Raw genomic sequence first — 132,106 nt, 5'->3', positions numbered from 1 at the left:
GGGCTGGCAAGATGGCTCAACAGTTAACAATGCTTGCCAGGTGAGCCTGATGACCTAGACTCTATCCTGGGAATCCACAGTAAAAGGAGAAAACAGATTCCCAAGAGTTGTTCTTTGCTTTTCACGTGCTTACACATCTCTCTCACACACACACTAAAAAAATTTTAAAAAAAGGAACTTTTCCAGGTGGTGGTGGCACACGCCTTTAATCCCAGCACATGGGAGACAGAAGCAGACAGATCTCTGTGAGTTCAAGGCCAGCCTGGTCTACATAGCAAGTTCCAGGATAGCCAATGCTACACAGAGAAACCCTGTCTCGAAAAACAAAAAAGCAACAACAAAAAGTAAGAAAGAAAAATTTAAAACTTCAATTAAAATTTAAACTCACCAGGCATGGTGGTGCACGCCTTTAATCCCAGCACTCGGGAGGCAGAGCCAGGTGGATCTCTGTGAGTTCGAGACCAGCCTGGTCTACAGAGCGAGATCCAGGACAGGCACCAAAGCTACACAGAGAAACCCTGTCTCAAAAAAAAAAAAAAAAAAAAAAAAAAAAAAAGAAAAAGAAAAAATTTAAATTCTAGGTGGTGTTTGTAGTCACACTAACTCAATGAAAGCTCAACCATCACGACAGAGCCTTGAGTGTTCTCTAAGGCCAGTGATGATCTCTGGAGCTTCAGCAGCTCCTGGGTTCTGCTGTCTGCTGTCTCTGCTGCTCTGTCTTTTGGTATTTCCCCCTTCAACCCTATCTTACCCTTTGCTGTTCGGTGCAATGATTCAGCGAGAGAGTGTTGCTTTGTCCACCCAGCACCCCTCATATGATTTTCAAATTATTGCTATATACATGTTTTGTGCTAGCTTTGGACTTTTAAGATTTAACTCTGAGACAAAACATAAGCAATTCTTTTAAAAGTTGGAGTGCAAGCATAATAAGAAACCCAAGAGCCTTAAAAAAGCTGAGAGAGGGCGGTGGTGGCGCACGCCTTTAATCCCAGCACTCGGGAGGCAGAGCCAGGCGGATCTCTGTGAGTTCGAGGCCAGCCTGGGCTACCAAGTGAGTTCCAGGGAAGGCGCAAAGCTACACAGAGAAACCCTGTCTCGAAAAACCAAAAAAAAAAAAAAAAAAAAAAGCTGAGAGAGCTAATATATAAAAGTACAAAATTTGCCCAGCAGTGGTGTGCATGCCTTTAATCCCAGCACTCTGGAAACAGAGGCAGGTGAATCTCTGAGTTCGAGGCCAGCCTGGTCTATAGAGTGAGTTCTAGGACAGCCAGGGCTACACAGAGAAACCTCATAAAAAATGAAATTTTCATAAAAAATGGGAAAAAGTACAAAATGTATGGCTGAAGATATCACAGATACAAATGATGACAGGTTGAGGGCAGAGGAGAGTATGAAGCTCAGTTATAGAGAACTGGCCTGGCATGAAGCTCGGGTTCCTTCTGCAGCACCAGAAGAAACAGGCGAACAAGAACCCAAAAGATAGATTTGGTGAACATTTCTAGCAAGAGAAGGATGGCTATACATAACACAAATGAGTGAGAAGGAACAATGGGGTGAGACAAACATCGCCTTGCTTTAGTGCTTGTCTTGGGGTTACTATTGCTGTGATGAAACACTATGACCAAAAACAAATTGGGGAGGAAAGGGTTTATTTGGCTAACACTTCCACATCACTGTTCATCACTGAAGGAAGTCAAAACAGAAACTCCAACAGGGCAGGAACCTGGAGGCAGGAACTGATGCAGAGGCCAGTGTTGCTTACTGGTTTGCTCAACCTGCTTTCTTATAGAACCCAGGACCACTACCCGAGGGGTGGACTCACCCACAATGGTCTGGGCCCTTCCACAACAATCATTCATTAAGAAAATTCTTTACAGGCTTGCCTACAGCCCCATCTTACGGAAGCATTCTCTTACTTGAGGTTCTCTCCTCTCAGATGACTCTAGCTTGTCGAATTGACAAAGGAATGTAGCCAACACAGTGCTCTAGACCGGCAGGAGGCAGGCCCTTGTGTATACTCATATGAAGACTGAATGCAGTGGCTTGATGTGAGCAGAGTTAGTAGCAAGAGGTGGTCTCCACAGAGCTGGAGCAAATGCACTATATGATCCCAGTGGAGTTTTCTCTGTTCTTGCAGAGGACCTGGGTTCAATTCCCAGCACCCACATGGTGGCTCACAACCATCTGTAAGTCCAGTTCTAGGAGATCTAATACCCTCCTCTGATATCCAAAGGCAGCTTGCATGCACATAGTGCATGTACAGGAAAAACACATACATAAAATAAAATAATTAATTGTTTCATGGGGGTTGGAGAGATGGCTTAGTGGTCAAGAACACTGCCTGCTCTTCCAGAGGACCTAAATTTGATTCCCAGTACCCATGTGGTGGTTCAAAACCATCTCTAACTCCAATTCCAGGGGATCCAACATTCTTGTCTCATCTCTGTGGGCACACACATGTGGCACACACTCACAGACATGTACATATATACATTTAAATAAAACAATTTAAAATTATTTTAATTTGTGTGTAGGAGTGTTTTGCCTGCATGTGTGTATGTGTACCACATATCTGCAGGGCCCATGGATGCCAGAACAGGATGTTGGAATCCCTGGGACTGGAGTTCCAGACCCTTGTGAGCTATGGTGTGGGTGTGGGAAACCAAACCCAGATCCTCTGCAAGAGCACAATGCAATCTTACCCATTGAGCCATCTCTCTAATCCCCTGTTTATTTTTGAGATAGAGTCTTGCTGGTCTTTAACTTACAACCCCCACACTGGCTGGTCTTTAACCAGTGTTTGGACCTTCTGAGTGCTGAATTTGCAAGTGTGCATCAGCAGGTCTCTTTGGACTGTTAGTGTTTCCACTTAAGGCAATGCTTGCAAGCATTGAGCCTCGGGGAACTCATACCATGTTCTAGGGAATAAAGAATAATAATTATTACTTTGTGGTATTGAAGACCAAGCTAGAGCCTCACATGTAGGCAAGCTCTCTACCACAGAGCCACATCCCCAGTCCAGGATAAAGCAGCACTAGCAAACAGCACATCTGGCTCCAGGTTTATGAAAACATGGAAACCCTCCTGTGCACTATGTATATGTATAAACACGGGCAATTTATAAAAGAGAAGAATTGCCATTCGGCAGTGGTGCACGCCTTTAGTCTCAGCACTTGGGAGGCAGAGGCAGGTGGATCTCTGAGTTTGAAGACAGCCTGGTCTACAGGGTGAGTTCCAGGACAGCCAGGGCTACACAGAGAAACCCTGTCTAGAAAAACAAAAGCCAAAACTAAAGTGCCCCCCACACTGTCGCTGCCAAAACAAGAGAAGAATTGAAAATCATCAAATCACTTTTGTGAAGTGCTCAGATTTTCTAGTCCAGAGGAACAGGAAAGTTAACAATGAAGTAGTTATTACCTAGGCCCACTCTGTGCCTGTAGTCCAAGTTACTCAAGTGACTAAGGGGAAATCTCTTGATCCCACCAGTTCCAAACACTGAACATGGAAAAAAAACATCTTTTAAAATAATACCAGGTTGGGGGTTGTAGCTCACTGGTAAAGCACTTGCTTAGCATGTGAGGCCAGAGGTTCAATCCTCAGCACCACAAAAAGAAAAAAAAAGACTTATTGTCAGTGGTGTCAGAATATTTCTCCCTGAAAACTGTAAACCAATGGGACAGCTGTTTGAGACAGCTACCAGCATTTTGGAGGCTGGGGCAGAAAGTGGTTTTGTTGTTGTTTGGTTTTGGTTTTGGTTTTTCCAGACAGTTTCTCTGTGTAGCCCTGGCTATCCTGGAACTCGCTTTGTAGACCAGGCTGGCCTTAAACTCACCTGCCTCTGTCTCCTGAGTGCTGGGATTAAAGGAGTGTGAAAGATTTTTTACGATTTATTTTTATTATTTTTAATTACGTGTATATATGTGTGCAGGGGGAGGGGAGGTATGTGTGTGTGAGAGAGCAGGTGCTTGCAGAGGCCAGAGGCATCAGGTGTCCTGGAGCTGCATTTACAGGCAGTTGTGAGCTGCCTGATGTGACTGGTGGGAATCAAATATAAGTCTTCTGCAAGAACAGTATGTGTTCTTAACCACTAAGCCATCTCTCCAGCCCTGAGGCAGGAGGAATTCTAAGTTCAGACCAATCATACCTAGCCAGTTTTGAATACAAAAACTCTGTCTCAACAAACAAAGAAAAAAATACAACGACAAAAACTCACCAAACAAGGGGCGGGGCGGTGGTGGCGCACGCCTTTAATCCCAGCACTCGGGAGGCAGAGCCAGGCGGATCTCTGTGAGTTCGAGGCCAGCCTGGTCTCCAAAGCGAGTTCCAGGAAAGGCGCAAAGCTACACAGAGAAACCCTGTCTCGAAAAACCAAAAAAAAAAAAAAAAAAAAAAAAAAAAAAAAAAAAAAAAAAAAACACACCTCACCAAACAAAAGATGGCCGGTGAGTTTGCTCAGTGGGCGAAAGGAACTCGCCAAGTGTGACAATCTGAGTTTGATCCTGAGGACCCACGTAGTGGAGAAAACCAGCTCCCTCAAGTGATCCTCTGACCTGCACACACACACACACACACACACACACACACACACACACACACACACACACACACGGTGGCATGCCCTTCTCCCCACAAAATAGATAATAAATAAATAAATAAATGTTGTAACTGGTTGAAGCATTCTAATGATGGAGAAAACATTAAATTTCTATCTTAAATAAATGGGACTGGAAAGATGGCTCAGCAGTTAAAAGCACTGGCTGTTCTTGGAAAGGACTCCGGTTGATTCCCAGCACCCATGTGGCAGCTCACAACTGTCTGTAACTCAAGTTCCAGGGAACCCGATGCTCTCTTAGATATACACAGGAAAGCAAAACACCAACACACATAAAATAAATGAAGTAATTTAAAAAATAAGCAAAAAATGAAAACTGCTCATGTTCAAAAGATACATGTACAAATATTAATTCTAGTATTATTTAGTATGACAGCAATCATAAATCACCTTAATGTTAGTCAAGGAGGTGATTAAGTATGTTTTGTGGTATATTTATTCTATTATAAAAGGAAGCTATGAGCTGCCTTTCATTCTGCCCTGATTAAAATTAAAGGTGAAAATATTGATCCAGAAAGTGTTTTGTTGAAATCCCTGAGAGGAAATAATCATTTTGACTTAGAGTGATATGAGACTTCAACGGGCAGTATTGATTATCACTCACCTCAACACAAAGACGAAGGAGGCCGGTCAAAGGAACAAATGCCACATCAGTCTTAGACAAACACCTCATCAGTCTTATCATCGAATCTATTAGAAGCACAGCTTCGATTTCTCTAACAGCTGTATAGGGAGAAGGCCCAAATTAACAAGTGAAGCTGCTTTTTTCTCGAAACAGGGTGTCACTGTGTAGCCCAGGCTAACCTTAAACTTGCAATCATCTTGCCTTAGTATCCTGAGTGCTGGGACTATAGGTATGTATGCCCCACCCTGCCAAGCTCTGCCATGTTCATAGTAGTAAAGCAATATGCTGAAGTTAGTCACTACTTGGCTGAGGTATCCATTGCAATAGATTTTCCTACAAGTATTTCCTATCAAATATAATTTCCTAGCTGGGTGAGATGGCACACGCCTTTAATCCTAGCACCCAGGAGGCAGAGGCAGACAGATCTCTACAATTTCACAACCAGCCTGGTCTACATAGTGAGACCTTGTCTCAAAAATCAAACAAATGGACTGGAGAGATGGCTCAGCAGTTTCTGTTCCTGCAGTGAACTCAGGTTTGATTTCCAGCACTCCATGGTGGCTCCCAACTATCTGTAACTCTAATTCCAGTGGGTTTGATTCCTCTTCTGACCTCTGAGGGCTCCTGTGTGCACATGGTACACATACATGCATTTAGGCACACACCTACACATATTCTCCACCATGAACATGTAAATAGACTTAGCAGAGATAATAATTTTAAGTGCTAGAAGTCCAAAAGTGATAAGCAGTGAGTGTGTGTGTGTGTGTGTGTGTGTGTGTGTGTGTAGAAAATGTCACAGTAGGTCAGGCATTGGTGGTGCACACCTTTAATCCCAGCACTTGGGAGGCAGAGCCAGGCAGATCTCTGTGAGTTCGAGACCAGCCTGGTCTATAGAGTGAGATCCAGGACAGGACACCAAAACTACACAGAGAAACCCTGTCTCGAAAAACAAAACAAAACAAAACAAAACAAAAAAAAAAAAGTCACAGTAAAACCTTCAACTAACTAGGAATGCATTTTAGGGTCAGTAGGATAGATAACATGTGTACTTCAAACTTAAACAGAACTCTGCCCCCTTGTAAATTCTGGAAGTCCTAGAGATATCATTGTCTGTAATCATCAACCTCCAAGGGGTTGTGAAAATCCAACAAAACCTAACAGCTCTGTAGCAATCTCAAAAGCACTAATCCTATGACCTTGTTTGTCTCAAGGGTCCTTAGCCACATGACTTTTTTTTTTATATTATTATTCTCTTCAAAAGACCAGTTTTTGCCTTTGTTAATTTTCCCTATTGCACTTCATTTGTGCACATGTGTGTGGCACATCTGTGTCACAGTGCACTAAAAAATGTCAGAAGACAGCCTTGGATGTGTTCTTTACCCTCCATCTTTTCTTCTTCTTCTCCTTCTTCTTCTTCTTCTTCTTCTTCTTCTTCTTCTTCTTCTTCTTCTTCTTCTTCTTCTTCTCCTCCTCCTCCTCCTCCTCCTCCTCCTCCTCCTCCTCCTCCTCCTCCTCCTCCTCCTCCTCTTCCTCCTCCTCCTCCTCCTTCTTCTCCTCCTCCTTCTCCTTCCTTTTCTTCTCCTTGTCCTCCTCCTCCTCCTCCCCCTCCTCCTCCTCCTCCTCCCCCTCCTCCTCCTCCTCCTCTTTTTTCTCCCCTTTGGTTTTTCAAGACAGGGTTTCTCTGTGTAGCCCTCTTATAGTCAGTAAAATGCACAGATCTCAAGAATTTGTTTTGACAAGTTTGACTAGTTTATATATTCATGTATCTGTCAGACCAAACAAGATACAGAGTAGTCTCACACTCCAAAGACTTCCTGCAGCATCCTACCACATGTAATGTTTTGGCATCTGAGTTGTTTTTCATTTTGTATTTATTGATTTGAGAGGGAGCCATAAGTGTCATGGCATGCATATGGAGGTGCTAGGATATCTTACAGGAGTTGGTTCTTTCCTTCCACCATGTGGGTCCAGGGAATCAAATTCAGGTCATCAGGCTTGACAGCAAGTGCTTTTACCCACTGAGCCATCCTCCTGGCCACAGTGCATTTTTTCACTTCAAATATTTTTGGGATTCTTCTATATTATAGTGAGTGCCAATTTTAACCTTTTCATTGCAGAGTAATATTCTACTGTAAAGATATGCCACATCCTGTTCATTCATTCATTCATTCATTCATTCATTCATTCATCAGTTAATGGACATTTGGACTGTTTGCACTTTACCTACTGTGAGTATAGTACTGATGTGAACATTCATGTGTACGTCTTTGTGTAGTGGTAAGTTTCTTTGCAGCAGATCCTAGAAGTATGATGTTGGGTTGTGTGATAAATCTATGCCACATTTTTTTAAAACTTATTTTATGTGCATTGGTGTGAAGGTGTCAGATTCCCAGGAACTGGAGTTACAGACAGTTGTCAGCTGCCATGTGGGTGCTGGGAATTGAACCTGGGTCCTATGGAAGAGCAGCCAGTGCTCTTAACCTCTGAGTCATCTCTCCAGCCCCCTATGTCCACTTTTGAAAAGAACCGGTTATACTGGTTTTGAAAGCAGCTACTTCATTTTATATTCCCATCAGCAATCCAGAAGGGTCTTGGTTTCCCCAAGTCTTCCCTCCTGCTTTGAACTAGCCTTTCCATGTGTATTTTAGTGGGTGTGCGGTGCCTGTCATTTCAGTTAGTATCTTCCTAACTAATGAACAGCTTTTAGGTGCTTAGTAGTGACTCATATTGGTGAGACCCTTTTACATGCACCCCCCCCCCCACACACACACACCATCTCTGTGTGTTTTGCTGGGAATTGAATCAAAGGGCATGCACAGAGTAAGCAAATGCTGTACCACTGAGCCACATCTCCAGTCCTTCAATTTGTCTTTTCCTCTTTTAATTTATTTATTTGTTTGTTTGTGTATTTTTTTTTCCAGACACAGTTTCTCTGTGTAGCCCTGGCTGTCTTGGAACTCACTCTGTAGACCAGGCTGGTCTTGAACCCAGAGATCTGCTTGCCTAGGCCTCTCAAGTACTGGGATGAAAGGCATGCAGCACCACCGCCTGGCCCTCCTTTTTATTTTTTAAAGACATGTACTGATATAGTCCAGGCTGGCTTCAGAGTCACTATGTAACCCATAATGACCTTAAATTTCTAATCACTCTGCTTTCATATCCAGAGTACTGGAGTTACAGGCCTGTACCACCATACTTTTTTTTTTTAATTTTTGTTTTCTTTTGTGACAAGGTCTCTTTATATAACCCTGGCTGGGATTAAAGGTTTGTGTCATCACACCTAGCCGTTTGTGGTGCTGGGGATTGAGCTCCACCAGGGCCAGAGCCTCGGGGAGTGCTAGGCAAGCAGTGTCCCACTGTGCTACATTCCTAGGCTGTTGCTGTTGTTTGTCCTCATTGAAAAAATATTTAGCTTATCTTTCACTGTTTTTTTTTACACACACTGCCCCCCCCACCGCGTGTGTGTGTGCGCATGCATGTGCGTGTGCGTGTGCGTGTGCGTGTGCGTGTGTGTGTGTGTGTGTGTGTGTGTGTGTGTGTGTCTTTGTGTAATGGGGATCAAACTATACATTGCTAGGCAAGCACTCTGCCTTGACCTACATCCTCAGAACTTTTTCTTTTGGTGCTAGAAACTGAACCCAATGCCTAGCACACACCAAGCACACTCTACCACTGAGCTACACTCCCAGCCTTACCTTTTGTTTTGTAAAGATATCTTTTGAAGTGCAGAAACTTCATTTTCATGAAGTACAGAATATTTTTCTTGTGGAATGTGTTTTTAGTGTCATAGCTAAGAATTTTTGCCTACTTCAAGATCACAGATATTTTCTGTGTTTTCTTCTAGAAGTTTTATAGTTTTTGCTTGGTTTGGTTTGGCAGTGCTGAGGATGAAACCCAAGACCTCACACATGGTAGGCAAGAGCCCTACCTCTAAGCTACATCTCCAACTCTTTTATATTTAAAACTGTGTTGGCTATTCTAAGTTCTTGTTTCGGCTATTGTAAGTCCTTGATTTTCCATAAACTTTCAGTATCAGCCTGGTAATTGTTCCAAAATAGTCTGCTAGAATCTTGTTGAGGATTCTAATGCATGCATTTCTAGACCCAGTTTGGAGGGAATTACCATCTTGACAATATTGATAATTCCAATTACTAAGCATGGAATATCTCTTCATATTTCATTCCTTTTCACTTCTCTTTAACATTTTGTTAATTTTCAGTGTATGTGTCTTACACTTCTTTTGTTAAATTAGTTCCTAACTAGCCATTTAATGTTATTATTTTTTAATTTCATTTTTGAATTGTATATGAAAGTACAGTTGATTTTTGCATATTGATCTTATGCCTTGTGTCGCTGAAACATGTGTTTATTGATCTGAGTAGAGATTTTTCCTTGTTTGTTTCACATGTGTGCATTCCTTGGATTTTATTTTACCTTATTTTGGTTTGGGGGTTTTGGAGACAGGATTTCTCTATGTAGCCCTGGCTGTCCTGGAATGGAATTTTCATCATAGAGGACCACGCAAGTAAAGACAGTTTCATTCCTTCCTTATCTGGATGCTTTTAATTTTTTTTCTACTGATTTGATTCACTAGCCAGAACCTCCAGATCAAAACAAAATACTTTTGTTTTGTTTTTCCAGACGGGGTTTCTCTGTGTAACAGCTCTGGCTTTTCTAGAACTCTCTTTGTAGACCAGGCTGACCTCAAACTCACAGAGATCCACCTGGCTCTGGCTCTCAAGGGGTGTTATTAAAGGCGTGCACCAACATGCCCAGCAGGCAAACACATTTTAACGTTGCTGCAGGTCAAACCCCAGGTCTTGCACATGCTGGTAAGCACTCTGGCCCAGTGTCGATCCTACGTGACAAAAGTAGATATTCTTGTTTTGTCCCTGGTCTTTTTTTTTTCCCGTTCTGAGAATGGAATTAATTAAGAACCTCACATGCTGGGCAAGCACTCTACCACTAAGCAGCATCCCTAACTCCTATTAATTGATTTTGGGATATTATATCAACCTTGTGTTCCCGGCACAAATCCCAGTGAACATAAGGCTTATATCTAAAATATGTACTTTTTACAAGTGTCTCCTACTAGTAACACTTAACATGTTTAGGTTTTTAAAAACCCATCAACTTGTTTCCCAGACAGAGTGGATACACTATTTCACATTCTCTCCAGCAATGCATCCAGTTTTCCTGACTCCTAGCCAGGAATTAACATCACCACTTTTCACTGGAACTATTCTGATAGGCACGTAACGATCCCTCTAGCATGCCTTTCCATGGGCTTATTTGCCTTCTGTGTATCTCTTTTGGCAAAAGTGATTCCTATCTTTTCCTCACTTTGTATTTGCATTATTTGCTTTTCTATTGTTGAGTTTTGAGACATCCATCCTTTGTTTAATGTGGTTTGCAAATATTTCCCCCAATTTGTAGCTTGAATTTTCATCTTCTAAATGGGTCCTTCCGTGGTATGATACTTTGGACGTCAACTTAAGAATACTTTGTCTGGCTCAAGATCCTAAAGATTTTCTCCTGTTTGTTTGTTTGGTTGGTTGGTTGGTTTTTTCCCTGAAGTTTTTGTGTTTTAAATGTAAGACTGTGATGTGTTTTGAACTGACTTTCTCTGAGGTGTGAGGTTAGGCTGAGTTGTATTTTTGCCTATGAGGTAGAATTGCTGTAACACCTTTTATTGAAAAAGTTGTTCTTTCTCCGTTGAATTATGTTGGCACTTTGTTTTTTAAAATCATCTGGGTGCTGGAAACTGAACTCAGGGCCTCTAGAACAGCAGGAAATGGAAGCACTCTTAATGGCTGAGATATCCCTCCAGCCCCTTTTATAGATTTTATATGGAGAAAATCATACCATCTAAAACAAGGAACAGTATAGTCAATTAAGTGAGACAGTCGATTAGCTTGAACTGTTTGGGAGGCCCCCAGGCAGTGGAACCAGCACCTGTCCTTAGTGCATGAGCTGGCGGTTTGGAGCCTGGGGCCTATGCAGGGACACTTTGCTCAGCCTGGGTGAAGGGAGGAGGGGACTGGACCTGCCTGGACTGAATCTACCAGGCTGAGCTGAATCCCCAGGAGAGTCCTTGCCCTGGAGGAGGTGGGAATGGGGGGTGGATTGGGGGAAGGGTGGGGAGGGTGGGAGGAGGGAGGACAGGGGAATCCGTGACTGATATGTAAAATTGAATTAATTATAAAAATTTAAAAAATCCCCTTACTTTGCTGTACTCACTAGAATTTCCATTATTGTGTTAAATAAGGTGACAAAAGGGAACATCCTTGCCTTTCACCAATGTGTATGTTAGCTAGAAGAATTTTTTGGTAGCTTTTTTTTTGTTTTGTTTTGTTTTGTTTTTCAAGACGGAGTTTCTCTGTGTAGCTTTGAAGCCTGTCCTAGAACTCACTCTCTAGCTCAGGCTGGCCTCAAACTCACAGAGCTCCGCCTACCTCTGCCTCCCAAGTGCTGGGATTAAAGGCATGCGCCACCACCGCCCGGCTTGGTAGCTTTTCTTTATCAATATGAGAAGGAATTTTTTTTCTGAGTTTTATTTTTATTTTATGGGTAGGTGTTTTGCCTTTATGTGTACCTGGTGCCTGTAAAACCCAGAAGAAGGTGTCAAATCTCTTGGAGCTGGAGCTCCACAAGGTTGTAAGCCATAGTGTGAGTGCTGGGATGCACCCACCCACATGTCAGCTCACAACCTTCTGTAAATCCAGTCTCTCTTCGGGCTCTGTCTGTGGATACCAGGATTGTACATGGTACACAGACACACATGCGGGCAAAACACCCATACACAACCACACAAAATGAAAAAAGCTGAGGATGATTTGATGCTCTTTCTTCTTCAGCTAATCAATATAATTGGTTCTGTTGATTTTTAAATATTGAACCAGATTTGCATCCGTGAAATGAACCTAACTAGCTTATGGTGTTTGATTTAAATTTTTTACCATAGTACAACATATCATAGATCTCATTTGAGCCATTTTTAAAATGAACCATTGACATGAAGTACTTTCAGGATGTTGCGCAACCATTCCTGCTACCTAATTCCAGAGTATTTTCATCCCCCAGAAGGAAACCCTAGACCCACAAAGCACGCACTCCTCATTTCCATCCCCCTGCCCGTGACTACCACTAGCGCTTGTTTTCTGTTTACATGGATTTGCCAATTCTGGATAACTCACATAAACGGAGGCACATATTTTGTGTTCCTCTGTGTCTGGTTTCTTTCACATAGCATAATGTTTTCAAAGTTCATCCATGTTGCATCCTGTGGCGGTACTTCATTCCTTTCTGTGAGCGCAGAACACGCCATGTTTTGTTTATCTGTTCATCTGCTGATGGACATCTGGGTTGTTTCCATTTGCAGATAGCGGTGCAACGAGCATTTGTGTTCAAGCCTTTGTTTGAACACCTGCTTTCAATTCTTTTAGGTACATACCTACAAGTGGAGTTGCTGGGCCAAGGTAATTATGTATTATAACATTTGGAGGAACTGCCAAACTGTTTTGCCAAAGTGGCTGGACCATTTCACGTGGAATTCTGAAGCTTAAGAAGTCAGTGTCCGGGGGTGGGGGATGTTAGAGTGGTTGCCTAAGATTTGTGAGGCCCTAGGCATGCTCTGCGCCACTGAAAAGAAAAATTCTTCAGCTTCCTTAAGAAACTTGGGACTAGCCAGGCATTGTGGCTCTCACTTGCAATCCCAGCTACTTGGGAGGCTGAGGCAGGAGGATTGAAAGTTCAGCCTGGGCTACATAGCAGTTTAGGGAGATCCTGTTTTCTTATTTATTTATTTATTTATTTATTTATTTATTTATTTATTTATTTATTTATTTATTTATTTTGGTTTTTCGAGACAGGGTTTCTCTGTGTAGCTTTGCGCCTTTCCTGGAACTCGCTTTGGAGACCAGGCTGGCTTCGAACTCACAGAGATCCGCCTGGCTCTGCCTCCCGAGTGCTGGGATTAAAGGCGTGCGCCACCACCGCCCGGCTGGAGATCCTGTTTTCTAAAAGCAAACAACAAAATTAAGTTTAAATGTTCTTTAAATTTATCTTGAAAAAGTATAGGACTAGTCAAACTCTGTATTTCATATTGGGTGCGTTGTGGGAGTTTGTGTTTTTAAAGCAATTAGTGCATTTCATCTTAATTGTCACGTTCTAGTGGGTAGAATCGTTATTGTCCATTGAAATCCTCAGAATCTGTAGTGATATCCCGGTTTCTTTCATGATTGTTTTTTATTTCTTTGATTCTTACCTACCATCCTGTTTTCACATTGATTTCTGGTGTTATCTGTGTGTGTAATGTATGTGTGACGGCAGAGAAGTTCCTCTGCGCATGAGCAGAAGCGAACACATCGGTGTTTTCAATAATCACCCTCCACAGTTTTTGTTTGTTTTTTGAGACAGGGTCTCTCCCTGAACCTGCAGCTTGTCTGTCTTGACTAGACTGGAAGGCCAGGAACTCTAAGCCCTCCACCTCTTGTGTTACAGACGTGGGCCTTCACATAGCTTTTACCCAGGCCTGGAGATCTGAACTCAGGCCTTCACGGTTGTGTGGCAAGCACGTCCCTCCCTGAGCCATCACATCCATCACCTCTCCAGTTCCAGGTGTTCTCTTTGTTATTTCTGTCTCTGCTTCTTTTGGGTTCGTTTGATGTTTCTTTTTCTAGACTTTTCTGTTGGAGCCTTTGTCCCTCAGCAGTGCTTTAGCTGTGTCTTGCAAATGTTTATACGTTTGTTTTCCTTCAGTCCACAGCCTTTGGTAATAGGTGATTTATTTTCCTTTCCAGGTTTTCCCCTAATACATAATAGTTTTACATTTTAAATTGTGATTTTAAAAAAACACATAACGAATTTACTATCTTCACCTCTTAAAAGCTATTTTTCATCTATTTATTTGTGGTGTGTGTTGGGAGTGGGTAGTGCGGATACCATGACACGTGCGTGGAATTCAGAGGACAACTTGCAGAAGTCTGTTCTCTCCTTCCACTGTATGGATTCTATGGATCAAATTCAGGTCATCAGACCTGCCAGCGGACACCCTTACCCATTAAGCCATGTTACCAGCCCTATCTTAACCTCTCAACTTTTTTCTTTTCTTTTTGTCTTTTTTTTTTTTTTTTTTTTTTTTGGTTTTTCGAGACAGGGTTTCTCTGTGCAGCTTTGCGCCTTTCCTGGAACTCACTTGGTAGCCCAGGCTGGCCTCAAACTCACAGAGATCCGCCTGGCTCTGCCTCCCGAGTGCTGGGATTAAAGGCATGCGCCACCACCGCCCGGCTCTTTTTTTCTTTTTTTGGTTTTTTTAAACAAGGTTTCTCTGTGTAGCTCCAGCTGTCCTGTCCTGGAACTCATTCTCTAGACCAAGCTGGCCTCCAACTCACAGAGATCCACCTGCCTCTGCCTCCTGAGTTCTGGGACTAAAGGCGTGTGCCACCACCACCCAGCTTAAATTAACTATTTTTATTTATTTTTTTTTTTGGTTTTTCGAGACAGGGTTTCTCTGTATAGCTTTGCGCCTCTCCTGGAACTCACTCGGTAGCCCAGACTGGCCTCGAACTCACAGAGATCCGCCTGCCTCTGCCTCCCGAGTGCTGGGATTAAAGGCGTGCGCCACCACCGCCCGGCATAAATTAACTATTTTTAAGCGTACAGTTCAGTAATAAATGTATTCATATTTCTGTGAACCAGATTCCCAGGTATGAAATTTGCTAGCTTAAAACCCTTTACTTAGGCTGTGGGTATCACTCATTTATAAAAAATTTTCCTACTATGTGTGAGACGCTGGTTTTGAGCCCCAACACCAAAAAAATAAAAAAGAACTAGACGTGTTAACACACACCTGTAATTCCAGGTCAGCTGAGGTGGAAGGACGAAGGGTCTCTAGTTGGAGGCCAGGATGGTCTACAGAGTTAAGACCCCGTCTAAACACCAAGAATTAATGTACCTCAGGGGTAGAACACTAGTTTGCTTGATATGTGTAAGGCCCTAAGTTGGATCACCAGCACTGCAAGACAAAAAAAGTAGATAGATAGATGATAGATAGAGAGATAGAGAGATAGATAAAATTTAAGAACAGGTGGAGTACACTGGCATATGCCTCTAGTTCCAGCACTAGAGTCTGAAGCAGAAGGATCATCATGAATTCAAGGTCAGCCTGGGCTATATAGTGAGTTTTAGGCCAGACTGGGTATTTATCAAAATAAACAAGGAAAAAAACCTTAAATACAACCTTCATTGAATTTTCAAATTTATTTATTTATTTATTTGTTTGTTTGTTTGTTTGTTTATTGAGACAGATCTCACTAGCTCCTTGAAACTTGCTATGTAGACCAGGCTGGGCTCGAATTCACAGGGAACCTCCCTGCCTTTGTCTCTTGAGTTTTAGGTGGCATATGTCACCGTATCCAGCTAAATAGTTCCTCTTTATAACTCCCTCTGACCTGGTGTTTTTATGAATGATTTAGATACCTCATATATAGTATTTATGTTTTAAAATTTGCTGTATTTTAGTTTCCTTGGACTTCTTCTCTGATCTAGTCGTTATTTAGAGGCATATTTGTTCCCATGGATTGAGACGTTTTGATTTCTACCTTTATTGTATTGTTGTCCAAGAATGCTCAGTATGATTTCAGTTCCGTTCAATTTATAGAGACTTGTTTTACTGCCTATGACATAGTTTATCCTAGAGAATGTTCCATGTGTGCTTGAAAAGAATGTGGCTTCTGAAGTGGTTGGATGGAATGTTCTAAAAATGTCAGTTAGATTGAGTTTGTTGATAGTTATGTTAGTCTTTATTGTTGCTATGATAAATTGCCACAAAAGGAGTTGTTTACAATAACATGAATTTACTGTTGTCGAGTCGTGGAGGTCAAAGTCTGCAACAGCTTTCACTAGGTGATGGTGAGGATACTGGCAAAGCTGTATTTTTTTTTTCTGGTGGCTCTAAGGAAGTGGTACCGTTTGGATATAGTCTCTCCCCCTAACCTTGTCTCTCTCTGCACAAAGTCTGACGTTGTCTTGCAAAGGTCCCAATGTTAGAAGCTTGATCCTCAGTGATGTTGGGGGTGGGAAATCTTTTAGAAGTGGAGCCTGTGGGAGCCCATTGGTCTCAGAAGAGCTTTAAAATAATTCTTGGGCTGGGAAGAAGGCTAAGCTGGTTAAGATTCACAAGCCTGATGACCTGAGTTCCATGCCCAGGACGCACATGGGAGAAGGAAAGAATCAACTCCTGTAAGTTGCCCTCTGTCCTTCACATGTCTGCCTCTAAACAGACAGACGGACACACAATAAATTAATATTTAAATTCTATTACTTGTGGGACCATGAATTAGTTCTTTTAAACCCTAGCTTCTTTTCCTGCTGTGTGATCTCATCATATTCCTTCCTCTTTCCCCCTCTCCATCTCTTCTATGATACTACCATGATGCCTTACACCATGAAGGGGAGACCCTCACCAGAACCAGCACCATGTTTGGACTTTTAGCTACCAAAACTGTGAGCTAACTAGACCCTTCTTTATAAAGTTGCCAGCCTGAGCTCTTTTGCTAGAATAACACAAGATGGACAGCTCTAGGGAGTAGCCTTTTCCTTGTCTTTTCAGTTTCTCCAGGCTGCCTACATTCCTTGGCTCATGGTCCCTTTCTGTCTTCAGTCAGCAAAGAACTGGTTGTGTCTTTCTCTTCTGGCATCACACTGATGCTCACTCTCCTACCTCACTCTTTCACATGAGAACCTTTGTGGTTACATTGAACCCACCCAGAATAATCTCCCTATCTCAAAACCTTTAATTTAATCACACCTAAAAAAATCCCAGACCAAGTATATATTCATAGGCACTGGTGATTAGGATGTGACATCTCCAAGAGGCCATTATCATGTTAACACTACCACATAAAGCACTTTAAATGTTCTTTCCTCCTCCTCTCCTCCTCTGCCTCTTCCTCCTCCTTCTCTTCCTCTTCTTTCCCTTTATCTTTTTTTTCGATTTTTTTCTTTTTTTTTTCGAGACAGGGTTTCTGTGTGTAGCTTTGCGCCGTTCCTGGATCTCGCTCTGTAGACCAGGCTGGCCTCGAACTCACAAAGATCCGTCTGCCTCTGCCTCCCGAGTGCTGGAATTAAAGGCGTGCGCCACCACCGCCCGGCCTTTCCCTTTATCTTTATTATTTCTTAAACAGGGGCAGGGTTGGAGGAAAACATCTCAATGTGTAGCCCAAGCTGGCCTTGAACTGGTTCTCCAGTCTCTCAAGTGCTGGGGTTACAGGAGTGCACCACCACATTCAGCTAGTCGTTATTGATAGCTTTGCCTATTGTTGCTGAATTAATGCCTCTTTGATGTCTTTCATTATTTTTTCGTATAGTTTGAGGCACTTTTTAGGTGTATATACAGTCTATGGCTACTATATTTTCTTCATACAGTGACACTTTGTATTCATGAAATGCACCTGTTTGTCCCTAATAATATTTCTTGTCTTTAAGTCTGTTTTACTTGATACAGCTCAGCCAGGAATATGCTTGTTCCCATCACCATGCCGACGTGGGGCTAGAAAAGAAGTTGATCCTCTATCTCTACCTAAATTGTCCCCTTTTTTCTGGTAGTGCTTGCATTGGCATCACTTTCTGCTCCAACTTGAGTGAAATCACTTTGTGGGTGAAAAACTGCTAGTTCCCATATGCAACACAACCATAGCAGAATTTCTATAGTAACAAACTGGGGGTGGGTGGGTTCTAGGGGCAGGCCTAGGGGAGACTGTTGCAGTCTCCCATTGTTCTCCCATGAAGTTTTCACGCATGGACACTTCACAGATCATGATATGGTTGTCTTGGTAAATTTTGCCCAACCTTATCCTCACGTTTTTGGGGAGAGGATTTGACTACCATCTTCCTTGGAAGTTCCACCTCTACTCTATACTGTTTTTATTACTCTGAAGGAGCTTTTTGTTTTGTTTTAAATAAATGAGGATTTATTATCCCTTCTGTTTCCAACATGAATCTATAAAATATATTACTGGATTTTCTGATGTGAAATTCTTTGTGATGTGTTACTTAGTTACTGTTCTATTGCTGTGATAAAACACCATGAACAAGGCAACTTATAGGAAAAAGCATTCAGTTCAGGGCTTGCTTACAGGTTCAGAGGGTTGGCAGCAGACAGGCAGGCATGGTGCTGGAGCAGCAGCTGAGAGCTTACATCTGATCTTCAAGATGGAGGCAGGGAGAGAGCGAGACTGCCTTGTGTGGGCTTCTAAAACCTCAAAGCCCACCGCCAGTGACACACCTCCTCCAACAAGGCCACACCTCCTAATCTTTCCCGAGTAGTTTGCCAACTGTTTGTTCTTCATGGATTTGCCTGTTCTAGACATTTACATACACAGAATCATATGCTATATAGACTTCTTTCATTTAATGTGATTTTTTTCAAGGTTCAACCATTCATGCTGTTGAATATTTTAGTATATGCATTAGTCTTTAGAGTAGTCATAACAAACCACCAGTTGGATGCCTTAAACAACAGAAATTTATTCTTAGTGTTCTGTGGCTAGTATTCTTGTTTGATTTACTATTATCTATAGTTTGATCTTTATGTAGTCCAGGGTGGCCAGGAACTCACTATGTAGACAAGGATGACCTTGAACTAACTTCTGATCCTCCTTTCTCTACTTCCCAAGTGCTGGAATTACAGGCCTGTGCCACCATTCCTGGCTCAGTTTGACAGTTATGAATGAATGTGCTATAAACATTTGCATATAAGCTTTCAGTTCATTTGGGGAAAATAGAGTAAGCATATATTTAGTTTGGTAAGAAATCTCTCCTCCAAAGGGGCTGTGCCATTTTTCACTCTTACTATAAATCAGAGTTATTGTTGACTGTTGCAGATTTTAAATTCTAGCCTTTATGAGGCTGGACAGATGGCTCAGCATTTAAGAGCACTGGCACTTCTTGGAGAGGATCCAGGTTTGATTTCCAGCACCTTCACGGCAGGCAGTTCATAATTGTCTGTAACTCCAGTTCTGAGGGATCTGATGCCTTCTTTTGACCTCTACAGGAACTGCACACGCACTGCACACATTTGGTGCACAGATGTGCACAGACATGCACAGACATACATGCAGGCAAAACACCCATACACATAAAAGTAAATAAATCTTTAAAAAATTTTAAAAGAAATGTAGCCATCCTATCTGCTACAAAGTGGCATCATATTGCATTTTGATTTGCCTTCTCCTAATGGTTAATAATGTAGGACATCTTTTGTGTGTCTGCTAGCTGTTTGTATATTCCTTGGAGAAATACAGACCTGTCTCCCTAGTCTTTGATGTTTGTTTATATTGGATTTTCTTTTTTATTATTCAGTTGTTCCAAGTTCTTTATGTATTCTATGTACAAAGCTCTTATCAGATCTATGATTTGTAGATATGGTCTCTCTCCCTGTGGCTTTCCTGTGCATGTCACATTGATGGTAACCCAAGTTTTAAATGCTGATGAAGAATTTCTTCATTCTTTCTTTCATTGTAGCTTTTGGTGTTATCTAAGGATCCTTTATTAGATTATGATTTTCTTATGAACTTATGGCCTATTTAGTAGCATTTTAGTGTCTCCACACCTTTACTATTTTGGCTGTTCACTTGACACAAGGAATTCCTATGTGTCCCAGGCTGGCCTTGAACTCCCGGTCCTGCAGCCTCAGTGTCCAGAGTGCTGGGATGACAGACATGCACCATCATGCCTGGTCTAGACATTTACTTTTTATATTATCCCTTTATTGTTCTTTTCCATTCAAGCATGGGGTGTGTTTAATCTTGATTCTTCGAAATGTGTTGAAATTCTGTTTGTCATTTATATGTGACCCTTTTTTATAAATACCTTCTATGTGATTGAGAAGAATGAACAAAATATTTTCAAGTCTAGAATGATGAGATGTACCTATGGCCTTGGCTACTTGGGAGCGTGAGGCAGGAGAATCCACTTGAGCCCAGGAATAACAAAAGCCCATACCAACAAAGTTGATTTTTTTTTCTTTTTAGTGAGTTTGCATTGGTTTGGGTTTGCTGATCTTGAACCTTAATATCCGTCTTTTTCCAAGTTTGGAAGTTTTCAGTTATGATTTCTTTCTTTCCTTTTCTTTTTTGTCTTTTTTGAGACAGGTTTTCTCTGTGTATCCCTAGCTGTCCTGGAACTCACTCGATAGACCAGGCTGGCCTTGAACTCAAATTCACCAACCTCTGCCTCCTGAGCACTAGGATTAAAGGCATGTGCCACCAACACCAAGCTAGTTATGATTTCTTCAAATATTTTTTTCTGTTCTCTCTCCTGGGACTATGTTATCATAAATGTTAGACTTTTTGATACATTTTCATAGGTCTGAAGTTCTGTTAAGTTTTTTCAATCCTCTTTCTTTACATTCTTCAGATTGCAGAATTTCTATTGAGCTAGCATAAAGCTCACTGACTTTATTCTCTGCCATCTCTTATGGTAAGTTGGTATTACATTTTATTGATTCATTTATGGGGGAACACACATGGGCCATAGCACACAAGTCAGAAGACAGCTTTCAGGAGTTGGATCTTTCCTTCCACTCTGTGGATCCCAAAGATTGAACTCCGGTTGTTAGTCTTGATAAGTGCCTTTCCTCACTGGGCCTTCCTGTTGGCCCAATGGTTAACTTGGATCCATTATGGTATCTCTTGTTTGTTCAAACACTAGGGTAGATGTTGTTGTGAATCTAGTTTTTGGATTGGATTAATGTTTAAGCCTGTAGACTTTGAGTAAAGAGCAGATTATCCTCTGTTATTTAGGAGGGCCTCACACATCCTGCCAAGGTCCTTGGAAGTAAAGATTGACTTTTCCTGAGGAAGAAAGAATTTTACCTCCAGACTGAGTACCTTTGGACTCAAGCCTGCTGTATCAACTTTTTCATGGTTTCCAGTCTATGGCTGTACCCGACGGAGTTTGGCTTGCCTGCATATTATATATCTATGTTCTATTGGGTCTACTTCTCTACAGAACTTCTACGTGTGTGTGTGTGTGTGTGTGTGTGTGTGTGTGTGTGTGTGTGTGTGTGTTTCTTCCTTCCTTCCTTTTTTTTTCCTTTTTTTTAAAAATTTTTGAGACAGGGTATTTCTCTGTGTAGCTTTGGCTGTCCTGGAACTCACTTCATAGAGCAGGCTGGCCTCGAACTCACAAAGATCCACCTGCCTCTGCCTCCTCAGTGCTGAGATCAAAGGCGTGCACCACCACTGCCCGGCTTGTGTGTGTGTTTCCTATGAGACCACTTAGTGAATTTTTAAAATTTCATATACTGCATTATTACTATTGCTCACCAGTTTTTTCCTTTCTTCCTTCCTTCCTTTTGTCTTTGACATGGTTTCACATAGCCCAGGCTGACCTAGAACTCTGGACATAGCCCAATCTTCTTCAAACTTTTGAACTTCTTGTCTCAGCCTCTGAATATTGAATGTTTATTTTTTTAAGTAATCTATTTAACGTATTTATTTTACGTGCATTGGTGTGAAGGTGTCAGATTCCCTGGAACTGGGGTTACAGGAAGTTGTAAGCCGCCATGTGCTTGCTGGAAATTGAACCCTGGTCCCTGGAAGAGCAGCCAGAGCAGCCAGTGCTCTTAACCACTGAACCATCTCTCCAACCCCCTTGGATTTATTTTTATTTATTTGTTTATGAAACAGAGCCTCACTATGTGCCCCCAACTATCCTAGAACTTTCTGTGTAGATCAGGCTGGTCTCAAAATCAGAGACCCACCTTTCTCTGCCTGAGATTAAAGATATGTACCTGACTATAATTTTGTTATGTTCTGCCAAGACCTATATCTTCATTTATTTAGAGCATGCTTATACTCATGTAGCAGGTGCAAGGCTCTGGATTCAATGCCAAGTACTGGAAAATAAAAATAAAAGTAAGTGTTTACCTTTACCTCACAGAGCAGTATTATAATAATGGCTTTAAAGTCATTGATAAGGGGGGCTGGAGAGATGGCTCAGTGATTTATAGTTCTTGTTGCTCTTGCAGAGGAGCCAGGTTCAATTCCCAGCACCCAAATGACAACTCAAAACCATCAGTAACTCCAGTTCCAGGGGATCCTCTTCTGACCTCTGAGGGCACCAGGCAAGCATGTGGTACATATACATGCATGCAGGCAAAATATTCATGCACATAAAATAAAATAAATAATTTTTTAAAAAAATCACGTCATTGTTAATTTCAACATCTGAGTCATCTTGATTTTGACATTTACTGAATATCTTTTCTCTCAGGAATTAATTACTGTTTCCGTGGTTCTTTATGCACCAAGTTTTGTCACTATTTTTGCCTGTTTTGGTACTAGGGATTGAAGCCAGGGCTTATCAAATGCTAGGCAAGTGCTCTACTCAGGAGTTATAGCCCCTGTCCAGCCACACAATTTTGCATTGCATAGTGGACAGTTTGCATTTTTTGCGCTGTGAGTCTCAAGGTCCTTTTCGTCTTGAAGCCAGGCTATCAGTCTGGTTAGGCTCAGATTTAAATCGCAGTTCGTCTTCCGTGCGCAGCTGTTCCGCTATCAGCTCAGTTTCCAAAGCTTTTGCCCAACTTCCTTGGGTTTATTTCACCTACGGTTTACTCAGGGCTTAGTCTGGGTGGCATGTGATACCATAGTTCAGTTCTCAAGGTCTTTGTGTTGTTCTGAGGCTGGCAAATGTTTGTCCAGTTTAGAGGTAAGCCTGGGATTCATGCTGTGCTCACACAAGATAAAAAGTTGCCTCCTCAAGGTCTTTTTGCCATTCCACATTGTGAGCTTTTTAGAGGCCCTAAAGATGGGATTCCTTAGAGCTTTTCTTCTTACACTGCTTACAGCACTCTAGATCAGTGTTGGAAGAGAAAGCAGGGTGGACATCGTTGGTAATTCAGCTCCGTAAGAGTCACTTTCTTTAAAAATTGAAAAAGAATTCTTTTGCGTGGTCTGGAGAGATGTTTCCGTGGTTAAAGGTGCTTGTTTCGAGGCAGGACAATTAGAGTTCCATCCCCAGGACCCATGTGGAGGAGGGAGAGAACACACACCAGATCTCTACTGTGCAATGTGCTGCATGCTCCTCAATAAATAAAATGCAGTTTTAAGTATTTTACAGATACATATTGTATTTGAGAATACCTCCCCCAATATGTTCTCCTCTCCCTCTTTCCTCCCCCTGTCCCATTCCTAATAGTCCTCTTTTTCTCTAGACAATTTCTTCAAAAAAAAAAAAAAAGATTTATGTCGGGCGGTGGTGGTGCACACCTTTAATTACAGCACTCGAGACAGGAGGATCTCTGTGAGTTCAAGACCAGCCTGGTCTACAAAGAGAGTTCCAGGATAGCTAGGGCTGTTATATATTAAAAAAAAAAAACAAAAAAAACAAACAAACAACCTTGTCTCAAAAACCAAACCAAAACAAAAGATTTATTTATTTCTATTTTATGTGTATGAGTGTTCTCCCTACATGTATGTAAGTGCACTGCATGCATGTGCCTGGTGCCCATGGAGGCCAGGAGAGAGTTTCAGATTCCCAGGAACTGAAGTTGTGGGTGGTTGCCCGGTATAGTGGCACACATCTTTAATTCCAGCACTCGGGAGGCAGAAACAAGTATATCTTTGTGAGTTCTAGGCCAGCCTGCTCTACATAGTGAGTCCCAGCACAGTCAAGGATACGTACAAAGAATCTGTCTCAAAAAAGAAGAAAGGAAGGGAGGAAAGAAGAAAGAAAGGAAGAAAGGAAGGAATGAAGGGAGAGAGGAATGAAGGAGAGTTGTGGGCGGCTATAAGCTGCTGTGTGGGTACAGCAACTAAGCTTGGGTTCCAGGCAAGAGCAACAAGTCCTCTTAACCTCTAAGCCATCTCTCCAGCCTTTCTAGATAATCTCATTTCTACTTTCATTTCATCTATACATACACGATTTTATGTACATACACGATTTTATGTGGGAACCTTAAATGAGAGGAAAAATTAGTATTCATACTTTTGGAGAATGGCTAAATCTATTTAATGTGATTGTCTCGGATTGTACCAATTTTCCCTCAAAAGGCTATTTTCATTCTTCCTTATGGCTGAAAAAATTTATATATATAATATGTATATATAGCATCCATTTTCCTTATCCATTTCTGTCATTTGAGACAGGGTCTCATGTAACCCAGGCTGGCTTTGAATTTGCTTTGCAGCTGAGCCTAGTCCTGAGCTCCGGACCCTTCTGCTCCCATCTCCCAAGTTCTAGAATTACAGGCAAGCCAATTTTTCAAGCTTTTTTGTTTGGCTTTGTTTTTCTGGAGATTAAATTCAGGGGTCTTGGACATTATTTCTGGCTGTCCTGGAACTCCCTATGTAAACCAGGCTGGCTTCAAACTCTTAAAGATCGGCCTGCCTCTGCCTGAGTGTCGGGATTGAAGGTATGCGCCAACACACCTGGTTTTCCAAGTTTTTTTTTTTTTTTTAATTTTGTTTGTGCATTTTTGCACGTCACAAGGCTTATGTGGAGGTCAGAGGCCAACCCGGTGGAGCCAGTTTTCTTCATCCCGGATTCCAGGGATCAAACCCTGGTTTCCAGCGGGGCGTGGCTAGAGAGCCTTTATCTACTCACAGCCCACTTGCTCACCAGACACTGAGGCGCTGACGGAGCCTGAAGAACGTTTCGTCTCTCCTCCGGACCGGCCTCTTCTGGCTTGCTTTTCAGAGATCTCAGGTAATTCTTTCTCTTTTCTACAGAGACATCACCTGTTAGACGTAGGTAAAGAGCGATTATTGGGGATTTACTCCAATCTTGGTTGACACCAAAAATCGTTATTTCTTTCGTTGAGTCTGGGGACGGTATTTCGTTGAGTCTGGGAATGGTAAACTGCGTCTTTTCATGCTTGTAAATTTTGCCTTGACTCTGCAAAGTGTGTTTAAAACCCCAGGTAGCGGATAACTTCTTTTCATTTTAAAATGTTCCGCGCTCTTCCCAGTGGTTGGCTGCTAATGACCGAATTTTCATTTCTTAGCGGTGAGGCCTTTTATCTCCTGTGGGATTGTTTGCGCATTGTTTTCTGAGGCAGAGGCAAGTGGATCTCTGTGAGTTCGTGTTCGAGGCCTGCTTGGTCTGCGCAGCAAGTTCCAAGTCAGCCCGGGCCCCTGCCTCCCACGTGTTGGGATTAAAGCTGTGGGCCATCACGCGAAGCTTTGTGGTTTTAAAAGTTCTCTAAGCATTTATGTTTTGCAGTTTTATTTCATTGTGTTAAACAAACAAACAAATATAAACTTTTAAAATGGTTCGTGGAGGGCAATATCATCCATAGTATCCATAATATACTTCTCGCGCGCGCGCTCCCCCCCCCCCTCTCTCTCTTTCTCTCCCCCCCCCCCTCCCCAGACAGGGTCTTGCTCTGTACTCTAGGCTGGTCTGGTACTCAGGATTCTCTCACCCCCACCTCTGGAGTGTTAAGATAGCAGAAGTACGACATGGAGATGGGCTCAATTACTGTTTCTTTACCCTGAGGTTGCTTTTGGACAGAGACTGCGGTTTGTGAAATTTGGCCTGTAGATCCGCAGTTTCTCCTAATTTCCTTTTTAGAGACAAAATACAGATTTTGAAGTTGTAAAATGCAGAATGTGCGCATAATCCTCAGTCCTGCCCATCTGGCCTACTAATGCCCGCTTCTTTTATTGATTCTCGGAAAACTCTACAGCCTTCACAAAGATTCTGGATGACTGTTTCACTGCTTTGCATTTCTTTATTCCTTTTCAGATATTTAAATATGTGTGGCACATGCACGCCATGTGTATTAATGTGTGTGCAGGTGTGTCTCCTGTGCATGAACACGTGGAGGCTAGAGGTCAACACTGGGGACCTTCCTCTATCGATCCCCACATTATTGTTATTAGTCTTTTGAGAGAAGGTCTCAATATGTACCCTTGGTTTCTTGGAACTCATTGTGTAGACCAGGCTGGCCTGGAATTCACAGCAGTCCGATCCACATACCCCTGCCCTCTGGGTGCTTTAATTAAAGACTCCAGCACGTGGGGCTTCCATTTTAGTTTTTGAGTAGGTCTCTCACTGGACTTGGAATGTTGATTAAGCCAAAATGGCTGGCCAGCGGCAAGCCCCTGCAACCCTCCTGTCTCCATCCAGCACAGCACTGGTGTTCCAGGTCCTGGGGATTCAAACTCGGATCCTCGGATCGTCACGCTAGTGCAGCGAGTGCCATTGTCCACTGAACCGCCTCCCCAACTCCCCTTTTCTGATATTTAAACATATTTTATTCTGACAAAGACATTTAGGGCCGTCTCATTGGCTCATTTGCCCGCTCTTTCTTTCTTTCTTTCTTTCTTTCTTTCTTCTTTCTTTCTTTCTTTCTTTCTTTCTTTCTTTCTTTCTTTCTTTCTTTCTTTCTTTCTTTCTTTCTTTCTTTCTTTCTTTCTCTTTCCCTCCCTCCCTCCCTTCTTTCCTTTTTTTAATTATCCACTCGTGTTTTTTTTAAACATTAATTGAATTAAAATGCCAGGTTCTGTACTAGGCCTAGCAAAAGAAAGAGAAATAAAAGCCAACCGCTTTCCTCCAGGTCCCTTAGCCTTCCTTCGCTGTGCATTATTAACCACAGTTTCGTGTCCTAGAACAGAGGTTTAAGGAGCATGTGGAGCTGCGCAACAAGTCTTTGACTTCGTTAGTCGCTAGGGTTTTTGATTTGTTTCTGAAGTTTCTGTAAAGCTAGCCCAGCTACTTTCTATGAAATTCATTACAGAAATACTTAGCGACCCTGTGCAGGGTAGTTATAAGATATTTTACAATACTTATTGTCAAGTCTCATCCAATAGAGAAATTGTTACTGGAATTATTACTTTTGGGAAATGCTTTTTTGTCAGCCTGCGTTATTGTATAATGCCTCCTGGTAAATGATGTACTTGAAATAGAAGAATATTTAAAATGAATCAATCAGCTTAACAACATTTCAAATGAACATTTTAAATTATCTAATTTTTGTTTGTTTGAGACGGGGTTTCTCTATGTAGCCTGGACCGTCCTGGAACTCACTCTGTAACCCAGGCTGGCCGTGAATTCACATAGATCTGCCTGCCTCTGCCTCTTGAGTGCTGGGATTAAAGGTGTGTGCCACCATGCCTAATGCTAAAATATGTAATTTTTTTTTTTTTTTTCGAGACAGGGTTTCTCTGTGTAGCTTTGTGCCTGTCCTGGATCTCACTCTGTAGACCAGGCTGGCCTCGAACTCACAGAGATCCGCCTGGCTCTGCCTCCCGAGTGCTGGGATTAAAGGCGTACGCCACCACCGCCCGGCTTTAAAATATGTAATTTTTGAGCAGAAGTATTAAAATATAAATTATGTATTTTTCCTCTCTTTTTACATTTATTTATTCTTTGGGAAGTGGTATGGGTGTGCATGTGCCACAGCATGAAGACAACTTGCAGGAGTCAGTTCTCTCCTTCCTACACATGGGTTCCGGGGATCAAACTCAGGTGATAGACTTGGCAGTAAGCATTTTTATCCACTGAACCATCTCGTTGGCCCTTAACTTTTTTCTTTTTAGTCATTTCAAAAGCATTGAGGTGCCTTGTTTGGGGGAATAGGTACTTACTGGCAAGCAAAGGATTTGTATGATAATTTTGCCTCAATCAAATTTCTGTGAGTTGAATGTTATTCCAAAATTTATTAGAGAAACTATATATATAAAAAAATTTTTTTAGCTGGGGTGGGGGCGGGGGGCGGGGGCGGGGGCGGGGGCGGAGGGCAGGCACATGCTTTTAATCCCAGCACTTGGGAGGCAGATCTCTGAGTTTCAAGCCAGCCTGGTTTAGACAGAGAAACCTTGTCTTGAAAAATAAAAGAAAAAATATTTTAAGCCGTAATACGCTACAATAACAGGGAATATTCAATTTTTGTTAACAATTTAAGGGAATCTTAGGGCTACATTATTGCAGAGTGCTTTCACAGACATAGATTACTGAAATAAGCAAGATTAAGATTTAGAAATAATAAACAATTATTTCCTTAAGGAAGGGGAAACCTCGAGGGGAAAGAGCGTTTGTTTTCATTGTTCTTGTTCGCAATTTGAGTTGTGCTTCTCCAAGGAGGCGTCTCAGTAGGCTACAACTCTAAGAAATTAAGGGAAACACCATATGGTGAGATTGAATTAAACATTTCTGTAAGCACATGACTGAGAATAACAGGGCTAGAGAGTTGGCCTAACAGTTGAGAGGACGCGTTGCTCTTGCGGCGCACCTAGTCACCCATATGGTGACTCCAGTTCCAGAGGCTCTGATACCATTTTCTGACCTCCACACACCAAGCACTCAAGTGTCTGGGCACAGGCATATACGCAGGCAAAACACTCATACACATTTAAAAAATGGAACAAACCTAAAAAAATTAAAACTAGAATTATAGCAGTTATCTGTTCCTGCTCAGTAGTTTTACCATAACACAGAGGCTTGAGACACATCACTTTTTCATACTTCCTATGAGCCAGGAGTCTGAACATGGCTTTAGCCAGGATGCTGAGCTAAGGAGTGTCTGCATGGTCTGTTTCAAGGTCTCACAACTCTTAAGGCACAGAGGGAGAGCACGTGCTTAGCGTAGCACGTGCTTAGCGTAGCACGTGCTTGAGGCCCTGGGTTCAATGTCCAGCTCCCGCTTCCCCACCAAAAAAAAAACCAAAGAGAAATCAGTTGAATTGGGCTGTGGTTTGTTTCCGAACACAAACTGGCACGTTTAACCTCAGTTTCTTGTAGGCTGTCAGCCAGAAGCTGTCCCCAATTCATTGCCACATGGCCCGATTGGTAGTCAGTTTGCTTCTGCAAAGCCAACAGGGAGGAAGTCTCCCTACAAGAGGGACATACCATCATGTAATCATTATACACATAATATAATCATGTATATGTCCAGCTGAGGCAGGAGTATTGCCAAGAATGTGAGGCTAGCCGAAGCTACAAAAAAAAAAAAAAAAAAAAAAAAAAAGGCACGGCCTGGCAAGATGACTCAGCAAGTAAAGAAATTTGATTCCAAACCTGGCGACCTGAGTTCAATTCTGGAACCTACGTGGCAGGAGAAAACCAATTCCCACAAGTTGTCCTGTGACCTTCACAAGCACATACCGTGATGTGCACACCCACAAAATACATACACACAAAAAAATGTAGAAAAAAAACCCCCAAAAGCTGGCCGAGATGGCGCACACATAATCTTAGCCCTTGAGAGATAGAAATGCAAAGCAGGGCTGGGAATGTAGCAGCTGATAGTCCTGCCGAGCATGCGAGCATGCGTGAGGGCCTGAGTTCAATCTCCAGCACCTCGTAAACGGGGGCTATTGGTGCACTCCTGGAATCCCAGCTCGCTGGATGTTGAAGCAGGAGGATTAAAAATTCAGGGTCATCCTCAGCTACACTGAGCTGCATGAGCTCCTATCTCAAAAATAAAATAAAATAGAACAAAATAAAATAAAACAACAATCTTGTACATCCTGTCACCTTTGCTATATAGTACTGGCTAGATGAAAGTGACAACTCCTCTTATGTTCAAGAGGAGCAGCTCATACAGGAGCCCGAACACACAGACGCAGGGAGGCAGGGATTATGGGGGCCGCTGTAGAGTTTGTCTGCCACAAATATGTATGGATTTTCCGGCTTTGTAGCGAGTGTCGCTAGTGCTCAGGCTGTTGTCTTTTAACTCATTCCCCATTAGCAGAGACTCGGGTCATTTGCAGAAGTAGCCTGTTACAGATAAGGGGCAAGGAAAGTACACAAAGAGCCAGGGGTGCTTTTATGGTGCTAGAAATCAGTAACGTTCAAGCCAGACATGGCGGCGCATGCCTTTAATCCCAGCCCTCGGGAGGCAGAGGCAGATTGCTGAGTTTGAGGCCAGGAGAGAGAGAGAGACAGAGACAGAGACAGAGAGAGAAGCAGAATCAGTAATGTTCTCAAGGATGAATGGGGTCGTGTTTCATTGGACATAGTCATGACATTTATAGCATATAAAGGTTAATGATGGCAATGAAATGAGGCAGATTGAATCTACATGAAAATCCATGACCTAACAATGATGCTCAAATTAGGGCAAGTCTGAAAATATTTGTCAGTATCTAAAGAAGGTGTTGGGGCTGGGGAGAGGGCTCAGTGGGTAAAGGGCTTGCCGAGAAAGCCTGACAAGCCGAGTTCATACACTTTCATGGAATTATTAGGCTAGTGATAATTTTCATGTTGGTCATTGTATTCAGACATGATGATCAATTGTTGTATAATGAGAAACAGTGTGGTAGTGCACATTTGCAATCCTAGAACTCAGGAAACAGGCAATTGAATTAAGAGTTTGAGGCCAATGTGAGACAAAAAAAAAAAAAAGCAACGACTGGCCAGCTCAAACTTGTAATCCCAGTATTTGGGAGACTAAGGCAAGAGGATTGCTGTGAGTTCGAGGCCAGTCTGGGCTACACAGTGAGTTCCGGAGTAAGAATCAGCTTAGACAGCCGTCAGCAGATAAATGAATAAAGAAAAGGTAGCATATACACACAATGGAGATTTTTCAGTGATAACAAAGGAAATTTGCCAGGTGTGGCGGCATAGGCCTTCAATTCCAGCACTTGGGAGGCAGAGGCAAACAGATCTCTATGAATTCAAAGCCAGCCTGATCTACATAGTGAGTTCCAGCCCAGCCAGGCCTATGTAGTGACATCTTGTCTTAAAGGAGGAAAAAAAAAAGAATATTATAGCTAAATATTATATTTTCAAGTGATGTGAAATGTGGGTAATTATTAACATTTTTTTTAGCTCAATGTAAAGTATAACTGTCCCATTTAGTCAGTGTTTTCTTACTTTTTCTTTGTACTAAATCAGAAAATTCTAATTCAGAGCTATACATTAAACAAACACACAAACAAAAGACAGGAAATTTTTTCGGTCAGAAATTTCTTCTGTATGCCAGATTGAATGGGGACTCATAAGTGGAGAAGTCATTTCTTCCATTCAGTGTGGCCCCCAGACACTAAGTAGGTAAAGTTCATATTGAAATTCTGCCATGTTATATGTTTTACCTTAGGAGAATGATTATTACTGTGGGCAGCATTCCCCAAAGGTATTGGGAACATTTTGGTCATTATAGTGATTAACAGGAATCTACTGACAAGGGTCTCCTAATGAGTAATGGGCAGGAGCCAAGAATGTCACATGTTTCTGACTACATGTGACATTCTTAAAGTTTTTTCCCCCACATCTTACACATCTTTTCAAATACTGCCCCAACATGCATGTATTTTAAAGATCTGCCTATAATTATTTCTCCAAAGTCCTTGTTTTCTATTTCTAAAATTGCTTTAAAGAAAACTGGGGCATATGTTCACAAAGCTCCGTGTTATTATAGTATGGGGGCCATAGGTCGCCTCTCTCTAGAACTCCAGTTTTAGCAAGCATAATTCAAAGTAGTTTTTGTATGACTTGAATGTACGTGAAATTTTCCAGGAATAGAACTACTATGTAAATTGAAAGGAGTGTATAGTGGCGTTTTGTTTGGAACTTTCCCAAGAATGGCTTAATGCTTTTGAAAAAAAAACCACACCAATGACATCAGTGCCATTTATGGGCTGTGTTGAATATCTTTCTCGACCCTTCCAGACCTTTTCTGCCCTTCTGTGTCGCAAAAAGGGACTGTGACTGATAAGATTCATTGCCCTTCAGCTTCTGGGAGGCATAGACAGATAGGAGATCTGGAAGATGGAAGGCGGTTGAGTTAGAGCTCTTGATCTGAGCATCAAGAGCCAGGCCGTTCGTGCCTGGCATTTTTCCATCACAATGTGGTCATGCTGTGTCAATTTAGTTCCTAGGGTAGTTGAAAAGCACAAGTCAACCATGGGCCGTGAAGAGGTAGGTGGTTTAGACACCCCTTGCACTTGGGGCAACTAGGCTATTTCTCCTTTTCCGCACATTTATGGCTTTCTGCAAGTTCCCCATGACCAGCCAACAGAGAAAGGGTACAGACCTACCAACCATCGAAAGATCACAGTAGCTACATTCTAGCCCCTGCAGGACAGTGGAGGAGGAAGATAGTCCTAGGGGCAAAACTTAGGCAGAGTACATCTTGTCTGCTTCATGTAGAAGGGGAGACAGCCTAGTTTCTCTGTGGGTATATTGTTGGGAGATGCGATCCTCTGTGAGCTGGGCTGCCCCTGTTTTTCTTTTTGGGGTATGCCAAGAATGCAAAGCCAGGAGGAGGGCTGTTGTACCTGAGGTGCATTGCAAGGAGCTGCCTGGAGGGATAAGTGATATCTCCTTTTGGGTTAAAGAGCAGGGTTGCTAAAAGATGAGAGTTCCTTAGGCCAGTGTTCTTTGTGTTATGAAAATAAGCACTGTGCGCACACACACACACACACACACACACACACACACAGAGAGAGAGAGAGAGAGAGAGAGAGAGAGAGAGAGAGAGAGAGAGAGAGAGAGAGAGAGAGAGCGCAATAGGATAAGATGATTTCTTGGTTGCTTGAATATCTTTGAATTTATTTCCAGAAAAGAGGTCTGGAACTCAGAGCTTGTGGCTTGTTTTATAAATGTATCTTTGGCCTTAAAAAGCCTGTAATTCTTTTTTGTTTGTATCACTTAATAACCTGTTTCTCTGGTAATGATATTTCATTTGTTTCCACAGTCTAAAAGCGTATGAGTTTTCTTAAATAGCCAGGTGAATTGAAAATTGATATGACACACAAAGGTATGTGCAAATGCTTGTAGCAGTTTTATTCATTAACAAATTAAAATCAGTGGCAAGTGTGGTAGCATACGCTTGTAATCCCACTTTTAGAGAGGCTAGGGCTGGATAATCAACGCCAACCTGGTCTACATAATGAGTTCAAAGCTAGCCTGAGCTACTTAGCAAGACCATTTAAAAAAAAACTAACAAAATTATAAACAATCTGGATGTTCTCCAACTGGTGAACTGACAACAGTCTGTGATACCTGCATACAATGGAATTCTAGTCAGCAATTAAAAGGGAAGGCCTATTGATTCGTTTACAAATTAGGATGAATCTCTCCTTTCATAGTGGTAAAATACACATAAACATAGATGAATTTTAGTGTTACTATGTACCCCTAGCTGGCCTGGAACTCTCTGTGTAGAGTCGTCTGGCTTCCAACTCACAGAGATCTACCTGCCTCTACCTCCTGAGCGCTGAGATTGAAGGCGTGCACCACCGTATTCCGTAATATGGATAAATTTTAAATACAGTCTGTCAGGGTAAGGAGCCAGACATAAAAGAGTTAAAATAATTGTTAAGTTTCCTTATATACAACGTTTTGAAAACCGAGAGACTATGCTATAGGAATGTGTGTTCATTTTTTATTGTTCCATAACCAAGTACCGCCACAGACTGAATAGCTTTTAACAACACAGATGTATTTTCTTGCACTTCTGGAGGATAGAAGTCCAGGATCTGCTTTATTAGGCTTAAGGCAAGGTATTGGCAGGGACTGGTCTTTTCCAGCTCTGAGGCCATCTGCATTCCTTAGCTGAGTCCTGCCTCTGGTATCCAGCCTCGCATCTTACTTCCGCCTTCCCCTCTCAGTCTTACTTTAAGGATTCTTGTCATGACATTTAGAGCCCGCATGGATAGATAACACTGGATGATTTCTTCTCCAGATCTTTGATAGAAATCACATCCTATGAGGTTCTTTTGCCATATAAGGCCCCACTCGCAGGTCTCTGATAGTAGAATGTGGGTATCTCTGTGGGCCATCACGCAATCTAAAACAGGAATGAAACAGACCAATGGTTACCAGGGCCCGGGAAATAAGGAAGAGTTGAAGCCATCCATCGTGGGCTTTACAGAACGGTGGCTGATCTATTAAAACTGTCAAAACCCAGAGAAAGGTACCACAGAAAACTAAAAAGAGCAAATATTCCTGCCTGAAATTTAAAAAACAAAACAACAACAACAAGAAACCCCACCTAGTCATCAATGATTCCAGGACAGAATGCAGAGTTCAGTGAAAGAACAGGAAAAAAAAATTACAGGAGGAGTAAGTTCAAGAGATCTGTTGTCCAACGTAGTGAGTACAATAAATAAATGTGTTTAAGAGAGGGGGCTGGAGATCTTGCTCAGCTTCTTACAAGAAGACCGAGAATTGCTCTTTAGCGTCGAACAAATCTGCTGTGGAGGTCCACACTTGTAGTTCTAGCACTCAAGAAATGGAGGCAGGAGGATAAGATGTTTAAGGCCATCCTCAGTACATAGCGAGTTAGAAGCCAGCTCGGGCTACAGGAGAGCCTGGCACCTTGTCTAAAAGGAAAGACAACAGAAAGGAAGGGAAATTAAGAGAGGAGATTTTAAGCTTTCTCCTCATAAAAAATGCAGTGGGTTAAATAATCAAGTAAGAGTGAAAGCATGCATTTATACTGCCACCAACCAAACTTTTATTTTTCACCTTCAAAGAAAATATGATTGAGGGAGAAGACTTAGAAATTAGTGAGATAAGGAAATTGGTAGATAAATGCCTCAATGAAACATCCATTTAATTGGTGAAAATTGTTTTGGAGTATGACTGAGTTAGAGGCAAGCCTGAGCTACATAGTGAGACCTCGTCTGTCTCAACACACACACACACACACACACACACACACACACACACACACACTAACAGTTGTCAAGTGTGGTAGCACATGCTTGTAATCTTTGTGCCAGAGAGGCTGAGGCATGAGGATGTTAAATTCAAAGATTTGAGACCGCTCTGTCTCAAAAAAAAGAGAAAGAAGCTTAGCAGGTAGCATGTCCATTCAGGAGATAGAGGCAGGAGGATCATGAATTTGAGGCAACTTTGAGTTATATAACAAGACCCTGCCTCAAAAAATAAAATAAAATAAAATAAAAAAAGACGAGGGGGGGGGGGGGGGGAAAGACCCAATCATTTTATGTCTCTGAATTGTTTTTAAATATGACGAGAAAAATGGAGAAACACTGAAGAAAATTTATTAAACCTTTGTATGAACAATGGGAACCTGTGGAATTTGGGCCCCAAACTCCTTCCCACACCCCTTCACCTACTCCTTGTGATGGAAACTTTATTCTGGGAATACAGGTCCAAAACATAGGGGCTCTGTTTCTTCCTTAAAAAATCAAGATAACTTTAGCATTAATAAAAAATTGAAGCGGATTGAAATAATCGGGTAGGTTTGAATGCATGAATTAATAATATTCCCGGGACGGGGTGATGGTTTCATTCTAAGGAAGGGCAGGCCATCAGCATCTTTCAGCCTCCTCAGTACCATAGTACAGAAGCTGAATTCCAGGCAACTAGAAAGCAGAGGACGGGAGGTCATTTCCTTCCCCCTCAACCTTTGGACAGAAGTCCTGCTGTGTGCACCATGTGTGTGGCAGACAATGGTCCTCAGCCCTGACCATTCCCACTCTAGCCTGCTCACAAGGTGGAAGTTTCACACCAGGAGGGGCAAGACAAGTCAGGAAGACCAGGGCCTGATACCCCTCTCAAGGTCCATCTTGTAAAGCAAATGTGTCCCTCTGGAAGAGGCAGGCTACTCTTTCTTTGCCCCCCCCCCCCAGTCCAAGTGTAGTGATACAGAGATCTTGCCCAAGAGGAGAGATAGCCCAAGTGAACAAAAAGCTTTACTACTCTGTCTTCGAGGACTATTTTGAAACAGAGCACGGACAGTTCATACCTGGGACATTAGGGAAAAAATGGCCATCTTGGCGGTGAGCAGTTAGGAGGGCCAGGAGCTCCACAGGGTTTGTAGTACCAAGTGAAATGATAGACCTTCTAGAAGGTTAAAAGACGTAAGAGGTCAAAAGGAGAGGCAGCTAAGAAGAACTCTCCTGGGGTAGGAACAAACTTCAAAGTTGGCCAATATTGCTGGCCCTGAAAAGGAGACTGATCGGACTGTGGCACAATTTATGCTTCATGAGGTATCAAAAATAGAGCCATCAGCTACAAATTAGTGGAGCCCCCCAGCTGGGTGTGCTACCATTTCTGGTAGAACAGCTAGATGAGGTCAGAGAGAACCTAGCTGTAATCCTGGTGCTTCTGGAGACTGTGATGTGTGTCCAGGGTTGTAGCCTCTGAGAAAGACATCAAACGGCTCTGCACTGTGCAGGAATCTCAGACTCACTGAACTATACCAGTCAAATGACTAAACAACTGGCCCTGGGAGGTAGGGGAGAGTCAGCATCCAGATTGTCTCCACTATCTCTAAAGCATCCAGTTGTCAACAACAAAGCACGAGACTCGCAAACAAAACAAAATGGACTGGGACCCCCCATATGGGGAAACAAAACAGGCACTAGAAATTGCCTCTGTGGTCAGCTCAGTCTGTTGTTTTCTTTCTTCTAATGAAACACCAGAAAGTAGATCATTTACAAAGAGCAAAAGGTTGTTTGGCTCCTAGTTCTAGAAGGTGGGAAGTTGAAGACCATGAAGCTAGCATCCAGTGAGGGCCTTCCTGCTGTAAATCCCATGGTGGAGAGCCTCACATGATGAGACATAAATAGGTGTTGGCTCAGGCCATTCAAACTCTTCTTATGGGAGCCCTATCCTGATGACTTTGCCTAGTGCTGATTTACCTCCAGATGCCATCAACATGCATCTGGGCACTACATTTCCAGGGCAGAAGCACATTGGCAAGGCAGGCCCCTCAAAGCAGTGTTTTTGGCTGCCTTACAGGGTGCTTTCCCCTTGTAATAAAAAATTGTTAGCAAATGTCGCTGCGTGTGGGCAGTCAGGTCTCCCTGGAGTGCCGAGTCTTTCATTCTGGAGATACCATCTTCTGAAGCTCAGGGCTCTCTTCTTTGTAAACTGCCATCATCATTCCCGCTCTGAGCTGGAACAGTGAGTGCCCCTATCTATGCTGGTGGTGGCTCTGTGTTCTCCGTATCGCTCATCTCTTTCATAATCTTCTCTACCTCTGAAAGCTGCAGGCCCTCCCGGCTTGGCCTTGGGCAAAAGTATTAATAATAGGGTGGTGGACTCCTTATGCTGGGCCCAGCATTCCTGGGTCTCTGTGGCACCAGGGAGGAATCTAAGTTGCCCCCACATCACCTGAGGGAAGGGGTTCTGGCCTTTTCCTGGCCTTCATTATCTCTGTAGCAGCAGCTGCTGGCAGGTAAGTGCAATGTGTGACTCATCAGTGACAAGGCTCCATACTTGGTAGGGTGGGAGAGAAGCCAAACTCTGCAGGATCCCAGAATCCCATGCTGCTCAGAGCAGCAGCAATCTGGGGGCCTCTCTGTGAGAGCTGGCTACAAGGACAGACCCCCCCCCCCCCAGGCCAGACCTGGACCCTCTGTGTTCAAAGAAGCATGTTTATGGCGGCCCATGACTGTGTGAGCATCGAAGTGTGCGATGATCTGCTCCAGAGCACAGGCACCGCTTGACTTTCTGTTCTTAATCCTTGTTTTTCTACCCAGCCGGTTATCTCATGGTAAAATCTCCAAGTGCCTCGGCAGACCTAAACATGGACTGCTCTCTCTTGATTTTCATGGGAAATTCCCCCTAACATAGTGGTACTATCAAAAACTGCTCAGTTGCCAGGAGTCTTGTATGCACAATTCAGACTTCATTGAAATTTTAATTTTGCTGTCAGACTCCTGCTGTGTCCTTGGCTTGCCTCACCTTTGCCAGAATTACAAAACTTTCCACAGTTCTGCCAGCTGCTTCTTCCTGTTTTGTTCTCAATTTGAGGGTGTTTATTTCTTTTGTTTGATGTCTGTATGCTAAAAGAAATAAATAAGCAGAAAACATTTGTGGTTCATTCAAGACCGGGGCACCATCCAAATTTGTTCCATATGATACTCTCTGACTAAGAATTCTTGTCTTGTAATTAGTGACTTTTTTTGTCTTAAAGTGTAATGTTAAATTATCACTTATTGTAGTTTTTTTTTTTTTTGACCTGCTGTATGTAGCCTTAGCTGCCCTGGAACGCTATATGTATGTAGACCAGGCTAGCCTCCCACTCACAGAGATCCATCGTCTACTTGCCTCTGCTTCTGGGATGAAAGGTATGTGCCATCATGCCTGGCTCTACATGCTGGGCTTTATTTTAGCATTTTTATTGACTATATCTGGTGCAGGAATGGAGGAGTCTTTCTTTAATCCTGGTTTAATTTTCAAGACGCGATCGGGCTAAAGTTGTTCACTGGAGGGCTGTTATGTAAGTTAGTTAAATATTATGCTATGTTATGCACACTGTGCAAAGCAGTGCTACTGCCTGTGTGGTTCCTGTAGTGCTGCCAGTCAGTGGATTCCTTGTTACTAGCCTGGGACAAGATAAAAACAGAAAGTGACGGAATGGGTTTTAAAACTTATTTGTTTGTGAGACAAAGTTATCACTGTATGTCCCCACTAACCTCAAACTCAGATTCCTTTGGAATGGTATTGTATTCATGTGCCACCTGGCCCAACACTGTTTTATAGCATTTGATGAATATTTTATACTGCCATCTCTAATGGTAAAATTTTGGCCTGATTTTTTTTTAAATGTCATTTGAAAATATTACCTCCCAGGGCTGAAGAGATGCCCCAGTGGTTAAGAGCACTGGCTGCTCTTCCAGAGGACTGGGGTTCAATTCCCAGCACCCACACGGCAGCTCACAGCTGTCTGTTACTCCTGTTCCAGGCAATCTGACACCCTCACACAGACATACATGCGGGCAAAACACCAATGCACATAAAATAAAAAGAAATGAATCTTTAAAAATACTTTATAAAAATAAAATATTACCCCTCAAGGATTTAAACCAATGAAAAGTAAATAAGAAAAAAGTAGATTTGTATTCTGGTCAAAAAATAATTTATCGCCAGGCAGTGGTGGTACATACCTTTAATCCCAGCACTTAGGAGGCAGAAGTAGGCAGATTTCTGTGAGTTCGAGGCCAGCCTGGTCTACAGAGTGAGTTCCAGGACAGGCTCCAAAGCTACATAGAGAAACTTTGTCTAGAAAACAACAACAACAACAAATTTTATCTTGAGGCTGGAGAGATGGCTCAGCAGTTAAGAGCACTTATTGCTCTTGTGGGGGACCCAACTTCAGTTCTCAATGCCCACATGGTGGCTCACAAGCATCCATACTTCCAGTTCTAGGGAATCTGCCACCTTTTTCTGACCTCCACAGGCACCAGACACATGTGTACAAACACACATTCAGGCAAAAGACCCATACATACAAAATGAAATAAATATTTTTAAATTACCTTAAACGATGATTTTTCTAATAGTTTATTTTTATTCTATTTTATACAAGTAGCATATAGTAGATTAGGGGTTTTTGTTTTTTGAGACATGCTGACCTAGAACTTAATGCAATCCTTCTGCCTCAGCCTTCTGCCTGTTGGGAGTATAGGCATGAGATATCAGGCCCAGTTTAGATTGGGGGGTATCTATCTATCTATCTATCTATCTATCTATCTATCTATCTATCAATCAATCATCTATTTATCTTTGAGACAAGATATCTTAGTCACTGTTGTATTGCTGTGATGAGACTAAGAATTCAAATATAGGAGCCTATGAGGGCCATTCTTATTCAAACCACCACATCCCACTCCCTGGCTCTTACAGGCTTGTAGCTATATCTTTTTTTTGTAGCTATATCTTTAATGCAAAAATGTATTTAGTCCAACTTCAAAAGTCCCCAAAGTCTATAACAATCTCAATAATGTTTAAAAGTTCCAAGTCTCTACTGAGACTCAAGGCAATCTCTATACAGTATGTAAAATCAAAATCAAAAGCAGATCACATACTTCCAACATATAATGGCACAAGATATACGTTACCATTCCAAAACAGAGGGAAGGGAGCATAGTGAGGAAATACTGACTCAAAGCAAGGCCCAAAACCAGCTGGGCAAACCCCAAATTCTCCATCTTCTTGTCTGATGTCAAAGCACTCTTCAGATCTCCAACTCCTTTCAGCTTTGTTGACTGCAACACACTTCTCTCTCTTGGGCTGGTTCCACTCCCTGTTGGCAGCTCTCCTCGGCTGGTATCCCATGGCTCTGGCATCTCCAACATCATGGGCTCTCCAAGGCAATTCAGGCTTCACCTTCACAGCTTCATGCAATGGCCTCTCTGGGCTTCCATGCAGGGACACCCTTGACACACACCTGGCCTCACACACCTGACCAAACCTTTCAAGTTCTGCTGCCTGCTGGGGCTGGAACTTGGCCCTCTAGTTCAATTACATCTTCACCAGCTTTCTGTTTTTGATGGTTTCCTTCACTGCTTAAACTTTCCTTAAACTCCTTTACACAAGGAATGAAGGAACTTTAATATAATATAATAAAAGGGATTTCCTTAGCTGGGGGGGGGGATCTTGACCTGAGGTCACCACTTTATTCCATTTAGCATCAGGCTTTTCATTAAACATTTTTATCTCTTTAAGCACTGGACCTATCAGCTCCATTACAGTTCCTGGTGTTCTTTTTCTCCTCAAACTGTACATTTTGTGTTTCTCTTTGTCTAGCTCACTCCTTTTCATTGTAGATCTGTTTAAGAGTGATCGATCACTAATAACCATATGACACAGCCAATGCTAACCCATCTTGAAATTTCCTCTGCCAATAATATTAGTCCAAAACTCTTCAATTTAGCTTCAGGAAGATTTTTGGGACAAGGGCCAAAAGGAGCCACATTTTCTGCCAGATTACAAGAATGGTCCCTAGGCCACTTACTAATAATATTCTTCCCTTCTGAAATCTCTTGAGCTGGGTCATCATAATCTACATTGCTCCCAGCACCTCTGTCTTCTATGCTCCTTCTAAGATGGCTCCTGAACGCATTCAACTGTTTTCCTAATCCCAAGTCCCACAGTCCACATTCCACCAACAAGCAGCATGGTCAGGCCTGTCACAGCAACACCCTGCTCCCTGCTCCAACTTCTGTCTTAGTCAGTGTTCTATTGCTGTGAAGAGACACCATGACCAGGGCAACTTTTATAAAAGAAAGCATTTAATTGGGGACTTGCTTATAGTTTCACAGGTTTAGTCCGTTATTATCATGGCAGGAAGCATGGCAGCATGCAGGCAGCCATGGTGCTGGAGAAGGAGCTGAGAGCTACATCCTGATCCAAAGAGAGAGAGAGACAGAGACAGAGAGAGACAGAGAGAGAGATAGATTTTTTTTTTTTTTGCTTTTTCAGGACAGGGTTTCTTTGTAGCCTTGGCTGTCCTGGAACTCACTCTGTAGAGCAGGCTGGCCTCTAAATCACAGAGATCCACCTTCCTCTGCCTCTTGAGTGCTGGAATTAAAAGTGTGCACCACCACCACTCAGCAAGCATGGGTTTTTAGAACCTCAAAGCCCACTCCACAGTGACATACTTCCTCCAACAAGTTCATATCTCCTCTTCCTTATCCTTTCAAACAGTTCCACTCCTGGTGACTAAGCATTCAAATGTACGATCCTATAGGGGCCATTCTTACTCAAACCACCACATAAGGTATTACTATGTATTCCTGGTTGTCCTGGAACTAGCTATATCGTCCAGACTGGCCTTGAACTCACAGAGATCTTCCTGCCTCTGCCTCCTGAGCTCTAGAATGAAAGGCTTGTGCCACCGCACTTGCTGGAATTTTTTTTAAAACTAGTCTTTCACTAAAGGTGGTTTGTGTAGCCCTTGTGCCAAGTACAGCCTCTGGTTCAAAGAAATAAATCGTATTTGATATAAACAATATGAAAACAACCTTGCTCTCCCTGGTTGGATTCTCTTCCTTTTCTCTCCCCCCACCTTTCCATGCTCTGTTCTCTCTTTTCTTCCCCCCCCCCAGAATCTCTTTACATTGCCCTGGATGGCCTCAAACTACTGTGTTAAGGCTATCCTGTTCGGACTCTTCAGTCACTGTGACTACTGACATATCTGACTTTGTAGGGACATTTGAAAAACACTTCTAAATAATGACTAGGTTAAAAAAAGAGAGTTCAGTCCTGGGACCGACATAGAAAGAAGGAGAGAGTCAGCTCCTGCAAACAAGTTGTCCTCTGGACTTGCCCATGTGTGCTATGGTGTGTGTGAGTCTCTCTCTCTCTCTCTCTCTCTCTCTCTCTCTCTCTCTCTCTCTCTCTCTCTCTCGCTCTCGCTCTCGCTCTCGCTCTCGCTCTCGCTCTCGCTCTCGCTCTCGCTCTCGCTCTCGCTCTCGCTCTCCGTACGTGTGTGTCTCCCTCTTTCTTTCTCTGTCTCTCCTGCCTCTCTTTCTCACCTCCATACACCCCAGACACACACACACACACACACACACACACACACACACACACACACACACCACAGTTAATTAAAACAAGAAAAACTTATGAAATGTTTAGCACTCGACAGCAATGAAACAATCTGTCGAAGCCTGAGTGATACAGGTAGTGGTACTGAGAAGGAAGTTACAGTTTTACATATGTATTTTAACGAAGAGAAAGTATAACGAGTCTTTTTCTGGCCCACCAGCCAGCTCCCAAGTAATGATACGGAGACTTCTTATTAATTTTGAAAGCTTGGCCTATAGTTTAGGTTTGTTCCTAACTAGTAACTTAAATTAACCCATTTCTAGTAATCTAAGTCCTGACATGTGGCTTTACCTCTCTTCTGTCTTGCATCTCCTGTTTCCTCTTCTTGTCTCCTGGCTTCTCCTCATGAGCCTAGACTCCTCCTCCTACTTACTCTCTCTCCCTGGAAATCCTGCCTATACCTCCTGCCTAGCTATTGGCCATTCAGCTTTTTATAACACCAATCACAGCACTACACCTTCACACAGTGTGCAAATATCCCACAACAAGACAGCATTTAGAGCATGTGATCTAACTGCTCAGAACAAGAAGATGAAAGGTAAGGCTTGGTACTTTTTTTAAAGAGCCCTCAAAACGCAGACATTTAATACTATTTAACTATATTTTCATCCCACAAAGTAATCCTGTGGTGGTGGTGGAAGGTCCAGGGTTGGCAGGAATCCACAGCAAACTCAACAGGAGCCTCTTATCTGCATATCCCAAGTAGCATTGTCAGGCCGCTGTCATGTCCAAGCCATCAGGCCGTGGCACAGAGCCCGAGAGAGTGCAGACATCATGTTTGAAAGGGCCCTGAAGAGGCACTTAACCCGTCGTCGTCCCCAGTTCTGTCGCTGAGAACTTGGTCATCTGGTAAGCTGAGTGCTAGCCTTCTCATTGCCTCTCACCCACACAGGCCGATGAGTGGAGACAGGGATGGAATCTTTAAGTTATGCTTTATGGAGAGAGCGTGGGGGGGGGGGGGGGGGGGGGGGGGGGGGGGGGATTGGAGAAGGCAGCAGATCAACATGTTTCAAAACAAAACACGACAGCCCCTGCCTTCCATCTCATCCTCAGGCAGCACTGGACTCTAAGGGGGAGGGGAGGACAAAGACAGCCAGTGAATCTCTGCAGACCTCTGTCCTGGCCCTCTGCTCAGGCACTTAAGCACACTTCTCAGACTTGCGCTGCCCATGCCTCTCTTGTTATCAACCTGTGTGCTCTCCCCTCACCCTGTGAATGTCTGGGTTCAGGCACTTGAAAGGCTGAGCCTACTTCTGTTCTGCCAGCATCAACCCTGTCCTCCTCACAGGACATCTGGGTTGGGGGAAACGGGGGTGGGGTGGGGGGCAGATAATGCAAAACAAGCCAACAATTAACAGCACATACTTTCTAAGCTACTAATAACATGTACGTGCAGATTCCTTTTTATAATATTGAGTACAAATGTTTCTTTAGAATACAGAATACAGCAGTGCTCCATCCCTCCTTCCTGTACTATATTAATGTGGTGACAGCTAGTGGCAAAGGGGACCAGGAAGTGTATATTTTAGTTGCAAAGCCCTGTGTCTAATTAAAATTCTCTTATTATGAAGGAAAGGGAGAAATACACTGGGGAATAAATCAGACAGAATTGAATAAAAACAGGATGTTGGGACTAGAGAGAGGGCTGAGTGATTAAGAGGACCCAGAGTCAATCCCAGCACCCACATGGGAGCTTATAACTACCTGTAACTGCAGTCCCATGGGATCAGACACCCTCTTCTGGATTCCTTGAGCTCTAGACACACACACACACACACACACACACACACACACACACACACACACGCACGCACGCACGCACGCACGCACACACGCACGCACACACGCACGCGCCTACCCCCACACACCCACACACGGTGCAGAGACATACCTGCAGGCGAAACACCCATACACATAAAGTAAAATACAAGAGAGACAGAGAGACAGAGAGAATTAAGCTATAGCTTTCTTCTCTTCCTCACCTGCAGGGTATTTACAACACAAAGGTCATAAAGACGATTCAAACCTATTTCCTCAAGGCTTCTTTTTCTCATGAAGGTGATGTATTTGAGCTCCCAATCCATGTGAGCAAAGGGGCAAATTAAGAGTAGACTGAGGACAAGGTGTGTGTGAGGGCGTTGATCTTTAGGAAGCATCTACATGAAAAAGATGGAACCCTTGCCCAGCACTCAACTTTCTCTACTTTCCCAGCCCCAGTTTTTATGAAGCATATATTAAAGAAAAGAATAGGTAGGTAATGGAAAAACTAAGTAAGCAGTTCAAGTTTGTTCTTTTTGGATTTTTGAGACATGTTCTCATATATAGCCCAGGCTGTCTTCAAAGTTACTATATAGTTTACAATGACCTAGAGCTCCTGATCCCCCTGCCTCTACCTTCTGAATGCTGGGATTATAGGCATGCACCACCATGCCTGGCTCGGGAAATGTAAAAGTTCTTTCTAAGTGGTCTATAAATCCAATGTAGTTTAAAAAATGCCATCAAAGTCAAGGGTGGTGGTGCACACCTGTAATCCCAGTGAACAGAGATGATACTATAATTAAACCTGCATCATCAGTGAAAGTACATTAGGGCCTTGAGGGCACCTAAGATCACTGAAAGCATTTGGTAATCAAGCTTTAGGTGATTAAGCACCAGGCAGTTTGCACTCAAGGCCTATCTTGCTGTGATACTTTTGATCATTGTTTTAGTGTTAGGGATGATACAGCCCTGGGCAAAAGGAATAACAAAGATCAGGTGTTTGCCCTTGGGCATGTCAATAAGGAGGCCATGGAGCAGAAGAGAAATATTCTTGAAATCTGGTAGGTCGCTGCAAACTGGCATTTCCAGTGCTTAAGAGGATGAGGAAGGAGGATCATGAATTTGATGACAGCTTGGGCAAAATTCGGGAGAAAAATAATGAGACCCTGTCTGTCTCAACAAACCAAACCAAACTAAAATACAAGCCTTTAAAAACCATCAGGGTGTATTGTAAGATTTGATGAGGTATTTTAGTTTATGTCTATAGGTGTTCGTAGGTCTGTGCACTATGGGCATGCACCATGGGGACATAGAGGCCAGAAGAAGGTGTAATATCACCCTGGAACTAGAGTACAAGGTGGTTGTGAGTCTCCATGGAGGTGCTGGGAACTGAACCCAGGTCTTCTGGGAAAAGCAGCCAGTGTTCTTCACCAGTGAGCCATCTCTCCAGATCCTTGCTGAGCTCTTTTTAAATTTGACATAGAAATTTCTAAATGATCCAAGACAATCCTGGAAAATGACAGTCAGATAGAGGTGGAGAGGGACTTGATGGAACAGAATAAAGACATGAGACAGTTAGAGCAGTTGACACAAGGTGGTTTTCATGGAGGGATGGATGAGCAGGTTATTGTAGAAGAGTGAGCATAGATAATGTATTACAGAACTGAGCACATGGTAGAATCCCTGCTTAGTTTCCATAAGGCTCAAGGGTCAATCCTTGGGACACAGACAACTCCAGCAATGACAAGTATATGGTACAGTTGGTGCTACAAATCAGGAGAGAAAGGGTCTACTGTTCAGTGGGTGTTCTAGAATTGATTTTATACTTAGAAAAAAACAGAAATGGAATCCTTATTTTATACCGTACACAAAAATCGATTTAAGATACTTTTATTTCTTTTTATACTACAATTATTCATGTATTGTGGATGCATGCCTGCACTATTGTACATGGCATGTTGTTGGTCACAGGATACCATGAGGAAGTTGCTTCCTTCTTTCTAGCACATGGGGTCTGGGGATTGAATTCAGATTGTCAGGCCTGGTGGAAAGTTCTTTAACCTGATGAACCCTCTTATTGAGCCAATATAAAAAAGTTTCTTTCTTTCTTTGCTTTCTTTTTGCTTTTTGAGACAGGGTCTTGCTATTGTAGGCCAGGCTGGCCTTGATCTCTCTGCCATTCCCCTGCCTCAGTCCAGATGTCTGAGAATCAGGAGCTTTGGTGTCTAAGTGCTAGGATTACAGACATGCACCACTATGCCTGACTTCAAAACGTAATTTAGGGGCTGGAGAGATGGTTCTGTGATTAAGAGCACTGGCTGAGAACCTGGGTTCAATTCCCAGTGCCCACATGGCAGCTCACACCTGTCTGTACCTCCAGTTTCAGGGCTTCGGACACCTTCACACAAAAATGTACATGCAGGCAAAATACCAATGAACATGAAATAAAATAAATTTAAAAATGTAAATTTATTAGGAGGAGCATCAAGAGTCAATCCTTATGATCTGGGGAAAGATTTATTAGGGAAGACACAAAAGCACAGGCTATAAAAGAAAATTAGCGAATTGATTATGTAATATGTATACTCTGCTATGATGCTATGCTTCACCTTAAGCCCAAAGCAATATGAATATTTTGCCTGCCTGTATATATGTGTACCACTTGCATGCCTGGTACCCAAGGAAGTCAGAAGAAGGCATCAGATCCCCTGGATCTGGAGCCATGGATGGTTGTGAGCCATCATGTGGGTGTTTGGACTAGAACTTGGGTTCTCTGTAAGAGCAACAAATGTGTGCCAGGAGATGGTGGCGCACACCTTTAATCCCAGCAGTCGGGAGGCAGAAGCAGGCAGATCTGTGGGGTCGAGGCCATCTTGGTCTACAAAGCAAGTTCCAGGATAGCCAGGGCTACACAGAGAAAAACCAAAAAACAAACAAAAGGAAAAAAAAGAGAAAGAGGAAAAAGAGCAACAAATGTTATAAATCATTGAGTCTCCAGGGGCCTCTGTTTAAACTGAAGATTCTGTGGCCCTACCCCATACCTACTGTGCTAGTGTTCTCCAGCGGTACAAAGCCAGTAGTAATACATGCATAGATACGAAAGAGGAGATTTGTCAGGGGAATTTGTCTGTGTAATTATGGGGGACAAGAAGCTGCTTGATCTGCCATCTGGAAGACAGAGACCAAGCAAAGTGGCTGCTGTATTCAGCCTTGAGTCCAGATGTCTGAGAATCAGGAGCTTTGGTGTCTGAGGGCAGAAGGTGGGTATCCAAGCTCAAGAAGCAAGAGCACATGCCTATAACCCAACCTCTAATGAGGTAGATGCTGGAGGAGCAGGAGTTTAAGGCTAGCCTTGGGTACATATTGAGTTCCAGGCCAGCCTGGGCTACATGAGACCATGTTTCAAAACCAAACTAAACCAAAACAACAAAAAGAAGCAAGAGAGATATTCACCTTTCCTCTAACTTTTCATTATATTTGGGCCTCAAAGGGTTGGGCCTGTTTACCTTGGAGAACGCCATCTGTTTGACTCGGTCTACTGGTCCAAATGGGAATCTCTTGGTTACGTGTTTGTTTTGTTTTGTCTGACGTAGGGACTCAGGTATTCCAGGCTGGCTTTGAACCTACTGTATAGCCAAAGATGACCTTGAAGCTCTGATCCCTCTGCTTCTACCTCCCATGTGCTCCAAATGTGAATTTCTTTTCTCTCCCCCCCCCCTCTCTCTCTTTCTTCTTCTTTTTTCCTTTTTTTGAGACAGGATCTCACTACGTGGTTACTATGCAGCCTTGGCTGGCCTCAAACTCAGAGAGCACTTCCTGCCTCTGCCTCCCAAGTGCTGGGATTAAAAGCATGTACTACCATACCAGACTAGATCAGAATCTTTTTCTTTCTTTCTTTCTTTTTTTTCCGAGACAGAGTTTCTCCGTGTAACACTCCTGGCTGTCCTGGAAATTGCTTTGTAGACCAAGCTGGCCTCAAACTCACTGCCTCTGCCTCCTAAGTGCTAGGATTAAAGGCGTGCACCACCACCACCTGGCTTCTTTCTTTCTTTTTTTGAGACAGGGCTTCTTTTTCTCTTGGTAGCCCTGGCAGTCCTGGAACTCACTCTGTAGCCCAGGCTGGTTCAAACTCACAGAGATCTGCCTGCCTGCCTCTGCCTCCTGAGTGCTGGGACTAAAGGTATTAGCAGCAGCTGCCACAGCCGCCACCGCCTGGCAAGATCAGAATTTCTTTTCTTTTCTTTTTTTTAAATTTTTTTTATTTTTATTTTGCAATACAATTCAGTTCTACATATCAGCCACGGATTCCCTTGTTCTCCCCCCTCCCGCCCCCCTCACCTTCCCCCCAGCCCCGCCCTGCCCCCCATTCCCATCTCCTCCAGGGCAAAGCCTTCCCCACAGACTGAGATCAACCTGGTAGACTCAGTCCAGGTAGATCCAGTCCCCTCCTCCCAGGCCGAGCCAAGCGATCCTGCATAGGCCCCAGGTTTCAAACAGCCAACTCATGCAATGAACACAGGACCCGGTTCCACTGCCTGGATGCCTCCCAAACAGATCAGGCCAATCAACTGTCTCATCCATTCAGAGGGCCTGATCCAGTGGGGACCCCTCAGCCCTTGGTTCATAGTTCATGTGTTTCCATTCGTTTGGCTATTTGTCCCTGTGCTTTATCCAACCTTGGTCTCAACAATTCTCGCTCATATAAACCCTCCTCATTCTCGCTAAATGGACTCCCAGAGATCCACCCAGGGCCTAGTCATGGATCTCTGCATCCAGATCCCTCAGTAGTTGGATGAGGTTTCTAGCACGACAATTAGGGTGTTTGGCCATCCCATCACCAGAGTAGGTCAGTTCGGGCTGTCTCTCGACCATTGCCAGCAGTCTGTTGTGTGGGTATCTTTGTGGATTTCTGTGGGCCTCTCTAGCACTTTGCTTCTTCCTATTCTCATGTGGTCTTCATTTACCATGGTCTCCTATTCCCTGTTCTCCCTCTCTGTTGTTGATCCAGCTGGGATCTCCTGCTCCCCCAAGCTCTCTTTCCCTCGACCCTCGCCTTTCATTACCCCCACTCATGTCCAGGCTGTTCATGTAGATCTCATTCCATTTCTCTGTCATTGGGCGATCCCCGTGTCTTTCTTGGGGTCCTGTTTTCCAGGTAGCCTCCCTGGTGATGTGAGTAGCAGACAAGTCATCCTTGTTCCACATCTAGTATCCTCCTATGAGTGAGTACATACCATGTTTGTCTTTCTGAGTCTGGGTTACCTCACTCAGGATGATTTTTTCTAGATCCATCCATTTGTCTGCAAACCTCATGATGTCATTGTTTTTCTCTGCTGAGTAGTATTCCATTGTGTATATGTACCACATTTTGTTTATCCATTCTTCAGTTGAAGGGCATCTAGGTTGTTTCCATGTTCTGGCTATTGCAAACAATGCTGATATGAACATAGCTGAACAAGTGCTCTTATGGTGTGGTTGAGCATTCCTTGGGTATATGCCCAAGAGTGGTATAGCTGGATCTTGGGGGAGATTGATTCCCAATTTTCTAAGAAAGCGCCATATTGATTTCCAAAGTGGTTGTACAAGCTTGCATTCCCACCAGCAGTGGAGGAGAGTTCCCCTAGCTCCACATCCTCTCCAGCATAAGGTGTCTTCAGTGTTTTTGAAGATCAGAATTTCTAATGAGACTCTGTCTCAAAAAAAAAAGCCAAAATAAAACAAATTAGGAAGTTGGGACTCCAGCTCAGTTGGACTGTTGGCCTCAAGTTTCTGGGAGGTGGGCCCCAGGCTTCTTCCTCTTTACCAAAATGATCCCTTACGAATTTGGGAAACATTACTGTTTCCTTCCTTCCTTCCTCTTTGTCCTTTCTGTGCTGTAGATTGAATCCAGGGTTTCATGCTTGATAGGCAAGCACTCTGCTTCTGAGCTGTGCACTTGATTGTGATGACCATTTTGGAAAGAAGCAATGACGTTCATATGGCCCATAGAAAAGTGAGAAAGGAAGCCATTATACATGCACTGCCTCGCCTGCTTCAAAGATGCCTTGAAACTGGAGGCTAACCCTGTTCTTTGTGTACATATGCATGTATACAGGGTTGAAACTTGTGGGAAATTGCAAGCCAGGTATGGTGGTTCACACCTGTTAATCTCAGCACATTAAAGGCTGAGGCAGGAGGCTTGCCATGAATTTGATTGAGGCCAGCCAGAGCCACATAGTGAATTCCAGGTCAGCCAAGAGTACGTGGTGACATCCTGTTTCAAAAGAAAGCAGAAATTTTCAGATATATATATACATGAGGAAAATAATGTAAATTACCCTTTTGTGTCTGTCATCCAGCTTCAGTCTGTCTGCTTGTGCCCGCCCCTTCATTGATGTCACCCAGCCACTCACATTACCCTCAATCTTTGTTTCATTCTCAACCACCCCATGTCTTTTGAAGGCCACCCCATAGTGTGTTATTTCACCAGAAAATATTTTGCTATTGTACCTCTCAATGATAAGTACTCATTTTTAGATACACTGATATCATCATCATACCCAAATGAATTCATAATTTGTCTCTCTTTTTTTGAGACAGGGTTTCTCTGTGTAGCTTTGGAGCCTGTCCTGGATTTCACTCTGTAGCCCAGGCTGGCCTCGAACTCACAGAGATCCGCCTGGCTCTGCCTCCCGAGTGCTGGGATTAAAGGCGTGTGCCACCACCACCCAGCCACAATTTGTTTCAATGAGCTGTAAATTACATTTTTTTTTGCAATTCTCTCATCAGTTTTGAATTTGTTTGAATCAAGATTGAAATGAAAAGGCTGGGTGTGGTGACGCATGCCTGTAATCTTAGCACTTAGAAGGCCAAAGCAGGAAGATGGTTAGGAGTTCCAGGCCAGCCTGGGTTACATAGCAAGACCTTGTCTCAAAACCAAGGAAAGATTGAAGTTCATATATTCTAACTAATAGACATCTTTTAAGGCTTTTCTAAATTTTTTTTTCTTCTTTGTTTTTGAGACGTGAACTTAAGTAGTCCAGGCTGGTCTCTGTAGCCCAGGATAACCTTGAACTCCTGATCCTCTTGCCTCTACCCAGTGCTGGTTACCCTATTGGCTTTCCCTTCCAATTGTTTCTTTATAATTTGTTTGTAGAAGAAAGCAGACCACCTCTTCTATAGGCTTTCTCAATAATAACATGCTGTTGGTCACATCACTGGCTTTTCATTGATGTAGTTCTTTGTCCCCTGTGTTTCCTGTAAATTGGTAGTTAAAGCAAGTGACACTGTGCATGTTCATCGTGAGGTACACATCTGGAAGTCTTTTTGCTTAGCAGCCATTGACTATTGTTGGCAAGATCTATTATTAATCTGGTGGTTACAAAATGGTGATGGTCTAATTTTATCAAGCCGCCTTTGTGTATTAGCGGGAATATTTCTATTTAAAGGCAGTTCCCTGGCGAACCATTTGGTTAATCTGAGGAACAGTTCTTATGGGGCAAATGCTTCATTTTTCCCTTCACTAGCTTTCAAAATAATGAGTGGGTTCCTTAGCATTCTCCAAAGGTGATCATTTTAAAAAAGATGTAATTTACATACCATCAGAATCACCATTTTAAGGTGGTGAACCTGGCAGGGCGTGCCTGAAAGCCAGGAAGTAAAAGCAGGCAGGTTGTGAGTTCCAGGCTAGCCTGGGCTATATAGTGGAACCTTATCTCAAAAAACCAGGGGTTGGGGGTGTAGCTCAATTGTAGAGGGCTTGCCTGAGGATCTAGATTTGAGCCCTCTCACTTAAAAAGAAAACAACCCCCCCCCAACTCACCTAGAATTTACTAGTTCTTCACATTTTTACCGAGTTGTGCAGGCATCACTACTAGTTGTAAGGCCTCATAAATTCATGAACACATCTATAACAAGTCTTTTTCTGTCCTCCCATCCAGCTCCCAAATAATGACATGGAGACTCCTTATTCATTATGAAAGCTTGGCCTATAGCTTAGGCTTGTTCCTAACTAGCTCTTATAACTTAAATTAACCCATTTCTAGTAATCTACATTCCAACACACGGTGTTACCTTTCTTTCATATCCAGTACATTTCAATCCACAGAAGTTTCTATTCTTGGGGTGTTTGAATTTTCTGAACTTTAGCCAGCTGGAATCTTTGAACTGGCCCCTGAGACCTTTCTCCACACCATTGTTAAGCTTGGACACTTTCTTTCCTTGCTTTTCTGGTAGAAGATGTCCCTGGCTCATGGTGTGCTTTTCTATTCTTCAGTCATTTCTCGGAGGAGTCCTGATATACTCCAGTGGAAAATAGTAGGGGCTGAAATCTGGACTCCAGGGCTGCTCTCGATTACTGCCTTTTGTTTCTAGGCTACTGTATTGATTTTTCCCTCTTCATTGGAGCTAGTTGGTTTGGCATGCCCTGTGATTTCTAATCCAGGAGGTAGAATTTGGCCATTGGTGAGTTTCGGGAATTATATGATGTCTTAGTTAGCTAATGATTCATAGGAAAGGCATTGTTTGAAACATCACCTGCTTGTCAATAATTATTTGAAAAATTGTTTTCCTTGGGGAAGGCACACAGCTTGGAGATTTAACAATTCTTATTTGGCATTAATTATAGCCAAATGCCCCCTTCCAGAAGATGCAACTTGCTCATGTTAAGTATAAGGATAGTAGTACAAGTAAGTTTAAGGATCTAGGGTCAGACAAGCAGCTAATTTTTATAGGGCACAATCAGATGTAAATATAGTTTTTCTAAGGGAAATTAACAAATTTTAAACATTGGAATATAAAATAAATGTATCATCACAACTTTATTCAAGCAAGTCTGTATTTACTCCCAAGCCAGTACTATATCATCTTCTGTTTGGATTTCTATTAGTGACAGACATGGAGTGCAAATCAACAGCATCTTTTTGCTCTAATCTTTCTCTGGAGAAATTATCGAAAGGCTTGTGTGGCTTCTGGCTCAAGCACCTAGAAATATGTCAGAAATTCTATGATTAAAACATCCGCAAAAGCTTGACTGGCTTTTTTTTTTTTTTTAACATACGTGAACAGCTCTGAAGGGACGAATACATGTTGGCACACCATCAAAATTCTTTTGACTGCCAGGCAGTGGTGGCGTACGCCTTTAATCCCAGCATTCGGGTGGCAGAGCCAGGCGGATCTCTATGAGTTCGAGGCCAGCTTGGGCTACAGAGCGAGATCTAGGACAGGCTCCAAAGCTACACAGAGAAACCCTGTCTTGGAAAAAAAAATCCTTTTGACTGTTTTGAAATCAGCCATTTTATATTTCTACTATAGGCTTTGAAATATTCTGCTCTCAGTTTCCCCAGATACAATTTCCTCTTATTTTGTGTTTACTTAGCTGAGAAAAATGAAAGCACTTTAGGACTGTAGTTTTGTTAGTTGTGTGAGATGGGGTCTCTCTAGCTAGGTAACTAATTCAGCACCTGCCTGCCTCAGCCTCTGCATTTCTTGAGATTATAAACCTGTAGCACCCTGCTGGGCTTTCAGGAGTGTTTTTATCACTCCACACAGCCTCCTTTTTAAAAGTTCTGCAAGGGTAACTGTTGCATCCTTGTTGCTCCGTTTCACCAAGATCCCACACTCATCTTAGCCAGAAGGCAGAAGAGTGATGCCCAAGATTCTGTAGTCACTAACACTATTAGAAATTAAGTACAAGGTGAGTGGTACTTAGTCACCCGAGGCTTGATTACAAATGCTTTCAGTAATCTTAGGCACACTCAAGGTTCAAGTGTACTTTCATAAACGATGGAGTTTTTAATGATAGTTCACCTCCTCCTACTTTTTGGGTGCAGTTCTGGCTACCAAGTCCAGGACCTTGCACATGATAGGCAAGTACTTTGCCATTGAGCTATCCCCTCCCCCCCCGCCCCCCTGCTACTTTTCCTCTTTTGAAAATTAAAACAAATATAGTTGACTTGATTTGTGCAGTCATCAATAGGTTTTGCATTGCACTTTAAGAGAAGTATATCTAATCTAAGCAATAGAACCAGGCCTTTCCCCAGCGAAGTTCAGTTTCTTTATATATGCCAAGGAATCACAAAGGGTTCCTTAACACTGTCAATACCCAAGAACTTGTGTGATCTTGTAAATTGAGGTGGCATCTTTTTTTTCCTTTATTCTTCTTGAACGCTTGTTTCTTAAGTGCTTAGCAACTGATAGAGTCGGTGGTGGTAATAATGGAAAAATTGACAAGAATGCCAACATTCCGACCTTCTGTTTTGAACCTGCTGTTTATGGTTGTGTGGCTGACGTAGCGATTCCCTTAAGGGCAAACCTAGTATTAAGGGGAGGCCCTTATAAAGCACTTTAAACACTGGTTATCATGTTAAAAAAAACTATATTAATGTGACTTCATGAGCTACCTTCCACCCCCACCCCCACCCTGAGACGAGGTCTCACTATATTAGTGAGGCTGGTCTCCAAGACTTGTTCTGAAAGAATCCTTCCTTCTCAGTTTCCGGAACATCTGGAAACGCAGTGCCTGCTTGCCAACTTTTTTTTCTTTTCCAACTTTTTGAGATGGTCTTCCTGTGTAGTCCAGGCTGGCCTGAACTTTTGATTTTCCTGCTTCAGACTCCTGAGTGCTGAGATAAAGGTGTGTGCCGCACCTAACTTTTTCTCATTTCTTTACTTGAAGTCATCTTGCTTAGTTTTGTTTTTATGTGGATACAGCCCCTATCACAGCCTGAAGGAATTTTCTATAAATGATGAAGATGGTGTCATTTATATCTGAAAGAAAATTTGTTTGGTGGCAGGAAGCTAAAACCCTGAGAGAAAAATTACTATCTGGTTACCAGATAGACCTACTAGATTCTAGTAGATAGATCCTCAGAAAAAACTTGGATGGAACACTTCACAAATTTATGCTGTTCTTGCCTAGGGTCATGCTAATTTCTGTTCCAATCTTAGTATAGATTCGACCTCAGAGAGTCCCCCACCAATAGCCCCGTCTGGTCTGGAACTTGCCAGAATCCTCTTGCCTTGGCCTCTAGATTTTGGAGACTAATGCTTGTCTCAGAGGTAGTTCTTAGGATACATGTTTTCCCTTTTGAAAAGCTTTTTATGATTGTAAGATGTTTGATGGAACAATTTACATTCTTGGAATTAAAATATATGACCTCCATGTTTAAAGACATTTCACATCGGTATGCTATTTATTTGCTTTATCATTTTTGTGTTCTTTATTATTTAAAAATGTCTTACCTAGGGTAAAAGCTATCAACATTGTCTTTGCCAGTATGTCGAACTGGGTGTGGTGGCATATGTTTGTGATTCCAGCACTTGGGAGGCTGAGGCAAGAAGTTGATTGCCAGCCTGGACTATATCCCCATGTCTTACCTCCCTAGTACCCCACAAAAGCTGTAACATGTTAGATTCAGTATATAGGACTATAACATAGACTGCCGTCGTGGCGCTCACCTTAAATCCTAATGCTCAGCAGGCAGAGGCTCGAGAATCTGAGTTCGAGGCCAGCCTGGTCTACAGAGCAAGTTACAGGATAGCCAGGGCTACACAGAGAAATCTTATCTTGAAGGGGGAAAAAAGAAAAGGAAAGAAATGTAATATAGTAATCTGGACAAAGGAAAATACAAAATTCTTATTTTTTAAGTTTATAAATATTTTGTTGAATCACATTTTCCCTTCTCTTCTTAAACTTTAAAAGATTTGTTTAAGAATTTTATTTAAAAGGATCTTATTTTCTAGATATTTATGGAAGAATGTATAATTCCTGACTCATACGTAAGTTAGGATTTATACACTCCAAAGAATGTAACACACGTGTCTAGAAACTATACCACTAAAAAATTCCTGTTCACTGCAGTGTGAGAAAGTCTTTAAAATGTACCCCCCCCAGACCAATTTGGCCTCCTGACAGAAAGGTTATTTATTAAAAAAAAAATTACAGAGTTTGGTAGTTGTTCTAGAGACACCCCCCCTCGACCATTCAAATTGGCAAGCCCATTTTCATTTTGTTTCAAAGTTATTTTTTTTTAAAAGGAAGACAGGAGACGTCGGGGGTTGCTAAATTTATCTTCTTCCCGAGGCACCGGGGATGAAAAAAAAAACCACACCACATTTACGGCGGGAGGGGGTCTGAGGGCCTGCAAACAACTCGAGCCGCCGCCTCAGGCCGGACCCTCGCGGAGAGGCGGTAGGTCTCCCTGGAGGCCCCCGGGGGGTGGTTGAGGCCCACAAACATGGTAGGGGGCGGCCCGGGCCTCCCGCCTCTCGACGGGGTCGGCGGACCACGGCCTCGTGCGGACTTTACAGCCGAGGCGGCAGTGGCAGCGGGGTGTGTGTGGCGGCGGTGGCGGGAGGGAGCGCGGAGGTGGAAAGAAGGGGGGCGCTGTCACGGAAACTCGGGCCGCCGGAGACCCCGCCGCAGCGAGGCCACTGGGCTCCCCGGTTGCGGGGCGTGAACGGCGCCAAGCCGGGGCGTCAGAGGGACCCACCGGGCGGAGGAGGGGGCCCATCTATCCTTCCGCATTTTCCTGGGTCTCTCTCCCCGGCGGTGACGTGACGTGCTGACGGCGGGCCCGTGCCGGGGAGCTGGGCCGCTTTTTGTCAGCTCCGAGCTCGGCCCCTCCTCCCTCCCTCCGCCCGCCCCACCAGCCGGAGCCCGGCCCAGTGCTCCAGAGAAAGGCCGGCCTGCAGCACCCGCCACCGTCGCCGACCGCCGCACGCCCGTCCGGTGAGTCTGGGGTGCCGCTGCGGCCGTGGGGCCTAGTGCGCGCGCGGCGGCCTGGTCCCGGCCTGGTCGGCGGCCCGCAAGGCGCCCTCCCGCGCTAGGCCGGGCGGCGTGGCGCGCGACGCCGTGCAGGCCCCGAGGAGGCCGCAGTTAGGCCCGGGGTGGCGCCCGGGTGTTCGGAGCGACGGTGGAGGCGCGCTCTGTAAACGGGCGGGGGCCGGGGCAGTGTTGCTCGGAGGTTGGGGAGGCGGTTGAGGGGTCCTGGGTGGGCGACGCGACCGACCCGGGGCACCGTGCGGGGGCGAGGCCTGGCGAGGAGGCTAAGGCTGCAGGCATGAGGTGAAGGCCGCAGGCCGGCCCGGCCGATTTTCGCTATGTAAATATCGGCGAGGGGGGGGGGGGGAGAGGGACGGGGGACAAGATGGCGGCCGATCGGCGCCTGCTGCAGGGGACGACTGAGGGGGTTGCCGGGAGGGGGAGCCGCCATCTTGAAGGCGGCGTCTGAGGAGAAAATTCCGCTACAGCCCGTGAGGGGGGGTGTGAGAGCGGGCAGCGGCCGCGGCGGCGCTGGCGACGGGCACCGGAGCCCGGGCGCGGCGTCGAGTGTGTGCGCCGAGGGGCGTGTTCGCTCCCCATGGCGGCCATTGCCCTCGCCGCCATGATGAGCACTTGGATTCCAGGCGCTTGGCGGCAGCGCCACCTTCCTGCCCAGCCTCCCACAGCCCCGTGACTGGCTGCTGTTTCCGCTGCATTTCAGCTTAGCAGCCGCAGGCGGCCATCGCGGCCGCCCTGGCGCCGGAGCCACCTCAGCTGTGTTGCCCCGGGGCTTCGAGCCTTTCCCTGGCGCTGGCTGCCACTTCGGGGTGATCTGCACCGGGGGGCAGTGGTGGACCCGGAGACATTTTGTTCTTTTTTTTTTTTTTTTTTTCCCTCAGAGAAAGTCAGACATGGCCGTTAGGGTGACCCCGATGCGGTGGTTCTCCGCCAATCGGTGCTTTCACGAGTCTGTGAATAAAGAAAGAGAAACGATGGGAAAGTTCTCAGCACTCTTTTGACCAATAGGGGGAAAAAGGCGTCCTACGAAAGCGGAAGACTAGCTATCGGAGGGAAGTTTTTGTACTCCTTTCTGTGGAAACAAGTTTCTTGGGAGGCTGCGGTGAAGTTTTGGTATATACTTCTTTTTTTGTTGTTGTTTTGTGTTGTTGTTGTTGTTTAGTTGAGGAAACTAAAAGGGAAGAAAGTTATTCTCTTACCGAGTATCGAAATCTGTACATGTGTCTGCTGGGGTAGATGATTCGGGAAGGTTGAAAGGGGAGTCCTACCCCGTGGACGTTGTCTCGGTCGCCCGGCGCACAACTTTTCTGGTGACTTGGGAGCCCCGTGTCCGCGCTGCCTGGCACTAGGTGCTGAGAAAGGTTAAGGAGGTTCGGGTAGGCGGTGGCTGCAGGTTCGCGCCGAGGCAGGTGAGCGAAGGTTGAAATGCGCCCAGCGCCGCGCCGAAGCCACGTCCGAGTCCCGTGGGGCTTCAGCGGCGGCCTGGCTCCCACGCGAAGCATCAGGGCAGGGTGCCTGGACTAGGTGGCATTCGGAAGTTACAAAGCGGGCCGGTTTTAGGTGGTGGGCCAGACAGGCAAAGGGCGTTTCAAGGGTGAGGTTTTTCCTCCGAGAACGGCGGGCGGGCGAGTGTTTACTGTTTGCTTGAAGTGGGTAGCATCGGGAGGGAGTGGTAGGAAGCGAGGCTCGGAAAGGGGGGTTGCGTTGTGTCTGGTGAAAGGGGCTTCTGCCCGGTGAGGGACTCGCAGGATGAAGACACCCCGATCTGTGTTCGATAGCTATCAGATCGGCTACGATTAAGTTGAAGAGAAGTAGGTTGTAGGTTGACCAGTGTTTCCAGTGTTTTCTCCACGGTGACGATTACAAAGTGGTCAGAAGCCAGATTTTATTGCCTTTTTAAAGGATTTTTATTACATTTTTGAATGATCTGTTTTCATTAGCTGCTTCCTTTCTCTGTACTCGCTGTAACTAACGTTTTGCTCAGAGTTGTTAATATTTCCGTGGTGAATAGAGAAGAGTTTCCCCTAATTTCATTGTCCATCGTTGAAAATTAAGACTGGTGCAACTTGAAGATGAGAAATGAACCTACAGGTGTTTCCATGGTAATTTTTGAGAAAGTCAGTTTTGAAAAGTAGTTTGGAAGGATGATTATTAGAAAACAGTGGCCTTCAGATGCCCTTTGCAATCTGTTTTTCTCGCTGGTGAGAGTAGACACCGTTTTGTTTGAGAGGTTAACTAAGGTTATTTGCTAAGGGAAGCCTTCCTGAGGTTTTTTTTTTTTTTTTTGATTAATATTTGACTCGTCTAGATAGTTGCACATGTGGGGAACGTGTTTTAGAGGTTTATGATCCAAACCTGTGAGTTACATACTTATTCACTGTCAGTGTTTCCACTTTCGTGACAGCAACAGGTTGGAAATAGTGCTCCTGGAGAGCGTGGAGGCACTGGGAGAGTTGTTCAGAGAGGCCATGGCAAACTTTGATCAAAGTTCTCTTAAGTCTGACATGCCGTTTGCCCCAGCACTAGGAGGCAGAGGCAGGCAGATTTTTCTAAGTTCGAGGCCATCTTGGTCTATATAGTGAGACTCTGTCTCAAAAAAAAAAGTACATTTGAAAAATTCTCTTTAAGATTCGGTCTTGGGTGTGTGTATGGGGCGGGGTAAGAGCAGTCAGAATGCATAATATATAGTGTGAAATTAAGTTTAATTAGTACAGTTAAGTAGTCCTTTATAAAAAAAAGCCAGATAGTGGGTGTTCAATATTGAGATGAAATTAGATTCAAGTTGTATAATTAGGAAGATTGGTAAATGTATAGTTTCCATCAGGAGTGGTTCCATACACAATCTTTTTTTGTTTTGTTTTTTTTGTTTTTAACCTTAAAGGGCAGACGCTGCTAGTCTGGAGAACTGACTGGTGGAATACTATTGCTACCTTATCCAGCTTGGATAGACAAGATGCTGTTGTTTTTTTTTTTTTTTTTTTTTTTTTTTGGTTTTTCGAGACAGGGTTTCTCTGTGCAGCTTTGCGCCTTTCCTGGGACTCACTTGGTAGCCCAGGCTGGCCTCGAACTCACAGAGATCCGCCTGGCTCTGCCTCCCGAGTGCTGGGATTAAAGGCGTGCGCCACCACCGCCCGGCAAGATGCTAGTTTTTTTATTTAGAGTACTTTGCAGATAGATGGCTATTTCCTTTCTTCTTTCCTTCTTTTTTTTTGCGATTTCCTTTTTTCAAAAAAAAAATGTGTTCGTGTATGCTTTCAGAGACATTTTCCCTCTATTGCTTGCTGTAGATGTTTAGTCTCCAACATTTAGACTTGCACTGTCACTGATAATGTATTGTTTATGCTTGTGCACAGGGGCAATTCATTTTTTTAAACTTCAAAAACCCTTAACAGGTCCCTGAAATCCTTCACCCCCATCAAAGATCTAGTTTTTGTTTCTTTTCAGACCCAGTCTCATTAAGTAGCCTGCCTAGCTTCAATCTCCTAATTCTCCTGCCTCACCCCCCCTTCCCCCCCACCCAGTGGCTAACCCAGTTATCTGGTTGTCAGGGTTTCTTCTGTTGGTGATTTTTTTTCCCTCTGTGTGGGCTTTTCTCCTTGCCTTTTGTTTGTGGAAGGATTGCTCTGCCTCTCCTTAGCCTTGCTGCCTGTACACACCTTGGCCCTGCCTCCTTTGGGAAGGAGCTCTGTCGATTCAGGCTCTTAGTTTATCTTAGTTGTTTGTTTGCGACAGAGTTTGTGTATGTAGCCCTGACTGTCCTGGAACTTGGTATGGTGGTCCAGGCTGGCCTCAATCACAGAAGTCTACCTGCCCCCCCCCCCCAGGGCTCCCTTGCTTGATCCAGTCTCCTGAGCTTGGCCACTAATTCCCAAGTCAGAACATTTCTACCCCATGCTAATGGGTTTGTCACATAAAAGTGTTCTGTTTTCAGACACTCCTTTGCTTTCTTTGTCTCCTGTGGTGGGATCTTCCTCAAGGTTTATCTGCTAGCTCTTCTCTGGAATCTTCTCTGTTAGTTCGGTGTCTGCTCCCATGCCCACATATCTAGTTTCTCATCCAGCATTTGAAGTGTCTAATGTGTCTTAACATAGCTGAAACCAAACTTACCTAGCACATAGATGACCAATACTATTTATAGGATTTTTTTTTTAAAAAAGCTCAGGGCCGCCGGGCGGTGGTGGCGCACGCCTTTAATCCCAGCACTCGGGAGGCAGAGCCAGGCGGATCTCTGTGAGTTCGAGGCCAGCCTGGGCTACCAAGTGAGTCCCAGGAAAGGCGCAAAGCTGCACAGAGAAACCCTGTCTCGAAAAACCAAAAAAAAAAAAAAAAAAAAAAAAAGCTCAGGGCCTCCAAACAACTCCTATTTCTTATTTATTTTTGTTTTCCTCAAGACAGGGTTTCTCTGTGTAGTCTTGGCTGTCCTGGAACTCGCCATGCAGATCAGGGTAGTCTTGAACTCAGAGATCCGCCTGCTTCTGCCTCCTGAGTGCTGAGAATAAGGACGTGGGCCACGACCGCCTGGCCTCCTTATCTTTCGGTTAACACCACCAGTTTTCCTGAGTTGTTACTTTTTGTTCCATAGAACAATGTGAACATCTTTAATTTAGCATTTAACCTTTCATGTTTTAACAGTATGTTTGTATTTTTGTCTTCTAAATAGAATGTAGAGACAGGGTCTCTCCTCTGTCTTTGTCCCCAAGCAGTACCAGGCATATGATCATTATCTCCCCCAAACAATTCTCTGAATTATTGGGTGCAGTAAAGTTGGTTTAAATGAAATTGTTTTCAGCTATTCAAATTCAGTTATCTGTCTAGTATGTTCTTTGACCAAGGGATATTCATTTTAAGGCACACCTATCTTGTTAGGACAGCAGGTCAAACCCAGGTGCTGAGTAACCTCTATTCCTTTCCCATATCTGATTGGAATATTGACCAACCTGCTTTTATTCCTGCCAAATTGTTTTTCCAGACAGCATTTTTAAAAATCCACATAATCTTAAAACCTATTTTTTTTGTTCAGCAGGAAGTACACTTTAAAGAAAATATACATGGCCTTGATGTATGTAGCCATTTGTCTTTTAAAGACTAAAAGTTTAAATTATGAAGTATTTCCAAATTACTAAAAATAAATATTAATGAGAGTTTGCAGTTTTTAGTGTGTTGTGATGTTTGATACACACACACACACACATATTTGTTTAATGAAATAGTCTCACAGATTCAAGTGTGCGTCCCACTTCATCCTCATTCCTCTTTTCTACTTGTAACCATTGTTCTAATATGTATGTAATGAAAACAATATCAAATATTATTATTATTTTTTAAAAATTTATTTATTTATTATGTATACAGCATGTATGACTGCAGGCCAGAAGAGGGCACCAGATCTTGTTACAGATGGTTGTGAGCCACCATGTAGTTGCTGGGAATTGAACTCAGAACCTCTGGAAGAGCAGTTAGTGCTCTTAACCTCTGAGCCATCTCTCCAGCCCCTAATATCAAATACTATGTGTTTTAACTGTATCTATTATGCATTGTTCTATATATTATTTTCCTTTTTCTATTATTGGTTTTTTTTTTGAGACAAGTTTCTCTGTGTAGCCTTGGCTCTCCTGGAACTCTGCTTTGTAAACCAGGCTGGCCTTGAACTCAGAGATCTGCCTGCCTCTGCCTCCTGGGTGCTGGAATCAAAGGTGTACGCCACCATGCCTAACTATTGAACATAATTTTTGAGATTCGGTTTATTGGCTTTCCATGTGCTGCAGGGATTCCTAGGATCCCTAATGGTCTTATAGGAGGTCCATGAAGTCAGAATTATTTTCATAATAGCAATATTTGCTCTTTTGATCCACATTCACCTGTACATTATACAAATATTAGAGAGTACACGATTCACGATGTCATAATGGAGTGAGTACAGAAGCAGTTGGGATTCATCTTTCCTCGAGATTTGCAGAATTGTAAAACAGTTTCATTTTTACTTAGAAAATTAATTCTAAAATATTATTCATGCTCATATATAATAAGCTTTTTAATGAATTGATGTTTTTAAATCTTGATCTCAGTGGTGGTGCACACCTTTAATCCCAGCACTCGGGAGGCAGAGGCAGGTGGATCTTTGTGAGTTCGAGGCCAGCCTGGGCTACCAAGTGAGTTCCAGGAAAGGCGCAAAGCTACACAGAGAGACCCTGTCTCGAAAAACCAAAAAAAAAAGAGTCTTGAAACCAGAAAGTTTGAAAACTACTGTTGTAGTTCCTTCATACTATTTGGGGGGCAAGCAGTGCTGGGCATCAGAACCAGGTCCTTTCAGGTGCTAGGCAAGCCCTCGCTAATACTGTGTTTCAGTGTATGAAAACACTGTGGTCTGTTTACTTCTGTGGGAGGCACATTAGGCTGTTTGCAGTTTTCAGCCGTTTCTAACTGCTGCTGTGAACTTCCTCACAGTTCTCTCTCAGATTGTAGTCGAGGTACAGTTGCTGCATTGAAGAAGTCTGTGCATTGTCGGTTTGACTGGAAATTGCATTTGACAGTCTTACCAGTTGTTTCTGAGCTTGTTTCTCCAGATCGTTCTTCCAGAAAAGATTCGATTTTGCTATTTTCCAAAATCTCTTGGGTATAAATGCAATCTCCTTGCATTTCTTTGGTTACTATTGGGGTTGGCTGGACTGCCCCCTCCAAATTTAGTGGTCATTTGAGTTTTCTGGGAACCATTTATACACACACATCCTTTTATTGGCTTTTATGTTGGACTGTTGCCTTTTTCTTATAGTTTATGGATATTTTTGCCTTCTGGGTCCTAAAGATTTGGGATTATATACGATGAAAAAAATATCTTCCTACTATGTGGCTTTTCTTATAGTTTTGTTTACTTTTTGTGTAGGAGGTCTTAATGTGAAGGTAGCCAGTTTTGGCGCTGTGTGTGTGTGTGTGTGTGTGTGTGTGTGTGTGTGTGTGTGTTTTACCACCGCCAGGCTGTGTGCCTTTTCATATATACAATTCATCTGGAAATTTTATCTCTAGTGCGTGATGTAGGGATCTCATTTATGTTTGCATTTGAATTTCTCAAATAGTTGTCTTGTTTTCCCTACTCCTGAGGTATACCATATTCCACACACCTGCACATCTGTTTTTATTTATTTTTCTTTTTTCTTTTTTTCTTTTTTTTTTTTTTTTTTGGTTTTTCAAGACAGGGTTTCTCTGTGAAGCTTTGGAGACTGTCCTGGAACTCACTTGGTAGCCCAGGCCGGCCTTGAACTCACAGAGATCCACCTGCCTCTGCCTCCCAAGTGCTGGGATTAAAGGCGTGCGCCACCACCGCCCGTTTTTATTTGTTTAAATTTTAATTACATTGTGTGTATGTGTGTGTGTGTGTGTGTGTGTGCACGTGCACACTTGCATCTGGAGGTTAGATGACAACCTCCAAGAGTCAGTTCTCGAGAACATCTCGTGAGTCCTGGGGATTGAATTCGGGTTGTCAAGTTTGGTGGCAAGTTCTTTTACCCACTGAGCCATCTCACGGGCTCCACATCGATTTTTAGTTTCTCTTTCTGTTTTTATTGACCTGTTTGGCTAGTTCTATCACTGCCACATTGATTTAATGATGATAGCTTTATAATTAAATCTTAGTATGTTCCTTTTTTCTTAAGGATTATTTTAGCTGTTTTTTTTCCTCTACTTTAGGGTTAGTTTTTCAATTTCTGAGGAGAATGATTGGATTTTTATTGTATTTGCATCACCTCTATTGAAAACTCTAATCTTGGCTTGTAATCTTTGTTGTCATTTTAAGTCAGGTCTTCTTTTAGTTTGTTCTCTGTCCTCCTCTTCTTTCTCTCTTTCTCCCTCTCTTCGGGCACCAGGGATTAAATTCAGTGAGTTACACATGCTAGCCCAGTGTTCTGTCAAGCTGTGTCTCCCTCACCCATGTATCCCAGGCTGTTCCCAAACTAGTTGTGTGTAGCCAAGAACTTCTGGTCTTCCAGTCTCCTCCAGAGTGCTAGCATTATAGACATGTACCATTATGCTTAGTTCCTTGGTAGCCTTTTAGATAGCACGGTGTCTGCAATGCTGGGGATTGAGTCCAGGACTTCATGTTAGGCAAGCAAATTGACTACATCCTCATCCCCTGCAGTCCTGTTTTTTTTTAATTGTTAATTTTTTTTCCACATACTTGTTTATGTTGGCCTTGAGTTCATTCTTTAGCTCAGGCTGGACTAGAACTTGAGATTTGCTTACCACAGCCTCTGTAATTAGGGGCTCTGCTACCAGCTCCCTTCCCCCAATGGTGCTGAGGATTGAATCCAGAACCTTGTGCATGATAGCTAGACAAGTGCTCTACAAATGAGCTATACCAGTCTTTTACATGTAAATTGTGAAAATCTTACTAATTTCTTTTGTGCAAAGGTGTGTGTGCGATGTGCATTCATACATGTACAACATAGTATAGAAGTCCTATCTAAATAATCCTAAAAGTTATTTTGATAAAACTAAATGAAAGCCCTAGATTCTAAGGAAATAAGGTATTCTATTAATTGATTCTTTTTTCCTTCTACAGGTGTGTATCACTGTGCTCAGCTAACCTTTTAAGATGAATTGGGGAGCATTCCTTCTTTTTTGAAACAGGTCTGTTTAATAGAAGTGATCTGATTATTGAAAGTTAGACAGAATGCCATTAGTAAAACTGTACTTAGTTTCTTCTTTTTCTTCCTTTTTTAGTAGATTTTGGATTGAATTGGATTGATTGTGTGTGTGTGTGTGTGTGTGTGTGTGTGTGTGTGTGTGTGTGTGTGTGTGTGTGTGTGTGTGTTTTGAGACAGGGTTTCTTTGTGTAGTCTTGGCTGTCCTGGAATTCACTCTGTAGGGCAGGCTGGCCTCGAACTCAGAGATCCACCTGCCTCTGCCTCCTGAGTCCTGGGATTAAAGGCGTGCACCACCACTGCCTAGCTGATTTGGTTTTTTAAGACAGGGTTTCTCTGTAGTCCTGGCTGTCCTGGAACTTGCTCTGTAGAGCACTCAGAGATCCGTCTGCTTTTGCCTCCTGAGTGCTAGGAGGATCCTAAGTGTGTGCTACCACCACCTGGCTGGATTTGATTTATTAATAGCCTCTTCTCTCCCATGCCCATATCCTTTTGGTTTTTCTTGAGATTGCCTTGTCTTTTTGGTAATTTATACAAAATTTCCTAGAAAAGTAGAAATTCTCAAATATTTTGATATAAAATACAGGTTTCCTTGATGATTTAGAAAATTGACTTTAATTTCTATTTTTTCCTGTGTTAGTAAGTTAGCAACTAACCTGTACTTAACAGTTTTCTCCAACTGTTCATTTTATGGGTGCTTTGTGTTTTACTCTGGGAGCTGTTATCACCTTGCTTTCTGCTTTGTTTCTGTGTGTTCTGACATTAAAAAAGGATGCTGGAGATTTGCTTACTAGTATTCAACCTATTTTTGAGGTACATGTGTTGAAATTTGAAAACTTCTCTGCTAACTAGAGCTTAGGATTTTGATACTACTTTATTTTTGTTATTAAGTGGTTCTAAATACGTTGTCCTTTTCATATTTTTTCTGTTAACGACAAGGTCTCATGTAGCCCTAGCTGGCCTGAAATTTGCTGCTCAAAACTTGCTGTTAGCCATAACTCTTAATCCTTTTGCCTCTATCTCCTAAGTGCTGGATTTACAGACATGTACTACTGTGCATATCTTCTGGCTTTTCTTTTCTAATTGCATTGCAGCATAGTTGGGGAACATTGACTGATACAAAACTCAATTATATTTATACCAGCAACAAGCAACTTGAAAATCAAATTTAGAAACAAGGATAGTTTATAATAAGATCTAATAGCATATGATATCTTACAGTAAATCCAACAAGCATACTGTAACTTTTTTTTTTTTTTTTTTTGAGACAGGGGTTCTCAGTATAACAGCCCTGGCTATCCTGGAACTTGATATGCAGACCAGGCTAATCTTGAACTCAGAGATCCACCTGCCTCTGCCTCCTGAGTGCTGGGATTAAAGGAGTGTGCCACCCAGCCCAGCCCTCTTTTACTATTTTTTATATAAGTCTTATTTAAAAACATTTGACTTGGAATTCATAATAGCTAAGTTTCTAGTTTGGTTAAATTGTTTTGTGTTTTTAAGTGGCAAATTAATTTTGCAAAAATAATTGATAAAGCTTTCTTTGTGTTCTGGCATAGTTCATATAGTTTGGGAAAAACTTGATGACTTTTGAAAGTGCTATATCTAACAGCTATATTTATTTAAAAAAGCTTGATAGTTACTAAATTCATTTTCCCCTCCTCCTTCTCTTCTCTTTTTTTGGTATTAGGGATTGAGCCCAGGCTCTTGCACATGATAGGCAAGCACTTTGCCACAGGGCTGCCTCTCTAGCCTGGGTTCTCTGTGTCTAACAAAGTTAATGCTGCTAATTTACATGCCCCCTCAATGTGCTAGCATTGACTTACAGTTTTCTTAGAAGTTTTCCTTTTTTTCTGTATCAGCCCCTTCACTTTATTATGTTTTTAGTTTAGTAGTATTTTATTGTCTTTGTACTTTTTTGAAAAAAAAAAAGCCAACCTTAGATTATTCTTTCCTTAAATTAGTTGGTCCCTTAGTTTAGTTCTAGGGAAAGATTGTGAAGTTTAAAAACGCTTGTTGATAGCTTGGAGCATATTTACTGCTGGTTTTGTGCGGCAAACACAGCCTCTTCTTTTGTTTAATGACTCAAGGATTTATTAAGTTATTTGTGCAAAGCCTAATTACTAATTGCATTAACAGAAGATCAGTGTAGAAACATTCTGCAGTTCTGTAGCTTGCCAACTTAAAAACATTGTTCTAGTTATGGAAAAACCCAATACTATATTCTTGCCAGTGTTTAAGACAGATGGAGGCTGGCTGGGCGGTGGTGGCGCACGCCTTTAATCCTAGCACTCGGGAAGCAGAGCCAGGTGGATCTCTGTGAGTTCGAGGCCAGCCTGGTCTTCGGAGTGAGATCCTACACAGAGAAACACTGTTTCGGGGGCCGGGGCGGGGGAGAAGACATGTGGAAGCCATTACTGGTGTTAGTATTACAGAGACCTAACATAACGTATTTAGGAAAGGCAGTAATAGACGTCATGTGTTTACGTCGGTAAGGTATAGCATAGAGTCACTATTAGTTAATTTTAGTATTGGTGGTGTGATCATAGTGATGTTAACAGTGTTCATAGTTTGACATGGTGGCACATGCCTATAACTCCAGCATTTGGGAGACAGAGGCATGTAGATCTCTAGTTCTAAGGCCAGCCTGGTCTACATAGGAGTTCCAGGACAGTCGGGGCTTACTTAGAGAGACTATTTCTCAACAAAACAAAACAAAACAAACAAAAAAACAAAACCACCAATCAAAAATATTAAATAAAATCATAAATAAATGTTCATAGTTTGTTTTGGTGGTGTTGCATGTAGAACCCAGTTTCATACATGCCAGGCAAACACTCTACCACTGAACTACACCCCCAACCCTTTATATGTTTATAAGTATTTTAAATGTTTTTAAAAGTACAAAGTGGTAATATGTGATTTTTAAAAGTAGTTACCAGACAATTAAGAAAATAATTAGTTTGAATAAAGTAGTTGGAAGTGAGACTAAATTAAACTAAAAATGTAAGGTAGATACTGTAGCTAGCACCTGTCATTCCAGCACTCAGGAGGCTGAGGCAGGAAGATTGTTGTGAGTTCAAGGGCAGCCTGGGCTATTGAATTGTGAGACTCTTTTTCAAAAAACTCCAAACCCAGCAGTAGGAGCTGACTCAGCAGCTGAGAATGCCTGCTGCTAAGCCTGACTACTTGAGTTCAGTTCTTGGAGAGCACATGGTACAAAGAGAGGCCTGACTCCCAGCTGTCCTGACCTTTGCAAGAACGTGAGTCTTGAGAATGTACAGCCACATGCATGTACTCATAAACACTAAATAAATCAAAAAACCAACAACACGAAACCTCTTGAAGTTCAAATGTGTTAGAAAGGGTCTCTCTGTGTAGTTCTGGCTGTCCTTGAAGTTACTATTTTTAGACCAGGCTGGCCTCAGTCAAACTCACAGAGGTCCCCCTGTCTTTCCAGTGCTGGGATTAAAGGCATTGTACCACTATGCCCAGCCTTGGTTTTTAAAGGCAAGATATATATGTATATATACCTTGCATACACACACACACACACACATATGACTCAATAAGAAAGGGACTGCATAAGAAAAGCACTCAACTAAGTTAGCAATTACCAGTTGACTAGGCCAGCAATTAATGAAATTCCCAGTTTGGGAAAAGATGGCCAGTGTTAGAAGAACAAAGCAAGTGGGTAAGAAAACACTTCCTGATAACACCAACATTTCTTTGCCTGCATTGTGTTTGATGGAAATTGACTTTTTAAAAATTTCACCTCTGACAGTCTTATTTCATGTACTCTTATCCAATGTAGATTAAATTAATCTCCACTCTTTGTTATGTTCAAATACTGTCTTCATCCTCGTTTTATTTACACATTCCACTCCAGTATACCTACATCTAAAGGCAGAATACTTCATTGGAGGAGACGGGAAGAGGACTTTGTTGAGAATCTCAGCAAAAGTTACAAAGCAACTTAAAAATTAGTCACTATGAAGTCAGAAAGGGTGAACCAGAGTCGAGTTATGTTTGTTCCATTATGATAAACAGTAGAACGTTATATGATAACAGCGGATTGGTAAACTACCACATGCATTTAAAGGCAATGTTTTTATAAAAGAATTTATTGCTTTCTCAATCTGAAAACAAGTCAAAACTTGTACTATTTCTACCATCGAGCTAGTCTTAAAAGCATTTAACACAGCTTGGTATTGTTAGCTTACAAATGCAGCTAAATTTAGAGGATTTTTTTTGGCAGTTCTTAATCTGAGCAGGAATAGGGGCTTTGGAAAAATAAGGGTTTTAAGTTTGTCATTTTAGGGCCAATTTTTAATAGATTGTGAAAGTTCGGACTCTTAAACTTTAAACAAACAAAACCTTGAAATTACCAATTGGCACAGAATGGTTTTATGGAAAAACTAGTCTAACAAAAACTTGGCATTGAATTCCTGACTGAAGCACACAAAAAGTTCCAAGTGGGACAGGGCAAAGAAGGACATGGTTCTTCCATTCACAACAGCAGGCATTTTCTCTTATGTATGTCTGTGTGAGGGTGTTGGGTCCTGGAGTTACAGACAGCTGTGAGCTGCCATCTGGGTGCTGGGAATTGAACCCCGGGTCCTCTGGAAGAGTAGCCAGTGCTCTTAACCACTGAGCCATCTCTCCAGCACCTGATTCAGTTTTTAAAAATTTCTGTCTCATGGATGTTTTTGTTTTATACACTTCCATGCTATTTTTTTGGTACATTAAAAAATCATGACTTTGAATTTAACATAGAGTAAAGATCAAATACCTTTGTCTTTCTGCCAAAATCATGTTGAGGAAAAAGATAAAAACTCGGAGGTGGGGGAACCCTGAAATGTAATTTTCATCAGAATATGGTGACTTTCTCCTTGAATAAAGCAATTAAGAATCTGTCAATGGCAAAAAGCAAGAGAGTTTTAGTGAGTCTGTGGCTCTATACCGAAATTGGCATCCTGTAAGAGCAAGCCATGGACGTAGCCTGGTGATTAAAGCTGAGCTTTTGAGCCGGGCAGTGGTGGCGCACGCCTTTAATCCCAGCACTCGGGAGGCAGAGCCAGGCGGATCTCTGTGAGTTCGAGGCCATCCTGGGCTACCAAGTGAGTTCCAGGAAAAGGCACAAAGCTACACAGAGAAACCCTGTCTCGAAAAAACCAAAAAAAAAAAAAAAAAAAAAAAAAAGCTGAGCTTTTGCCCTGTGGGTACAGATCGGTCTGTCTCTGGATTTGCAGAAGGAAATGCAGTAAATTATCTGAGTTGCACATTTGTTTGTACACATGGATTTGCAAAATGGATGCTGTGGCAAGAAAGGTTGGGGTAGTGCTTGTTTAATTTTATGGTAGTAGAGATTGACTATAGGACCTTGTGCACGCTAGGCAGGGTACTTTACTTCTGAGCTACATTCCTAGCCCTTTTTTTTTTACTTTTTCAGACCGAATTCACTTTGTAGCACAGTCAGGCCTCAGTCTCCAGGGAGGTAGGGTTATAGGCCTGTGCGAGCAGGCCCAGCTAAGGGGCAGTGTTTTAGGTGGCTTATAGTTATTGTGCAGGCTATGATACTTGGACATGGAAAATGTAGTACTTTTCCACCACTGAAGGAAAGCCTGACTGATTTTCTTCTCTCTTGTGTACTCATACTAGAAAGGATGCTTGTGACTTAGACACTGACTGTTAACAACACAAACATATTTTCATTGGGGCTGAGGAAAGTCTCCCGGCTGTCAGTGTAACTAATTGAGCAACTTGTTTCTAAATGTGGACAACCGAAAGGAACAATGCTTTTGAGGAAAACCAGCAGTTTGGAAGGGCCTTCTAAAACAACCAACTGAAAAATGAAACCCTAGAGAAGAAAGTGTAATGTCAGGTATAGAATAAACATTGGGATCTCAGAAATATCTGGGAAAACATTTTGTCCACCAAAAAAATTTAGAAGATTGCTATAGGGGAAAAAAAAATTAACCACTAACCACCCCAGTTTATTTAGGAACTTAAAATAGGATCTCTTGGTAGGTGTGGTGGTGTACTCCTTTAATCCCAGCGGAGGCAGGTGGAGCTCTAGATCCAAGGCCTGCCAGGACAGCCAGGGACAACGTAAGAGAGAGATCTTGTCTCAAAAACAAAACAAAACAGCATCTTACTTGTGACGATCAAGTTAGCTAGTGTAGAAAAGTTAGTAGAAAAGTGAATACAATAAGGGGAAAGTGTGGGGTTGGAGAGACAGCTCAGTGGTTAAGAGCACATACTACTTAGAGAGGAGCAGCATCCACGTTGGGCAGATGGCTAGCGCCTGTGACTTCCGCTCCAGAAGCTCCCACACTTTCTGGCCTCTGGGTTCCTGCACTCACATGCACATACCCACACACATAAATACATACTTCACAAGCAAGTATGAGGACAGTTAAAGTGATAGCAGGACAGATGGAGGAGGAGTGCTTACCTGTAATAGAAATTGTAGTAAGAGTCAATGGAGAAGCTAGTCGAGGGACGCAGGAGTTTGAGACCAGCCTGGGGCTGTGTGAGTTACAAGCCAGCCTTCACTGAGACCCTACACTAAAAACCAAAAAGAAGACTAAATAGAGAAAATGGAAGGAGCTGCCTAGGGTCCTCCTATCCTAGCTCAGTGCTAGAGCTAAGCCATGTACTAGGTCTAGAATTAATCTCTAGTTCTGAAAAAATGCATTAGCAATGTGTGAGAAAAAAAACTAGAAACTAGACAACATGCAAGACTTTAGCCAGACTTTTTGGCATAGACATGTAATCCCAGCTAGTAGGAAGACTGAGGCAGGAGAAGAGAAAGTTCAAGGTCCGCCTGGCATATAGAGTAAGTTAAAGGCTGGCTTGAGCAACTTAGTGAAATGGCTTCAAAAAGGGAAAAGGGGGGCTGGGAGTCAACTCAGTGGTAGAGCACCTGCTCTGTGTTCAAGGCCCGAGACACTTGGAGTACCCAAACCAAAAATGTCCTTTGTTTAAGAAGGGTCAAATCTTGATTGAAGGGCCCACTGGGTGTACATGTGAGTTGAAAAGAGCTTGGTAGAATAATAGCAGTGGAAATAAATAAAAACTGATGAGATTTAAGACTACCTGACTTTAGGTGGCCATATAGCAGTTAATTTAATCCCAGCACTTGGGAAACAGAGGCAGGAGGATCTCTGAGTTTGAGGACAGCCTAGTCTAATGGTTCAGGACAGCCAGGGCTACACAGTAAGACTCTGTCCCAAAAAATAAAACTAAAAAAGAACTGACTTTGAGGGTTAACCTAAGAGAAATGAAATATGACTCCAGATTTGAGACTGGAAAAGTGGCTGCTAATGAACAGTGTGGCAAAAAATTGGGAAAGAAATCTAACTTTGGAGGGAAGATGTTAATTAGGTTTTAATAGCTGTAAATTTTTACCATTTCCGGTTGCTGAGAAAAATTCTGGACAGGTTTGCTTTTGTTACTGTTTGTGAAGTTTGAACCATTTCATCTACCATATATAATATAAATTAGTTCTCTGAATGTGACAGAAAAGATTGTAGTCAGGCATACATTTTATTACATTAAAGTTCTGGGGAACCACAACCAAAAAAGTAATTTCTGTATGTGTATATTAGCCATATATATATGTATATATATATATATATATATATATATATATATATATGTGTGTGTGTGTGTGTGGAATCCTGTTAATTTGCCTAAGAGAGTAGTCAAAGAAGTATCCACAGAAATAGAACACAGCTGCATTGCCATGCATTTGAGGCCAGCATGGACTACATTGCAAGACCCTGTCTCCCTCTCTACCTCCCCACCTCCCCAAAAGGGAATTAAAGAACTGCAAAACAAGTAAATTCTCCCAAATTCCTAATTTAAGAGAGAAAATGCCAGTGCTGTTTCTATTGACTTGGTGGGGGTGTTTATTGCTCCATTTTAAAGATTGGAAGGAAAGAAGCTTAGGGGAATTGTGTGGGTTTCACCCAGTTCAATACTTCCCTTAAAATTTCATTTTTCCGTTGTGAATTCTTTCAGAATCATGACTTTTGTACCAGGAGGGGATATTTTTCCAAATTGGGGTGAGTCTCAGAGGTGTTTTGAGGGTGTTTGAGAAAAGTAGTAATAATTTGGTTCTTTGTTCATTTGGATTTCATCTTGGTGCTCTGAACCATTCTGTTTATTTGGCTACTTTTGGGGATTGGTTCCTGCTCTCCAGCACGCAAACACTTCCACAGACAAACCTGTGTCATTGTTGGCCCACCCTTTTCAATCACCCTCACTTGATTACACTCCCGAGAGTTTTTCTAAGTCATTTCCATTCTAACAGCACACTTTCATTTTGATTGTCAGAGGGGTTACAAAGCCCTAGCTAGGTATAGTCATTTCTGCTTGTAAGTACAAAATGTGTTTTTTTCCAAACCTGTTTGAGTTTTGTAATGGCCCTCTTCCATGTTTGCTAGAATGTTGTATGATAAAAATAGAATATGTATATGATAAAAAGATGAGAATAACAGCAAAGAATTCTCTCCTGCATGTTGGGTTCATATTGTAGAACTTCTGAATGTTGGGGGGCTGCTGAAGTATTCTGAGCCCAGGGGAGTGCCGTGATCAAAGCAGTGGTAGGAGGGATTAGTCTTCCACAGATAGCAGGAATGCCTCAGAACTTGGCACCAGCTCCTACTTGTGCTGAGTTCCTAGTCATTTGTTATGGGAGTGGCAGAAAAGAGCAAGGCCACTTGAGAGGCTATTTTCATGCCTCAGAGATCAGGAAGTATGAAGCTGAGAAACAACAATAAGACTGGAGATCATAAGAACTGGGATGGATTGCTGAGAAGTCCTGTGGAGAAGTAGTTGACAAGATCTGGCACCCTGGACTGACTGTGAGTGGGGAAGAAGGAAAAAGGAATAGTGGCCAGAAGAGTTGTTGGTCTGGTGGAGGCGTAAGATTCTATTTTGAGTACATAGATTTTGGTGGTCTGTGCAAATGGTTCTTGAGACCAGGGGAGGTGAGAGAAAACAGTAAGAGAAACTAGTGAAGTGTACCAGACTGAGCAGGCTTCGGTTGTAATGTGGGGAGGGAGTCAGGAGAGCTAGCTGTGGAGAGAGAAGGGATAGAAGAGAGTTAGGATGGCACTTTGAAAAAGCAGGCAGGAGTGACCTTCACAGTCCGTGGGACTGATGATCTGTCAGGGTCTAATCGAAAAGCCAAGAAAGAGAGAAGCTGGATAAAGTAGTTGGATTACAAGTTGAGAATTTTTAGAGTTAATGGGAAATAGTCTTATGTAGGGAGATTGGAGGGATGTGAGGCTTAAGAACCTTACCATATCCCTTTTGTTGCCTTAGTTGGCTTAATTTCATATAATATTTCATTATGCTTAGAAGGTTAACTTTATCACTTCATAATTTTATTTTTAAAAAGGGAAAAGAATTCTAGCCAGAGGTGATTCTGGTAGGGAGTGGGTGGTGACAGCTTACAGCATGTACACTTTGTTTTTCATGGCTGAACAATTTTTTGTTTATTAATCTAGCCATCATTTGTTTTAATTTCAAATAGTTTTTAACAACATAGCTATTTCTTGGAAATGAATAGAACCATCGCTGGCACACTGAAAAACATTTGTTATGTTTTGGGTTTCTTATGATATTTCTTTATGGAATTTAGCATATAGACATAAGGCATATAGGGGCTTTGCTCTCTTGGTAAATGACTCCTGTACAAGCATGAGGGCCTGAGTTTGGATCTTCAGCCCTTACATAAAATCTGGGGTGAGGTAGAGACACTGGAGCTTATTAGCCAGTCAGCATAGCCAAATCAATAAGGTTTCAATAAGAAACCCTGTGTCAAAAAATAAGGTGGAAGTTTGCTCTTATTTGGGGATCCTAGAATTGTATCTTTAGGTTTGTGTGTATAACCTAAAGTAACCATAGAAGCCAGGAAAATAGACAGCAGAGAGGCTGAAAATGGGAGCTTTAACTGGAGATGGGGGAAGAGGGAGCTGGGGGTAAATACATAAAGGATCTTTGGAAAAAAGCCATAGGGGAACCAAAAAAAGTGATTTAAAAAACAAAACAAGATGGAGAACAATCAAGGAAGACTCCCAGGGTCGACCTCTGACCTCTGTATGCACACAGAGGCCCACCTGCACATATGAACATGAAGAAAAAATAAGACATAAAAATAGCCATAGTTAACAAGTACATTAAGATAACATGCTCTGGAAATTCTGAGGAGGGAGAATACATTTTCAGGGTTTTGTGTGTATAGTTATAGGGGAGGACATTTGCAGGGAAAGAACACAACAGAGATGAGATCTTTTTATTTATATTTCTAATAGTCTTGCTGTGAAGCCAGGTTGACTTAGAATTTGGTAATCCTCCTGTGTCTGTCTTTGAATACTAGAATTACTGATGTGCCCAAGCGTACCAGGCCAGGGTTGAGATGTTCTGCCATTTTTGTTTATTGAAGTGTGTGTGCCTATGTGGTGCTGGGAGGTACTTGGGAGAAAAGTGGGAGAGATAATGATGGAAAGGTGGTTTGGAGTTATAATTTAAGATAGTATGAGCTTTGCTGGGTGGCGGTGGTGCATGCCTTTTAATCCCAGTACTCGGGAGGCAGAGGCAGGCGGATCTCTGTGAGTTCGAGGCCAGTCTGGTCTACAAAGTGAGTTCCAGGACAGGCACCAAAACTACATGGAGAAACCCTGTCTTGAAAAAAAAAGATAGTATGAACTTCAACTTTGTTTCAACAGGAATGGTGCTTAGAGAAATGACTTTTTGTTTTCATAAGCATATAGTATTTACTAACAAAGCAAGTTAGAGGCCAAAGAAAGATGCATCTCATAGCTCCATTGAGTTTGAATTAAAAAGTGAGAAAGTAGAGATAGGGAAACCAATGAGGAGGTTTGTGCAGAACTTAGAACACAGGCAAGTAAAATCTTTGATGTCTGAGCTTTTGAGATAGTAATCAAATAGTATTTGGTAATACATTACTTGATATGTTAAGATTTCTTTTTCTGAAGTAGATGAGATAGAATTAAGGTCATTGGGATGTCTTGCAAAATCCCAAGGCAGGATAAAGTGGGGCCTCAGGAAATTCTGGGCTCAGGATCCAAAAATCAGTTGGGAAGCTCCCTCTTTCCCCTTCATCTACTTTTGCAGGGCATTCCCTTGATTCCTTTTGTTTGTAGACTTTATTTCACTAGTCTAAGCCAAAGTGGGAAAATGACTTTCCTCAGTTCCTTTGTCCTAGCAGCCTAGACTGAGAGGTGGAAGCAGACAGAGTGAGTGAGAGCAGAATGAATGGAGGAGATACTCACTTGTTCTTGCCCATGGTTTCAGATTTTTGAGAGTAGGAATTTGATATTATTGTGCTCAAAAATGAACTTAAAAAAAACAATAAACCATTCCATAGCTAGTGCTGATGGCCAAAAGATTTAAATACACTGTGAAAATTGAACTTGCATAAACCAGGGGGGTAAAAAAGGTGGTGGTACATTCCTTTAAGGCAGATCTCTGAGTTCAAGGACAGCCAGAGTTGTTGTTACACAGAGAAACCCTGTCTCTAAAAACCAAAAACCAAAAAAAAAGGAAAGAAAATTCACTGTATAACAGAATTCCATAGTGTGCTCACCACAGTTATGTTTACTATAATTATGTACTTTGAGGTTCTGTGATTGTTCAGTATAGTGGTTGAAAGAGAGAGCATATAAGTTTAGAGAAGTAATGCAAAAATTGTGCAGAAATTACCCATGATAAATTATAGAATGAATTTTAGTTGAACCTTAAGAAAATTAGTTGCCAGGCGATTGGTGATGCATGCCTTTAATCCCATCACTTGGGAGGCAAAGGCAGGTGGGTCTTTGATTTTGAGGCCAGTCTTGTCTACAGTGAAAAACAAAAAATCATGGCTGCTTTTCCAGAGGACCCAGGTTCGAATCCTAGAACACATGTGGTAGCTTATAACCATTTATAACTTTACTTCTAGGGGGAACTGGCACCCTCTTCTAGCCAATGGCGTGAGGCATGCATGTTGTACTCAGAGATACATGCATACATGCATACACATAAGATAAATAAATCATTTTTTTGTTTTCAAGACAGTTTCTGTGTAGTGTTGGCTGTCCTGGAACTCGCTCTGTAGACCAGGCTGGCCTCAAGCTCAGAGATCTGCCTTCCTCTGCCTCCAGAGTGCTGGGATTAAAGGTATGCGCCACCACTGACAGGTGCTGAATTTAGTTTTTCTTTTCTTTTCTTTTTTTTTTTTCTTTTTTCGAGACAGGGTTTCTCTGTGTAGCTTTGGAGCCTGTCCTAGATCTCACTTTGTAGACCAGGCTGGACTCGAGCTCACAAAGATTTGCCTGGCTCTGCCTCCCGAGTGCTGGGATTAAAGGCGTGCGCCACCACCGCCCAGCTGAATTTAGTTTTATTTTAGTGATTTATTTGAGACAGGGCCTCACTAGACAGGGTCTTAACTCTGTAACTGAGACTGGTTTGGAACCCTCTTATGTAGCCCAGGTTGGTCTTGAACTTGTGAGTCTCCTGCTTCAGCCTCCCAAATGCTGGGATTATAGGTGTGTACCTGGCATGTATCTCAATTTATAATGAGCTTGAGTAAAGGTGATTCTTTTGATTTATATGTTTATATATTAGATAGATGTTCATCTGTCATATAACTTGAGTGCTTCAGAAATGAAAATGTGACATTAAAAAAAAAAAGGATACCAAAACTAATACTGGCTTCACTTTTCCCCTTGATTTAGGAGTTGTGGCTGATGAGAATTAAAGGCCATGGATGAAGATGGACTTGAATTACAACCACAGGCGCCAAACTCATTTTTTGATGCAACAGGTATAATGACCTGGATTGTGCTCTTTTTTTCTTTTTTTTTTTAAGATTTATTTATTTATTTATGTATACAGTGTTCTGTCTGCATGTACACCTGCACACCAGAAGAGGGCACCAGATCCCATTATAGATGGTTGTGAGCCACCATGTGGTTGCTGGGAATTGAACTCAGAACCTCTGGAAGAACAGTCAGTACTCTTAACCTCTGAGCCATCTCTCCAGCCCAGGATTGTACTCTTTATCTACCAAATTGGGAGTTTGTTAGGGCCCAATTGCTAAACTCTCACAATGTTAGTCACTCTTGGATTTCAGCATCTACAAATGGGAAAGTGAATACTTTATCATCCCCCTTCCCAAAAAATTGGCTTCCTCATAACCGACTTTAATATTCTTTTTTGTTTGGTTGGGTTTTTTTGGTTCTTCGGGACAGAGACTTTAATATTCTTGTCAGTACAAGTTGAATAGCCTTAATGTGAAAATCCCAAATGCTTCAAAACCCCAAACTTAGGAGTGCTGACATGACTCCACAATAGAAAGACCATTCCACACCTCACTTCATGGCATGGGTTGAAGTGAAAACACATGCATATGAAAAAGTACTATGAAGAGTGACTTGTAGGCTGTATATGTACGGTGCATGTAAAAGAAATGAATTTCATGATACACATATATGTGATGTAACAGGCTTTCTCTGGGTCACCAACCAGCTCTCAAATCATGACATGGAGACTTACTAGTTACGAATGCTCAGCCTTATCTTATGCTTGTCCCACTAGCTCTTATAACTTAATTTAACCTGTTTCTCTTCATCTGTTTTACCTTGGGTCTTTTTACTTTCTTTCATTCTGTATGTCCTACTTTCCTGCTTCCTCCTTGTCTGGCTTTCTGGCAGCTGCCTGGCTGGCTGCCCCAGCATCTCCCTCTTTTGCTCCCTTGATCTCCTCCCTCACCCAGCCTAGAGTCCTCCTCCTACATATTCTCTCTGCCTGCCAGCCCTGCCTATCCCTCCACTACCCAGCTATTGGCTGTTCAGCTTTTTATTAGAACAATCAGGTGCCTTAGGCAGGCAAAGCAACACATCTTTACATTGTTAAACAAATGCAGCATAAATAAATATAACACATCTTTGCCTAGTTAAAGTAATAGTCCGCAATATGTGAATATTGTAAAAGATGAAAAGTCTGATATGCTAAACACCTCTGTTCTCAAGCATTTGGTTTTAGTTTTTGAAAAACCTAGGCTGGTCTTGAATTCTCTTATCCTGCCTCAGCCTCCTGAGTTCTGAGACTGTAGGTGTGTGCCACTTTCGTGGCCTGACTTGGTCTCAAGCATTTCAAATAAGGAATATTTGGTCTCTGACACAGCAGTATCAAACTCTTAGTAGTTTCTTTACTTACTATCATCTTGCTCAGTTATCACACTGAGTTCTGTTCCTTGTCTCTAAAACAAATGCTTTTTAATTAAATCTGTTGCACCTGATTCCTGCCACATAGTCTCTTGTCTCAGTCTTCGTCAGAGTTTTAGTCCAGCTCACTAGTCAGAATATTTAGCACAACATGGAGATGATCAGATACATTTGTTCTCCATCACCCAACAGATAAAGTATAAACCAAGGGCCTCCGTGTCCCTAACACTGTCCTACTTCCACAGCCCCGCCTCCTCACAGATTCCCACGGAGAGCCTTGTCAGGAAGACAGTCTTGTTTCACTCTCCAGAGTACAGAAGGCTTTATGTAGTTTTTAACATTGAAGTGGGTATACTAGGGTTTAGGACATAAAATGGTTTTATATCACACTAGCTGAACTATCATTATAATAAAGTGTTAACTAATTTCCTATTGGCCTTTAAATGATCAGGTTGGCTGGGCGGCGGTGGTGGTGGTGGTGGTGGTGCACACCTTTAATCCCAGCACTCGGGAGGCAGAGCCAGGTGGATCTCTGTGAGTTCGAGGCCAGCCTGGTCTACAGAGCGAGATCCAGGAGAGGCACAAAGCTACACAGAGAAACCCTGTCTCGGAAAACAAACAAACAAACAAACAAACAACCCCCCCCCAAAAAAAAAACCAGGTTGTAGTATATTAAATAACTCTTATCAGAAAGTTACATACTTAGTAGAAAAGGGCATACATTTTTCATAGGATGGTCTTTCAAGTTTGGTGATTTTGTTTTGATAATGATAAATGCATAATTTTTAATTCTTTCTTTATTAAACATGAAGTATAATTATAGTTCTTGAAAAAAGATACTAAACACAGTGTGACAAGGAAAGCTAGCTAGTGTACTAAGTGGTAGGGTGGAAGACTTTCAGTTCAGTCCTCATTAACACTTCCAGTATTCGTTCATCTTAGCAAGTCACTTACTCTGCCAGGGCCTCCATACAGTTTTTCAGAACACTTCCCATAGATTCCCGTTTTATCATCCCGATCTGTGAAGTATGCATGGCAAATACTATTGTCTTTATTTTTCTGATGAGGAAACTGAAACTCAGGTTAAATGACTTGCCCAAGGTCACAAAACTATTAAGTGTCTAACCCTCATCTGTGAGTAACATTTTGTAAACCATGCCTGTGCCACTAAATGCTTCCATCTCGCTGCCTGCCAGATGGATATTACTGTGGTATAGCTTCATGATAATGTTGAAATTTTTGAAAATAAAGAGCATAAAGCCTTTTACAGAAATGATATGAATTAAAGTAAACATACTCTTTGCTATTTGTAGAAGTAATTATAGTGGATATTAACTGACTTTAAGACTTGTTGTCATTTTTAAAATTCTTTGGCCTTGATTTTGTTGTTGTTGTTGTTGACAGATGCACTTTTTTTTGTTTTTGTTTGTCCAGAGGTACAGTGATTGAATTAGGTACCTGCTTAGATTTAGCTTTGTCTGAGAAACAAGCAGAATCACTGATCTACTGAAGACATTTTTTTTTATACTCAAAACTTATAGAACTTTCTTTTCTTTTCTCTGGACTGGCAGCCAAGATACTGGATTTGTTTTATTTTATTTTGTATTTCTCATAAGGATGTATAATTGTTCCATTTGCAGCATTTGTTGAGAGCAATATTTACTGAGCACCATATGCTGTGCAAACTGTGATCTCAGTGAAGTCATTTAATCTCTGGGCAAAAGTTGATTCATCTCCTATCACCCCTTTAATTAAAATGGACTCTAGCAGAGTTTCCTGTATTGTGAGGAGCTGCTTTTAGGAGTGACACCAGGGAGGAGGCTAGATAGAATCCAGTACTCTGAAGTTTTGGGTAGGTTCCTTCTACTACCTACCTTTATCCCACTGCTCCTTGGCAGTGGCATTTCTGTTCCCTATCCACAGAGACAGATATCCTCAACCAAATTCTCTTCTGTCCTTCTTTCCTTTATGCCCTGATCCTTTCATGTTCTAGAATAGAGGTTGGATTTTCCAATTCCATAGTCAAGAGGTGGAGAATGGTGGTGGAGCCAGAACACAAAGGAGAAGGATGTGAAGGAAGTGGAAAAAAGAAATTCATGCGAAAGATGCAAAAAAAAAAAATACAGGTTCAGGAAAGGGAGCTAGAACAAGAAGGAAAATACATGAGAAACACATCATAAAAAAGACTGACCCATTTACCACCTGTACTTAGTTACATTACTTAGTTTTTATAACTATGCCTTAAGTAATTGAATGTGTTTTAATGTGCCTAAAAATTTACTGTCATGAAGTTTTTTGTCTCAGTTGTATTATTATCAATTGTTTTTCCTTATCTGTTGTTTTGGGATGAGTACTTAAGAGTATGCTAAAAAGTATATTTTTAATTTTATTTAAAAATAGATTTTTTTTCAAAGCATAGGATTCAAAAGCATCTAAGTGTTTGAGAAAACTGATGAGCTAGCATATCTTGGGAGAAATTGAATAATAATTTTGCTAGTTGAAATATTCATTTAGTCTTGAAATTCATGATTTTTTTTTTTTTTTTTTTTTTTTATTTATTTATTATGTATACAGCATGTATGACTGCAGGCCAGAAGAGGGCACCAGATCTCGTTACAGATGGTTGTGAGCCACCATGTGGTTGCTGGGAATTGAACTCAGGACCTCTGGAAGAGCAGTCAGTGCTCTTAACCTCTGAGCCATCTCTCCAGCCCCGAAATTCATGATTTTATTTACTTACTAGCCACTGTTGTATTGCTGTGAAGAGACACAATGACCAAGGCAACTATTAGAAGAGAAAGCATTTAATTGGGGGCTTGTTTACAGTTTCAGAGGTTTAGTCTGTTACCACTGTGGGGAGCATGGCTGGAGAAGTAGCTGACAGCTACAGAGCTACATCCTGATTGGGAGGGAGGGAGAGACAGAGACGGCCTACCATGGGCTTTTGAAACCTCAAAGCCCATCCTCAGTGACACACCTCTTCCAACAAGTCCCCACCTCCTAATCTTTCCCCAAACAGTTCCAGTCCCTGGTAACTAAACATTCAAATATATGGGTTTATAGGGGTCATTTTATTCAAACCACCACCCTTATTTATGAGTTGGTTTACTTTTCAGGAGCTGGTGCTACACACATGGATGGTGATCAGATTGTTGTGGAAGTACAAGAAACGGTTTTTGTGTCTGATGTTGTGGATTCAGACATAACCGTGCATAACTTTGTTCCTGACGACCCAGACTCAGTTGTGATTCAAGATGTTATTGAGGACGTTGTTATAGAAGATGTCCAGTGTCCAGATATCATGGACGAAGCAGATGTATCCGAAACAGTCATCATCCCAGAGCAAGTGCTGGACTCAGATGTAACTGAAGAGGTTTCTTTAACACACTGCACAGTTCCAGATGATGTCTTAGCTTCTGAAATTACTTCAGCCTCAATAGCTATGCCTGAACATGTCTTGACAAGTGAATCTATACATGTGTCTGACGTTGCTCACGTTGAACATGTGGTTCATGATGGTGTAGTGGAAGCAGAAATCGTCACTGATCCTCTGGCCGCCGATGTTGTTTCAGAAGAAGTGTTGGTAGCAGACTGTGCCTCTGAAGCAGTCATAGATGCCAGTGGGATTCCCGTGGGCCAGCAAGATGATGACAAAAACAACTGTGAGGACTACCTTATGATTTCCTGTAAGTCTTGGGGGGTAGTATTTGTCAGAGGTGATGCTTTTCTAACTTAAGCCAGGGGTGGACCTTTCTTAACAAAGGTTCATTAAAATTAAATGTGTAAAAATACCTTATCCAGGTGTGGTGGTGCACACCTTCAGTCCCAGCACTCAGGAGGCAGAGGCAGGCGGATCTCTATGAGTTTGAAGCCAGCCTGATCTATATAGTGAGTTCTAGGACAGCTAAGGCTACATAGTGTGACCCTGTCTCAAATAAAACAAAACAAGGTAAATCTCTGTAAAATGAGTTTTAGTTTGGAGTCTGTAAGGTAACTGAAAATTGTGAAAAGTAAAATTGTTGACTTGTTTCTATATAAAGGTGTGATAGGCCGGGCAGTGGTGGTGCACACCTTTAATTCCAGCACTTGGAAGACAGAGGCAGGTGGATCTCTGTGAGTTCGAGTCCAGCCTGGTCTACAGAGCGAGTTCCAGGACAGGCTCCAAAAAAAGCTACACAAAGAAATCCTGTCTTGAAAAACAAACAAAAAAAGGTGTGATAGAAAGAGGTGGTTTCTTCAGTTATAGAAAGACAGTCTATAACTTTGCAAAATCATGAAGGATGTGATTTAGGCCTCTTTTAGCATGAGGAACCCTCCTCACATAACTTGGGAAAATGCATGACCAAACTACTTATATTCTTGTATGCTTATAGGTACAGGAAACAAACCACTGGACAGAGAAAACCTGGAGTATGAACTTGTGTTCTTGGATGTACAGTAATCCTTATATGTACTTGAATTGTATGTCAAACACTGTTTGTGGAACAGAATGGGAAAGTGCGGAGTAGTGAGACAGGATTTCAAGCCTGATGAGTACAGCACTGAGGCGAACTAAGGTGGTGGGGGGACAAACCTCCAAGTGTTTTAAGTTGGCATCTGGGAGAACAGCTCTTTCTTCTTATAACATTTTTTTTTCTTGGTACTACTTTCAGATAGAAAATTCTAGGTTGCATAGACCACAGGTCTAACCCAGTATAAATTCTTAACTCCTTATGGCACTGAATTTTGGTAAATAGACTCATATACTATTTATAAACTTGCCTAATTGTTTTCATGTATGAAATTAGTATACTATATAATAGAATCAACCAGTATTTTATAGAAAATATCTTAAAAGTTATTGAGGTATTTGAATCCAGGTGTGGTGTGTGCATACCTGTAATCTCAACTGTCAAGAGGCTGAGGAAAGAGGACTTCTATAAGTTTGAAGTAAGCCAGGCTGCACAGTAAGATACTGTCTCAGTAAGTTATGATAGAACTTTTGAAATAAATAGTCTGTAAAAAGGAAGAAAAAGCATTCATTCAGCAAGTATTTATGGGACTTGTGTGTTTGGCATTGCTATAGGTGGTCCAATTATTGAAAATTCCTAAATATGTAAAGTAGAGAAAGCCATTGTTCCTAGAGGGAGCAGAAATCTTCCACACATGTGCCCCATGCACACGCACAATAATAAAATAAAAATTTAGAAAAGAGTATGTATAGTTACAAATTTTGTTACATTGCCTCCAAATGTTTTGCTTAATAGAATTCCTCCTATGAACTTTATGAGGTTATCTATTTTTCTATATTCTAACCAGCACACAGCAGTATTTTCCTGGTTTTCGCTGGTCTGCAGAGGAATATGTGATATAACTTATTTCCAGTTCAGTTTATTTTGGAAGATAGCCCTTGTAGCAGTAGAGAGGAAGAATAGTGAACAAGAGACTAGTGATAGACAGTAGTTCACGTGGTTCATGTATAAGAAAAAACCCTCAAGTTGGGGTGTGCTGGTGTAGTTCTGTAACCCAGCACTTAGGAAGATTGAGTTCTAGGGCCAGCGAGACCTGTCTCAAAAACAAAACAAGAGCCTGGTGGTGGTGGCGGCGGCGCATGCTTTTCATCTCAGCACTGGGGAAGCAGGGGCAGGCAGATCTCTGTGAGTTCAAGGCCAGTCTGGTCTACAGAGCAAGTTCCAAGACAGCCAGGGCTACACACTGAAGCCCTGTCTCAAAACAAAACAAAACAAAACAAGAAAAATATCCCAGAAACTTTGATTGTAAAGAGGATTGAAGAGAGTTGAACTCCAAGATTAGAAAGTAAAATGGATGAGATTTAGTCTCATATAAGATAGATGGGACTTGGATGGAGAAAGATAATACAGAGATGACTAGCATTTGACCCTAAGATTTCTACCTTGGAAGATTGGGTCATTATAATCATTCAAGGGGAGGAGTAGGTTTGGTGGATAAAAATTATTTAGGACCTGTTAAAAAATTTTAGTTGCTTGCTTGTTGTTGGAGACAGTCTGATGGTTGTTCTTTCTTGGCATTTGAAAATGTTGATCTACTACTTTGGAGAGGGGAGAAATTGGTGAGGTAACAGAATCTAGGAAGTGTTTCACATGGAAATGGTTGGTGTTTCCCAGAGAATACTTGCCGAATAACAGTATCAAGTATGTGGTGCAGCTACTGTGGAACCAGTATAGAGATTCCTCAGAAATGTAATAGAACTAATATATGACTCACCAATACCACTCTTGGGTATCTACTCAAAGGAAGGACTCTTGAGTCAGTGTACCACAGAGAAACATACATGTCCAAGTTTACTGCTGCATTATAAGAGCCAACAAATAAAACCAGCTAGATATCCACCAGCAGGTGAATAGATAAAGAAAAGTGATAGATATACAGTAGCACTTTTTTCAGCTGAAAGAAAAACAAAATAATTGCAGGGAAATGGATAAAACCAGAGATTATCATGTTAAGAGAAATAAGTCAGACTCAGACAAATACTGCATGTTTTATCTCATGATGACTCTATAGATTGAAATTTGTGTGGGGGGCTGGTTGCAGGTCATAAAAGCAGAAATGGGACTGTGAGAGGGGAGGAAGAACTTTTTTTCCTTGACAGGACCTCTCTGTGTAGCCCTGGCTGTCCTGGAACTCAAACAGTTCAGGCTGACCTCAAACTCTGAGATCCCCCTTCTTCTGCCTCCTGAGTGCTGGGATTAAAGGTGTGTGCTACCACACTCACAGGGAGGAAGAATTTTTTTTTTTACAGATTTACTTTATGTGTATGAAAGTTTTGCCTGCATGTATGTATGTGTAACATATACCCAGAAGAAGATGGCATTGGCTCCCCTGGAACTGGAGTTAAAGATGGTTGTGAGCCACCGTGTGGGTGCTGAGACTTGAACTCAGGTCCTCTGCAAGAGCAACTTGTGCTATTAACCACTGAGCCATCTCTCCAGCCCCAAGGAAGAACTCTTAACGGAAGGGGAAGGGAGGGAAATAATGGACTACATATGGCATGAAAGCGTTCATGGGGAGAGGAAGGCAGCCAGCAATTGCGGGTCTTGAGGGTGGATTGAGTAACAGTATAACACATGTATGAAAATGCCATAATGAAACCTATTACTTTGTGTGTTAACTTGAAAAAGGGTCAAGTATGGATATTTTGGGTATAAAATGACATAGACATTTGAAGTTAGCTTAGGCTATAAGGTGAGACAAAGTCTTATCAGAAAAAGGAGAAGAATTAAGAGAGGCAAATGAAAACTGGAGGTTTTCAGAAGACACAGTGACAGACTTTGAAGGTCTTTTCAACACTATTGAGGGTACAGAGGATTCTTTAAAAGTGTCAGTCCCTGAGAAGAAAGGCTCTTGTTGGGCAATTAGAATGTTGTTGGTGTTTAGATTAGTTTCAGTAAAACATGGGTGAGTGGATAGGAGATGGAAGAAGTTGAACTTCAATGGGTTGATTCATCAGTGAAAGTGGTATGAGGGTGAAACTTTGTGTAAGCCATTATGGTTAGTCAAGGGACAGAAAGCAATAGTACGGCTTTTGCTGGCTGCTGAAAGGGTGAATGTATGTTGGACATGCTATGGTACAGGGACAAACGACTGGACAGGGCCACTCTGACAAGAGAGATGCAAGAAGAGGAAGGGACTGATGTTTAGGGTCATACTGGATGGCTCTTGTGTCCTAGGCAGGGGCATAAAATGTTAGGAAGAATGAGGACCCCCTCTAGAGACAGAAGGTTAGAGGACTATCTGAATGTCATAGCTGTTTTCCCTGTGAAGCAGCTTCATCTCCCAATACAGAATAAACACGAGGTTGGGTGGAAAGGCAAAGGATAGTGAAAAAGGATTGAAAAGCTTGGGTCTGATGGGGATGGGCCAGGGTAAGAGGCTTAGATGAATGTTTAATATAGATGGAACTAAGTGGAGCAGCCAGTGAAGAGTAAGGTACTTAAATTTATAAGTAAGGTACTCTAGTATAAAAATGGGGTTTTTAATTTTATTCTAAAAGTTTTAGACTTATTTTTAGTTTTTGAGTGTTTTGTCCTGCATGTACATAATGCATCAAGTGGATACTGAAGTTAGAAGAGGGTATCAGCCTCCTGGAACTGGAGCTATGGGTGATTGTTAGTGTGCTAGGAACTGAACCTGGATTCTTTGCAGGAGCAGCAAGTGCTCCTAACTCCTGAGCCATGTCTCTGCCCCTTTATTTCACTTTTAAAATTGCTTTTGAATATTTGTGTGTACACATACATATATGTGTGCTTGTGCCATGGTGCATGTGTAGAGGTCAGAGGACATCTTGTGGATGTTTGTTCTTTCCTACTGTGTACGTTCCAAGGATGGAACAGGATTGTCAGCCTTGGTGGCAGCCTTTGCCCATTAAGCCATCTTAGCCCAAAATGTAGTTTTTAAATACTAATGCCAGCCTATAATAAGACTAGACAACCCAGCACCAAGGCTAGAGGAAATTGTTGGCTTTGCCCCAGACTGTGAAGGCGGCAGCACTCTGGCTTCTCTCTGCTTTCTGCCCTTCTGGCTTCCACCCTCTTGCTTTCTAAGGGCTTTCTAAGGAGTACAGCTTAACTGCACACCAGCCTTTTGCCTTTATTGCTTTTTTAGAAAGTTCACCTCTCCAGTAGACTCATTTAAATATATAGAGATAGATTTAGTAATGATTGACACCAGCATACCAAGTGTAGTAGTGCAGAATTCAGACTTTAAAAAAAAAATCTTATTTATATTTATCTTTCTTTGAGGTACTGGGGTTTCCAATTTAAGTCAGTTTTAATGGTCCTGAAAAAGTAAATATGGACAGAAGTAAACTTTTTTAGTATATTTTGGCATACTTTAATATGTTTTATATATAATAAATATATTTTAATGGGATATTTCATTCCTGTTAAAAGAAGTTCAAAGAAAGCAAAGGTGCATTTAAACAGGTGTATATTCTCATGTTATTATCCTAGTTTGCTATAATGAAGTAGTTAGGTTGTTTTAAAATTAGATTTAGAGATAGAGGACACAATGTTCTCTATTGTACAGACATTTTTGAACTTTTTCTCCCCACCATCATCTCTCTTTTTTTCCAAAGTAAAGATCATATTAAATAATCCACTTTACTACCTTTGGAATCAAACCATTGTACTTAATGGTTTGTAATGTGTTGGGAAATTGCTAGTGTTTTCTTGGTTTCTACCTTCCAGCAAAGCTAGTTCATAAAGCTGTATTTTAATTTCAAACCTTTAAGACTTGCAAAGATTTTTGTTGTAACTGGATAGAGGACCTGTGTGGAATGGTTACATTGAACAATAAATGTGCATTACTTTACATATTTTTTTATGTTGATAAAACTTAAAATCTATTTTAGTGATTTTTCAAGTATACAGAACATTGTTATTAATTATAGTCACCTGAAAACTTCATTTTTAAAGCTTATTCAGAGGTTTTTTTTTTTCTCCATCCAAAATTGTGTAGATACATTTCATAGGTAGAGCTGGTCTGAAGTTGCGACTCTATAAAAAAATGCATACACATGCATGCATATGCATGCACACTCACACAGAGAGGGAGGGAAGAATACTATTGTGTAAGCATTCCCAATTAGACATCCAAAATAAGTTAATGAATTAATGACTTGAGTATAATGTAAGTTTAGATGCCATAGTATCTACTGTCACTTCAAGCAATCATTTCCTAGTTTTCAGTCTTCAGATGGTTTACTGAAGCTTCCTTGGAGCTGTGTAAAATGTGCTTATATTTACTGTAGCTCTGTTATTACAATGAGATTGTACTCCAGAATTTCACATCAGTTTTTTTTTTGTTGTTGTTGTTTTTTGTTTTGTTTTGTCTTTCAAGACAGGGTTTCTCTGTGTAGCTTCGGAGCCTGTCCTGGAACCCACTCTGTAGACCAGGCTGGCCTCAAACTCACAGAGATCCACTTGGCTCTGTCTCCCAAGTGCTGGGATTAAAGGCGTGTGCCACTACTGCCCAGCTCACTTAAGTTTTTAGGTCAAATGCTGGGCAAGATGTGAAGATGACTTTTGAGGCTTGCTAGTTTCACTTTTTAATTTTTCATTTGATTTTATTTTTTTTGAGACAGAGTTTCTCCGTGTAGCCCTGGCTATCTTGGAACTCACTCTGTAGACCAGGCTGGCCTTGAACTTAGAGAGGTTCTCCTGCTTCTACCTTGTGAGTGGGAGAATTCCTGGGTGGTTTGGGATTATTGATAATTTTTTTAAAATACTGAGTTTTAGACACTAAACATATCTTTCTTTAAAAACCAGGAGATGAAAATGAAGGCCTGGGTTCTAAAGACAGGTGTGTCCTTGCACTTTCCCCAATCTTTCACTCTCTAACTGACTTTAACCATGTTACACACATTCTCAGAGCCTTTGTTTCTTTATCTGGAAAAAGAAGTCAGAAACTTACATGGAAACATGAAGGAAATTGCAAAATGCAATGCAAATGGTAGTTATTATTAGAAGTAATTTTAATTTAAAAAATTATGCACTTCTATTTTGGAGAAACCTTATTCTAAAGTACTAGTTTTTCATGACTGCAGAAGAAGGCACTTATGCAGAAATCATACATATGATGACTCAATTTATTGGAGCTTTCTTTGTCTGTTTTTAGAAATTCATTTCTAATAGTAACTTTAAAATTACGGTGAAATTCTGAGTACTTAACAGGACCATCAAAGTGTTCTTTTAAAAAATCTCTTCTGCAATATTTTATATTCAGAATAATTTCACAGGTTGAGTAGGTGGGGTAAGTTCTCAAGGTGAAAATCTGAAGGTGAATTCTACTTTTGTATAATAATAGATAGAATGGCTCTGTTATCAGGGAAGTCAGTGTATTTGAAATGTGTTTTCCTACATATTTATGAAAGCAAAAGGGTTTTTCAACCCTGAATTATAAGTAAGGGTGTGACACTTTGCATGTTCAAAGATGGCTAGATTTTCCAATCATTGGAGGTTTTATAAGGATACTGACTGATAAACGTGTGCAAACAGCACGTTTACGCAGAAGGACATTTGACTTTGTAGTACCAGTTAGAATCAGGTGTTGGTTTGTTTGGGTTTTTGTTTTGTGTGTGTATGTCTGTGTGTCTATGTGTGTGTGTCACATGTGTGCCCTAGGAGGTTAGAAGAAGGTATTGGATCTTCTGGAGCTGGAGTTACAGGCAGTTTGAGAGCTACCGAGAGTGCTGGGAATTAAACTCCTATCTTGTGGAAGAGCCGCAGTTGCTCCTGACTACTGGGCCATTTCTCCAACCAGTTTTTGTTGTTTTGCTTTTGACTTCAGTTTTTTTGAGACAGGATTTCTTTATATAGCCCTAACTGTCCCGACTTTGCTTTTGATTTTTGAGACTGAATTTTGTATTGTGTAGCTTCAGCTTTCTGAGTGCTAGGATTAGTGCCTGGCTTAGGATCAGTTTGTCAAACTTTGCTTTAAGTTTAGGCCAACTTCACCAAACTTGAAGTGTTTAAAAATAAGTACTCCGATGATAATCCGTATGTATTCTAGATTCTTCTACATAGATTGGTGAGATTGGTATCCTTCTGGTGCTAACCTCTGTTTGAAATTTGAAAATGACAATTGGTTCAGTTATCTAGATCGTGAGAATATTCTAAATTATTATGATTCTAAAGTAATTAACCATTCACTTCTGAGTGTGTTGACACATGCTTTTGTTGATTTTTGAAATTGTATTTCTCTCTTTCTTTCTCTTTCTCTCTGTGTATGTGTGCCTCATGACATGTATCACAATATGAGGACACTTGACGAGTTGGTTCTGTGAAGCCCAGTAATCAAACTCAGGTCCTCAGACTTGGTGGCAGGCACTTACTTGTACCTGCTGAGCCATCTTGATAGCCCCACGCAGACTTTTAATGTCAGTGTTTTTGAGGCTGAGGCAGGAGGGATGCTTCAGATTCAAGGCCAGCTTGAGCTATAGCATGAATTCCGTACCAGGCTGGGCTACAGAGTGAGACCTGTCTACACACAAACAAAGTTCCTTCCTTTTCCTCCTTTCCCTTCCATTCTTTTTTTTTTTTTTTACTCTTTCACAACTGAGACTTTATTGGTTGAGTACACAGACATTTCAATTCTTAAAACATGGACCCAAACTCTAAGAGTCATACATTGTGTTAACGTACCCAAAAGAGCCATGTGTTGTTTCTCTTTGAACTTATTCCAGTGATGTTCCATCCTAAGCTTGGCAAGTTTTCCCTAAGACCTCACATAACAATCAAATGCTCACAATCCTTAATTCCACTGACTCACAATTTTATGCCACATACAGTACATATTCAAAATTTCAGTCTTTCACAGCACATTATCACAATTGTTAGGAAAATGGACTGCCGTGACCAGAGACAGTTCTGACAGGGCAAGGACCGAGGAGTGGTTTTTTAGGATACAGTTCTACTAGAAACACGAGACCAGAAATAACTGAAAATATTCCAGACACAAATGCACGACCAAGACTCCAAGTATGCTTTGTGTTGTAGGATATAAAACTAGCCCCCTCTACGGAATGTTATGGTGACCCCCGAGACAGTCACAGCCTCTCCTGATTCAGTATCCTGCTCTTTTCTGGTTGTACCAAAAAATAAACAACCAGCAAGTGATTTAACCTCTTAAAAAAATCATTTACACTTAAAAAATGGGATGAGGTGGGACTTCCTCCCACCTTTAAAAAATGTTTCTAGAGCTACTAAAAAACTTGCATTTACAAAATAGTTGATGAAAATATTCCTCTGGACTGTACAAGAAGGGAGGCGGGGACACTGACAGACACGATGGATGGTTAGTCGGACTTGGCTTCTTTCTCTTCGACTTCAGAGGCTGGACTCTGGTTCTCAACCTCTCCGTTTTCTGCAGGCACGTCTGTGGTCTGCTGGTCAGCCACCTCCGCCTGTTTGCCCTTTGCTCCCCTCTTCCCTTTGGTTTGCACTTTTTTGTCTGATGGTTTATCCCTTCCCGCGGCCTTCTTCGGCTTCGTGTCCACCTTGGCAGGGCGGGCTTGGCCAACAACCTTGAGGAGCATCGCTTGGGCTCTGCCTTCGCCGCTCCGTTCCTCAGCGCTAACCTTCCTCTTGGGCATCCTGGCAGCGCTGGGTTGAAGGCGCGTGCGAGGCCGAACCTGTCACGGAGCTACGCTGCCTCGGCCGCCACCGCACGAACTCCCCTTCCATTCTTACCCACTCAGAATCAAACCCCTGACTTGGTTCCTTTGTTACATTTTTCTCGAGGTAAGGTACTAGCCAAATTCCCAAGTCCTACTCATCCCTAAATAGGTGTCCAACCCAGCTCTCTTCCTCATTCCTACTATCTGTTGTCCTTATTGAAGGCCTTGTTGCTTATCACCTGCCAGACTCATAAGTGTTCTCCCTGCTTTGTGTCTTGATCCATTTCAGCCTATCTACTTTTTCAAGGCCAACATGATGGTATTAGCAAATGGGCATATGATTCATCATTGCTTAAAGATCTCCCATCACTTATAGCAGATGCTCTCATGCCTCTGGTCAGGGTTAGGGCTTTAGGGCCCCTCTAAATCAGTCTCTCTCTTTTTCTTACTTTCTAGGTCCCATCTCCCTACATTTGGATTATGTAGACTTGCTTGGCTAGGGACTTGCCCCCACTTCAAGTTCCCCAAGAAATTTTGATGTCTGACCCAATTGAGAAACTTTCCAGCTTTCTAGGATCAAGTCTGAGCCTCTCTGCCAGGTGCAGGAGGCCCTTTGTGATCTGACTGCAGTTTAGCAGTTGGCTGTATTCCTCACCATGCCTTGTGACACACTTCATGCTCAATCATTTCATACCATTTCTTGTCTCTGTACCTGTGTCCATAGTTTGTCCTTTACCTGAATGAAGTAGCTGCCCCTTCTTTTTCTGTTAGCCTGAGTGAGATATCCTTTCTTTGTCTACATAGAACCTGTTAGTATACAGTGAGACACTATCATTTTGGATATTAATCCTCTTTTGTGTTCTATATGAACTTACTATTAAAGATTGCATTAGAGAGCTTAGCTTTCGTATCCTTGTAATGTGAGTAAACAGACATTTGCCTTTTCTCCATAAGTGACCTTCATGTTCAGTTACTTTAAATTATACAAGGAAAAGTAAAATAATCTATCAACAAATTAGATATACATAAACATATTTTTAGTTGTTTTTGAGACAGGGTCTCACTATATTGCCCTGGCTGTCCCAGAACTCACTTTGTAGACCAGGCTGACTTCGAACTCAAGAGATTCCCCTTACCTCTGCCTCCAGAGTACTGAGACTAAAGGTGTGTGCCACCCCTGGGCTGGCCTTGAATTTGCAACAGTCCTCTTGCCTTTTATTTCTGAATGCTGGGATTACAAGCATGTATTTGTCTTCCAACAAGTATATTTTTAAGTGAAATGTTTGGTTTTGAAGCTGGGAGTATATTAAAATATAATTTGCTATGTAATAATGTCCCGAGTGTCAGAAGTAGACTAAAGTGATTGAGAGAGAATGTGTAGTTTAGTAGTAGACCACTTGCCTGTCCTTCACAAAGCCCTGGGTTTGATCCCCAGCACTACCAAAACAAACACTAAAATGTTTGCTTTTGGTGTCCTATGCATGGTTTGGGATCCATGGTACTTTGCATTTGAATGATTAAATTTTATAATTATTGTTTTTGTAAATGGCAGATTGGAATAGTTTACAAAAGCCGTTTGCCAGCAGTTCTGTGCTGTGATTTATTTAGAATTTGAATGGTCAGGGCTGGAGAGATGGTTCAGCAGTTAAGGGCACTGGCTGCTCTTCCAGAAGACCCAGGTTCAATTCTCAGGACCCACATGGCAGCTCACAGCTGTCTGTAACTCCATTTTCAGGGGATCCAACAGACACACATGCAGACAAAACACAGTGCACACAAAATTAAATAAATAGATCATTTTTTAAAGATCAAAGAAATGGTTTTAATTCTTGATAAGTCAGAAATCAGGTTGACAAATTGTTAGTATATTTTTTGCTTTGAAATTTTTCTTGCTGTGTGTGTATGTATGTGTTTGGGTAAGCACATACTATGGCACACATGTGGAAATCAGAGGACAACTTTAGGGAGTAAGTTCTTTTGTCCTATGGTGTTTGTTTTACAGCTCAAACTCAGATCTTCAGGCTTGGTGGCAAGTACCTTTAAATGCATAACGATCTTGTTGGCCCAATTCTTGCTTTTTACTGTTGGTTTTGAAATACTGGCCCATCTTTATGTTCTTTACAAGAATTTTGCTTAGGTAAATGCAGTTTTTTAACCTGATGGAGAGCATGACAGGACTTTTGGACATCACAATATGAGTTCTATCTTGGTTTAATACTGGTTGTAAACTACAGAAGAGATGATCCAGAATTTAAAATGTTACAGTGATCAGAACCACCACCATCTAGCCTTTGTTGCAGTACTAGCTGCTTAAAGAGTCACGCATATGTAAATCTCATTTGTGGTGACCAAAAAAGCTTCTTTAAGTAGTTACACTATTCTCTAGTTTTTCATGTAATGTAGTTGCTTTTACCAATATATCTATCTCCTACTCTAGAGACTAAAAGTTAACAAACTTGGACCAGGACTTGTGTGACTTGAGATTTAAATTCCGTGTAATTCCAAATAAATCAACCTTTGTAGACATCCATTTGCTCTGTTGTAAAATGTCAGCAGTACTGTACTGTTCTTCACAGGGTTGCTGGAAGTATTAAGTAGTACTAGTCAATAAATGGTAATTACATTTATTGTTTCTGCATTTAAAATAATCATCTGTCTGCTCTCTCTGGAGTGCAGTCTTACTTTGTTGTATGGGTAACTCCCAATATCTAATGTAAAGACTTAATAATATGTAATTACAATTCACTGTTTGATGAAGTGATTAAAACATAAATGTCTAGCCAGAAGGAAAACAAATATATGTGGGAAGACACCAGAAAGAGAACTAAAAGGAGAAAGGAAAAGGTTTGCTGGGGCATTGGGGCTTCTCTTTTTAGGCCTTGGACCTGTTTCCCTCTGCTTGTGGCAAGCTAAGCCACATATGACTAGTTGAGCTTAGAGCAGAAAAAACATTGTCATGTTTCTTTAATAGACTTAACATTAATGAATCTAACTTTTCTGAGAAATTGTTCTAGATGCTGAGTTCTCACTAACCTTTACCACACTTTCTGTGTTGCTGGGGATGCCCCGAAATAATGTGTGCTATAAGGATGCTTACATAGCAATTACATTTTTGGTCCTTATTCAAATCTAGAATTTTTCTTGTGTTTTATTTTCCAAATCATACACAACATTGATTACTTTGGTGACTTCTATAAAGCTTTTTAAAACTGTAGTGTTTGGCTGGGCAGTGGTGGTGCACACCTTTGATCCTAGCACTCAGGCAGAGCTTGAGGCCAGCCAGGGCTGTGACACAGAGACCCTGTCTCAAAAAGAAAAAAAAGAAAACAAAACTGTAGTGTTTGCTCTAAAACACTTTGCTACTTTCTGCCCTCTTTTCTTTGTTTCTTTCTTCCATTTTCCATATGGCCCTTCTTTTTGTCTTTAAAAGAGGACAAATTCACATTTCAGAGTTTGTTTGAATTTATATATTGTTGTATTTACTTACCACCAAGGACCTTGACTTAAGTCACAAGTTAAAGTTGTAGATATGTGTTACTTACATATAAGATATGTGTTGTAAGTTTTTTGTTTGTTGTTGTTTTGTTTGTTTTTTGGCTTTTTTGGGCAAGGTCTCCCATGTAGACTTAAGTTGGCCTCTAACTCAGAGATCTGCCTGTCTTTGACTCCTGAGTATTGGTATGAAAAGGCATGTGCCATCGAGCCAGCATTTGTAAATTTTAAGCTTTTTTTTTTTTTTTTTGAATTAGAATTTGTACTCCCCATCTTATTGAGGTATACTTTTCTGGCAGTCATGCTTTCTTTTTTTTTTCTTTTTCTTTTTTGAGACAGGGTTTCTCTGTGTAGCTTTGCGGCTTTCTTTATTTTTAAGTGTATTATTCTGATGAAAATAGATCACATCAAATGAATATTCAAGAATAGTAACCATGAAGGAGTGCTTACAGAATATTCTTATGAGGACCATGCTTTTTCATTTTACTACTAGAATATTATTTAAAGGTCTTCGCCTGAGATATTCAAAGATTATTTTAAATGTAGGAGTGCTTTTACTTGTGGTTTAGCAAAGGCTAAATATATCCTTTTACTTAGAGTTTCTATGCTACCAGGCATATTTCTGTGACTAATCTGGTTTTAGTATCTGATTTCGGTTTTAAAAGTCTCTAGAAGTGTGTTTATGGAACCTTCTACTTGTCTAGGTTAAAATCACCCAATTTTATGTGAATCAAGTTAAGGAGACTGTTAAGAGGATTCTCAAAAACAGTAACTTTCTATTTAAGCATTTTCTATTATTACTTGAGATGTATTTTTCTCCTTGTTTAGTGGATGATGCTGGCAAAATAGAACATGATGCTTCATCTGGACTGACCATGGACACGGAACCTGAAATTGATCCTTGTAAAGTGGATGGCACTTGCCCTGAAGTCATCAAGGTGTACATTTTTAAAGCTGACCCTGGAGAAGATGACTTAGGTGAGAGGGAAGCCTTAGCATCTTTTTGTTGTTGTTTTTGAGACAGGGTTTCTCTGTGTAACAGCTCTGGCTATCCTGGAACTCAGTTTGTATTTGTAGACCAGGCTGGCCTCGAACTCAAGAGATCCGTCTCCTAAGTGCTGGAATTAAAGACGTGTGTCACCACTGCTAGCCTTAGCATCTTACACATCCTGATCAGTGCTTCAGCCTAATTGTTTTTGGGTTATTTAGATTGAGAAGATGTGAAGTTTTTTCTGAAGATAAAATAATTTTAACATAGTAACTGAAAAATACATTTTAAGAAAGGAAGAAGTGGAAATGAAATTTTAAAATAAATTATTGGAGCTGCTGTTTTCCTTGATAGGTGGAACTGTAGACATTGTGGAAAGTGAGCCTGAGAATGATCATGGAGTTGAACTACTTGATCCAAACAATAGTATTCGTGTTCCCAGGGAAAAGATGGTTTATATGGCTGTTAATGACTCTCAGCAAGAAGATGAAGATATAAGTAAGTAGGTGGTCTTTCTGTGGGAGAAAATGTGTTTCTGAGTGTTTTCTCTGTCTCCTTTATATGGTCGGTATTTGAAGAAATAAGTAGCATTGTTTTAGAAATTATTATGTTGGCATGTTCTGAGGGAATTGTTTACTGACCCATTATATATGTTTAGAATGTTTGTTACTTTAAAACTAAATGATGGTGAAAACCAAGAAATGAGTCATTCAGCAAGTGTTTGTTGAATGTTTATCATATAAAAGCTGTGTTCTAGGTATGTAATGTTTGGACTTCTTCCCGTTTGCATATTAGCTGAGTTCAAATAAAAGTATCTCTATGATGTCTTTAAACCTGGTCAGGAAAGTTCATATATTTTCTACTTAGATGTTGCTGAAATTGCCGACGAAGTTTATATGGAAGTGATTGTTGGGGAGGATGATGCTGCAGCCGCAGCTGCAGTGCATGAACAACAAATAGAAGACAATGAAATGAAAACCTTCATGCCAATTGCATGGGCAGCTGCTTATGGTAAGTCACAGAGCAGCTCTTTAGACAGGAGTTTGTGATTGAAAACCAGTTTCTGTAGCCGGGCGGTGGTGGTGCATGCCTTTAATCCCAGCACTTGGGAGGCAGAGCCAGGCGGATCTCTGTGAAGTTGAAGCCAGCCTGGTCTACAGAGAGAGTTCCAGGACAGCTAGGGCTATTATACAGAGAAACCCTGTCTTGAAAAACAAAAAAGAAAAACTGTTTTTGTGATTTTAGGTTTCAGGAATCTGAAATGTTATAAGGATTATTTGATTTAAACAAGAGTAGAGGAAGATTTTAAAGTGTACTTCTTGTCCTGACTTTTAACAGACATTTCCTTTATGTGTATATTACATAGAAGGAAACACACTGTATAAAGTATACAGGCTTTCAGACTGGAACTTTTCATCTTAACTGTATCAAGCTCATGACTTTAAAATCTTGGGAAACAGCATGGGAACCCATGGGGAAAATACTGATGTATGTTTTAGTGTTGGAAGCTAGGCATTTCCAATGGTCTTACTGTAATGAATGTGTTCATAAAATTCCATTACCTAGAGTGGGGTATTGCTGTCATTCATGAGTATCATGGCTTTTCATTGTTACAATTAATAAAGAATTTCTGATTCTTTTATAATTTGTAATGCTGTATGATTTTGTTTTTTTTTAATACACATTGTTAGGTAATAATTCTGATGGAATTGAAAACCGGAATGGCACTGCAAGTGCCCTCTTGCACATAGATGAGTCTGCTGGCCTTGGCAGACTGGCTAAACAAAAACCAAAGAAAAGGAGAAGACCTGATTCCAGGCAGTACCAAACAGGTGAGGGCGTGCGAGTTCCACGGTGCAGCGTGCTCCGCAAGCTCTCAGGAAATGCTAGTGTGCATCCACAGGGGGATTGATCGGGATGGCATCTTAGTGGCTAGATTACATGTAGCTTTTGTATATTGAATTTTAAAATATAATTTTCAGAATTCAGTGATATTCATGAATGATTTTCTTGATTAAAAAGGAATGGGAAATGGATCAAAGAAGGATGAAAAAAGTTAAAGCTTGAATTACATGAAAATGAAAGGCAACCATATTGGCAAGTGTTAATTTTGGAAAAAAATAATGATTATTTCAGTATAAAAACAGGCATAATTTACAGAGCAGCAGGCTGTGTACTTGAGTTTGTATGATGTAGCTTATTTCTTACATACCAATTTGCATATTAAGAATCTTATTGGTATATTTAAGCTCTAAGTTAACATAAATTAATGTTTTTTAATAAAGCAGGCATTCTAATTTAAAAACTTGATATGAATAATTCCCTTAGGTTTCTAAATTTATAAGGGTTTGTCACTTTTCAATAGAAATTACATATTTATTAATTGATTTTATTAAAATGGAAGAGGTTAGTGTAGACCAAATTCTTAGGATCAGGTTGCTGTATCTTGTAGATTGAAAATGACAAAAAAAAAAATGTGTAGCATGTAGCCCAGATTAGGAGCCCCTGACTGTAGTGTTTAGAGCAAACCTTCAGACTTCTGAAGAACCCCAAACCAGCATGTTTTGATCACTTCTGCTCCTTTACTTTCATAGCAATAATTATCGGCCCAGATGGACATCCCCTGACTGTCTACCCTTGCATGATTTGTGGAAAGAAGTTTAAATCGAGAGGTTTCTTGAAAAGGCACATGAAAAACCACCCTGAACACCTTGCCAAGAAGAAGTACCGCTGTACTGACTGTGACTACACTACCAACAAGAAGATAAGTTTACATAATCACCTGGAGAGCCACAAGCTGACCAGCAAGGCAGAGAAGGCCATAGAATGTGATGAGTGTGGAAAGCATTTCTCTCATGCTGGGGCTTTGTTTACTCATAAAATGGTGCATAAGGAAAAAGGAGCCAACAAAATGCACAAGTGTAAATTCTGTGAATACGAAACAGCTGAACAAGGCTTATTGAATCGCCACCTTTTGGCAGTCCACAGCAAGAACTTTCCTCACATTTGTGTAGAGTGTGGCAAAGGTTTCCGCCACCCATCAGAGCTCAAAAAGCACATGCGAATCCATACTGGGGAGAAGCCCTATGAATGCCAGTACTGCGAATACAGGTCCGCAGACTCCTCTAACTTGAAAACACATGTAAAGACTAAGCATAGTAAAGAGATGCCGTTCAAGTGTGACGTTTGTCTTCTGACTTTCTCAGATACCAAAGAGGTGCAACAACATGCTCTTATCCATCAAGAGAGCAAAACACACCAGTGTTTGCATTGCGACCACAAGAGTTCGAACTCAAGTGATTTGAAGCGACACATAATTTCAGTTCACACAAAGGACTATCCTCATAAGTGTGACATGTGTGATAAAGGCTTTCACAGGCCATCAGAACTCAAGAAACATGTGGCTGCCCACAAGGGTAAAAAAATGCACCAGTGTAGACATTGTGACTTTAAGATTGCAGATCCATTTGTACTAAGTCGCCATATTCTCTCGGTTCATACAAAGGACCTTCCATTTAGGTGTAAGAGATGTAGAAAGGGATTTCGGCAACAGAGTGAGCTTAAAAAGCATATGAAGACGCACAGTGGCCGGAAAGTGTATCAGTGTGAGTACTGTGAATATAGCACTACAGATGCCTCAGGCTTTAAGCGGCACGTTATCTCCATTCATACGAAAGACTATCCTCACCGCTGTGAGTACTGCAAGAAAGGATTTCGAAGACCCTCGGAAAAGAACCAGCACATAATGCGACATCATAAAGAAGTTGGCCTGCCCTAACAGTAATCTTCACAGATGCTTGTAGAGAAACTGGCCTGGAAACAGAAAATTCATTGAAAAGCCAATCAGTCTTGTTCACATACAATACTGTATATTGATTTATGCTGTGTACAAATAGAATTATTGCTTCTAGTTGACTTTTTTTTTTTTTTTTTTTTTTACATTTTGTTCAGTAGTGTGTTCTGAATTCCATTCAGTTTGTTTAAACATGGGGAAAAGCAGCAACAAGTTAGTTGCTTTTACTAAAGTACTCCCTGATTCTATACTGAAGTTTTCTATCTTAGAAGTTTTATATTTATTTTAAAATATTTACCTTGCTTACCTTGATGGTACTCTTCTAAGACCATTTAACACACGGTAACTTTGCATTGGTAACTGAAAGTATTCATGTTGACTTATTTTTTTTTTCTCACAAATTTCTCACAATAAAATTGTCAGAGACATTGGAGCAGGAGGTTTTTTACGGTGAGGTCTCATGATCATAACATGGAAGTCGTTTACTTGTCTTGCTTAGTATTTGCAGGCCATATGACTATGAAAGTTTCCATATGAACTTTCGTGTCCCTGGCATTGCTGAGTAAAAGAACAGTGGCTGGGTTTGTGTTTACTTTTCTTTTTTTTTTTTTTCCTTTTTAGTGGACAAAATATACTTCTTTTTTCTTTAGATTATTTACCTCTTGTCAGTGTAGCAAACTTTTAGAAAACCTTGTTGGGAATTTTTGCTTGATCCTTGTTGTATTTTGATTATTCTGTCTGTGCTGCTTTGTCTTGGAATGGTTGTGTGCTACAAATGAAATTTAATTGAGGACTGCATTTTGGAATCTCCTAGGGGTAACTTGTGGCTCATAGGATCTTTTGCAACTTTATATATGTAAATGTACCCTGAATTATATATATCTATCTATATATACACATATATATGTAACATGTATCTGTGTGTATTGCTTATTTTACATACTTATACACACAACCCCCAGTAGTAGTTGCTTAAAATCTATAATGAAAAGTATTAAATTTACAGTAACGTGAAAGATCCAGGGATGCAAGAGAGAGCATTTTGTAAGTCTTGCTCTTCAGAGAGACTACTCAGGTGAAGAATTAGAAGGAAAATAAGGACACTAGTATTTTTAAAGAGTAAAGGTATTTTCTTTTAAATATCTTTGGTAATTGAAAAATAATTGAAAAAATAGAAGTTAAGATGTTTATAGATACAATGTTTTCATACAGTTTCAACTCCATGCCTTTATATTTTTCTGAAAAGCTAATGGGTATCCAGACAGGAATCCCTTAGTTCTCTCTGAGAAACTGGAGAGAGAACTCTTGTCTGATTAAGCGAGAGGGACAGAAAGGGAGTGATGGCTCCATGGACCAGAGAACGGGTGCTAATAAGGACTTAGACTTGGCAAATTGAGCCTGCTCTGTTAGTTCTTAGTTAACCTGAAAAACTTAACACTCAGTTGTCTTGGATTGCTTGATAGAGACATGGTCCAAGTGTGTGACCAGGCTGAGGCCTCACTTGGGTCCTTACCAAGTCTTTCTTTCACAGTTTTGTTTTTGAGAGCTGGCGGTTTGTAACATCGGTTTGTAACATACAGGTCTGATCACTGAGGACATTTGTAAAAAGAAGTTGGATACTAAGATTTTGTTAAGATGTCTTTTGGAAAACAGTTTCTAGAGTCCCTGGAATTGGCCGTTGGCACACGGGTCTGGCACATCGTGGGGAGACCTAGAAGTTTTCTTCCCACTCGATAGCTGCCTTGCCGCCTCATTATGGTGCTCCATCCCTTTCGTGCCGTTAGGTTTTTACCTTTCATCTTTCTCTTAGTCATCAATATTTGTATTCAAAGTTCTATTTTTGGGGTTAGATGTCTTGACTATTTGGTGTTTGGCAAACCTCTGAAGTGCTAGATTGATTTAGTCTAGTTCTAAATCAAGTTCTTAAGGCTGGTAGGAACTCCATCCTCAATGCCAGTCAAAGCCAAGGCATAGATTCCCTAGCCTTTCCATCCAATAGGGAATTCTTTTGCCTTTGTAGCCTCCGCAACGTGCTTTAAAAATGCATCACAACAATGATTTGATTTATTGCCCTGTTATTCTTGAAAGCTCTGTCTTTTTTTTGTGAGAACTTTTAAAATCTACTTTATTATTTTCCCCAGAAGTAATGTAAAACACCTAATATTGAAATTTATAAAATTTAAAAATAATCTACAATCAGTACAGAAAATACAAATGATTGGATCATTTAACATATTTTTTTAATAAACTGAAAGATAAGGAACACAACACTTTACACTTTACACACTTTATATTTCTCTTTACATAATCTGGAACCATACACAGTTCTTTTCTTTTTAAAGCACAATATTGAAGCCTTTAAAAGGTATTTAAGGGTTTGGTCAAGTGAATATAAAATGTGTTTGTCTGTATAAAGAGAAAATGAAGTAGTCACTGATATGTACTGACATTAGTTACAACCTAGTTTTAATTCTTAAAACAATTTTGATTAGCAAAGCTAAAAAAAAACAAAAAAAGGATGTTTCAGTTAAATGTTTTAAAGAGGTACAGATTTTTACAAGGACATAATATAAGTTATTGTTCTGTAGAAATATCCTATTAAATATTGTATGTCCCTCCCTCTGTATACTTTGTAAAAAAAGTAAAATACATAAAAAGAAAATCATATAGGGGATGTGTGACATTATTGTAATTGTGTACTTGAGAATAACGTGCAAAAATAAAAATCAGAATATTTTCCTGTTAACGAATGTTCAGTCTATTTGATACCAGTACTAAGTTAATGCTTTTTCTTAAGAAAGAAAATGTACAGTTTTTGTAAACCTAATAAACATCAAAAGCAGTGGATTATTTTCATCCCCCTATTTCTTAATTCCTTTTATGCAGCAGTGGAATGCAAAATGCTTGATTGCTTTGAATTTTGTGACTTGGATGCAAATACTGATATTTCAGTCCTGTGAATTTGCAAGTAACATTACAGAGAAGTTAAGAGGTGATTGGTGAGTCCTTTGATGAGCATGTCCTTGAAATTAATTTTTTTCTTTTATCTTTGTAAATGATTTGTTTTATTAGCATCTCTGATTCCTGTTATAAATTACCTGCGCATAATGTGGGTTTTGAAAGCACTTAAAATTTGTTTTATTATCAATTCTCAACCCATTTAGTCTAAGGAGACTATCACTATTCAGAAGCCCTACCTTTGAGCTACCCATTTGTGCCCAGGTTGGAGGCCTCTAGGAGATCCGACGTACTGGAGGATGGTCACTGTAGTAGTGAAAATTGCAAGTTGGGTAAAAGTTCTCAGGAGTCATGAGAGAGATTTGCAGCACTTTTGATTTTAGCAGTGAGATTCTGTAATATAGACCAGCGTTGGCCTAAGAAATGAAATAACAAATAACCAAAACTTGAGGTCAATGGCCAACAGGATGGTGGACATCACAGTCAGAGTCCTAAGTCTGACAAAACCAGGACTTGCTTCTAAAAACGTGATCCCACCAATTCTGCTAAGATATGCGGCCCTATTGTCGCTGGGGATCTTGCTATTCATTTCCTGTAAAGTCCTAGATTTGTGTAAGGAAAAGCAGGATCAGTGAGTATCTTAAAGAACATCGATGTCAGAGTAATGCCTGGCAGCGTGGCAATCTGGGACTTGGTTAAAGATGCAGATGCTCTGCCCTCTTCCAGTCCCCAGTGAACTGGGACAAGGCATGAGCCCCAGCAGCCTGTGTTTGAGGAAGCTCCCCCAGTGATTGTGTTGCATGCTCAAGTTTAGTGAAAGTGATCTTAGAGCACTTGAGGAACCTAAAGATGACTTGGTGTGACGTTTTGTGTAGTCAGGAAGCTCACATGATGGCACAGTGAGAGTAAGTTAGAACCCAGAGACTTTTGCTTTATCCTTTCTGTAAAAGTCTGAGCCGATCAGTCACTAAGGATATCCTTCAGTGCACATCTGAATAGCTTGCACCTCCTACTCTTACATAGCCCCCCAATGTTGCATTCCTCAAAGGTAGGAAGACTTGATAAGTAAAGAGAAGGACTGAAAATTGTGTGTTCGTGTGTGTGTTTAATTGGCCCAGAGTTACTAAAGTAATTCATATTAAAAAGGACGTTTTGCTGCATTTTACAGCTTTTTAGGAGGTCAAAATTAAGTTTGCCCTATGAATTTTGTTTTATCTTTTGTTTCATGTATATATTGTTTGCCTTTTTCATAAATAATTCTTGGATTTGTTATATATTGTTCCTGTTATTTTTGACATCTTTGCTATTGTAAATAAATTCCTATTTTGTTTTAAGTTACCCTAGTGGAGTGTTGGCTATAGACAAGGCATACATGGGTACTTGTGCACACATCCCACACATGCACACAGAAATGAGACTTGGATCACATCCCCATCTTGTTACAAGCCCGATGTGCTGTGACCCCCTCACTTTAGCACTTTTCACCACCAAGGGAACCACTGTTGCTTTAAAGCACAGCCCCTGCAACTACTTGGATTTTATTTGGCTAGACTGGCTGGCCAGCAAACCCCAGGGGTGCTCCTGACTCTGCCTCCCCCTTGCTGAGATTCCAGGCATGTGTCCTCACGTGACTTTGCCCTTTGCTGTGGAGACTGAGTTCCTGTCCTCGGGCATGCACAGCAAGCACTTTCCCGGCAGCCATCTCCCTGTCCTCCTCGGAGTTTGAGAGTGTTTTCTGACCGCCAGTTGAGGGCACAAATCAAGAATCCTTTGCTTTGGCTTGGTTTTCCCTGTCCAGTTCCCTCTCATGTTACCTGGCTTGCTGGTATTGGAAAACACAAAGAATTGGGCACTAGTGACCTGCTGATACTGGAAGGCCACTAGGATACCTTGCTATCAAGGCCCTTTGTATCAGTTCTAGATGGCATACAGCTGTGTGGATTGCCATCGAAGTATCAGAACACTTTGGCTAAGATTACATAACCGTGAACTCGACTTGTGTAGTTATTTGCTTGCTAAGAGGAGGCAGTTTGATTGCTTCATCTTTGTTTAGCAGGGATACATGTTGAAGTTTGGGAGATTCTCTTACATCTGTCCTCCCTTCTTGAGTTCTGATCATGTTGGACATGTACAAGAAACCACATGTTAGGCTGGAGAACATTGCTCTAAGCACACACTTGGTGCTATTCCAGATGACGATCCTGAGTTCAGTTCCCAGCACCCATGTCAAGCAACTGTAATTCTAGCTCCAAGGGATCTGACACCTGTTTCTGGCCTCCAAGGGCACCTGCACGTAACATGGCATCTACTCACACAGGTGTGTGTGCGCGCGCGCGCACACACACACACACACACACACACACACACACACACACACACACAAAAATAAATCTTGAAAAATAATGAACCAAACATTGAATGTCAGTATAGTAATGTTGAATCAGGAGACTCAGAGGCTGCAATGTGGTTCCTTCCAAATTCCATGCAGTGGAAGCCCTGTCTGCAACCAGTCACTTGGAGGAATGGAGCCCACCCTCTGCTCTGAGTCACAAAGACTGACTTGTCTCCTGCAGAGCATGCTCTAGCCACCCTGACTGGGGCCTGGAAAGATGGAGAAAGGGTCCCCTTGTGCCAGCCTAGGCTTTCCCTTTCGGCCGTGTATGTTGGTGTCCATTCTTGATTTTCACTGCCTCTAAGGCAGGGTTTGTGACTCTTTCTCCCAAGCAGCATATTTTGATAGTTCTTCAGAAGTTGCGTTTTGAGAGAGGGACTTAATACATAGCCTAGGTTGGCTTCAATTTAAACACAATTTGATTTGATTTGATTGTGGCCATGTTTGCACACACCACATTGTGTATGTGGAGATCAGAGGACAACTTTGAGGAGTCGGTTCTTTTCCACCTTGTGGGTTCCAGGGATCAAACTTGAGAGTCGTCAGGCCTGACAGCAAGTACCTTTATCCACTGAGCCGTCTAGCTGGCCCAAGGTTGTCTTCAAATTTAAGAACATCCTACCTCTGCCTCCTGAGCGCTGGGATTGCAGGCATACAATACAGTTCTTAGCAGAAAAATAATTATGAAGGGCAAATTTAGAGCTGAGGATTTATCTTAGCGGTAGAACACTGGACTAACATGGGCAAGGTCCTGAGTTCAGTCTCTAGCAACACACACACACACACACACACACACACACACACACACACACACACGAAAAATAAGATGGAAATGAAAGCACACGCCTTTAATCTCAATTTGGAGGCTAGACTGTGATTGCCCTGAAGTCTACAAAGCCAGTGTGTGTGTGTGTGTGTGTGTGTGTGTGTGTGTGTGTGAGAGAGAGAGAGAGAGAGATAAATAATAGATATAATATATATTGTATATATATATTATATATATATATACCCTCCCTCCCTCCTTCCTCTCTCCTTTCCTGTGTCTTATGACTCATTCACTATCTATCTAGTTGGAGGATGACACTGAACTGACTCCCCGGCCTCCACCTTCTGAGTGCTGAAACTGCAGATATGGACCACACTTCCAGTTTTATGTAGTGCTGGGGATCAAACCCAGAGTTCCATCTCCATGTATGCTAGCTAGGCAAATACTTTCCTGTCTACACCTGTCAGCCCGTCCACCTTCTCTAGTGAAGAGATTTTTCTTTTCCAATTTTAGACTATGACATAAATCTTATCCAACTTGTAACCACAGCCTTAGTTCTACTTCATGTTCAATAACTTTTTTCCCTCCTCTCCCCTCCTCCTTTCTTCCCCTCCCTCTCCTTCCTTCCTTTCTGTCTGGAGATTGAATTTAAGGCCTCATCAGCTGAACTGAGGCTGAGTATAATGACTGAACTTATTCGTTCTCAACTTTCCAAGCGCTGAGAACACAGCTGTATACCACCATGTTTGTCTTGAACTCTGGGTCTTGCCCATGCTCACTAGGTGCTGCATCACTGAACTGCATCCTGAAGGTCTTGCTGTGTACCCAGACTAGACTTCAAACCGGGCAGTGATGGTGGATGCTTTTAGTCCCAGCACTTGGGAGGCAGAGGCAGATAGATCTCTGAGTTCGAGGCCAGCCTGATCTACAAAGCAAGTTCCAGGACAGCCAGGGCTACATATAGAAACCCTGTCTCAAAAAACAAAACCTTGGGGTGGGGTAAAAAAAAAAAAACAAAACCTCATTCCTCTTGCCTCAGCCTCCCAAATGCTGGGATTACAGATGTGTATTACCATGCCTGACTGATAGTGACGGGTTTTTTGTTGTTGTTGTCAAGTGCATTTTTGAATTCACTCATTGCCTTTAGATACTTATAAAATGTACTACTTTGGGGGGGGGAAATACAGAACTATGTAACAAAAACAAAAATAACGTTGTCTCCTCAGCTCCATTACCTGGAACACAATTGTCCTGTAAAAAATAGCCATCGGTCCAGGTAGACAGCTCGACATGTACTAGGCTTGCCATCTAAGCCTAGTAACCTGAGTTCAACCCCCTGAACCCACAATTTCAAAAGCTGGATGCAGTGCCATGCACCTGTAACCCCAACTTTTACAGCAAAATGAGAGGCAGAGACAGGAGGACCCCCGACATACACCATGCAGCCCATGGGCCAGCTAGCCTGGATGATGTCCATAGGACAGCAGACACAGAGGCTGTCTCAGTGAGGTAGAAGGAGAGAACCACCAAAAAACTTGCCCTCTGATCTCCAAATGCATGCCATGGTGCTGTGTTCATCCCCATCACACATGTGCACACACACACAAAGTAGAAAATGCCTGTCAGATTTTTTCCAATTGAAAATGAGAGTAACCCTGGACGTGGTGGCACATAGCTCTATTCCAAACACTGGGGAGACAGAGGCAGGAGGATCAGGAGTCCAAGGTCACTCTGGGCTGCCTAGGGAGTTTGCAGCCAGCGTGAGTTGCATGGGACCTCTCAAAATTTTTAAATGTTATTGGAGCAAATATTATACAATACAGAACAACTATTAAAACAGCTTAATACCCCATCCCCCCTGCAAACTGGTTTCCTTGAGGGAATTGGAGTAAACAGCCTGTAGACTTTGCCTCCATGCACACCCAAACCTGTACAAGACTGAATAACCAAAAGAAGAGGTTTTGTTTGGTTGTTGTTTTTTTTTTTTTGAGACAGTTTCTCTGTGTAGCTTTGGAGCCTTTCCTGGAACTCAACTCTGTAGACCAGACTGGCCTCGAACTCACATAGATCCACCTGGCTCTGCTCCTGAGTGCTGGGATTAAAGGCCTGCGCCACCACCGCCTGGCTAAGAGTTTTTTAATTGCTTGATAATTTCATGCATATAATGTATTTTAATCAAATCTCCCTATTCTCTCCCCGCTGAATCCTTGTGTACTCCCCTACCACAATCCTCTCCAATTTCATATGCTGTTGTTGTTATTATTCTGTTTTGGACAAAGTCTTCTTGCTATATAGCATTGGCTGGACTGAAACTTGCTATGTAGACCAGTCTAGCCATGAATTTACAGAGATACACCTGCTTTTGTATCCAGAGTGCTGGGATTAAAATTGTGCCACTGTACCTTGAAGTAACACAGATGTGTACCACTGCACCCAGTTAGTTCCAATTTTGTGACAAAAGTGAGATTATGCATCTTTACATATTACTGAATACCTTGTGTCCATTCTTCTGGGGCAGTAGGCCAGTCTTACTTTCATTCTCTTTAAAGCTGAATAACTTTCCATACATTGACTCTACCATAATTTAATCAACTAGCTCCCTTTTGATAGACATTTGTTTCCAGTTTTTCTTTTTTTCCCCTTGAAGAATGTTGAAACAAGTTGCGGAGATGACTTAGTAAGTAGCAGCATTTGCTGTGAAAGCAAGAGGACCCGAGTTCAGCTTCCTATACTCACATAAAGTCTGGACATGGCCACATGTTGTGGAATAGAATACTTGTTTAATTCTGCAAAGATATGTTGCATTTGTTTATGTTGCAGAATATTTGTTTAACTATGTAAAGATGTGTTGCTGTTTTACCTTGCCTGCCTAAGGCACCTGATTGATCTAATAAAAAGCTGAACGGCCAATAGCCAGGGAGGAGGTATAGGTGGGACTTGTGGGCAGGGAGAGTAAGTAGGAAGAAGACTTTAGGCTGGGGAAAGAAAGAAAAAGACGACAGGGGTCAGACAGACACAGAGGAAGCAGGAAAGTAGAACATAGAGAGTGAAGAAAGGGCTGGACGGTGGCGGCGCACGCCTTTAATCCCAGCACTTGGGAGGCAGAGCCAGGCGGATCTTTGTGAGTTCGAGGCCAGCCTGGGCTACCAAGTGAGTTCCAGGAAAAGGTGCAAAGCTACACAGAGAAACCCTGTCTCAGAAAAAAACAAAAACAAAAACAAAACAAACAGCAACAACAACAACAAAAACAAAAAAGAAAGAAAGAAAGGTAAAAAGCCTTGAGGCAAAACATGAATGAATAGAAACAGGTTAGATTAAGTTAAAAGAGCTACTGGGACAAGCCTAAGCTAAAGCTGAGCATTCATATTAATAATAAGTCTCCATATCTTTATTTGGGAGCTGGTTGGTGGCCCAAAGAAAAATTCTAACTGCGGCCACATGTGCCTGTAGTCCCAGCACTGGGGAGTTAGAGTTAGGCAGGATCCTGGTAGCTCATTGGCCAGCCAGTCTAGATGAAGCACCATGCTTCAGGTTCAGTGCAAGACCCTGTCTTGAAAAAATAGGGTGGTGAGTGATAAAGATACTTCATATCCTCCTCTGGCCTACATGTGCATGGGTGTGAACACACACACACACACACACACACACACACACACACACACACACACACTGTTGCTTAAGTTTTCCTGCCTGGCCCACAGTCAGGACAAATCTTTGTCACCTGCCAGTCCCACAGCCGCTCAAACCCGACCAAGTAAACACAGAGACTTATATTGGTTACAAACTGTATGGCCATGGCAGGCTTCTTGCTAACTGTTCTTACAGCTTAAATTAATCCATTTCCATTAATCTATACCTCGCCACATGGCTCATGGCTTACCGGCATCTTCACATGCGGCTTGTCATCATGGCGGCTGGCAGTGTCTCTCTGTCTCAGTCTTCCACTTCCCAGCTCTATTCTTTTCCTTGTCCCGCCTATACTTCCTGCCTGGCCACGGGCCAATCAGTGATTTATTTATTGACCAATCAGCAACACATTTGACATACAGACCATCCCACAGCACACACACACTCTCACAAATAAGAACACTGAAATGACTATCCTTGTGTATATGATCTGTGCAAACTTGAGCGTTTCCCCCAAGATGGGACTGCCAGATTAGTGTCCTGTTTTCAAATGTTACTACGTATTGCTGAGTTATTTTCCTCTAGATTGTAAATATTATGAATGCAGAGATATATCCTGTTTTGATTGTTGCTGTTTATATAGGATAGACCGATATAGAGTAGGTGCTAAAGAAATCTGTTGGATGAAGTTTCCAGGCTTAGAGCAATTCATTCTCCCATGGCTGTATATGGGAGAGTCTGTTCCCTTTTGTCTTACTGAGAGTGCTATAGCCAATATCAGACATTAAGCAAGCAAACTCTGCTTTGATGAGATGGAGTTCAATACTTTTTCATATCTAAGTGTCCTTTGCATTGTCTCTCTGATAAATTGCCTGTTCAAATCCTGTGAGTCCTATTTTTCTATTTGGAATCTTTAGTATCCTTTGAATGGCCTATTAATTTTCTAATATATTTGTTGTACATTCAATATTTTTTAAAGCTGGACATGGTACCTCCTCAGGTCTTTAATCCTGACACTTGGGAAGCAGAGGCAAGTGAGATCACTGTGAGTTCAAAGCCAGTCTGGTTTACAATGTGAATTCCAGGCTAACCAGGGCTATCTAGTGAGACTCTGTCTCAAAAAAACTTATTACATTTCCGTGTGTGTGTGTGTGTGTGTGTGTGTGTGTGTGTGTGTGTGTGTGTGTGTGTGTTCTTGTGTGCATGTACACTGGAGTATGTGTGTGGTAGTGGGGGTCAGAGGACAGCTTTCAGGAGTTGGTTCTCTCCTTCCATCAGGTGGGTCCCAGGGATCAAATTCAGGTCATCAAACTCAGCAGCAAGCGCCTTTACCCAGTGGGCCACCTCACTGGCCCCTCTTGTTGCTCATTTTTATTGTCTAGTTTATTTATTTATATAATAATATATATAAATCTAATATTTGTGGGTTCAACTATGTTTGTTTTTATTTATGATTTCTTTGGGTTCTTGTCCTGCTTTAAAAGGTTCTTGGGGTTGGGGATTTAGCTCAGTGGTATAACACTTGCCTAGCAAGTGCAAGGCCCTGGGTTTGGTCCTTGGCTCTGGGAAAAAAAAATGAAAAAAAGGTTCTTTTCTGCTTGTAAGTTCTACAAATACATCCTTAGATTTTCTTCTGATTTTACTTTATTTCTAGTTTTTTGAGCTGAGTCTCATGGACTCCAGGCTGGCCTAAAATTCTGTATGTTGTAGGCAGATTTTTCTTGCTTGCTAGCTCCCAAATAACCACACAGAGACTTATTAATTATAAAAGTTCAGCTGATAGCTGATACTAACAAGCCCCTACAATTTAAATTAACCCATTTTTATCCATTTACTTCTTGCCTTGTGGCTTTATTACCTTTACTCTGTACTGCTCATGCTGCTTCCCTTCTGTCTGGTTGGTGACTCCTCAACACTCTGCTCTTCTTCTTCCCAGGCTCCTCTGTGCTTGGAAATCCTGCCTAGCCGGTCAGCTTTTTATTAAACCAATCACAGTGACTTATCTTTACACAGTACATCTCTCATAACAATATGTAGCCAAACATGACCTTGAACTTCATGACCCTCCTTTCTAGGACGTACCACCATGTCTTGCTTTTAATATTTTTATTCTTTTAACTTTAAAGTTATTTTTTAAATATGTTTTTATTTTATGTGCATTAGTGTTTTGCCTGCATGTATGTCTGTGTGAGGGTGCCAGATCTTAGAGTTCCAGACAGGTGTGAGCTGCCATGTGGGTGCTGGGAATTGAACCTGGGTCCTCTGGAAGAACAGTCAGTGCTCCTAACACTGAGATATCTCTCCAGCCCTTAAAGTTATTTTTAAAAAGTTATATGTGTGTGTCTATATGTGGGTATATGCACATGAGTGAAGATGCCCACAGAAGCCAGAAGAGGGCATGGGATGCCCTAGGGCTGGAGTTACAGCCAGTTGTGAGTCACCCAAAATGGGTACTGGGAAGGAAACTGTAGTCCATTGCAAAAACAGTATAATTGATTAACCACTAAGCCTTCTCTCCAGCTCCATTTATTTATTTTTTTGTTTATTTTGTTTTAATAGTTAGGGAAGTCTTGTCTCTTTTCTCTTGACACAGAGCTGATCATTTCAATGCTGTTTAAGAAGTAAGTCATCCTTTCCCCATGAATTGAAATGACTCTCATGTTATAAGTGCATATACAACCTTGAATTTTTTTTTCTGACATCTATTGTGCCTATTGTTTTTTCTATGCTTATGCCATAGTGTTTTACTCATGGTACTTTATGGTGAATTTCACATCTTTTTCATCATTTTCTTGACATTTATTCTTACAAAAATATTTTAACTGGTTCCCTTAAAAGACCCATTGGGGGATGGGGGCTGGAGAGATGGCTCAGAGGTTAAGAGCACTGACTGCTCTTCCAGAGGTCCTGAGTTCAATTCCCAGCAACCACATGGTGGCTCGCAACCATCTGTAATAAGATCTGGTGCCCTCTTCTGGCCTGCAGTCATACATGCTGTATACATAATAAATAAATAAATCTTTAAAAAAAAAAAAAAGACCCATTGGGAATTTTTATTATTAAATTGAGCCTGACATGTTCATCATATTGCCCTCACATCTGTTTCTCCATTTAGTTTAGATTTGTTTTAATTCTTTCATAAAATATTATTGCTTTCATTGTGTAGACCATATTCTTTTCACAAGTTCATGGTAATTTTTAGAGCTATCTCCTACTAGAGAATAGAGAAAAGATACTGATTATATCTCATGTACGTGTGTGTGTGTGTGTGTGTGTGTGTGTGTGTGTGTGTGTGTGTGTGTGTGTGTGTGTGTGGTTTTTGAGACAGGGTTTCTCTGTAACAGTCTTGGCTGACCTGGATCTCGCTCTGTAGACCAGGCTGGCCTTTAGTCATATCAGAAAAAGCTGTGAATTAGGGGGCTGGAGAGATGACTCAGTGGTTAAGAGCACTTCCTGCTCTTGAGAGGATCAGACTTCAATTTCCGGCAGCCATGTCTGGCAGCTCACTACTGTCTGTAACATAAGCTCCAGAGCATCTGAAGCCTCTGGTCTCCGGCAGGAGCTGCTCTCAGGTGTGCACTCCCCACCCCATCATTGGAAATATTAAAAAGAAATGTTACAATATGCTATTTCCCCCTTCCCATCCTGAATCATTTACAGTAAAGCAATGCTGACTGTCTACATACATTTTAAGTATTTCCATCATCCTGATCTTGTTCTACTTTTTACTTTTTTTTTTTGAGACAGGGTCTCACTGTTACCCAGGCTGGCCTGGAACTTGTTATATAGATCAGGCTGCCTTCAAACTCACAGAGATCTACCTGCTTTTGTCTCCCCAAGTGCTGGGATTAAAGGCATGTGGCCACCAATCCTGGCCAAGTTTTTAATTTTTGAAAATGAAAAATAAAATATTTGCTATAGTAACAGGCCCAGTTCTTGGTACTGCTTTCTGTCTTAGTCTGTTTTTCACAGCTATAACAGAATAGCACAGACTAGATAATTTATAAACAATAGAAATTTGTTTGGCTTGTGGCTGGGAAGTACAAGATAGAGGGGTCACACTTGGTGTGGAGAGTATAACGGTGAAAGAGAGTTGGAGAGAGAGAGAGAGAGAGAGAGAGAGAGAGAGAGAGAGAGAGAGAGAGAGAGAGAGAGAGAGTGGGAGAAGGGAGAGGAGGGGGAGAGGGAGGGAGTGGCACTGAGGGAGAGGGAGAGAATCCTGAAAGACAGACCAAGTAACAGAGCTAACTAACCTACCTACTCCCGCGCTGTCAGGACTTTCTCGGGCTAGTCTCTATCATTGTCCTCATGATGTAACCAACCTCTCAAAAGCCCACTCCTTAATATGGTTCGAAAAGCCATTCAAGTCAAGATGAGCTTGGGAGGGAATGTTCGGAGCCCAGCGCCTCCCCGTCCCTCTGAGAGCACTGGAAGCCTGCACAGTCCCTGTGAATGAGTCATCACCTTCTGCTAGGCTCCCAGCTTCTCAGCTGCCTTTTAACATCCAGGAAAAGCCTCCGAGAGAAAAGCAACAGTGCATCTGGGGCCCATCTTGGCTTTCAAGTCTTCTTTGCACTGCTAGCTTGCTTGATACTCTTTAAGACACTTTAAACACCCTCTTGTCTGTTTGTTCTGGTCATGCTTTAGTGGGAGGGCTGGTATGCAAGAATTCAGTCCACCCTTGCCGTAGATAGAAAAATCAACATTCCGACTTTTTTTTTTCTTGTTTCTTTTACTTCGTCAGGGTGTTTGAAATTTGTGTTCCGTCCTGTAATCCTAGTTTCCACAGTCGCATAGTATGAGTTCTATATTTATATGGGTACAATGTTCATCCCCAGTCCCTACACTTTTTGTTTGCTTTGATTTTTTACCTCTTGATTGTGAATCAGTATTTGGTGGATTTTAGTCACGAAAATGTTTCCCCTCCTGGGATCCTCTTTCTCCTGTTCCAAGTGCCTTGATTTCTTTCCAAGTTCCTCTCTGCAGCTGCTCTCCTTGGAGTCTTATTTCCTGGCTTCCTTACTCTTTCTTTCCTGTTACACCTTTCTCTTTCTAGGGTACGTGTCCCATCGCATGCTGGAGCAGATCCTTTAAATTCCTGAAAAGGGTTTGGGGAGGTAAATTGGAAGCCCTTGCATGTCTGAAGATGTCTTCCCATTGTTCTCCCCCTTGATAGTTGAAGCTATGTTATCCTAGTTCTTGTACAACATTTAGAAATACTGATGAGAAATCGAGGCATAATCATATTCTTCTTTTGAAGGAATGTGTTTTTCTTCTTTGGAAACTTGATTTTTCTTTATTTTTGGCATTCTGATATTTGACTTTAGTAGGTCCAAGTAGTGTGTGTGTGTGTGTGTGTGTGTGTGTGTGTGTGTGTGTGACAGGGTTTCTTTGTGTAGCTTTGGAGCCTGTCCTGGATCTTGCTCTATAGACCAGGCTGGCCTCGAACTCAGAGAACTACCTGCCTCTGCCTCCCGAGTGCTAGGATTAAAGGCGTGTGCCACCACCACCCGGCTATATTTAATTTTTAACATTTCCTATTGTGTGCATGGGTGATGTATGTGTGTGTGGGGGGGGGGTGGGGAGAGTGGAGGCACATGCCATGTCTACATGTAGAGGTCAGAGGACAACTTTGTGGACTTAGTTCTCTTCTGCTATCTTTACCTGGGTTCTGTGATTCGAACTAATGGCATCAGGCTTGCTCAGCATGCCTTTTACCTAATGAACCATTCTCACTGGCCCTACATTTAAAAATTTTTATCTTCCTTGGGTTTGATTGACTTTAAAAAAAAAAGACTCTCTCTCTCTCTCTCTCTCTCTCTCTCTCTCTCTCTCTCTGTATGTATGTATGTATGTGTGTGTATAGGAGGTGCCCATGGGGATCTCCTGGAGCTAGAGTTATAAACGGTTGGGAGCCACCAGATATGGATGCTGGGAAGCAAACCTGGGTTTTATGCAAGAGTAACAATCACTCTTAACTGCTGAACCATCTCTCTAGCTCCCCTGAGTGACTCTAAAATATGAAAATTGGTGTCCATATTTTTTTCATCTCTTGAGCAAAATTCATCTCATTTAAAAATGATTTTCTCCCCTTTATTTTCTTCAGCTCGCCTGGAAGTCCCATGAATTCAGTCCTGGCGCTGTTCAATGTGTTCTTGTTCCCTCAACTTTTCTCTCCCGTCTTAATCTCCTTTCTTTCCTGTTTGCTTGATGTTCCAAGAAAGTGACTCAAAGAAACTTCTCTGGCCAGAATTTGTGATATTCAAAACTTTCTTTTCTGTCTTTCGTCGGTTTGTCCTCCACAGTTAATTCCTGCTTTATGAACGAGATAGTCTCTCTAATCTTTCTCCAGATCTTAGTTATAATTAATTCTAAGTCATCTTTTATTTGCTGCATCTACCCTTTGGAACATTCATATAAGTCAGGGCCTTATGTGATTCATTCATTGCAAGGCATCCAAAGAAATCTAGGTCAGCAGCTAAAATTCTTAACAGGTCATTTTTAGCTTTATTCTAATCTCTTGAGAAGAACCAAAGAGGAAATACATTTTTATTTATTTATTTATTTATTTATTTATTTATTTATTTATTTATTTATTTATTTATTTATTTAGGTTTTTCGAGACAGGGTTTCTCTGTGTAGCTTTGCGCCTTTCCTGGATCTCTCTCTGTAGACCAGGCTGGCCTCGAGCTCACAGAGATCGTCCTGCCTCTGCCTCCCGAGTGCTGGGATTAAAGGCGTGCGCCACCACCGCCGCCGCCGCCGCCGCCGCCGCCACCACCACCCGGCAAGAAATACATTTTTAATTCCCACCTAACTTCTCAAATGCCCCCTCCCTCCACTGCCACCCCGCTAAAACCTGTCACACCACTGATGATGCATCTCTGAAAAGTTTCTCCCCCTATCGCCTTCCAGCGCTCCCTCAGAAATCCCATCTGTGCGGCTCGCTCCCCACCCCCCAACCCTTTGTCCGTTTTCTTCCTATTGGAATATACAGAGCTTTAAAAAAACAAGTGTCTTTTTCCGGTAGATTGTCCTGCGTATTCTCTCCAGTAGAGGAAACCCAGGGTCAAGAAGGAGCTTTTTCCTATAGAAACTGAGAACGAAGAAGGTGAATGTTCATACTACGATTTCCCTCACATTTTTCAAGGAAGTATTCAAAAGTCTCTCTAAATACAATTCCATAATGGCACCCAGAAACCACTTCTTCAGTTGAATCCTCAACTTGCTCCCTTTGGAGTGAGCTTAAATACTTGTTTATTTTCATATCCTGGAGTTCCTGCTGAACTTGACTGAATTCACCTTGAGCTCTTGCCATAAACTTTAGAGCCAGGAAGTAGTAGACATTCCACACTTTCTGCCCTGTATATGTGCTGGGGAAGACATGCTCACCTAATTTACATGTTTGCAGGATTTTTTTGTTTTTCGAGACAGGGTTTCTCTGTGTAGCCCTGGCTGTCCTGGAACTTCCTCTGTAGACCAGGCTGGCCTTGAGCTCACAGAGATCCACCTGCCTCTGCCTCCTGAGTGCTGGGATTAAAGGCGTGCGCCACCACCGCCCAGCTTGGCTTTTGTTTTTAAAAGTTACATTATTTATCAGTATTAGTGTGCGCGCGCGCGTGTGTGTCTGCGCGTGTGTGTGTGTGCGCGTGTGTGTGCGCACTCATGACAGCCACGCTGTGCATGTGGAGGTTGGAGGGCAACTTTTGGGAATTGGTTCTTCCTTCCACCTAGGTCCTGGAGACCAAACTCTCAGGATCTTTCATCTCCCGGGTCTTTGTTCTGTTTGTTGTTGTTGTGTGACACAATGGTGTCACCATGTAACCCAGGATGGCCTATAGTTAACTCACACCCTTTGGTCTCTGCCTCCTGGAGTGCTGGGTTTACAAGAGCAGGCCACCACCATGCCTTGCTCAAGTGACCTTTCTTGACAACTTGAAGCAAGTCCAGGGCCTAGAGAACTGCTTAGTGCTTGGAAACAACAGTGTTTTCGGCTTCATTTCATGTTTGTCTGGGTTTTCAAAAAATTGCGTAACTCATCCTGTTCTACGGAAGCAAATTAGAGGTTGTAGTCTTCCAACTGAACTTTTGGGAGGGGATGTGGTGGTGTCTTAGTTTGGTTCCTATCGCTGTGATAAAGACCATGACCAAAAGCAACTTGGGGAGGAAAAGGTTTATTTCAGCTTAGACTTCCAGGAAACACTCCATCACTGAGGGGAGTCAGGACAGGAACTCACACAGGGGAGGAACCTGGAGGCAGGAGCTGATGCAGAGGCCACGGAGGAGTACTGCTTACTGGCTTGCTCCCTGTGGCTTGCTCAGCCTGCTCTTTTATAGAACCCAGGACCACACCTGCCCAGGGGTGGCAAGTGGGCTGGGCCATCCTACATCTATCATAAATCAAGAAAACTACTCTCAGAGGCTGGAGAGATGGTTCAGTGGTTAAGAGCACTGACTGCTCTTCCAGAGGACTCAGGTTCAATTCCCCACACCCTCATGGTGACTCAACACCATTTGTAACTCCAGTTCCAGAGGATCTGATGCTCTCTTTCATGGTTTTTAGTGGTGCTCTTACCCTGCGAGGAAAAGCAAGAGTTTTGTTGAAGAAGGGAGAAGGGATAACTGTGTTCAGGCCTGCTGAAAGGACACGTGAGGGGAGGGGCAGGGGGACATGGGGTCCTACCTTTTAAGGATCACCCCGCGAATGCACACACAGGCCCACATGGCTACTCCACGTGTGTGCATAGATCACGTGGTCACGCTGCGCACAATTTACATGACCACGCAGCGCATGGGTTACATAGGACATATGACTTGGAAATGACTAAGTGTCCCGCTGGGGCATGCGTGATCATGGGGGCATGGCTGGAATTCCTATCACTATTCTGCCCTCTGTGGGAATCAGGCATGTGCACTGTGCACATACATACATGTGAGCAAAACACTTACACACAAAATAAAATGATAAAAAATTTAAAAAAGAAAATGACCCTCAGTCTTACCTCCAGGCCAATCTGATGGAGGCGTTTTTGTCAATTGAATTTCCCTCTTCCCAGATGACTCTAGTTTGTGTCAAGAATACAACAAACAAACAAACAAACAAACAAACAAAACCCCAGCCAGGACACATGAATACAGGTTCACACTGTGCTTACCCAATCCACTGCAATCCTTCTCATCTCATCAGTCCAGTTTGTAGCTATGGCTTTGAGACAGGGTCTCATTAATAATCCAGGCTGGGGGCTGGAGAGACGGCTCAGCAGTTAAGAACACCGGCTGCTCTTCCAGAGGACCGGGGTTCAATTCCCAGTGCCCACATGGCATCTCATAACTGTCTATAACTCCAGTTCCAGAGGACTCTACACCCATGGCAAAACATCAGTGCACATAAAATAAAGTTAAATAAAACTAAATGTAATCCAGGCTGGCCTGGAGCACACCACCTCCTTTCTTGGCCTCCTAGCTGCTGGGATTCGTGAGCTTGAGCTACCAGGCCTTCCTCCAGTTTGTACTTTGAACTGGTTCTTTACTCTAGCTTTATATCAGAATCATGTCTGAGCTTTTAGTATTTTGTCTTGCTTTTGGAGAAAATAGATAATACTGTAACCTCAGATTAGCCGAAGCAATGGGAGAGCTGTGGAAATCAGAATGAGCTCTAAGATGAATCAACAATCCTGATTACAAAGCAGGGTTGCAAGTCTGCAATTCACAGTAGAGGTTCTCCACTCTAGCTGCACATTAGACTCCCCTGGGGTCATTTAAAAGTCCCTCTGTGCAGGAGTCATCTCAGGCCACCAGACTATGACTCTCTAGGAGAGAGGCTCAGGCACTAATATTTTTTTGTAACACTCCCCAGATGACTGAATGTGCAGCCAAGTTGAAAAAGCAGTGTTCAAATGGGTATGGTCCTATACGACCTTGAGAAAGTGGGGGAGTGGGGTGGCGAACTAGTTCCTGGTTGGTGCTTCTGGCCCTCCTCAGCTGTGGCTTTCCTTCCAGTAGATAATGCGCATTAGAAGCGTTGCATTCTGCACAAATAGGGAGTGTCCTCTGTTCTTCTCACTGACACACTGATAAACGGGCATGTGGTCCATGCTACTATTCTCTCTAAGGGTATGAAGCAGTCCATAAAAACTGCTTTTGCTGACCTAAGGGCCCATGACAAACTTTCTCATGATAGTCACTTAATGTATGCCAAGTTCTCTGCACTATTTCAGTAGCACCTCTAGTCACAGAACGAAGTCTTTTGACCTGGTACTTTACGAGCTGTTTCTCACACACGTCCTATGTTTCTGATAAGCCCACATTGTCACAAACTTCACAGAGGCTGCTGAGCCACAGGAGCTCATGGAGGATCCTAGGGGGGGTCTTGAGCAAGGGCAAACATTGTTGGTCATAAGTTTTCTGTCTCCAGGGACAGTTCAGTTTCTTAAGAAATTGGACATTGGTGGGGTGGAAATTAGGTGCTCTCCCTGTCTCTCTGTCTCTCTGTCTCTGTCTCTCTCTGTCTCTGTGTGTGTGTGTGTGTGTGTGTGTGTGTGTGTGTGTGTGTTGCATGCATGTGAGTCTGTGTGCTCCTGTGCACGTGTGTGGGGGACAGAGTAGGATGTGGGGTGTCTCATCTTTCTCTTTCACAATCTGCCTTATTGCCTTGAGACCTGGTTTCTCACCGAACTGGAAGCTGGGGCTGGGTGGCTTGGCTCCCAGGACTCCACTCCCTACCTGGAGAGTTACAAGCATGCGCAGCTGGGCTTGGCACTGCACTTGAGTGCTGGAGATTTGAACTCAGGGCCTCTTGCTTACAGAACAAGTTCTCTTGCCCACTGAACTATTATCCTAGCCTGGGGATTAGGTTTTAAAGGACATCTGACTTACAATTTCAAATTTTCAAACTTGTGTAATGCACATAGGTTTGGTTTTCTGTCTGGAAAGTACAGTTGTAATTCACCGGTCTGACTTCATGAGCTCTTAACTCTTGGACTATCTGGGTTAATATAAGATGTGTCATGGCTTGGGTTTGGACAACTGTTTTTTAGCATCATTTTTCCGATAGTCGGATGTTTTCTGGTTTAGGTTTCATGTGAAAACTTTAATCTGAAAGCCAGTTGCTTGTAGCACCAAATGTCGTTCAGGTCCTACACAGAAGGGACAAGACAATCAATAGCTGTTCCATATGTGACATTTTTCTCTCTTTATCCTTTTTGGTTTGTTTTTGACAAGGTCTCACTATGTAGCCCTGGCTGTCCTGGAACTAGCTATGTAGACCAGACTGGCCTTAAACTCACAAAGATCTCCCTGGTTCTTAGAGCTGGGATTAAAAGCACACACCACCACGCCCAGTCTCTTTGTCTTTTGCTTGGGAAAAGGAAGTTTTGTGGAGATTCAGAGAGGGAAAAGGTGAAGCATACACACTCACTCCTCAATCTAGCAAATACACTGGTGTGTGTGTGTGTGTGTGTGTGTGTGTGTGTGTGTGTGTGTGTGTGCGTGCGCGCTCGTGCGCATATGCACTCTCCCATAGCCTCCTGCCTCAGCCTTCTGACTTCTTGGAGCCACTGTGAAGGCTAGTTTTTTTTTGTCAACTTGACACAAGCTATAGTCATTGAGAGGAGGGAATCTCAATTGAAAACACGCCTCTTTAAGGCTGAACAGTGGGCATTTTCTTAATTAGGGCCCACCGGGGGTGGTAGCACTCTGGGCTGGTTGTCCTGAGCTCTATAAGAAAGCAAGCTGGGCTGGGTGGTGGTGTCACATGCCTTCAATCCCAGCACTCGGGAGGCAAAAGCAGGCAGATTTCTGTGAGTTTGAGGCCAGCCTGGTCTACAGAACGAGTTCCAGGACAGGCACCGAAACTACACAGAGAAACCCTGTCTCGAAAAAACAAACAAACAAACAAACAAACAAACAAACAAACGAAAGAAAGAAAGCTGAGTAAACCAGAATGCAACACTCCTCTGTGGTTTCTGCATCAGCTCCTACCTCTAGGTTCCTGTTCTGACTTCTTTCAATGATGAACAGTGATGGGGAGGTGGAAGCCAAATAAACCCTTTCCTCCCCAACTTTCCTCTGGTCATGGTGTTTCAGCACAGCAACGGTAACCCTTACTGAAACAGCCACCATGCCCAGCTAAGCAACCTTGCATCAACCTTTGCCTTCTCACCTTGTGTGGACCTCAGCATTCATGTCTCCCCTTTTGTCACAGGCTGCCAGTTATACTGCATGCCCCTCGGTTCCCCTCCTGCATGCAACGTACAGAGGTGAAGCAGAGGAAGCAGCAGATATGTGTCACTCAAATATATTTGGGGCCAAAGATTTCACGTCTTCTTTTCATCTTTAATTACATTTTGTTGTCGTTTCTGAGACCAGGTATCCCTCTGTAGACCAAGCTGACCTGGAGCTTCCCCTGTCGTGTAGGCTCCTCTCACACGCACAGTGTTCCTGCCTCAGCCTCCACGGGTTGTGACAAGAAGCATGTGCCGTCCTATCAGCTTTAGTTGTTTTCCGGGCTGGGGAAGATGCCCTCTCTCATCATCTCAGCCTTGAGCTGGGGCAGGCTCCTCACAGTGGGCTGCAAAGGAGAAAACACACCAAGCTATCCTCCTGTCAGCACCAAGGGCAAGGCTGGTATGTCTTGTGTTGATTGAGCTTGGTCCTCAGATCTTCCTTCGTTCCTTTTCACCCGTGTGCTCTTGCTTGTGTGACTGTGGGGTGCCATCTGGGTGCAGGGCAACTTCTTTTGAGGATTATGGGGCTGGAGTGGAAGATGGCCGGGGCAGACTGTCTGCTCCTGGGGAAGTTTTAGGCAGAGCGTAACTCTGCTGTCCACTGCTCAGACAGACAGACAGAGAAATTGGCATGTAGTCTTCAAATTAACCACCTAGAAGACTGCCCACGGTTCCACCACGTTCCTCACAGGCGTTGCTTTCAGACTTCGCCAGCCCTCCCTTCTTCCTGTCTTGCACACATGGTGCGTAGATTTGATCTTGTTGTGTAGTTTGTCTTTAACAGTGCTTCAGCACACCTGGTTCACCACGTTTCACTTTCTAGTGGTGGCATACCCAAACAATTTATTTTTTCTGTTATTCCAGGCTGTTGGAATAGGTTAGGTGCTTCTGATTAGTTTGCAACTTTTATTGGAATGCTACGAGGCTGCCTTGAAAGGGACTAAGCGCCCTGTCAACACAAGCTTTTACATTTAAATGGAGGGAGAGGGGGAATATTCAAGAGTGTGGTGGGGAATAGTTCTGCTTCAGCCAACATCAGACCCTTTTGACTATGACCTATCCAAACAACTGCAGTTATCATGAAAACACATTCAATGATGCACACATCGCATATCCATATAACCGAAACAAGAGCTCCATTAATCCTTATCCTGTGGGGCCAACTGGGATTTTTCTATTGTGTTTCATTAAGTCACCTATTTGTCTAAATGTGACACAAAAAGCACAGGAAACAAGTGAAGAAATAGGTGCCCGGACTGAATAGAAATTAAAACCTCTTGTGAAAAGGACACTATCAAGAGACTGAAAGGTTGGGGTGAAGGCTTAAGCAAGCATAAGGTCCTGGGTTCAATCCTCATCATCACAGAAACTGGGTATGTGTAGGCAGGAAGTTCAGAAGTTCAAGGTCATTCTGTTACACTGAAAGTTCGAGGTCAGACCGACTCTATCAGAGAGAGAGAGAAAGAGAGAAAAGACACTTCACACAATGAGAAAAATATTTGCAAATCCTAGATCTGATGAGAATTAACATACAAAATACAGAAAGGACTCAACTCCTAGATCCTCCCCATCTTCCATGAGCTGGAAGGAGTTGAGGGAGGGAAAATTGTGATCAGAATATACTGTATGAAAAAAATTGTTCTTCAATTAAAAAAAAAAAAGAAAGTTGAGAACTCAACGGCAAGCAAGCCAACAACCCAATTTAAAAACGGGTGATATGGAAATGACCAACAGGCACATGGAAAGATGCTCAACATCATTAGTCATTAAGAAAATGCAAATCGAAACCACAGTGAGCTCCTACTTCATATTTGCCAGGATGGCTATCATCCAAAGCATGGGAGATACCAAGTGTTTGGAAGGACATGGAGAAATTGGAACCCCCGGCATTGCTGGTAGGAATGTAAAACGGTGCAGCTGCTGTGGAAAACAGTCCCATGGCTCTAAAAAGGTTAAACATAGCATTGCCATATGATCCACTGATTCTACCAGTAGGTAGATACCCCAAAGAATTGAAGCCAGGGCCCAAATAAGTATTTGTACACCAACACTGGTGGCAGCATTACTCACAGTAGTTGAAGAAGACACATAATTCAAATGATGGGCAAATGGATGGATTAAAAGATGGGATCTTTCATATGCTGGACTACTGTTAAGAATGAAATTCTGATATATTGTCCAGCGTGACTTAACCTTGAAATGTCCTGTCCAGTGAAACGTGCCAGGTGTGAGGAAGGACAAATACCATTATTTTAGTTACATGAGACAGAGACACAGAGTGCATTAGAGGTCACCAGGTGAAAGTCATGGCAGTGGGGCACACCTATAACCCGAGCTCGGAAGGCTGAGGCAGGAGAATTGCAGTGACTTAAAGGCCAATTTGGGCCAAACAATGAAATCCTGTCACAACAAAACCTCACAATAACTCCCTCCCAAACTAAAAAAAGGATATCAGGGGCTGGGAGCCAGTATGGGGATGAGTGGGTGGGTGGGGGTAATAGGAAGTTTTTGCTTAAGCTACAGTTTCTGCTCGGGATAATGAGAATGCTCTGAAAATGGATAATGGTGATAGTCAAATAATATTTAACTATACATAATGGTTAAACAGTGCTTACAATGGTTGTAATGATAAATTCCAATATATGTATTTATTATATATATAATTTCATTGTGATAAAAAAAACATTTATCACAGCCTACCAAATTGATTTCCTGGACCACTAATATGACACATACTTTAAAATGAAAAAGATCTCTAGACGGTGATTAATATTTATAGCCGCTTAGATATTTTAATTTATAACAGGCAGAAAGGGTTAAAAATTGAGAGCTGATGCGTTGTGAATGATCCAGCCATGGGCAAGCATAGCATTTTGTTAGGCACAAATAGTACAACGCTTTTTGAATCTGTCAGTGGTGATGCTGCCTGGGGGGGGCTTTTCCTTTAAAATGGCTGCTCTCTGGGTAATACAGCATAATGTGGAAAATGTGTTTGTTGTTATGATATAATTTGTCACCATGTCCAAATCTGTGACTATTTAGAAAAGAAAATCATACCAATTGCTCAGAATGGTAGTGGAAGTGTATCTTTTTGGAAATTAATCATCAGCACTGGATCTGGGCATTCCCATTGACTAGAATGTTTGGTGCCAGATGATTTTATTCCCAGCGTGTGCTGTTTCTGAAGAGGCAGGGATCAGCTCACAAGGAGGATGCCTCCTGGGGGATTGACTAGTATTCTCTCTAGCAGCGCCAGAAATTAATTCCCTTTTTTATTAATTAATTAATTAGCTTTTGGGGGCTAATATTTCCTCTATTCCTAGCGCGTTTCCTTCTCCCCACACCACAGGCTCCATTTTAACAGCACAAGAAGAGTACAGCATTCCCATGAGGCTGCGGCAGGAAGTTTCTGGACCGGATTCCAGGGATCCCTGTAAGGCCTGGGGTGTGAACTACACTTAATGACCTGACTCTAATGGACTGAACATGATAAAAGTCAGGAGATGTCCCTTCCGAGATTAGATTACAAAAACACGAGGACTTCTGTGTTGCTCATGAGTTGTCTCTTGCTTGCTTGTTTTGAGTGGGGCCTGCTACCCTGTTGCCGACACCTACTTTATGGAGATGTCCACGCTGAGAAGAGCTGGCTCTGCTGGCCAGTCCGTGAGAAACGGAGGCTCTTGGGGAACCAACGGCTTCTGAGAAACAATATTCAGCCAACAACTCTATGAGTCAACTTGGAACTTTCCCCCATGGTGCCTTTGGGTGAGACCATAACCCTTGCCAGTACTCTGATGGTAACCCTGCAGTGAGAGACCCTGATACTCGAGTCACAGAAACTGAGAAAATTACATTGTTTCGACCCATTACATTTTAGGATTATTTCTTGTGCAGTTAATGCAAATAGGTAGCCCAGGGACCACTATCAGCTCACTTATTTAGACAAAAAATTTCAAATGCTCCAGGAGTTTCCTGCCTGAATTTGATTTCATAAGCTTCAGAAAAGATTTTCCACTGTGCTTGCTTATTTAACTTGCTAGACTTAGCCTTTCCAGAGAAGTAATTCTAGAAGCTTCTGGGGCCACTCACAGTCTGTGTTCCTGTAAAGAGTCTATCATAAAAGGTAGGTCTAGCTGAGCATGGGAGTACACACCTGAAATGTCAGCACTTGGGAGGCTGAGGCAGGAGGATTGTGAATTTGAGACCATCCTGAGCTATATTAGTGACTATTAGACCAATGAACTATTACTCTCTCAAAACACTAAATAAAAAGATAAGTCATTGTTGTACATCGTGCAAATCAGCATTTTACTGTTAAGCAAACTTTTCAGAGCAGCACACACTATTTTTAGATTAATTTGCAGTTGTAAGAATATAACACAAACACGTTCTCTTTATGAAATAAGTATGTTATAAATAGAATCCTCTTTGACAGTAACCTGATCTGGAGCCCTCTTCTTCCCGTCTCCTTGCATGCACTTATGCATTTGGAGTCAATCTTTCCACACCCAAAGCAAATGCATGTGTTTATTTCTGCAAACATGATCCCCCTCTGGCCATAACTTTGACTTTTTTCACTCATTGCTTTTTTCCACTTAACTATCTCATCTAGTTTTGATCAGAACATAATCATGAGATGTCCATTTGGAGATTAGGTTACACACACACACCTCCCAGGTACTTGAAACACACTTCTATCTTAACTATCATGTGAGAACCATACATTTTGCTGTTTTCCTACTAGTGACTTTTTAGGGGTGTTTCTAGTTCTCCTCATTCTCCCCAGTGCTTCAGTTGAACATCTCACCTATCTGTGTCAGAGTGTTTTTCTAGGGCAGACACTTTCAATCATCTAATATGTACATTTCCAAGTCTTACATACACCATCAAGCTGCTCGCCCCAATGGCCATGCCGATAGATACTTTCTGCAGTAGTGAAAGTGCCTGAGAGCTGTAAGCTGGCCTGGGATGTCCTATTTTTCCAGTCTAGTGGGTGAAACATGATTTCTTGTTGTTTTTAGCTGTATTGGCAGGTCCTCTCTCGCTTTCTATAGGACTGCTGTGAGAGGAGCTGGGTGTGCCTGTGTGAGGGTGGGGAGCAGGGAGTGGATTTCAACTTCTGTGCCAACTACTCAGGGAAGTCCCATGCTCCTTTTGAGAACATCAGCTGCCTGGTGTTGATAGCACTGAGACAGCTTGTGAGAGAGAAACTGAGCAGCCTGTCACTCCCTGTGGGGTGATGAAGAGCTGCTGGGTTCAGCCAGGCCATTAATCCAGTGGGAGTCACTGGGATTACCCAGTAGACCAGCAATTCGAGAGTGGGAAGGCCAAGTGGAAAGTAGAGCCTTGTCTCTCTGATTGATGCAAAATACGTTGAGGCTAGGGCTGGAAGTCAGGGGAGTCTCTCTGCTTGAAAGGGAATGGAAAACTACTAGGTGTTTGGCCAGGCAGGACCACAAAGGGCCCAGGCCTTCATAGATTAGGTTTTTTGACACCCCACCTCTGCAAATTAACAATTTAGGATTGGATCATGGATAGCAAGCTGCAAAAATAAAGGCTCTAGCTGAGCCTCACCCCCCCCCAAATATGCATGCTCCTGTGTTTAAAAAAACATTAAAACATTCTCATCTTTTTGGCTCCCTTTCCTTGATATAGATAAAGATGGATAAACTTGCTGTGTGGACCTTAGGTTACAACATTCCTATGGAATTAGGAGACCAGATTGGATCCAAACAGATCTTTATCTTGGAGCTAGATGTGGAAACTGGGGAGATGTTGAGAACCGTGAGTCTATTTCAGGTTGCTAGGGGAAATCACATCACTGTAGACAACAGAGCTCCTGGACATATGTATGTGAGAAGACAAACCTGAAACAATGGAGTTTTGTGGGAGAGGGGGTTACTATTTAATATTCATTCATTCATCCTTCCTAAAAACAGGCATGGTTGCTCCTGGGCTGTTCCCAGGGTGTGTGCTATCTCAGTGGAATGATAAATCCAGAATCTGGCAGAACTCCCACTACAGAAACCAAAGAGGCCCCTGAAGACGCCATCTGGCAGATTCTTCTCCTAAGCTCTGCAACAGGGCCAAGGTGCCAGCATGTTGTCTAAAGTATGTGAGAGTGACTCATTCTTCTGGAACTTTTAATCCTTTAATCCTAAATGGAGTGAAGCAAGTCTATTCATTCCTGAGGCAGCGCTGGTGGAGGGTGGGGGGACTGTCCAGTTTTACCAGCTGCAGAGGTGCTGTGGAGCTCCTTGGCTCGGCTTGCTTCCATTTCTCAAGCACACTGCAAATTAGCAACCTCTGGGGCTGTCTCCAATGCAGCTGCTGTGTGTGTTCGTGCATTTCCCTCTTGGTGCAAACAGTCACACATTTCTCTTAGGCACGTACCCAGGAGTAAGACCACTGGCTTGTAGCTGTAATAGAGATTACAATATGCATCTTTGATTTCCCAAAGTCTAATGTTAACTGGCATTTTTTGCCTACTTCTCAGACAATTCAAGGACCCTACAGTTCTGTTTTTATAGCCCCTCCCTGGCTCCATAGCCATGTGTAGTAAACATCAGAGGACATTATTGTGTTATTACGGTTGTTCTTCAGTAACCATGGGGGATTGGTTTCAGGGACTCCTTGAATATCAAAATCTATGGATGCTTCAGTCCTGTATTAGTTTGCTTTTTATTGCTGCGATAAAATACCATTACCAAAGCAGCTTATAGAGAAAGAATTTACTCAGGCTTATGATTCCAGGGGAGAGACTCTGTCATGGCAGGGAGGCGTGGCCTTAAGCAGCAGGCATGGTCAAACTGACAGCTCACATCTTCAACCGGAAGCATGAAACAGAGTGGGAAGTAGAAATGGCCCAAGTCCTTCATTCACTCACTCACTCACTCACTCACTCACTCACTCACTCATTCATTCATTCTGTCTGTCTACCTACCTATCTATCTCTCCACCCATCCATGTGTACCATGTGCTTGCCTGACCCAAGGAAGTCAGAAGAGGGTGTCAGATCTCCTGGAACTGGAGTGACAGATGGTTGTTAGCCACCACGTGGGTGCTGGGGACTGAACTCAGCCAGGTCCTCTGCAAGGGCAGCAAGTACTCCTAACTGCTGAGCCATCTCTCCAGTTTGTTAGAGAGAGGGTCTCATTTTCAAGGCTGGCCTCGAACTTCATATGTAGCCTTGAACTTCTGATCCTCTTGACTCTACACAGAGTGCTGGAATTCCAGGCTGATGTTAACATGCCTGGTTTATGTGGTGCTAGACATTGGATTCAGGGCTTTATGCCTGCTAGACAAGCATGCTACAACCAAGCTAAAGTCTCCACACACTCTTAGACTCTTACATGCTTTAGGCCATCTCTGTATTACTCAGAGTACTTAATGCAATATAAATGCTGTGTAAACCATTGCTCTGCTATATTGCTTTGGGACTAGTGATAAGAAAAAGCCTATGCATATTTACTACAGAGGCACTTGGATTTATTTGTTAGGTTTTTGAGGCAGAGTTTCTTTGTGTAACAGCTCTGGCTGGCCTCAAACTCCCAGAGATCCACCTGCCTCTGCCTCCGGAGTGCTGGGGTTGAAAGTGTGCGCCACCACCGCCCAGTGAGGTACTGTTTTCAATCCGCAGTTGTTCCCTTATCAGATGGCTGTAAGTGCTGGGTTCTGGCAACACAGTTCCTTCTTTTGTCCCTTTGGCTATAAAGGCAGCAGCAGCTTCCTGCTGTACTTAATTTCTGGGATGTTACACCATCTAAGCTTGTCTATTACCTGTAGAATAAATTCATTGTCTAAATTAGCACTTGTATTCCAGGTCTGGTGGCATGTGCATTTAATCCCAGCACCCAGGAGGCAGAAGCAGGCAGATCTCTGTGAGTTCGAGGCCAGCCTGGTCGACATAGCAAGGCTATCCAGAACATCCAGGGCTACATAGAGAGATCCTGTCTCAAAGACCCAAAAATAAAATAATAATAATTTAAAAACCTCCACACACATTTTTTTGCCCTTGTTGGAAATGTATGGAGTGATTTTTCTTTTGTTGAAACATCACTCCATACATTATTATTTTTATTTAATTATCTCTCAGTGGCTTTTAAAAATTTTTCCAAGTTGGAGCTGGAGAGATGGCTCAGAGGTTAAAAGCTCTTATTCCTCTTGCAGAGGACTCAAGTTTGATTCCCAGCATCCACATGGTGGCTCACAACCATCTGTAATTCCAGTTCCATGGGAGCCAACTTCCCCTTCTGACCTCTGTGGGCACCAGGCATGCTCATGATACACAGATATATATGTACTCAAAACACATACATAAAATAAAAATAAATAATTTTTAAAAATCCAGTGTTTCTCCTGTTCCTAAACCATAACCATCTGCTTTGGTTTGTTAATTTTTTTTTTAAAGATTTATTTATTTATTATGTATACAGTGTTTTGTCTGCATGTATGCCTGCAGGCCAGTAGAGGGCACCAGATCTCATTATAGATGGTTGTGAGCCACCATGTGGTTGCTGGGAATTGAACTCAGGACCTCTGGAAAAGCAGCCAGTGCTCTTAACCTCTGAGCCATCTCTCCAGCCCGGTTTGTTAATTTTTAATGCACTTATTTTAAAATCTTTTTCAGATTGCTCTATCATTCCTAGTTTCTTTCTTTTTTTTTTTTCCCCCCGAGACAGGGTTTTTCTGTGTAAAAGCTCTGGCTGGTCTTGAACTTGCTCCATAGACCTAGTTTCTTTTATATAAATCCTTATACATGCTGGGTTTGTCTTTCTTTCGTGGTGCTCTCCCCCCACCCTTCCTTCCTCTCTTCCTCACTCCCTGGA

General features: G+C 42.1%; 1 protein-coding gene and 1 pseudogene across 6 annotated transcripts; one reads left to right on the top strand and one right to left on the bottom strand.

Moving 5' to 3' along the window:
- The first annotated feature begins 56,342 nt into the window (after nt 1-56,342).
- On the top strand, nt 56,343-105,607 carry Zfx (zinc finger protein X-linked). Of its 6 annotated transcripts, none has more exons than XM_052732573.1 (9): nt 56,412-56,436; nt 65,579-65,646; nt 78,413-78,501; nt 83,020-83,589; nt 97,359-97,508; nt 97,873-98,016; nt 98,386-98,529; nt 99,210-99,350; nt 100,113-105,607. In XM_052732573.1, exons 3-9 carry the CDS (start codon nt 78,441-78,443, stop codon nt 101,294-101,296), a joined length of 2,394 nt encoding a protein of 797 aa, XP_052588533.1. In that variant the 5' UTR covers nt 56,412-56,436; nt 65,579-65,646; nt 78,413-78,440; the 3' UTR covers nt 101,297-105,607. The 6 variants fall into 6 exon arrangements, with proteins under 6 accessions (XP_052588541.1, XP_052588533.1, XP_052588511.1 ...); XM_052732551.1 differs by lacking the exon at nt 56,412-56,436 and adding an exon at nt 56,473-56,976; XM_052732564.1 differs by lacking the exon at nt 56,412-56,436 and adding an exon at nt 57,911-58,140.
- Nucleotides 83,599-97,349, bottom strand: LOC128107096 (non-histone chromosomal protein HMG-14-like; annotated as a pseudogene).
- Nucleotides 105,608-132,106: the final 26,499 nt, after the last annotated feature.

Source organism: Peromyscus californicus, unplaced genomic scaffold (assembly GCF_007827085.1).
Source record: "Peromyscus californicus insignis strain IS unplaced genomic scaffold, ASM782708v3 Scaffold_10__1_contigs__length_136768540, whole genome shotgun sequence".
In the NCBI taxonomy this organism is placed as follows: Eukaryota; Metazoa; Chordata; class Mammalia; order Rodentia; family Cricetidae; genus Peromyscus; species Peromyscus californicus.
The sequence above is the reverse complement of the archived record's forward strand: the minus strand, read 5'-3'. Positions and strand labels throughout refer to the sequence as shown.

Excerpts from the sequence above, each read along its gene's own strand:
- Zfx (XM_052732581.1), top strand. The coding sequence starts at position 78,441 with ATGGATGAAGATGGACTTGAATTACAACCACAGGCGCCAAACTCATTT. Across the intron at positions 83,590-97,358 it reads GGACTACCTTATGATTTCCT|TGGATGATGCTGGCAAAATA; the intron begins GTAAGTCTTGGG and ends CTCCTTGTTTAG. Across the intron at positions 97,509-97,872 it reads CCCTGGAGAAGATGACTTAG|GTGGAACTGTAGACATTGTG; the intron begins GTGAGAGGGAAG and ends TTTCCTTGATAG.